The sequence below is a fragment of the Loxodonta africana genome, chromosome 11 (genome assembly GCF_030014295.1).
Source record: "Loxodonta africana isolate mLoxAfr1 chromosome 11, mLoxAfr1.hap2, whole genome shotgun sequence".
Classification (NCBI taxonomy): domain Eukaryota; kingdom Metazoa; phylum Chordata; class Mammalia; order Proboscidea; family Elephantidae; genus Loxodonta; species Loxodonta africana.
Genome location: NC_087352.1, coordinates 96,591,642 through 96,735,820, shown reverse-complemented (window position 1 = coordinate 96,735,820; position 144,179 = coordinate 96,591,642).

Here is a 144,179-nt window from a genome sequence, read left to right as displayed (position 1 = left end):
GCTGCCTTCCAGATTACCTGCTGTATTCCCCCATGCCCTGGGTTTGATATATAATTGTTGTATTCCCACAATCTCTGTCTGTTATGCTGCCCATTCTAGGTGAGGTCCTGTCTACCTTATACCAGGCAATTTCAACAACTACCTCACTGGTCTCCCTGAAACCTCAGGTCACTCAGCCCTCTGGTACACCCTGTACGTCACCATATTAGTCTTTAAATGAGACTTTGAGGAAAAGCCCATATTGGAAAATCATTAATGAAATACCTAAGTGTGAACTTCTTAACCAGGTGTTCAAGATCCTCTCCAGTCTGATCCCCATCTACCCTCTGCCTATATGAAACCTCTCCCTCTGCTAGAAAAGTCTTACTACTTTCTAAAGTTACTTTAGATGTTCCTTCCTTTTTTTCTTTGAGAAGTATGTTCTACTAAAATACAGGGACCACTATATCCTTTCTAAGCATTGGAATGCTATCCAATTATTATGTAATTCATTAATTCAATCAATAGATTCTTTTCAGTGATTACCACTTGGCAGCCACAATATCAGTTGGTGGCTATTCAGAGAGATATGTGACTGATTGCTCTCAAGCAGTTTAAAATCTGAGAAGAGTCAAACGTTAAGCAAAGAAATAATTGACACAATAGGGAGACAGCATAAAAGAGGTGACTGTAAACTCTACCTACCACCAGGAGAGAAGTAAATAGGAACAGCTTCAAGAGGGGTTAAACCTTGAGCTAAATTTTTATTTAATAATAAACAAATGGTTGACAGGTTGTAGAGATAGGGAAGGAACTGTAGGCAGAAGAAGTTATAAGAGAAAAGTGAAGATGTAAAAATGCATGGTGTATTTATATGGAACAGCAAATGGGAGCGAGGCATGTTAAAAGATTGGGATGGAGAGAAAGACAAAATTCAGATTATCGTGTCTGTAACTAGACAATGACATGGTCAGTCTTGAGGGTTAGAAATGTTGCCTAAGTCTGTTACATCTGTCTCTCACTGCCACATCCCTGCTTCTTCTGTTGTCAACTGGATAGAAATCATAAAATTCAAACTTCTCCTCAAGCTGCTTTCTCATCTCCACACTTTATTACAACCACGGTTTTTTTCCGTTGTTGTTGTTGTTTTACTATTCAACCATTTCTTGTCCTTCATCATTTTGGAAGTACCTTCTTTTAAAATGTATGATGGTCAATTCATTCAACAAATGTTTCTTTGTAGTGGATGCTGTGGTCCACCATCCAGATCTGCCTTTCGGACCTAGGTGTTCATTGGCTGCTGATGACTATTCAGAAAGGAAGTTGCTTCACTCAACATTTACTCCCTTTCCAGGATAAACTAGCATCCAATAATTGGTACACGTGTAGACACAAAGGCTGTTCCTCATTGACTCCATTCAGGACAACCCTGAAGGTCCATCCCAGCTCTAGAACAATCTGTAGAACCAGTAAGGCTGCTTTGTAACTGTGTCATGGTTCACCTCCTTCTGCCCAATCATGCTTCCTTAATTGCTCACAAGAGCAATTGATACTGATAAACAAACTCCCCAATAAACTTTGTGCATACAAATCTGAGTCTGTTTCCCAGAAAACCCAACTTCGACACTATTCAATGTTGATCATCATTCCAGGAAGGAAAGCTATGAAAGCAAATTTTATTCGTTTATTGAGAATGTCTATGAAGCACATCCAACACTGCCAAGAACAGCGTTATGTGTGGGAAGCTGCAAAGAAGAACAGGGCATGATCTGGGTAATGGAGAGCCTGGCAAGGGGAGAGCCTGATGTCTCCATCCTGTTAAATCTTCCAGGATTAAGTACAAGATGAATAATCAAGAAAGTTGTGAAAACTCTTTTTCTTAAAACCACACGTTGTAAAAGCAGAATTCATTTCCTGGTACTAAAGTGGCTAGTATGGTCTTTTCTAGAAGAACAGGCTAGATGATGCCTCAAAGTTTTTTTCAGGCAACAGCTAATGGTAATATTAAAATCAATGCACAATTTGGGATAGAAGCTATTTTAGTCTTGATCAAGAATACATTAAGATCCTCAAGAAATTTGCTTGGGGTATTTCCTGGTAGGAGGACTATTTATTGTGGGCAGGCATTGTCTCCCACATATCTTAAACTTATTTCTTGGTACTATTCTCAATATAGTTATCTGCCTAATAAGACTGTTAAGTGCTGATCATCAATTATAACCCTGTGCTGAAGCCACAGATCTGTTACTTAAGAAGAAGGGTTACTGAGTACTGGCCATCAGCACTTTTATTAAAAGAGTTCATAATGATTTTTTCCCCTGGCAAGCAAGAAGCCCTCTGTATCCTCCAAGACTCTTTTTAAAATGGATGCAGGTTTGCAGCGCCTAAGGATAAAATTAAAACATGTACATTCTCACACCAGCATGATTTATCAAAGTGACAATGTGCCCATTTTTCTTACAGCTTAAAATGGCACATCTACAATAATTACTTTAACCTATTTCTTAGTACATAATAAGATGCTTGAATTGCTGATGTAATTTTGAAGTCAATCTTTGTTTATGGTCATAAGTCTCCCACAGCGTGAAGATTGGTCATTCATAAAAAGCCAAGTAGAATGTCTATTCATAGACTGTACCAATGAGGAGTGGATCCTCAATTTGGAAGAAGTGGAATGAGAAACAGAAGTTGTTAATTCCATCTTAAATTTTTCATGCTACATCTTAGATTAGCATTTCTTGTAAATAATGTTCATTCCTCTTTTTATTAGCCTAAAAGAACAGGTCTCTTGAAGTAGTAACTCTGTCTGGGTATCATAAAAAGGTCATTCATTTTTTCATTCATTCAACACATATTTATCTTTTATGTTCTATGAGCCAGAAATATGGAAGGTGCTGGAAAAAGGACATAAAGATAAAGGAATCCTAGGGTACAGATGCGATTTGAGCATGGACCTTGTTCTATCCCAATGACAGAAAAGTAGGCACTCAATTGTGTTTTGAGTGAATAAGCAAGACATAACCTCTGGCTTGAACAAATTTATGATCTAATAGGAAAGTTATGACCTAAAAAAAAAGAATTCTTATATTTTCCAAGAGTTTTAAAGCTATACAAATAAGCCTGGCTTTTTATAGCATGAGCACCACAGCAGAACAGAGTAATTACAAATAAGAGATTTGAGTCAGATAAGCATGTGTGTGTGTTTGTGTGTGTGTGCTTGTGTGTATTGACTAGAAGAAAATGTTGTCATGTGAAAAGCACTCCATTCATTCATTCGACAAATATTTATTGAGTACCTTTTATAAGTCAGATAGTGTCCCAGATGCTGGGAATGCAGCAAGGAACAAAACAAACTCATTCCCTACCTCATGGAATCTACATTGTGGTACTATATTAGGTAAAAATGCTTTGAAGACAAATTAATCTGGGTACAGGGATAGAAAGGGTTACAGGTGAAAGGAATGTTGTTTAGAGAGCATGGTTTGGGAAGGTCTCCCTGCAAATGTGACCTCTGAGCAGGGACCTGAATAAAATGAAGGACTGGGTCATGTGGCCGTATGGGAAAAGATCATTCTTTGAGGAAGTGGAGAAAGTACAAAGCCTCTGAGGCCAGAACATGCTGGGAACATAAGAAAAGCTGCAAAGTGTCCAGTGAGGCTGGAATGGAGTAGGAGAAGCCAAGCATAGAGGGAGAAGTCAGAGAGACAGCAAGCAACCAATTATGGAGAGCTTTATTGCTGACTACCACCACTTATTGGTGATGTAAGAGCTCTGTATTTACTCTCAGAGGAACGAAATGACATTGGAGGGTACTGAAGAGAGGAATGACATGACCTGACATGTTTTTTGTTTTAAATCCTTTGTGCTCTGCGATGTAAGCACCACAGGGGCCCAGAGTAGAAGCAGAGAAATGTGCTTGGAGAAATAAACACACTTTGTCAACAGCACATGGATAATATTTAAACAACATACTTCCAGGAAGCCTGACTAAGGCCAAATAGTGACTTTAGATGGAGCTCAATGTTTGGCCCCAGGCTGCTCATCTCCCTGTTGGCCACTCCACCATGGGAAAGGCCAGATCCTCCTGCCCTCTCATTGCTCCCTCCCCAGCTCTGATCTCTTCACTGTCTGACCTGTTTCTCCTGCACACTCCTTTCAGAGACTGAATTTTCATCATTGAAGATATAAAGGTATTTATAACAGGCCCTTTCATCCTATATATTGATGGGAACTAATTTATCAGTTGAATCTGAATGAAAACTCAAGGAATTAAGACAGGTAAATGAAAATAATGGCTTTCTCTTTGGCTCAAAAACTATAAAAAAAATAAGTTACCGAGTTGTTCTAAGGTGTGAAGAAGCCTGCTTTTCCACGTGTCACAGAAACTGACACCCTATTCCTGTCTCATCTTAGATGAGTAAATTTACCTTGGGTTCCCATTCTCTCCAATTCGTTCCAAGGTGGGGGCAGAGCCAGACCTTCGCCTTCAAGGACAAAAAAAAAAAAAAAAAAAAAAACCCAGTGCCGTCGAGTGGATTTCGAGGACAGCTTCCAGCAAATCACTTGAGTATTCACCTTTCTGAGTTGCCTCTGCCTTTCTCTGGACAGGAAATGGGTGATTATTCTGGGACAAGAGTACAGAACACTGTTTCAGAAAAAATGTCTTTCAAATCTATTGTTGGTACGAGGGCCAGTACTTGAATTGACTATTTTCTCTCTTTCTTGGCATTTTTGCTATAGCAGCTGTATTTTGAGACACTGAAATCCTAATATGTAGGAAGAAGAATGATGGGGTAATAATAAAAGGGTTTGCACAGGAGAAAGAAACAAATCAATTATTTAAAATGATTTTGCAGACACTGTAGTATTCCCATTTTATAGACTAGAACACTGAGTGATAAAGAGGTTAAACAACTTGCTCATATTTGCACAGTTTATTGGTAGCAGATCTGGTGGACCCCCGGTGGTATACTGGTTAAGAGCTTGGCTGCAGATTTGGTACTCAAACTTATGTCTAAGTTCCCCAAATCCATGCTCTTAATTACCATTGTTATCCACATTTTTACAGATGAGAAGGCCAAGCTTAGAGGGATTAAGTGATTTATTCAAGAGCCCACCACTAACATACTGCAAAGCCAAGACTAGAAGCCAGATTTTCTTCATCTCACTACAATGGTATTTGCACACTGCTCATCCACTTTCTCATGCCTTAGATTTCACAAAGAAAAATAATAGTCTTAGAATTGTGTCATGGAGTCCTTGGAGTTAACATTTCCAATTAGAGAAAGATCTCATTATTTAATATTACCATGAAATGGAAATTGTATTTCCACAGTAATCATCTATATTTACTTATGATTTTATCCTGCCAGTGCCAAAACCAATTCAAGGTCTACACACATTAATCATATAATAGCAATAGTGACTATATAACCTCAAATAGTGCCACTTGTAAATCTGAAGGTTATGCGGTATTTCTATGACTCTGACAACAGAAGAACAGCATTTTTCAATGTAGAAATGCCCTAACCATTACTCTGATAGCATGAAAAAGCTAGCATACCTCCCAAAGTGCCTAAGAGTTTTCTGAGAATGTTTCTCTCTGCAGAAATCCTTCCTGGTCTTGTTTACTCTCCTTAGGTTAATTATTCTCATACAGAGACTCTACAGTACATCTTTGCCAGCAGCTCCGGGGGCCACATGGGTCTCGGTAGACACAAACGTTCACATTTGACTCATGGTAATGAGGTGGTATGAAAGTCTAACTCTACTGGAAGAGAATCTTTTATATCTGCAGTTCATAAGCACGTGCTGCTTATTTCCTCTCCCCATTCAAAATTCACTTTTTTTTTTTTTTTTTAAACAACACAGAAATCTCCACGGCAACAACTGCATTATCAAAACAGCATTACAAGTTTTGGAATTTTCAGGGTGAAATCTCAGATTTCCTCAGGCCTTAGTGTGACGGGAGAAAGAAAGATTGTCCAGGGACTTAGTATGGTTAGTATTACATAAGCATCATACAGTGGAAAACTACATGTTGAATCTTTGTTTATATGAGTCAGAAATAAATGAGCATTCAAAAAATGTTTTAACTCCAGCAAATAATTGTTCATGTGTAAAAAAACACAAACTGAGAGCAGTAAAGCATAGAGGCCCACAGACAAGACGGAGCAACTGTATTCAGGTTAGGATCTCATTTCTAATGTTTGCATCTCACTCTTGCAATCTTATAATGTCCTCATGGAGGGTATTTTTGCTCTAATCAAAAAAAAAATTCTAACACCACATAACTGATTTTCAGGAATATTAGCCAATATGTTAGTGTTTTGTCTTAACCCTATCATGGTATGTCACTGAGTGATACCCTAGGCAGTTGGTGATAGAAAAATGCTTTTCCCAAAGGGGGAGCTTTAATTCCCATGATAAAAACGTCGGCATACCCTGAAAAATAAAAAACAATTTTAAAAGCTTAATAATCTATTGAAATCAGTTTTAAATTATTTTTTTGAGAGTGTAAGTAAAGAATGCTCAGAAGCTGGAAAAAGAACACATCTGGGAAATAAAAAAGGCCTGAAGCCAGCTTTTCCCCAGAAAGCATCTGCTTAACCATGATAATTGTCAGCTTCTATTTTCAGACCATGGGAAATAGGTAATGAAACTGAGGACTACCCAAAGTGAAGGGTCTGATAGAGAGCTCTGCTTAAAATTGAGACACTAAATGGTGAATCAAAATGAAATCTACCAAATTGAGGAGTCTAAAAGTAAGTTTGCCTCTGTAAGGCTCCCTGGTAATTCATAAGCACAATTTTGCCCCCATAATGAGTGTTTTTAGCCTGAGTTAAACTCCCTGTGTGGTCAACAAATATCTCAAGCAGAGATTTTTAAGTGGTTCCAAGTTGGAAATGCCATCCGATGACTGATGGAAACCAACAGAAATGCTCTCTAGAGGAATGCATTCACACACAGGCCTCAAAAGATGATCACAACTGAAGTTCTAAGGAACAGGTACTTATAGTGAAAAATCATGAAATATGTGATTAAATATCAAGCAAAAACAAGATACCAGGAATATTACACATATTGGAATTTATCAGAAAGAGAATATAAAATAAGTACTTTTCATATGTTTTAAAAAATAAAGTATCAAAATTATGAACAAGACAAAAGAGACTATATAAATTAAATAACCAAATTGAATTAAGTGAAATACAATTTTTAGAAATTAAAAATGAAATAAATGAAATTCAAAACTCAGCTGACAGATCAAAGGGAAGAGTGGATACAGCTGAAAAAAACATTAGTGAACTAAAAGATAGATGCAAAGAAGTTATTCTAAAAGCAGTCCAAAGATGCAAAGAACTAGAAAATACGAAAGAGGTTAGGATGAAGTGAGAAGTTCTAACATATATCTAATCAGAGATCCAAAAAGATAGAGTAGAAAGAATCAGAATAAGGCAATCATCAAAGGAATTTAAAGAAACACTTTTCTTGAATTGTGGAAAGACATAAAACCTTAGATTCCAGAAACCCACTACAGAGGAAATATATATATGTATTTGTCTATATCTATATAGTTAGCCATAAGGCATTTTTAGTGAAACTGTAGAGCAAAACAGACTGTGATTTTTAAAGAAGTCACAGACAAAATAATGATCATAAACTAACATCTACAATAAAATACAGAAACAGTGGAAGATTCATTACTGTGCATAGAAAAATAGATATTGGTCTAGAAATCTGTACATCAAAGCTACCTTTCAAGAATAAAAAATTAAATTTTGTTTGTTTTCAGATGAACAAAAATGGAGAACTTACCACCAGCTCTCACTAATGGAAATCTAAAAGCTCTGCTTCACTCAAAAATAAAATTATCCTACAAGTTCTGAGATGTAAAAAGGGAATGGTGGATAGTGGTTTTAGTAAATCTATTAAAATTATTTTTAAAATAATAATAATGTCTAGGCATTAAAAATACAGAGTAGTAAAAAACACTGGACACAAATAGTATATAATTGAGTTGGGAAGTTCAATCAGAGTTAAAGCATTTTAAGGCCTCAGTATATTTCAAGTAGTGGGTAAAGATACAGATCTACTGCACACATTGTTTAGTTAAATATATACATGAAACTATCTAGGAAAATCATTTAAAAATAAATAGATGGAGTATAATTTCAAAAACAGAAAAGTACGTTAATAGTCAATGAGAAAAATAAACCAATAAAATGAAATCAATAAAATATTTGATCAAAATGAAGGAAAGATTTTAAAAAAGAAACAAAAAATATCCAAAAGTAAGAAGTAAAAATTAAGAGAAGTAAATACAAGCACATTACTCAGTGCCGTATTAGTAACTATAAAAAGATGAAGTTTCCATTAAAAGCAAAGATGTCACATCAAGCTTTTTTAAAAATCCAGTTATAAAAGTCATTTACAAGAGACTCCTTAAGTGTACACTGACACAGAAAAGTCGCATAAAAAAGGATCGAAAATAAGACATACAAGGCAAATGTGAACCAAAGGAAAACCAGCACTATAAATACTGTATAAAATAGAATTTGAGATAAAGCATTATTTTATCTAAGAAAGATAAAAAAAAATAGCCACTTAATATTAAAGGTTCAATTCATTAGGAATTCCTTATGCATTTAATAACATAACCTCAAATTATATTCTCTAAAAACTGAATGCTTTGCAAGGGAGAGACAAATTCCAATGTAATAATGGAAAATGTTTAGACATATCTCAGGAATTGATAGATCAAAGTAGCAAAAAAAAAAAAAATTGCTAAGATTTGAACATTATACTAAACAAGCTTGCTCTAAGGAACACATAGGACATTACATCCAACAATTACAGATGACACGTCAAATATTTACTAAAATGTGCCCAATGCCAAAGGAGCTCTCCTGGCACAGTGGTTAAGCACTTGGCTGCTAATCAAAAGGTTGGTGGTTCGAATGCACCAGCCACTCGTGGGAAGAAGATGTGGCAACCTGCTTCTGTAAAGATTACAGCCTTGGAAATCCTATGGGTCAGTTCTACTCTGTCCTACAGGGTTGCTATGTGTTGGAATTGATTGAAAGGCAACTTTTTTTTTTTTTTTTTAACCAAATGCCAGGGCACAAAGACCAACAAAAACCAAACCAAACCCACTGCCGTCAAGTCGATTCCGACTCATAGCGACGCTATAGGACAGAGTAGAACTGCCCGATAGAATTTCCAAGGAGCGCCTGGCAGCTTCGAACTGCTGACCTTTTGGTTAGCACCTGTAGCACTTAACCACTATGACACCAGGGTTTCCAAAGAAAGCCTCAATAAATTACATGATTGACATCATATGGATTACATTCCTTAATCACGATGCAATTAAGTTAGAAATCAATGAAATAAGAAAATCTAGAAAATTTTCTTGCATATGAATTTTCAAAACACTTTTTATAAATTTCTAAGTCAAAGAGTTTCATAACTATTAGCACACTGAATTTAGCAGTGTACAGAAATACCACATAATACATGAATAACTCAAGTTTCTGCTAGAAATGCAAAGTTGGCTTAACATTAGAAAATCAATTAATATCACCAAAATAACCAATTACGTATTAAAAAGTGATCATCTCAACAAATGTGAGAAATGCATTATCAATGCAAATTTAATACCAATTCGTGATATCAAAAAATATTAGAAAATTAGGAATACAAAGAAACTTCCTTAGCTCAAGAAAACCCTCAGCAAACACCATGTTAAACATGGCATTGAAAGCATTTCCTTTAAAATCCGGAACCAGGTGAGAATGTATACTATCACCACATATGTTCAGTGGTGAACTGGAGATCTCACACAGTGCAACAGACCTTAAAAAATAAAGGAATAATAAAAGGTATAAGGATTGAAAAGGGAAAAATCAGAGTCTTGTTTTACCAGCTGGTAAGAGTGTCTACAAAGATTACCCAATGCAATTTACAGATTATCATTACGACTATTATAGAAGTGAAGCACATTTGCTGGTTACAGAATCTATGTACAAAAACAAATTACATTCTTACCCATCAGTGAAAGCAATCGTTATTCTGATTTTTTTTCCTGGTGTATAAAAAAATCTCAGATACATATATATATATGTATATATGTTTATATTTACATATCATGTATACACACATGTGCGTATACTTATGCACACATATACAACTTACAAAAGCAACAAAAAATACACAATGTCAAGGAATAAATCCAATCAGAGATGTGCAAGCCCTTTATGGAGATAATTATAAAACTTTATTAAGAGATACTGAAGAAGACTCAAATGTATGGAGGGATACACCATGTTAATGGGGAAGTAGACTCAATATTTCAATGCTGTAAAGATGTCAATCTTTCACTAGTTAATTTCTAGGTACAATGGAGTGCCAATAAAATTCTTAACAAGTTACTTTTCATGCAATTTGATAATATAATTTTTAAATTTATATGATACGAGGTAGATTCAAGAATACCTAAGCCTCCCTAGAGAACAAGGTGAGAGTCGTTGTCTACCAGATGTATCACGAAGCTAAGTAATCAAGACAGCAGGCAAATACAAAGATAAGTAGACACATAGATTAAAAAAAAAAAAAAAAAACAGAGCCATGGATATACAGTAAATTGGTTGATACAGTGCAGGCACTGAGATTACCGGCAAAAGGATTTGTCTTTCAGTAAATGATGTTTGAAAATTGATTATCTGTATAGGAAGAAAACATCAAATGCACAAAAATTCAATACAGGTACATTAAAGATTGAACAGTTAAAAACTAAATTGTAAAACTTTTAAAGACAACATAAATTAATGTCTTTTGATCTGGGGTAGAATAAAATTTCTCAAAACACAAAAATACAAAATATAAAGGAAAAGATTAATACATTCAAGTAAATTAAAAATACAAACTTCTCTTCATCAAAAGAAAATGTAAAGAGACTAGAAAGCCTAGCTCAACTGAGAAAAGGTATTTGCAACATATATAATGAAAGGAGGATTCATAACCAGAATATAAAAAGTACAATTGGATCAGTAAGAGAAAGATAAACTACCTAAGCAAACAATTGACAAAGGACATGGCATTTAAAAGAAGAGGAAACACAAATGGCCCCATTAATGGAGAAGGATTCTCATCTTCATCAACAATCTGGGAAAAGCAATCTAAAATAACAACGAGCATCCATACACCAGACTGGCGAAAATGAAAACGCCTTTTATTAACAAATGCTGGTGAGGGTTTGCAGCAATTGGAACAGTTTTTTTTTTTTTAATTCTGGTAGGAACGTAAACTAACCAACAACTTTGGCAGTTTGGTTTTATCCAGTAAAGCTGAATATATCCTTGTGAAATGTCATACAATCTCACCCCTTGCTAAACATCTAGGGAACTCTTTCACATATGCACCAGTAGATACGTACATATGAAGATGCTCACAACTGCTTCCCCATAATAGTCAAAAAAAAAAAAAAAAAAAACAGGACAATGACAACAAAACAAACAAACAAAAACCTGGGTACAATCTGAAAATCTATAAGGTAGATTAGATAAATAATTTGTGGTATTTTTTTATACATATATACAATAGAATATTATAAATCAGTGAAAATGATTGGACTATACCTGAACACATTAATATGGATGAATTTAAAATAAGAATAAAAAAGCACTCGGCTATCTGATCTCATTTACATAAATTTCCAAAACAGGCAAAAATAAACAATGTTATCATGGAGGAATATATACCAAAAAAAAAAAAAATGAGACCCGTTACCATCGAGTCGATTCCGACTCATGGTGAGCCCATGCAGTGTAGAATACAGCAACTCCACAATGTTTTCTTGCCTGTAATCTTTTGGAAGCAGATTGCCATGTCTTTCTTCAGCAGCTTCACTGGGCAGGTTCAAACTGCCAACCCTTAGGTTAGCAGTCAAGCCCAAATTGTTCAGGTGGTCAAGGAACCTGAGTTGAGAAATAGTTGTTAGGTGCCATTAAGTTGGTTCTGACTCATAACCACATTAGGTAAAACAGAACAAAACACTTCCCAGTCCTGTGTCATCCTCACAGTCTTTGTTACGTTTGAGCCTACTGTTGGAACCACTGTGTCAACCCACCCCACTGGAGGTCTTCCTCCTTTTCACTGACCTTCTACCTTACCAAGCATGATGTCCTTCTCCAGGGACTAGTCTCCTAATAACATGTCCAAAGTATGTGAGACGAAGTCTTGCCACCCTCCCTTCTCATGAGCGTTCTGGCTGCAATTCTTCTGAGGTGGGCTTGTTCGTTCTTCCAGTAGCCCGTGGTGTGTTCAGTACTCGTCAGCAACACCGTAACTCAAAGGCCTCCTTTACTCTTTGTCCAGCTTTTGCATGCACATGAGGTGAACGGGAATATCATGGCTCGGGTCAGGCTCGCCTTAGTCCTCGATGTGACATCTTCACTTTTTAACATTTTAAAGAGGTCTTTTGCAGCTGATTTGTCCAACTGCAATCATTATTTGATTTCTTGACTGCTGCTTCCCTAGGCGTTGACTGCAGATCCAAGGAAAATGAAATCCTTGGCAACTTCAAATTCTTCTCCGTTTATCGTGATGTTGCTTTTTGGTCTAGTTGTGAGGGTTTTTGTTTTCTTTACATTGAGGTATAATTCAGACTGAGGGCTGTAGTCTTTGATCTTTATTAGTAAATGCTTCAAGTCCTCTTCACCTTCAGTAAACAAGGTTGTGTCATCTCCGTATCGAAGGTTGTTAATGAAGTCTTCTACCAATCCTGATGCCATGTTCTTCTTCACATAGTCCAGCTCCTCGGATTATCTGCTCAGCATAAAGATTGTATAAGTATGGTGAAAGGATATAACCCTGACATATACTTCTCCTGATTTTAAACCACATAGTAGCCCCTCATTCTGTACAAATGACTGCCTCTTAGTCTACGTACATGCAGTAAAACTATTTTTTAAAGGAAAGGAATATATGTATACATACACACATATATGTTGTCGTTATTGTTGTTAGGTGTCATCAAGTCAATTCAGACTCATAGAGACCCCACATGACAGAGTAAAACTGCCCCATAGGGTTTTCCTGGCTGTAATCTTTACAGAATCATGTTGTCAGGTCTTTCTTCTGTGGAGTGGCTGGGTGGGCTCAAATGGAAACGGAAAACCTTGGTGGCACAAAATGTATATATATATATATATATATAATTCAAGATAATTATTACATCTGGGGAAGGAAATAGTGAGGGGTAGGGCTCAAGGTCTTCTGAGATACTGCTAACATTCTATTTCCTACACTGGGTGGTAGGGACACAGGTAGTAATTTTATTAATAGTCATTGAATACTGTCTTGGTTATCTAGTGCTGCTATAACAGAAATACCACAAGTGGATGGCTTTAACAAAGAGAAATTAATTTTCTCATAGTCTAGTAGGCTACAAGTCCAAATTCAGGGTATCACCTCCAGGGGAAGGTTTTTCTCTCTGTTGGCTCTGGGGGAAGGTCCTTGTTATCAATCTTCCTCAGTTGACGAGCTTCTCAGCGCAGGCACCCAGGATCCAAAGGACACACTCTGCTCCTCCAACTGCTTTCTTGGTGGTATGAGGTTCCCCTGTTTCTCTGCTTGCTTCTTTTGTATCTCAAAAGAGATTGGTTCAAGACACAGTCCAATCTTGTACATTGAGTCCTGCCTCATTAACATAACTGCTGTCTGTCTACCTCATCGACATCATAGAGGTAAGATTTACAACATACAGGAAAATCACTGTCAGATGACAAAATAGTGGACAATCACACAATACTGGGAATCGTGGCCTAGCCAAATGACACACATATTTTTGGGGACACGATTCAATCCATGACAAATACTATACATACATTATATATGCCTTTATTACATATGCACACATTTTATGTTTATGACATATCTGGCATCATAAAGAGGGCTGCACAACGTAAAAACCTGGACATTTAATCAAATCAATGGAAGTGGAGGAGGCACTGGGGACAAGAAGGCTACCTCTTCAGAAGGTGAAATGGTTCCATGTAAATATACTCTTCTACAAATGCTCCAAATGACAGTTTTCATAGAAGACTGCCTTTGTTAGTATATTCCCCAACTCTCTCTTCCTAAAATCCCCCATAAATACCAGAAGTGTTGGTGATTTTCTGCTTAATCCCCCTACTATCCTTTCAGTCATTCATTCAGACCTTTCTAAGTGCTGATCATGTGACAGACAGTATGCTGGGCCCTGTGAATGTACAGTGAATAACACAAAGCCCCTGCCTTCACAAAGTCCATTGTCTAGTGGGATATACAACAACATAAATAGATCAATAAAAGAATAAAAATGTTTCTGTGTATCCCAAGTTAATTGGTCTAGATGTATTACTGATGAGAAATGGCATAAACGTATCACAAATGCTAGGAGTTCATGACCTACCGAAGCAAATTCCCAAAGCACCAGAATCACAAACATTTTATAACTCTGAAAGAGTGATGCAAATGTTGCCTACCTTACTTTATTCTAAATTGTGCACCCTAATTAAATGTAGAATTTTATAATTTTTATTGGTAATTGCTTTTATGCAATATATATATTTTCAATTCATTAAAAAAAATAGATGAGGTATATATTTTCTAGCTTATCATTCAATTAAGCCCCATGGGCTCAGACCACTAGGAGCATGACTTCCCTTGGATGAGAACGAGAGAAGAGTTGGATCATATCTGACGGTTCTCGAAGCTCTTCTGCCATTTCTGAATAGCAATTCAGCTAGATTGACCTCAAGAAGACACAAGAACATCCCTTCCTTGCAGCAGGTAGCCCAAGTACATCCTGATAGACATATTTAAAAATAAAAGAAGATGGAAATGGGCTTCTTCCAGGTAATCTACTTGGTGAATAGTCAGTGCAAAAATGAGAATATTTACCATATAGCCATCATTCTGTACCTGAAGGACTAAGGAACAGGGGAGACTGACGAGGGGGAAGGTGGAGAAAGCCACAGAGAGATAAAAAGCCGAGTGGTTGAGAGCACAGCCTCAGAAGTCACACTGCCCAATTTCAGAGTCTTGGTCTTGCAATTAATTGCTCTGTGATCTTTGACAAAATATTTATTCTTTCTGTGCCTTGGCATTCTCATCTGTAAAATGGGGAAAACATTACTTTATAGGGTTGCTGTGAGACAGCAGTACTAAAGTAAATAATAAGAGCTCAATAAATATTAGCTAGTTCTTTCTGAAGTTAAAAGGAATAATCATTGTAGTTAAAAGAAAAAAAAAGTTCTGTGTTCTACGTAATATAAATAGTTGAAAGGTGAAAAGCCTGTCAACCAACATGATATCAATTTATTTGCTTTTTCCAGGGAACAGATGGGGTTTCCAACATCAGTGGAGGTGAATAAATAGGCTCATTATTTTGGCAAGAGGCAACTAAGTCTGAGACATAAAATGGTTTTATGTTTCTTCCCTGTTTGTTTTAAGGATTATTACTGATATTATTCATGGAGAAACTCTGAAATAAAACAATAAATTGCTGTCTCAACTTGAACCCAAAGCATAGGTCAGAAACAGATTCAGAATGAGCATATTTCTAGCTTTGTGCTGCCCAATACAATGGTCACTTGGCTATTAAATACGGCTATTTAAACCTCAATTAATTAAAATTAAATAAAATTACAATTCGGTTCTCCATTCATTCACACTAGTCATATATCAAGTACCCAATAGCCACATGTGGCCAGTGAAGAGAGAATACTTCCATCATCATAGAACTTAATACTGGGTAGCATTAAAGCATTACAGACTATAAATTGAAGTATATGGTACCACTTCTCAGCTAATCTTGGATTAGTAAGTACCATTATAAAGTCACTTGTGAAATCAATCTTCAACTTAGAGTCCAGTGTAATAATTAAGAAACCTTATTTTACAATTATTTGTGTTCCTTATTCCCAGGCAAATTTTGTAGGCTCTCACATTTGTATTTTTCAGTTCTAATATCAGGGAATTGCATAGTACCGTATGTTTAAAGACAGTTGGTAATTTGAAATACACAAAAGAGATTTTGCAAGCCATCATCTTAGCATAATCATATACTAACCATGCAAATGATATTGACCAAACCTCCCTCTCCCCACCTCCCTCAAGTAAAGTCTCCACAACAGAAATGAAGTTGAACCCAAGCAATGTTCAGGAAATTTGCACTGTGAAGGCAACTAAGCTAAACTGGTAAACTGTAAGAATTATTTCTCGGTCTAGATTTTTCTGAATACATGTTTCTGATATGTAAATTTATTACTTTAACAAATAATTCTTTCCTTGACTTCAGCTCATTGTACCTGAACTACCTGCTTTTTCAGTGCCTTAATTTCATTACAGATATTATTCTGAACCACTGAGCCATGTCTCCTGACTACACTGCTGGTCACATGAATGTCCTCAGCTCTGCCTTTCTGGGCTAGCAGTTTCACTCTCACAGCCTCCAAGGAAGTCCACCTGCCCCCAGGGCCTGTCCTCACACTATTTAAATCTCCCAATCTCATTGTGACCTCCTCCAAGTTGGAAAGGTGGTCACAGGAATTACAATGAGCCCTACCAAACCAAACCCTCGCTGAGTCAATTCGAAAAAGAAAATCAAGAAAATAAAAATATCAAGAAGGAGGGCATGGGTTTTTTTCTGGGTTTTAGATATCCTAGAGGCTGTGGAAGGTGGTGATTAAGAAAACAGAAGAAATTTAAGAGTCAGAATCAGGAGTCAAAAAACAAATTTCAAGGTTGTCTAGCCCAACTTTCTAGGTGAATAAACTGAAGCTCAGAGAGAGCAAGGATGGTGTAGTGATTTTGAGCATGGGCTTTTAAGTCAGACAATCAAATGCCAGTTCTGCCACATACTGGCTAAGTGAAGTTGGGCAAGTTACTTATCTCTCTTAGTCTCAAATTCCTCATTTATATACTAAAAATTATAGTAACTTCCACATAAAGAATATATTAAGTGAGATCATGTGTTTCAAGTGTCAGTTCTTGAGAGCTATGATGATCATCATCATGCTGATAATGAAGATGGTAACATGGTCAGCTCAAGCTTAATAAGCTCAAGCTTACCTGTACTTTAATAGAAGACATAAGACTTGAACTCAGTTTGTGACTCCTATTCCGATACTGTTAACCATGCATCAATTGCCCATACTAATTCAACAATAAACACAACTTGCTACTAGTTTACTTTTTACATCAATAGACATGAATCTCATCAAAGACACCAGACTGAACTTCTCTGAGATTGTCAGAGAGTACACTGAATAATGCCACCCAACTTCATAATTTTTCCTTACTGTAAGTCTATTATGCTAATTTTTTAATAGCTCAATTTCAAGACAAAGTTGTAAATATTGCCATTTTTTGGATAAAGCTATGGACCCCAAAAGCCCCCTGGCTTGTATCAAGGGCACACACCTTGTTTTTCTGTTAGACGCTATTATTTTCCTGTTTCGCTTCTCTTGAGCTATGTTGCAACATGCTGTTTCCTCTGCCCTCTTGGGGTCATTTCATTCTTGCTCACCAGATAACAGCTGCTTATGTCTCCTGCAGGTATCCATTCTTGGTATGGGACCAAACTAGGGCCACAGCAACCCAAATTGTATGTGGGAAACTGGCTAGTTTCCAGGGCCTCACTGTTGACAATGGCCTTAAGCATCTGGCCTTTCCACTCTGTAGATTGTGGTTTAAATTAAAAAAAAAAAATTCCTAAGAATTTGATTTGAACATTCCAAAGTACCACTGTGACAAGAGCAAACCCATTGCCATCGAGTCAATTTCGACTCACTGCAACTCTACAGGACAGAGTAGAACTGTCCCATAGGGTTTCTGAAGCTATAATCTTTATGGAAGCAAGTGACTGCCAGATCTTTCTTCCACAGAGCAGCTGGTGGGTTTGGACCACCGACCATTGGTTTAGCAGCCGAATGCTTAACCACAGCATCACAGGACTCCTGAAAGATACTCTAGAAAAGGTCTCTTTTTTATTATTTGTGCATTCATTCCAGATTTAAGGTCATCAACCTAATACATCCATTAAAATGGAACTTATGCCTCCATTTAGGTAAGAGGAAATTTACAAATTTCTTGAATTATGAGATATTCTCTTCCCAAAATCTTCTTCTTATACAAATTTATCCATTTCCTTGTTTTCCATTCTCATTCAGGAATGTGGATTTACAATGTCACATGCAATATTGGAAAAGTACTCTACAAACTGTTCACATGCCATATGCTTATGAATAGTAATCAGCAGCCCCCTCCTCCACCTCAAAAACATCTGTCTCAGTTTATTGCCAGCCTATTTAGAGCCATAACATTGTTGATAAACTCGATTTTTATCATCTTTTGCTATTAATATGTTTACTGAAAACCTACTGTTTGAAATGTATAGATAAAGCTCTGAGTATTTCTGGATAAACAGCCCAGAAGGAAAGTCAAGGAGCCAATGCTAATTTTAGAGTACTTTGCTGGTCAGTCTAGTAAATGTGAAACTGCCAGATTTTTACATGGTCCCTCCATGACAACTAGATTTGCAAAAGCTCCTAGCTTGCAAAAAGGATTTCTCATCTGTATCTTATCTTAAACACACTTTCTATTCAAGAGAGGGTATGTAAAGAAAAAGGAGAGTTTTTTTTTTTTTTTTTTTTTTGCCAATTTTTCTATTGTTGGTGTTCAAGGAGGAATGTCCAGTTTACTGGAAATTCATAGCATTTGTTTTCTTATCATGATTCTTTTAATGAAAAGGTTTTATTTTAAACAATGGAGGGCAATCTTCAGTATGGTGTGCTAAAACAAAGACCTCAACAAACTTATGGTATGCTCACAGACCCTGTGTGGGAAAAGGTGAACTCTCTAAATAATTCAACAAATTTTGTTTCACAAATTGAAACAGGGATAGAAGTTGTCACTTACCAAAAACAAGTTTTGCTTCAAGAAAGACAGCAACGCATTGGCTCATGCTTATACTTAGCATGTCTGTGGGCGAGAAAGAAGCACAGTTTTTTTGTTCACACCAATAAAAATGCTTCAACAACGAGCTCTCTCCCCCAGTGTAATGTCTATACATCTGATGCCATTACTTCTACATCATTATTCAAAACACTGTGTATTCAGCCATGTATCTGTTACCTTAGCATGTGCTGTTTTAATCATTCAAGGACTTGTTAACCAATATAACCTTCTGGAGAAAAAACTGAAGCTGTCAACCACCTTATTCCAGTCAGATCAACAATCGACTCCATGGAGGCGGCAGTCAAGAAATGAAATGACATATTGCATTAGGCAAATCTGCTGCAAAAGGCCTCTTTAAAGTTTTAAAAAGCAAAGATGTTACTTTGATGAGTAAGGTGTGCCTAACCCAAGCCATGGTCTTTTTCTCACATGCAGGTGAAAGCTGGATAATGAAAAAGGAAAACAGAAGAAGCATTTGAATTGAAGAATATTGAATATACTGTGGACTGCCAGAAGAACAAACAAATCAGTCTCACAAGACATACAAACAGAATGTTCCTTAGAACCAAGGGTGTCCAGATTTCAGCTTGTTTACACTGGGCATGTTGTCTTAAAAGACCAATCACTAGAAAGGAACTTCATGCCTAGCAATGTAGAAGGTCAGCAAAAACAACGGGAACCCTCAATGAGATGGCCTGACACGGGAACAACAATAATGTACTCAAACATACCAAAGATCATGAAAATGATACAGGGCCGAGCCATGTTTTGTTCTTTTATACATAAGGTCACCAGGAGTTGGAGCCGACTCAATGGCAACTAACAACAATAACAACATAACCTCCTTTCCTGCTTAGCATTTCTGTGAAAACTCAAAGTCAACTATTATCTGAATTAGTTTCTTGAAAGAGCCATGAAAGTCTCCAAAGAAACAGCGCTATGAAATAGGGGGGGAATCATTTGTGAGGCTTCTCACTTATTACATTATTCTTCATAAAGGCTTTGGCCTAATCTTATTATTAGTGATGAAGGATGGTATGTTTTGCACCATATATCACGAATAAACTGTTTTCCTGTACAACCAAACAAACCCACTGCTGTCAAGTCAGTTCCGGCTCATCGCGACCTCACAGGGTTCCCAAGGCTGTGAATCTTTATGGGAGCAGACTGCCCCATCTTTCTCCAGCAAAGCCTCTGGCAGGCTCAAACCACTGACCTTTTCGTTAGCAGCTGAGCACTTTAACTACGGCACCACCAAGGCTATATATTTTCCTATATAGCATATTCCTTTTCACATTAATTTCACATACAAATCTATGCAAAACACACACAAATCACACAAGGTAAGATGCAAAATAGTTAGTAGTCAGTGGGCATTGTGTCGGCACCTGTCCACCCAGTTGCCAGCATCTTCAACTTCAGCATAGATCCCACCTACATCACCCTGAAGTTTTTACCCTCCCTGTTCACATCACATGATTTGCTGTGTCTGTGTGAGAATGGAAGATTTTTGTCACCTACTTTTCAGATTTTTTATTAGGAAATGAGAGAAAATATCATTGAAATAATCTTTCCTTACTTAGGGCTATTGAATCCAATGTTTATATTGGCTGCTAGGTTGAAAAGTTTATCAACTGAAAGTCCTTTTTATCAAACAGCTGGAAAAAATAAAGACTGCGCTTACAACTCAGTCAATTGTTCTTATAAAACTTTTAGTTTAATCCATGACAAAAAATTCACAGTATGTTAAATTCTGTGTTCATAGAGTCAACTACTTCGATTTCTAAATTGCTCTCCAAAATATCAGTGAACCCTTCAACTGTTATATTAAAAAACCCATATTAAAAAAAGGAACATCAAAGTAAGAAGAAAATTTAACCCAACATACTAACTGTCCATGAATCAATGGGTTCAATCTTAATAAAGACCATGTCAAGAGTTACAGCCAACTATGACTGCTAACCAAAAGGTCTGCAGTTCAAATCCACCAGCCACTCCTTGGGAACCTATGGGGCAGTAGTGTCCTATAGGGTCTCTGTGAGATGGCGACAGGTTTAACCTATGGTTTATTATGTAGAAAGGACCATATAATGTAATAGCTTTTCAATTTCTGTCCATTGAACACTAAGGATTCTACAGAAGTGTCTCGAGCTTTGTCTTTGCCATGTGGAGTGGTGAGTGGGATACTCCAAACAGATTCTATCATAATTACTCAGCTTTAATCTGTTCTACAGGTTAGGCTTCAGTTTATCATTAAAAGAAAAAGTTTTTCAGATAATCTCACTTTGGACCTATATTCCCCATCAATTTTGACTGGTCAGAGCTTAAGGGAAGAGGCAGGAAGCCAAAGATTTTGTTTTTTGTTCAGCTCATGGATATTAAAATATATACTGTAGAGTTCTTCTCAGCAAAGTACCATCTTTAAAAAAAAAAAAAAAAACCTGCTGCCATTGATGGTTGCCAACTCATAATGACACTGTAGGACAGAGTAGAACTGCCCCATAGTTTCCAAGGCTGCAAATCTTTATGGAAGCAGACTGCCACATCTTTCTCCCTTGGAACTGCTGGTGGTGAGTTTGAACTGCTACCCTTTCAGTTAGCAGTGGAGCACTTAAACACTGCACCACCAGGGCTACTTGTACCACACTTTAGAGAAGACTATATTGAATGGCAGGTCTGTTGAACATTTTCACCACTTTCTTGAAAACACCACTGTGTGTAAAACAGCCTTGATTTATTAAGTGTCATTTATGTGTCAGACAGAGTGGCAGGTACTTTTCCATTGACAATAACCTTACAAGGTAGGTAGATGTTATTATCCTGGGGTTCAGAGAAGCTGAGTAATTCCCCCAAATGCTGAGAGCCAGAGTCAAGCCTATACCTAAATCCCAAGCTCATTTTCTTGTAATTAACTACAAAACATTGTATAAAGCATGCATTTTCAACGGAGGTAATATTATCCCCCACAGGTTGCAAAATTGGTTCTTAGGGGTAAAAAAGAAACTTAAATATCACAATGGTTTGTAGTCTTGCAAAAGTCCACATTACATAAACAAAATATACTATGGTATAAAACTTCTTCGGTAGGGGTGGTACATAGAAAATAAAAGTAAGAAAAGGTTCCTTGGTGGGTGGGAGGAGAGCAATCATGAAAAAAAGATATAGAAACACTTGCGTAAGGACAATAATCTTAATATTTTCCTTTTAATACATGTGGATTTTATTTCTTACTATCATTCTTTCCTTTCATAAATATTTGTTGAACTGTTGAGGCTGTTGAGGATACAATGATGACCTAGGGAGATATAATCTGCCATCATGGCTTTCACATTCTAGTGATTGTCTGGCTCTGTAAAAACAGCATGGAGGCAGTGTTTGGCATCCTCTAACTTCACAAGGGGGAAGGAGGCTCAAGATTAACACTCCAAGGCTGATTCCTATGAGGCGGCAGTCAGACATGCCTCCTCTCTCCACCATCTTTACCAATTCTGACACCAACAGTCCTTCCCACAGCACTCTCTACTCCTCTGCTAGTGCAATAATTCATTGCAATGGCCACGCAGAACTCACAGACCATACTCATGATTATGGGTTTATTAGGGAAATAATATGTTACAATTCAGGCTCAGGAACATTCAAGGACACAGTTCTTCCATCAGGACAGCCTCTTCCCAGTCGTGCTCATAGGCCCTCAGTCTCTGCCCAAAGGCACTCGGCTTTCTCGATCCATGGGCTGGGAAGCTCTCTGTGCTGTCTCCTTTGGGTCTCTCCTTCCTTGGTAGTGGTGGAATCTTCTTTTTCCCACCTCTGAGGTGGCTCATTTCAAGTCCAGTGGGATGGCAAAACTGACCAATCCCTTTGGTAGGCCACAATTACCTTATCACACAGTCCCACCCAATCACTTGGGTGGGAGTTACAAGACCATGGCAAGAAAGGCCACGCAAAAGCGATCCATTACACTGCTGGCTCTTATTTAAATACGATTTATTTAATTATATTATCCCTCTAATATTTTCATTTTATGTTTAATTCCATTAAATGTCATAATTATTCTCTATAGTTTTTATCTTTTTTGTACTAACTGTATTGCCTTTTGTTATCTTATTCGCTTTTTTTCTTATCAGAGGAACAGATGAAGCGAATAGGTTATTTTGTTCTTAAATAAGGTAAGTCAGGACCACTGTTTAAATTTAGAAAAAAATAGTATATGTAAATCACCTTTCTAAAGTACTTGTGATTTAGGAATCCTGATGACTTTTGAGATACAAATCCACATAAACATATTTGTAACTAATATCTCTTTTTATTCCAAATAAGGCAAATGGAAGATATAAATAGATTGCCCTATTGAACCACAATTCCTGCCTTAGGGAATAACCCCTTTCTTATGCTTTTATAGTATCTCAATATTGCCCACAAGGGCTTGACTCTAGGCTGATGAAATCCTTCTACTGTTAGCCTTTTAATCCCCAGAAGAGTAATTCCAGTTTCGAGCCCATATAGGGCAGAAAGAAGGCTAGAAGCATTATAGGCAATATCTACAAATGGGGGTTGAAGAGGTATTGCATTTGATAGGAAATATAAGGCATGTGTTATTGTTGCTGTTAGTTCCTATGGTATATAACTGGTGTATAACTGAATGAAACTGTCACCTGGTCTCATGCCATTTTCATGATCGATCGTATGTTTAAATCCATTGTTGTGGCCTTTGTGTCAATCCATCTCATTGAGGGTTTCCTTTGTTTCTGCTGACCCTCTACTTTACCAAATAAGGTATGTAACACCCTTTAATGGTTCTTGAAGCTAAACGGTTCCTAAAGCTGAAAGTCTCATTGAAACTAATAGGCACTGAAATATATTCTAGCCCAGACATGAGACTGAAAGGTGTCAGCAGACAAGAATTAGCACACCCTAAAATATTATTGTGCTATCATTTTATCCTTCTATGAGAAATACATATTCTTTTTAATTTATCTTCATAACGCAGAACTTGTAGTGTTTGGTCATCTCTTATAAAGATAAACCACAGCCTCCTCAAGCAAGGCTTTTCCTTTCATTTGTTCCTACAAAGATCCTCCACTTACTCAGAAATAATTTCCTGATACTTCAAAAACCCAGTGGTACCACAGACCAAAGTTCTTTTGCAGAGTAACAGGAAGTTCACTTTTGCAATAACTTATTTGAATTTTTGGAATGGTGCTATCTTCTTACATCGCATTACCATTTGATCTAATCATAGTATCTGATTAAGTCACTGAGATAGGGAAGAGATCTGGCTGGCTGAATTAAATAAGGGCTACACATCAAGGCCCTGTATGCTCGACCAGCTATAAGTAAATCTAAACCTAAGTGCAGACCACCATACAACTTTTACTGCTGGCACCCAAGAACTACTTGTAAATAACAAACTGGGTGCGTAGACAAGATAAGGGGCTACATTTCAAGGCCCTGTGTGCTTGATCAGCTATAAATTACTGATAATCCTCCTGAGTTGTTTTCAAGGCCTCACTAGGTGCAGAGCATGTGCAGTAAAGATCAACGTGGCCTATGAATGACCTTCCACATGAGACAAACATGAACAGGGACCCCTCGCCAGGGCTCGAACCAAGATCCAGAGGAATCACACACGCACGACATCCTACAATAAACCCTGTTTGACATCCCGACAGCCTTTGTGACAGACTCCATCTTGGTTCCAGCAACCTCTGCAAGTCCATCTTGAATTCTAACTGTGTACGCATTTGATTTTCATAATCCCTTCCCTTCTTCTGGAAATCTCCACCCAACTAATGAATAAAGACAATGCCTTTTTCCCACCTGAAAACTTTTATAGGCCCTAGGGCATCCTTTGTTCAGTGAGAGACTGGAGGCTAGCGTAGGTGGAAACCCCTCGCCCTCTCTCCCTCGCAAGCCTTTTACTTTCTGTCAGTATAAACCTTTGTTTGTGTGAAGCCTCTGAGCCTCTCCTGGTCATTCTTGGTCAGAAGAAGGTAAGAACCTAGGCAGGGCTTAGTCCCAAGCTGGGAAGTCTTGCCCTGTAACATCACTTCTTTCAACAAAAAATTCCTGAATGCCTACTGAATAGCCATTTGAACAGAATCCTATACCACAGGAGACAGGAAATCTTTTCTTTCAAAGAAGATTTAACAATCAATTGTTCACGAACTTTTCAAAACCTCTCAATGATAATTCTCAGGAAATACAGAGGTGGTCGTTAATTAGGCAACTGAAATCTATTTTCTGCAGCCTATTTCCAAAATAATGTTCCTTTTAACTTGAAGATACGATTTTAGGATAATTCCATTTACAGAGGAGATCTTTCCGTCTCTCTTCTTGAATAGTGAACCGGAGAGTTTAGCTTTGCCTGAACTCGTCTCAAGTACGGGTTTTAGAATGCGAGCTACTTTTGTTGAATGGTAGAATCCGTATTAGTCAGCTCTGGTATATTTAATATTTCAAAACTCAGCCAAAAAAAAGAAAAAGTCACTAGCCTAATTCTCAGATTTTACAGAGGGAAATCACACAGAAAAATCCTCTAATGGACTGAAGACAGATGACTCTTGCTACCCTTCTCTAAAGGCTTGATTCTTTGTTAAAAAAAAAAAACAACTAAACAACCTGGAGAAGTCTAGTTCACTAGCAAGCTGAAGACAGGATTCATAAGGCTACTCAAACCCTTCTTTCAGAAAGAGTCCCAAAGAGGATGTTTATACTCTGTACAGTCTGGGTGCCTCACAATTACCTCTGATGACCTGAGCATCTGGTATGATAATAGCCCTGGTACAGCTTTAGCCATTGACAATGTGGTTCAGAAGAATTCTTCCCCCACAGACCAGTTTTCTAGGGTTTGATGTGTGAAAACAAGAGAAAAACACCTTCTTGAATTTATGTGCAGACATAAACAATGCTGAATTGAAATCCATGGGACTTGAATTGATTTATAAATATCTAGAATATTTCTGTTAAAACCAGATCTAGTTTTAGATTTATAATGAGAACCCAAACTCCACACTCTAGAGAATTCTTTTCATTCCCCAGATTTTAAGAGGCAAAACAGATTTCTGCTATTTTATTTAAATTGTCCTTAAACTGATTCAAGTATATATTTTCAGTATACTTTTTAAAAAGAGCAGATAGTTTAATTTTCAGGAAGAGAAAACATACATTTATTTCCTTTTCATACCATTGTTGTTTTTAGGTGCTGTCGAGTCGGTTCCGACTCATAGTGTCCCTAGGCACAACACAATGAAACACTGCCTGCTCCTGAGCCATCCTTACAATCGTTGTTATGCTTCAGCTCATTGTTGCAGCCACTGCGTCAATCCACCTCGTTGAGGGTCTTCCTCTTTTCCGCTGACCCTGTACTCTGCCAACCATGATGTCCTTCTCCAGGGACTGATCCCTCCTGACAACATGTCCAAAGTACGTAAGACACAGTTTCGCCATCCTTGCCTCTAAGGTACATTCTGGCTGCACTTCTTCCAAGACAGATTTGTTCGTTCTTTTGGCAGTCCATGGTATATTCAACATTCTTCGCCAATACCACAATTCAAAGGCGTCAATTCTTCTTCGGTCTTCCTTATTCGTTGTCTGTCAATTGGTCATACTGTGGGGCCTTGCGTGTTGCTGTGATGCTGGAAGCTATGCCACCAGTATTCAGATACCAGCAGGGTCACCCATGGAGGACAGGTTTCAGCTGAGCTTCCAGACTAAGACAGACAAGGAAGGACCTGGCAGTCTACTTCTGAAAAGCACTAGCCAGTGAAAACCTTATGAATAGCAGTGGAACAAAAGCTTTCATACCATAGCCTTAATAAATACACTTATCATTATAATGAAACTAAAATATTTCAATAGCCTACGTAACAATGCAGGTACGATTTTAGGAACTAATGAATTAATTTCATACTTCACATAGGAGTAGTTACATGATTCAAAACACTTGAATACAGAAATATAAAAATAGCTTTTGTGTCCCTTCTGGGTGACACTGGCTTTATTTAAGAGAAAAACAATTGAATTCTTCATCCCCATGGGTAGCTTCAATTTAGATAAATTTTAGAGAAAGCCTAAAGAAGAGAATACTTTATTATCCTGAAGATGATAAGCTTGTTCCTGAAGCTGGATGAGTGGAAAGAGCACTGCCATACATCAATGTGAAGCCCTCGTGTCTGCAGACATCCCATTAGCCTCAGGAAGATGCCAACATATGGTGAAGAATTAAGACAAAACACTCCCTGGGAAACAGAAATGATGTCAGGACTAAGGGAACCCAGACAGATACCCTATACTCAGACATCCAGTTAAGTGAGCCAATACATTTTCTTATCAGTTCATTTGAGTTGGGTTTCTGTTACTTACAACTGAAAGATAGGATAGTTTAGGGTGAGGGCCACTTTCTCATGACTGAAATATGTACTATTATAGTCACTGCTTTTTGCTAAAGTATTGACTTCTAAGAGCTCATGTTCCAGTTGCATACATAGTCATATTAAGGCACATATCTTAGTATGTTGCCATTGACACTGGCTATCAAGAACTCTTATCAGATTAGTTAGTTTTCACCTAAAGGTAGGGATTATTTTATTAATTAGAGTGACAATAATGTGCCCGTTACTACTCTAATCAATGGGGATACAGTAATGAACAAAACAGACAAAAGTCCTTGCCCTCAAAAAGCTTATATTCTGGACAGGGGAAACAGACAATGAAGTAGACACACTTGGAAAATATCTAGTGTATCATGTGGTGGTAGGTGTTAAGGAGTAAACTCACACAGGCATAGAGACAGAGAGTGCTGAGGATGGAATAGAGGATGCTATAATTTCAAGAGTAAAACAAAACCAGTAGTGGTCCACTCAGTTCCAACCCATAGTGACCCTATAGGACAAAGAAGAACTGCTCCATAGCATTTCAAAGGAGCAGCCAGAGGATTTGAACTGCCAATCTTTTGGTTAGCAGACCTAGCTCATTGTAGCTCTTAACCGCTGCGCCACCTGGGCTCTGCGACTAGGTGTAGAGAAAAATAATATATCCAAGGACTTAGTCCTGAGAGGATAAGACAAAAAGCAGACATATTTATTGTCATGGATTGAATTATGCCCCCCCCAAAAATGTGTGTATTAACTTGGTTAGGCCATGTGTGGTTGTCCTCCATTTTGTGATCTTCCTATGTGTTATAAGTCATAATCTCTGCCCGTGGTTAAAACGATTAGGGTGGGATGTAACACTTTTGCTCAGGTCACCTCCCTGATCCAATGTAAAGGGAGTTTCCCTGCGGTGTGGCCTGCACCACCTTTTATCTCTCAAGAGATAAAAGGAAAGCAAGCAAAGAGTGGGGATCTTATACCATCAAGAAAGCATCACCAGCAGCAGAGCACATCTTTTGGACCTGGGGTCCCTACATCTGAGAAGCTCCTCAACTAGGGGAAGATTGAGGAAAAAGACCTTCCTCCACAGTTGACAGAGAGAGAAAGCCTTCCCCTGGAACCAACACCCTGAATTTGGACTTTTAGCCTACTTTACTGTGAGAGGATAAATTTTTCTTTGTTAAAGCCATCCACTTGTGGTATTTCTGTTATAGCGGCACTAGATGACTAAAATGTTTATTTTAAGGGGAGAGGCTAAAAAAAGCTGTTTTGCCCAGACAGAGAGTCCCTATTTTCAATTAACCCAAAGACTCTGTGAAACGAGTAAAGGATATGAAACTCACACAAGCCTAAGTGATTGTCTTTATGACTTTATTTTTCCAATCTTACAGCAAATTAACCTGGTCTATAACGTTCAACGAGGATTTGATTTTGTGAATGTGTCCTTTAGTTGCAAGTAACAGAAATCCCAGACTCAAACTGGAATAAATGGTAAGGTGACTGTTCATCCCAAATAACAATAACACCAAAGGAAAGCAGACTGAGGTGAGGGGCTCAAGGCTCACCTCTGCCTCTCTGTGATCCTCTCACCCTGTCTTCTTCCTTCCCTGACTTCTTGTCGTTAGAAGCCATCCAGTCGGTTCTGACTCATAGTGACCCTATACGATAGAGTAAAACTGCCCCACAGGGTTTCCAAGGAGCAGCTAGCGGATGTGAATTGCTAACATATTAGTTAGCAGCTGAGCTCTTAACCACTTTGCCACCAGGACTCCTTCAGTGACTTGGACTTCAGAAAACTACCAAGATGGCCACAGCTGTTCAGGCCTCACCAAAAACCAAACCAGCTGCTGTTGGAATCGATTCTGACCCTTGGTGACCCCATGTGTGTCAGTGTAAAACTTTGCTCCATAGGGTTTTCAATGATTCATTTTTTGGAAACAGATCACCAGGTCTTTCTTCTGAGACACCTCTGGGTGGATTCAAAACCACCAACCTGTCAGTTAGTGGCTGAGTGCATTAAGCATCTGCACTACCCAGAAACTGTTTGGGTCTTACAGTCAGACTATACTCAGGGGCTGAAAAACAGAAGACCATCTCTTCTAGTATCTCATGGTATAAAAGACCAGTCACTGGTGGGAGGAGCTAGAGAGGATGATTTCAAGAAGGAATTGATTCAAAAGAGAAGCCCAGTGAAGACCTTGAGATCTTAAAATGAAGAATACATTTATCAAGTATTTTCTAAATCATTTTCTCTTCTCTAGTCTGATTTAACACAACCATTTCCCCAAGGACATTACCAAATTTTTTCAAACATTTTTTTAGTTTCTTTCCTAAGACTTCCCATCTGCTTCCTCAAATGTAAACCAATTACTTTCTGGGTCTATTACACAGGGAATATACTTCATTTCTCTCCTGGCTGTATTTCCTGGATTCCATAAGGAAATTTTTCCTAGAAAGCTTCAAAAAAGGCATTCCTTCATATCTCATAGATACTGTGTCCAAGGATATAGGATGACCATCATTAGATTAATAATGGTTAACTTTGACCTAGCAATAGGGTCCCTGCCTAAGGAGATGCTTAAAAAAAACCCCACTGCCGTTGAGTCAGTTCTGACTCAGTGACCCTATAGGACAGGGTAGAATAGCCCCATAGGGTTTCCAAGGAGTGCCTAGAGGATTCAAACTGCTGACCCTTTTGGTTAGCAGCTGTAGCTCTGAACCAGTACGACAGCAGGGTTTCCAGGAGTTGCTACCTGGGAAAATTAGGATTCTGTTGTCAAGAAAAAAGAGGGAAATAGATGCTGGATAGGCAGCCAACAATGTCTGATGCAATGACTGGGGGGGGGGGGGAAACCTTTGTTTAAAGGAAAAGAAAGGACAAATGAGTCACATATAAGAAAAAAAAGAAACGTAATTGAAAAAATTAAACAGCCATATATTTTATTCCACAACCTTATGAAATATGAAATAATTAGAAAATTGATTTGGATTTTTTAAATCACTTCTAGCACTAACATTTTGACTTGAAAACTCCTGATAAAACTCAGTGAATTGTGCTATAAAATACGTAAGATACCACTATTCTATTTTTGAGAAATCTTAGTATTCAATGGTAACAATTTTAGGATATAAACTTGTTGGTGTCATGTTTTCAACATTACGGTGCTGATGCCAGGTAAATAGAAAACCCAGATTCAATTGATGACGATCTGATAGGTTTAAGACTAAAAATTACATAGACTTACATCAGAAAAGTGACCATTTAATTCTTAAAATGTAATTTCATGAAGCTACTATTGAAATAAAAGTATGGACAAAAATCTGGACCAAACCAGATTAATAGTAGATTAGATAAATATAGGTGATGTCAATCTCAAAGATGTCAGTCTCAAAGGCAGCATGCAATTTATCATCTATTTGGCTCTCTTTCGGTGTGAAAACTCTAAATTAATGCTTAGAAAAGCCATAATTCATCCCCCCAAATCACTGCCATTATCTCATCAACCATGTGTTCAAGGTCCTGTAGATTCTGACCTTCACTTCACTTCATTTGCCTTTAATTGGGTCTCTGTTGCATTAATTGCATTTGAGAAGGTGATTTAAAGACGGTGGAAAAGTACCACTTGTTATACATGTGCTAAATTGTCCTTTGAATTGGAAAACTCTTCTCTCATAGAAAAATCAAGTTTCTAAGAAGAAATATAGAAACACATGATACAATTTATTCTTTCTGTCCTTGCCTAAATCATGGCTGAATATGACCCCCAGTTCTTTATAATTGATAGACCACTGGCCTAAAAACATCCCTGGGATTGATTTTCTGTTTGATAAGGTTAATAGCTTGTTTGTTCTTATGTGTTTTAATTTCTAAGTGATGTTTATTTCTGTTTTTTTTCCCCCTAGTGTTATTTTCTTTAATAAAAAATAATCTTGTAAATAAGATCACCATTATTTATATCAACTATTAGGTTTCTCTATCAATGAGGATATTAGGTAATATACCAGAATTCTTTCTGTCAGAGAAAATATCTCTTACTCGTTTTGACTTAGTTTTAATATTCATCTCTTCTCAATTCTTTAAAGATAAACCCAAATTAATTAATGGGCTGTACCAAGTAAAAGTAACGCAAATCATTTAAAGGGAGAAATTGATAAATCAACTGATAGCTTATGAACTAGTCACTTGAAGCTTTCTTTCATATTTAAAATAATCTTTATGAGGTCAGAGCTGGTATAATTCATAAGAACTATTACACCGTTTTTCCTTGGGACCTTAAGATTTAGAGTTGAAGTCTGTTTCTGAAAGAAGCTGCTGTCACTGGACAAAATAATTTATGGAACAATGACGAGGAAAACACTAATTAAAATTCCCAGACTGTGCACATCTTTCCTGAACCTTTCTGACTGCAAATAGATCGTATATTGCTGATTGTCTGATAAGGCATGAGTCATCGTTAGAACCTACGATATTCCAACATGAAGAGCGTCACTTTTGGCATCCCATATTGACTGTCTTCCTTGAAATAATGATTCACTTTCTATTTATAAAAAATATATATTTTATCATTATTTACAGCCCAAATATACTGACACACATGGTACAAATTTCTGAGCTTAATGAAAATTCAACCAAATTAAAATGATAAAATAACACATGCTGCTCAGAAGTTCACACTGTGAAAACGGGCAGTGTGCACTGGTAGCTTGAGCCACAGCAGCACATGGAGAACAAGCACTTGGAAAAACACAATGAAACACAGCCTCAGTTAATCGTGATGAAAGAGTGTGGCCTTTGCAGTGAAGGCCACTGCTCCACGTGGGTTAGAAAGATTACTCTTTCTTGAGCAAAAGAACTAAACAGACAGTTTAATCCTGTGTTGACAGACATTCCTACTCACCATCCCATCAGTTTTGCCCAGTCTCGTCTCAGTAGCTGTTGGCTGCTGCTGATTCTGTGACCACTGCTACATGGACTTTGGCCAGTCTCAGCTTGAGCGAGAGTCCACGCAACCATTCTAGGCTTAGTGAGAGATGAACAATTCATTCCCAACCCACTCCTAGTGTACAAAGGATGCTGAGGAGATAGGTTTATTTCTGTGAATGCACCACATAGGAGCTGACAACGTAATCAAGAAGGAAGCAATACAAAGAATAAACACCCATGTAACGTTATCCTTGGATTGAGTGAGCACTGAACCCATTTTTCAAGTCGTTCCTAATTTCCTTTCCTTTTTCCTGTATTTTTTTCTAACACCCAGTCACTCAAGAACATTACCAAATTTCTTTGAATTCTGTTTCTTAGTTTCCTTCTTTCCGGTTCTCTTGCTAGAACTTGATCCAATGGCCCCTGGGCATCACACATGTGATCATGGGAATGCATTCATGATGCTCCTGGGTGAGACCAACTGCTTCCTAGATTCCACGTGTCCTTTCTTGATTTGTTCTTCAATTTGCTCTAGTACATCTTTAAGTAACGTGCTAATGATAGGTGAGCTTTCTGAGCCTTGGAGTGTTTGAAAATATTGATATCTTATTTGTATACATTAAAAGTTTGGCTGGGTGTAGAAGTCCAGGCCAAAATCATTTTCCTTCATATTTCTGAAACTAGGGCCACATTGTCCTCTAGCACAATGTCTACCTGCTGAGAAGTCAGATGCAGTTTCAATTCTTTGTCTTTCTCTAGACTACTACATATTTTTTTGCTCTTGGTATTTTAAACTCTAAGTTTTAATCACCAAACCTTCTCCCTGATTTAAGGACCAAAGATGAAATGGAAAACTCACTTTAAGCAAACTTGTTGCTCTTGTTAGGTGCTGTCGAGTCGGTTCCAACTCATAACAACCCTACGTACAATAGAACGAAATAATCCCTGGTCCTGCACCATCCTGATGAATCTTGCTATTTTTGAGCCCATTGTTGCAGCCACTGTGTCAATCCATCTTGTTGAGGGCCTTCCTCTTTTTCACTTCTCTTACTTTACCAGGCATGATATCGTTCTCCAGGGATGGGTCCTTCCTGATAACATGTCCAAACTATGTGAGATAAAGTCTTACAATCCTTGCTTCTAGGGAGTTTTCTGGCTGTACTTCATCCAAGCGAGATTTTTCATTCTTCTGTCAGTCCACAGTATATTCAATATTCTTTTCCAACACCATAATTCAAAGGCATCAATACTTCTTTGATCTTACTTATTGATTGTCCAGCTTTCAAATGCATATGAGGCCATCTAAAATACCATGGCTTGGGTCAGCCAGACATTAGTCCTGAAAGTGACATCTTTGCTTTTTAACACTTTAAAGAGGTTTTTTTGCAGCAGATTTGTCCTATGCAATATATCATTTGATGTCCTGACTTTCGTGGGTATTGATCATGGATCCAAGTAAAATGAAATCATTGACAACCTGAATATTTTCTCTGTTTATCATGATGTTACTTATTGGTCCACTTGTGGGAATTTTTGTTTTCTTTATGTCGAAATGCAATCCATACACATGACTGTAGTCTTTGATCTTCATCAGTAAGTGCTTCAAGTCCTCTTCACTTGCAGCAAGTAAGGTTGTATCATCTGCATATCACAGGCTGTTAATTAGTCTTCCTCCAGTCCTGATGCCATGTTCTTTTTCATATATTCCAGCTTCCTGGATTATTTGCTCAGCGTACAGATTGAATAAGTACGGTGGAAGGATACAACCCTGAGACACACCTTTCCTGATTTTAAAATGTGTGGTATAGCCTTTTTCTGTTTGAATGACTCCCTCTTGGTCTATGTACAGGTTCCACATGAGCACAATTAAGTGCTCTGAAATTCGCATTCTTTGCACTGTTATCCATAATTTGTTATGATCCACACAGTTGAATGCCTTTGCATGGTCAATAAAACATAGGTAATATCTTTACGGTATTCTATGCTTTCAGCCAAGATCCATCTGAGATCAGCAATGATGTCCCTCATTCCACATCTTCTGAATCCAGTTTGAATTCCTGGCAGTTTTCTGCTAATGTTCTGTTGCAACCATTTTTAAATTATTTTCAACAAAATTTTACTTGCATGTGATATTGATGTTATTATTTAATAATTTCCACATTCTGTTGGATTGCCTTTCTTTGAAATGGGTGCAGATATGGATCTCTCCCAGTCAGTTTGCCAGGTAGCTGTCTACCAAATTTCTTGACACAGACAAGTGAGCACTTCCAGCATTGCATTCATTTGTTGAAACATCTCAGGGTATTCCTTCAATTCCTGGAGTCTTGTTTTTCACTAATGCCTTCAGTGCAGCTTGGCCTTCTTCCTTCTGTACCATCAGTTCTTGACCATATGCTACCTCCTGAAATGACTGAACTTCGACCAATTCTTTTTGGTACAGTGACTGTGTATTCCTTCTATCTTCTTTTCATGCTTCTTGGGATGTTCAATATTTTGCCCATAGAATCCCTCAATATTGTAACTAGAAGCTTGAATTTTTTCTTACAGCTCTTTCAGCTTGAAAAATGCTGTGTTCTTCCCTTTTGGTTTTCTAACTCCAGGTCTTTGCACACATCATTATTATACTTTACTTTGTCTTCTGTAGCTCCCCTTTAAAATCCTCAACTCATTTACTTCATTATTTCTTCCATTCTCTTTAGCCAGTCTACATTCAAGAGCAAGGTTAAGTCTCTTCTGACATTCATTTTGGTCTTTTATTCCCTTCATGACTTTTTAATGGCCTTTTGCTTTCTTCATATATGGTGTCTTTGATGTCATCCCACAACTCATCCGCTCTTCAATCATTTGTGTTCAATATGTCAAATCTGTTCTTGAGATGGTCTTTAAATTCAGGTGGAATATACTCAAGATCATACTTTGGCTCTAGTAGACTTGTTTCGATTTTCAACAGCTTCAACTTGAACTTGCATATCAGCAACTGATGATCTGTCCCACAGTGTGCCCTGTCCTTGTTCTGACTGATGATACTGAGCTTCTCCCTCATCTCTTTCCCCATATGTAGTCAATTTGATTCCTGCGTATTCCATCTGGTGAGGTCCAAGTGTAAAGTCACCATTTTATGTTGTTGGAAAAGGGTATTTCCAGTGAATACGTCATTGGTCTTACAAAATTCCATCCAAAATGTATGTTCCAGACTGAGACAGACTAGGAAGAAGTTCCTGTTTGCCTACTTCCTAAAGAATTGGCCAGTGAAAACGTTATGAATAGTAGTAGAACACTGTGTGATATATTGCCGAAAGATGAGCCCCTCAGGCTGGAAGGCACTTGAACTACCACTGGGGAAGACCTGTCTCCTCAAATAGAGTCCACCTCAATAATGTGGATGGAGTAAAGCTTTCAGGATCTATATTTGCTGATATGGCATGACTCAAAATGAGAAGAAAAAGCTGCAAACTTCCATTATTAATTGGCAGGTGGAATGTACAAAATGTGAATCTAGAAAAATTGGAAGTTGTCAAAAATGAAATGGAATGCATAAAAACTGATATCCTAGGTATTAGTGAGCAGGTATTGGCCATTTGGAATTGGACAGTCACATGGTCTACCATGCCAAGAATGATAAATGAAGAGGATCAGTGTTTTGTTCATTGTCAAAAAGAACATTTCAAGATCTACCCTGAAGTACAACACTGTCAGGGATAGGATAATATCAATATCCATACACCTACAAGGAAGACCAGTTTATATGACTAATATTCAAATTTATGCACCAACCACTAATGCCAAAGATGAAGAAACTTGAATTTGAAGATGTTTACCAACTTCTCCAGTCTGTAACTGATCAAGCATGCAATCAAGACACATTGGTAATTATTGACGATTGGAATTCAAAAGTTGAAAGCAAAGCAGAAGGATCAGTAGTTAGAAAATATGGCCTTGGTGAAAGAAACAAACAACTTTAAATATTTCTAATCCCTCCAAAATCGTGTTAAAACAAATTATACATAAGCTCAAAGCATGCTAGTATAGAAATGTATCATGGCTCTTCCTTTGCACTAAAAAATGGAGGAATTACTGGATTGTATTTTTATTTTCAAAATTATGTGTTATGAGTAGAGCAATTTACCCAAGTTTACTCAAGTATCTATAAGTAATTTTCTAAAATGAGAATCAAACATTCATGTAGCATTTACTAGAAAGTATTCTAAATAATTTACGAATATTAACTTATGTAATACAGCAACAACCCTATTATTATTATCCTCATTTTACAGACAAGAAAACTAAGGCACAGTGGTGTTAAAATATTCATAAAGAATAAACAGCTGGTAGGTGGATGATCCAGGATTTGACCCAGGAAATCTTGGTCAGGAGATCGTAGCACTAAGCCATGCTGCTTCTCAAGAGCTAAACATATCAGGCTCCTTAAATATTATCTTACACTATATGTACACACAATAAGCATTTGAACATTTCAAGCGAATAAAAAGCCCTACACAAAAATGTAATGCTATTTATACTTCCATTTCACTAAAGGTAAACCTACCTAAATTCTCTAACTTCTTCATTTTTTTAGCATTCAGTATATTTGGAACCTTCAGTAAGTGTTTAATTGATGATGCTGCTACCGACTCAGCTATAAACCTAAAGTATAATGAGGCCTGCAAATGAAAACTAACCACTTATTTCATTAGTGAACTCAAAACATGTTTCCTTCCATTTTACAGAGAGCTCAAATCAGAATAAATGAACAAGACTATAACATTTTCAGAAATTCAAGATATTAAAAAAAAAAAAAAAAACCTGTTGCTGTCGAGTCAATTCTGACTCATAGTTATTAGCTGTATCCCTTTCAACCATAACATTGTTGACTAACATTTGAGTCTGAAGGATTCCCTGGTGGTGCAAATGGTTAAGTACTCAGCTGCTAACCAAAAGGTTGGCAGTTCAAGTCCACCCAGAGGTGCCTCAGAAGAAAGGCCTGGCAATCTACTTCCAAAATATCAAAGCCATTGAAAATCATATAGAGCGCAGTTTTACTCTGATACACATGAGGTCACCATGAGCCAGAATTGACTCAATGGCAACCGGTGTTATGTAATATTTGATTCTGAAACATCCCCCCTTTTACTTTACCTTTGTTTTAAATAAGAAAAAAAAAAAAAGTCTTAACATGGGTAATACTTTGAAGTATTACTTTTTTATCTTCATAGTCTCCTTGTCACAGAGTAACCCAATGCAGTTGTACCTTTCATTTTTTGTCTGTTCCATCCCAGCGCCAATGCCTTCCTTGGGGAACCATCCTGATGCTTTTGGCCCCATAGGGCCTGGGTTCCAGTTGTATCTCTGGCACTTAGTAGTTACGAGACCTGAAGAAAGTTACCTATCCTCTTAAAACTCAGCCTCTTCAATCATAAACAGTAATCATAATTCTTCCTTTGCAGTTTGTTGTGAAGTTTAGAAAGAACATATATGAAGGGTTTGATCCACAACAAATATTCAAAGAAAGGTACTTGTTCAATCTGGGAAGTGTCTTAAAAAAAAGAAGGTGCATTGCGCCCTTAAATGTAATGGCCTTACTAGAAGTTTTACTATAAACTAATTCTTCCAAAGTTTAAAAAAAATCAAGAGATGATTCCTGGAGTAAATGCACTATACTCCAAATTGGGAAAATGTATTTATTTTCTTAAGAGTGAGATGTATTAAACCGATTGTTTGGTATGAAATCAAGCAAGGAGAATGCTGACCAAATTTTAAAGGTTTCTTCCCAAATGCTGATCTCTAATTATACTTTTTGAGTGGATCCTTTTCCTCCCTTGTCCATATTAACCATCACAGCTTATAAAATTCTTCCAAACCCTTTCTAGTCAATATAAACGTTTAGCACTCTCTTTTAAGAAAGATCTTACTGAAAAGGATTTCGGCCCTTCTACGAACAACTGGACTACCGTTAAACTATTCTGAGGGTTCCGGGGTGGCTGGATTTCTCACGTTGTTAATTAAGAATATATATAAGTTATAGACCATTAAAACCAACCTACCAGTACTTTCGAATACCAGGTGTTTCTAAATTTGGCCTTGCTTTGAAGTGTTTAAGAAAGAGTCTGGATCTGTTATAAAGGAACCGTTCTGGTCTTCAGCATTCCCACCATTCCGTATGAGGTTACTGGCGCTGACAGACCTAAAATCAAGACAGACAAACAGGTGCTGCTCATATGCTAAGAACGATGTCCAACAAATGAGTGTATTTCCCTAAACAGTCATGAACTTGTGTCCCACATGACCTGTGACATTACCAGGTATGCCGTCAGTCCCTGTAAGGTCAACGGGACAAAAGCCTCCTGGCTGTATTCAAGCCTCTTCTGATGAATCCTCCCCTCCTGCCTCACACGCGTATATATTGATATTATTTCCTAATATACACAAGAAACAAAGTGTCTTATTCAATGTCAACATCAAAAAGAAGCACTGGGAAGATGGCATTCATGTCTCACTCACATGTAAAGAAAAGTAGCCATGTTTTACATGTCCACTGGCCGCCATCTTTTTTTCTGTGTGTTTGTGTGTCTGTTTCTGTGTCTGTGTGTGTGTGTCTGTGCACCTGTGTTTAAGACAAACCTATAAACACCAATACTCCAAGGCAGCCTGAAAAAATTGCCTACATAAATTTCTTCAGTTTGAATCGCCCAATTTAGATTTTGCTTTAGGTTTATTAAAAATTCTCTACCGTAAAATTGTCTAAACACAAAATACGTATGACACATAATATTGAGAATTTTCAAAATATAAAATCTTTAACCTAGAAGTTCCATTTCTAACAATTTATTTAAAAGAATTAATATAAATTCTTTATATTAATGGGCCTAAATATAAAACTGTTTGTGATCACATCAGGTGTGAATGAAAAGTCAGATATAACATATTTATAGAGTATTTAGGTATCATTTCATATGACGAAATCCTATATATCAATCAAAAAAATTTCTAATCATGTCTCTAAAAAATATTAATGATATAAGGAAATGTTAATAATATGCAAAAAGATATATAAAACTATATTATGATATGGTCCAAATTAAATACATATTATATATATATGTATATTCGAACATATACAAACATATATCTATTTCAAAAAAAACCCAAACCAAACCCATTGCCCTGGAGTCGATTCTGACTCATAGCGACCCTATAGAAGAGACCAGAACTGCCCCACAGAGTTTCCAAGGGGCACCTGGTAGATTCAAACTGTCAACCTTTTGGTTAGCTGCTGTAGCACTTAACCACTATGCCACCATACTTCTGTTAGCCTACATATATAAATATATTTGTTGTTGTTAGGTGCCGTTGAGTCGGTTCCAACTCATAGCGACCCCATGCACAACAGAACAAAACACTGCCTGGTCCTGAGCCATCCTTAAAATCATTGCTATGCTTGAGCTCATTGTTGCAGCCACTGTGTCGATCCACCTCGTTGAGGGTCTTATTCTTTTTCACTGACCCTGTACTCTGCCAAACATGATGTCCTTCTCCAGGGATGGATTCTCCCTGACAACATGTCCAAAGTATGTAAGAAGCAGTTTCACCATCCTTGCCTCTAAAGAGCATTATGGCTGTACTTCTTCTAAGACAGATTTGTTCCTTCTTTTGGCAGTCCATGGTACATTCAATATTCTTTGCCAATACCACAATTCAAAGGCTTCAATTCTTCTTTGGTCTTCCTTATTCATTGTCCACCTTTCACACGCATATGATGTGAATGAAAATACCACGGCTTCTGTCAGGCACACCTTAGTCTTCAAGGTGACATCTTTGCTCTTCAACACTTTGAAGAGGTCCTTAGCAGCAGATTTGCCCAGTGCAATGCGTCTTTTGATTTCCTGATGGGCTGCTTCCATGGTTGTTGATTGTGGATCCAAGTAAAATGAAATCCTTGACAACTTCAATCTTTTCTCCGTTTATCATGACGTTGCTCATTGGTCCAGTTGTGAGGATTTTTGTTTTCTTTATTTTGAGGTGCAATCCATACTGAAGGCTGTGGTCTTTGATCTTCATTAGTAAGTCCATCAAGTCCTCTTCACTTTCAGCAAGCAAGGTTGTGTCTTCTGCATAATAAAAAAAAAAAAAAAAGCATAATGCAGGTTGTTAATGAGTCTTCCTCCAATCCTGATGCCCTGTTCTTCTTTATATAGTCCAGCTTCTCAGGTTATTTGCTCAGCATACAGATTGAATAGATATGGTGAAAGAATACAACCCTGACGCACACCTTTACTGACTTTAAACCAATCAGTATCCCCTTGTTCTGTCTGAACAACCGCCTCCTGATCTATGTAAAGTTTCCTCATGAGCACAATTAAGTGTTCTGGAATTCCCATTCTTCGCAATGTTATCCATAGTTTGTTATGATCCACACAGTCGATCCCCATGTGTCTGTCAGTTTGTCGTACTGTGGGGGCTTGAGTGTTGCTGTGATGCTGGAAGCTATACCACCGGAATTCAGATACCAGCAGGGTCACCCATGGAGGACAGGTTTCAGCTGAGCTTCCAGACTAAGACAGACTAGGAAGAAGGACCCAGCAGTCTACTCCTGAAAAGCATTAGCCAGTGAAAACCATATGAATAGCAGCAGAACATTGTCTGATATTGTGCTGGAAGATGAGCCCCTCAGGTTGGAAGGGAAAAAGCTGTTTCCTCAGAGTAGAGTTGTCCTTAATGACACAGATGGAGTAAAGCTTTTGGGACCTTCATTTGCTGATGTGGCATGACTCAAAATGAGAAGAACAGCTGCAAACATACATTAATAATCAGAACCTGGAATGTACAAAGTATGAATCTAGGAAAATTGGAAATCGTCAAAAATGAAGTAGAACGCATAAACATCGACATCCTAGGCATTAGTGAGCTGAAAAGGACTGGCATTGGCCATTTTGAATTGGACAATCATATAGTCTACTATTCTGGGAATGACAGCTCAAAGAGGAATGGTGTTGCATTCATCGTCAAAAAGAATGTTTCAAGATATACCCTGAAGTACAACGCTGGCAGTGATAGGATAATATCCATATGCCTACAAGGAAGACCGGTTAATATGACTATTATTCAAATTTATGCACCAACCACTAGGGCCAAAGATGAAGAAATCAAAGATTTTTATCAGCTGCTACGGTCTGAAATTGATTGAACATGCAATCAAGATGCATTGATAATTACTGGCGATTGGAATGTGAAAGTTGGAAACAAAGAAGAAGGATCAGTAGTTGGAAAATATGGCCTTGGTGACAGAAACAATGCCTGAGACCAAATGATAGAATTTTACAAGACCAATGATTTCTTCATTGCAAATACCTTCTTTCACCAACATAAACAGCAACTATACACATGGACCTCGCCAGATGGAACACACAGAAACCGAATTGACCACATCTGTGGAAAGAGACGATGGAAAAGTTCGATGTCATCAGTCAGAACAAGGACAGGGGCCAACTGTGGAACAGACCATCAACTGCTCATATGCAAGTTCAAGCTGACACTGAAGAAAATCAGAGCAAGTCCACGAGAGTCAAATATGACCTTGAGTATATCCCACCCAAAGTTAGAGACCATCTGAAGAACAGATTTGATGCATTGAACACTAGTGACCGAAGACCAGACAAGTTGTGGAATGGCATCAAGGACATCATCCATGAAGAAAGCAAGAGGTCATTGAAAAGACAGGAAAGAAAGAAAAGACCAAGATGGATGTCAGAGGAGACTCTGAAACTTGCTCTTGAATATCGAGCAGCTAAAGCAAAAGGAAGAATTGATAAAGTAAAAGAACTGAACAGAAGATTTCAAAGGGCAGCTCAACAAGACAAAGTAAAGTATTATAATGACATGTGCAAAGAGCTGGAGATAGAAAACCAAAAGGGAAGAATTTGCTCGGCGTTTCTCAAGCTGAAAGATCTGAAGAAAAAATTCAAGCCTTGAGTTGCAGTAGTGAAGGATTCTATGGGGAAAATATTAAACAATGCAGGAAGCATCAAAAGAAGATGGAAGGAATACACAGAGTCACTATACCAAAAAGAATTGGTCGATGTTCAACCATTTCAAGAGGTGGCATAGGATCAGGAACCAACGGTACCGAAAGAAGAAGTCCAAGCTGCTCTGAAGGCATTGGCAAAAAACAAGGCTCCAGGAACTGATGGAATATCAATCGAGATGTTTCAACAAACAGATACAGCGCTGGAGGTGCTCACTCGTCTATGCCAAGAAATATGGAAGACAGCTTCCTGGCCAACTGACTGGAAGAGATCCATATTTATGCCTATTCCCAAGAAAGGTGATCCAACCGAATGTGGAAGTTATAGAACAATATCAGTAATATCACACATAGGCAAAATTCTGCTGAAGATCATTCAGAAACGACTGCAGCGTATATCGACAGGGAACTGCCAGAAATTCAGGCCGGTTTCAGAAGAGGACGTGGAGCCAGGGATATCACTGCTGATGTCAGATGGATCCTGGCTGAAAGCAGAGAATACCAGAAGGATGTTTACCTGTGTTTTATTGACTATGCAAAGGCATTTGACTGTGTGGATATAGATACACAGATGTATAAATATATTAATATATATGAAATATTGAAAGGATATATACCCAAATGTCCATAGCAGTTACTTCTGGATGGTGAAATTATAGAAAAAAAAAATTCTTCTTTTTTTATTATTGTTGAAAGTATACACAACAAAACACACACCACTTCCACAATTCCTACGTGTAAAATTCAGTGACAGTGATTACACTCTTCAAGTTGCACAACCATTCTCATCCCCCTTTTCCGAGTTGTTCCTCCTCTATTAATGTAAAGTCACTGCGCCCCAAGCCTCCTTCCTAACCTTTTGGGCTGCTGTTGTCAATTTGATCCCATATAGGTTATTCTTTTTTTTTTTCTTTAATGGCTTAAACGACACAAATTTAATATCTTACAGGCTGAAAGTCAGAAGTCCAAAACCAGTTTCACTGGGTTAAAATCAAGGTGTCTGCAGGCCTCCATTTCTTCTGGATGCTCTAGTAGAAAATGATTTCCTCGTCTTTTCCAGCTTCTAGAGACTACCTGCCTTCCTTGGCTCATGGCCCCTTCCTTCATCTTCAAAGCCACCAATGGCTGGTCTAGTCTTTCTCACACTGTATCAGTCTGACAGTCCTCTTCTGTAGTCACATCTCCCCCTGACTCCTTCTTAAAAGATACTCCCGAGGTTACAATTAGAAAAAAAAAAAAAACATTGCCACTGAGTTAATTCTGACTCATAGCCTACATCTCAGGATCCTTAATTTAATCACATCTGCGAAGTCCCTTCTAACATGTAAGGTAACATATTCATAAATTCTCTTTTACCATGTAAGGTAACAAAGTCCCTTACATGTATGTCCAAGGATTCAGACTTCAGCATCTTTGGGGGACCATTATTCAGCCTACCATGTCAGTGTGAATTGTTGCATTGTGACAGATACACAGAATGTATTAGAGTCCATTGTCTTTATATGGTCAGATTTTAAATCATAGAGTAAGTATAACATATTACAAGAGCCAGATACCAGCTTTAAATGTTCATTAACCAAACGCAAGTCACACGGCCATGCTTAACTTTAAGGGGACAGCAGATTTTAATCCTCCAGTACATGCAGAAGAGAGGAGAACCAAATATAAGTGGACAATGTTAATGTCTATTGGAGCCCTTGTGGCACAGCAGTTCGAATCCACCAGCCACTCCTTGGAAACCCTATGGGGCAGTTCTACTCTGTCCTATAGGGTCATCTTGCTATTTATAATATTTACATCACTAATTTCCATTATCATAATGATGATCATCATAACATCATTTATCACAAACAATAACCAAAACATTAATAAATGCCAACATTTAGTGATAAATGCCAACATTATGTACCTTATGTACCAGACACTGTACTAAGCACTTCACATAAATATTTTACTTAATTCTCAAAACAACTGTATGCACAAAGAAAACGTTTACAAAAAATAGAATTGCCCAAGGTCACACAGCTGGTAAGTGGCAGATCCAGGATTTAACCCAAACCTGTATGAATCTAAAGACTCTGAAATTAATATGGCTAAAGATTTATGGATGTAAATCTGAATGAAATTGTGTATCCACATTGGAAATCCTGGTAAACATGTCTCCCGTATATAACTTCTAGGAGAGGTCTTTGGTGTAATGCCTAAAGAAAGCCAAGCTGGAGTAAATATAAAAAAAGGAAATCTAAGCTTAAGGTTCAACAATTGATTAAAAGGATAAGGTGATATGTACCATATATATAAAAAACACTTAATCAAAGATTAACCCATGAGGACATATGAGAGCCAGACAGAGCACAAGAATCAACAATAATACGGAGAAGGTGAAACCTGAGGTTCCAGATGACAAAGTTTTGATCCACTTTAGCAGAAGCATTAGTTTTATGTTCTTTAGCAACTCTCGATCCCAAAGAAGGACATGGTTCTGAGTATAACTACCAATATGTCTGGAAATCAATTTTATAATTCTGTCTTCTACTTCGTATGGGTCCTAGGCAGGGACTTCAGATAAAAGTGAAGTTAGAGAAAAAAATGGGATGCATGAATGATATACACATGGCATATTCTACAACAGTAAAGGCTTCAAGAAGAAAGGATTTTAGAGTTCTCCACCCTGAAGAGAATAAAGCGTGATCACAAATTGTTAAATACCAAGAGTAGATTTAGGAGATTTGCAAGTGAATGAATGAAGCTGTCCATCAGCAAAGAGACAAGAAATGTGGCAAGTGTGGAAGTGGGCTATGGAGGTCAGCTCCACAAAGCTTGTGTTACTCATGAAGGCCACATAAGATTAATCATTGTGGAACTCAGTCATGATGCAAAAATCATGACAAATCAAATGTTTGCTAATAATTTCAAATTGTGACTCTGAAAAAATTGTTTTTTTAAGAGTGTTTGCATGCAAGAATATTCTCTTTATAGTGGTTATCTCTAGCTGTACAAACAATAACTAAAATTGTTCACTTGCTGTCTTGGGAGAGGATGTAGGGATAATTCTTTGATTTTGGCCCCTTCTTTTTGTATATGTGCATTTATTGATATACATCAACCTCTGTGCACTGCTTTACTGTGTCCCAAAGGTTCTAATAGGAAGTATTTTCATTCTCATTGGATTCTATGAATTTCTTTATTCCATCCTTGATGGTTTCTATAACCCAGTCATTTTTGAGCAGGGTGTTGTTCAGTTTCCAAGTGTTTGATTACTTTTCCCTGCTTTTTCTGTTATTCTACTTTTATGGCCTTATGGTCAGAGAACATGCTTTGCAATATTTTGATGTTTTGGATTCTGCTAAGGCTTGCTTTATGACCTAATATATGGTCTACTCTAGAGAATGTCCCATGTGCTCTGGAAAAGAAATTATAGTTGGCTGCTGTTTGGTGGAGTGTTCTATATATGTCTATGAGGTCAAGTTGGTTGATTGTGGCATTTAGATCTTCCATGTCTTTACTGAGCTTCTTTCTTGATGTTCTGTCCTTCACCGAAAGTGGTGTGTTGAAGTCCCCTACTATAATTGTGGCACTATCTCACTTTTTAATGAAGTTTATGTATCTTGCAGCCCTGCTATTGGGTATATAAATATTTAATATGGTTATATCCTCCTGGTATACTGTCCCTTTAATCATTATATAGTGGCCTTCCTTATCCTTTATAGTGGATTTAACTTTAAAGTCTATTGTGTCAGAAATTAATATTTCCACTCCTAGTCTTTTTTGATTGTTGTTTGTTTGATATATTTTTTTCCATCCTTTGAATTTTAGTTTGTGTCTCTAATTCTAAGGTGTGTCTCTTGTAGGCAGCATATAGACGGATCGTGTTTTTTAATCCATTCTATCACTCTCTGTCTCTTTATTGGTGCATTTAGTCTATTTATATTCAGTGTAATTATGGATAGGTAAGAGTTTAGTGCTGTCATTTTGATGTCTTTTTTTGTGAGCTGCTGACAGTTTCTTTTTTTGCACTTAGTTTTTTGGGCTGAGTAGTTTATCTTTATATATTGTCTTTTCCTCTTATTCATTGTTGTTGATTTTGTTTCTGCTGAGTCTCTATTTTTTTCTTGTATTTTATTTTGATGAGCAGGATTGTTAGTCTCCTTTGTGATTTCCTTAATATTTACCCCTATTTTTCTATGTTTAAACCTAACTTTTATTACTTTATATCACCTTATCTTCCTCCTCATCTGAAAGATCTATGACTACATTTCTTAGTCCTTCCTTATTGTTTTAATGTTGTCTTCTTTTATATAATGACATCGCTGTTTCCCTTTTTTCACCATTTTTTTACCTTGATTTATTTTTGTGATTTCTCTATCTGGGTTGACATCTGATTGCTCTGTCCAGTGTTCTAGTCTTGGGTTGATATCTGATATTATTGATTTTCTAACCAGAGAACTCCCTTTAGTATTTCTTGTAGTTTTGGTTTGGTTTTTACAAATTCCCTAAACTTCTATTTATCTGGAAATGTCCTAATTTCACCTTCATATTTGAGAGACAGTTTTGCTGGATGTATGATTCTTGACTGGCAATTTTTTTCCTTCAATGCTTTATATAAGTCATCCCATTGCCTTCTTGCCTGCATGGTTTCTGCAGAACACACCCACCTATGCGATCTAGGGAGGAGGGAGGCACTTTCCTCACAGACACTCAGGGGACGGTTGTCAGCCCCCTGCCTTATTCAGAGCACAACCACCTGCTGCAACCAGATACCAGTACCTACACCAATCACCCCTGCCCCTCTAAGACTGTAGGACAGAGTGTGTACCACACACTTGATGACCAACTACCTGGACACCTGAGCTGAATCCATACAAGAAAAGTTAATGGATTCCTAGGCTGATATGGCTGATAAAGGCTCTAGCCATCTGGTGACAGGACATTAGAGCTTCAAAGGTGAAAATAATCAAGCTAGCTGCTTCTGAACTATCTCTCCCTCCACCTTCCACTCAATCCGTCCTCTAACTTTGCCTTTGATGTTCAGGGCTCGTAGCTTGTCACAAATATAAGCATTTCACTTGTTTTTTCGGGTCTTTGTTTTAAGAGGGTTCACCGGAAGCGTCTGACTACTCTGCCATCTTGGCACCTCCTAGTTGTTTAATGATAGAAAATGATCTATTTTCCAATCTTAGTCCATTCACATCATCAATATCTTAAATTACTCATTCACACTTTGGTAAAAAAACAAACCCATTGCCATCAAGTCAATTCTGACTCATAGTGACTGTATAGAACAGAGTAAACTGCCCAAGGAGCACCTGGTGGGTTCAAACTTCTGACCTTTTGGTTAGCAGCTGTGGCTCTTAACCACTACACCACCAGGTTTCCCTGCACCTTGGTAGCTGTCCTCAAGTCTTCAACACTTCCTCCTCCATTCATATTCTATGTGATAGCTTGCCTCCTATGCCACAGAGAATACAGGAGTAATCACAAAAGAACTCCCATAAGCTCCCTTTTTCTCTCTTCTCTTCTCCCCTTGCCTCTGATCATCTCTGTGGGGTTAGCTCCTTATCTAGCCAAGTGGCTCAATCCTATTGGGTGATTTTCAAGCTATCATTTGCATAATAACTGGCCAATCCACTTGCTGGACTGCAAGTGGCTGCATCTATTATAGCCATAATAACTGACATTTTCTGCCTGCAGGGACTGCCTTCTTCCCTGGGCAAAAGTAACAAGCTTCTCCAAAGAACTAGGGCAACTGTAACAGCTCCTCAAGGTTTAGGGGAAAAATCTCTCGAGCTGGTATTTTTTGTTTTTGTTTTTTAACAGAACCAAGGCAAAAGGCTACATAAAGAACTCATTTTACCATAGATTGTAAGAGCTAATATTTAAAAAAAAAAAAAAAAATTTTTTTTTTTTATATACCAGCCATTTTCCCAAAAGGTTTATATATTGTAACTTATTTAATCTCAATAACAATCTGTGAGAAAGGGATTATTATTATGTCCATTTTACAAATGAAGGGAAAGAAAGACAATGTTAAGTCAATTGCCCAGAAAAGAGTGAAGCAGAGCATAAAGCCCGGTTCGAAGACTGAGGGGAATGATAACTCAAATCCAGGTTAAAGTTGCTTTCAGTTCAGCTTATAACCAAAACAGTAAAGAAATGGTACAAGGAGTATACGGGGATAAGAGAATGACATGGCTCCCTGCTGGCTCCTAGTTCCTCACTGGGGAAAGCCCATTGTCAGTGAAGCCTGGCTCCAGTGAGGAGTCAGCCAGGTCAGAAACACACATGTTCTGTTCATCTTTATAACCAGTCCACCGCAGACTTGACCATAGCTCACCACAAGAGTAATGCTTGATTGTACCTTAACTACATAAAACAAAAAGGCCAGGCTGACCTCATAGCTTCATATGATGGTAAGTGAGAATGGTCTCAGGAGCTAGACATTTAGGATTTAAGCTTTGGTCCCAGCACTTTTAGCTGTGTGGCCTTGGGTGAATGGCTTATGAGCTCTATACCTCAGTTTCTTCACTTATAAAATTGATGTAATAATAAACAAAAACCCATTATCATCAAAATAGTATCCAATTATTATGAGGATCAAATGAGTCAACATATAAAGTAATTCCAAGAATTCTAGGCCCAAGATAACCACTTAATAAATGTGAGCTATTTTCTTTATCACTGGTATTAACATTACTATTATCTTCTTCCCAATTCAGACACAGAGGTTTCTCTGCTCTTGTCATTCATTCATTCAGAAAACATGGACTAGTGCCTACTGTGTATTAGGCACTGTACTAGACACCAAAAATAAAAAAGCAAGGCAGCCCTGTTGCTGAAAGTCTAGTGAAGATGAACATCAAATATACAGAAATCACAGTGTGATAATTGCCTCTTTAATCACAAGAACAAAAAAGGAACACCCATCCTCCCAAAGCCTAAATCCCTACCACCACTGCCACTGCCAAACTCCAAGCTTAGAAACTGTTTCAAAAGCCTGTCTCTAATTTGTTTAGAACTCACAAAACAGATTCCCAGGGGAACATTTTGCAAATAGCCAGTTCATATGTTGTTTGTTGTTGTTAGGTGCTGTCAAGTCAGTTTCTACTCAGAGCGGACCTGTGTACAACAAAATGAAACACTGCCTGGTCCTGCATTATCCTCATATTTGATGCCATGTTTGAGCCCACTGTTGTAGCCACTGTGTCAATCCATTTCCTTGAGTGCCCTTCTCTTTTTTGCTGACCCTCTGCTTTACCAAGCATGATGTTCTTCTCCAGGGACTGGTGCCTCTAGATAACGTGTTCGAAGTATGTGAGATAAAGTCTCCCCATCCTAGCTTCTAAGGAACATTCTGGCTGTACTTCTTCCAAGACAGATTTGTTTGTTCTTCTGGCAATCTCTGGTATATTTGATATTCTTTGCTAACACCATAATTCAAAGGGATCAATTCTTCTTTGTCTTCCTCATTTATTATTCAACTTTCACATGCATATGAGGCGATTGAAAATATCATGGCTTGGGTCAGGCACACCTCTGTCCTTAAAGTGGCATCTTTGCTTTTCAACATTTTAAAGAGGTCTTTTGCAGCAGATTTGCCGAATGTAATACGCTGTCTGACATCTTGACTGCTGCTTCCATGGGTGTTGATTGTGGATCCAAGTAAAATGAAATCTCTAACAACTTCAGTCTTTTCTCTGTTTATCACGATGTTGTTTATTGGTCCAGTTGTGAGGATTTTTGCTTTCTTTATGTTGAGGTATAATCCATACTGTAGGTTGTAGTCTTTGATCTTAATCGGTAAGTGCTTCAAAGTCCTCTTCACTTTCAGTGAGCAAAGTTGTTTCATCTGGATATTACAGAGTGTTAATAAGTCTTCCTCCAGCCCCGATGCCACATTTTTCTTCATATAATGCAGTTTCTCAGATTATTTGCTCAGCATACAGATTGAATAGGTTTGGTGAAAGACTACAACCCTGGCGCATACCTTTCCTGACTTTAAAACATAAGTCCCCTTGTTCTTTTCAAACGACTATATCTTGGTCTCTGTACAGGTTCCTCATGAGCACGATTAAGTGTTCTGCAATTCCCATTCTCTGCAATGTTATCCATAATTTATTGAGATCCACACAGTTCAATGTCTTTGTGTAGTCCATAAAATACAGGTAAACTTCTTTCTGGCATTCTATGCTTTCAACCAAGATCTATCTGACATCAGCAAAGACATCCCCCATTCCATGTCCTCTTCTGAATCCTGCTTGAATTTCTGGCAGTTCTCTGTTCATGTGTTACTACAATAATTTTCGAATTACCTTCAGCAAAATTTTACTTGTGTGTGATATTAATATTGTTTGAAAATTTTCACTTTCTGTTGGATAATATTTCTTTGAATGGGCATGTATATGGATTTCTTCCCGTCTTTCGGCCGAGTAGCTGTTTCCAAATTTCTTGGCATAGATGAGTGGGCACTTCCATAGTTGCATCCGTTTATTGAAATCCATTTGTTAGACAATAGCAATGGCTAATTTGAATTTTTGTCCAAACTTTATGCTCTCTCTCTTCCCTATCAACTCATCATCTCTTTGCATTTGCACCTCAAAAGAACAACTTGATCATGGCTGGAATGAGGAACAACTGGCCTCCAGAATAATGCATTACAAATGCAGGTGCCGGTGGCTTTCAACTAAGAAGTACCAAAAAAATGAAATATCAAGAGAGTGTCATTGACTTATCAAGCCTGGTAAGAATTCAGAAGACCCTCTCAAAATCTCCATTTACTATTTCTATTTATGCTAATAAAAACTTGTATTTTTAAAAAAGAATATTCACATATATTATTAAACAATGTTTTACCTCCGCTCCCTCAGAAAAGTCATGCTTCTAGCACCATGGTAGTAGATCCTAACAATCCAATTATTTTCTTTGCTGGAACATATTTTTTCCCCTAAATCAGGTAAAGAAATTAGCAAATGGACCCATACAATTTAATTTGGATACTAGGAGAAACATGAGTATCTTCTAAAACATGTCATGTGAAGATGCGGCAAAATTGTAGTTAAATGTTAGCACACCAGTTTTATTTGTTTTCTTATAACTTATACACTTCATTTGACCCCCAGAAAAGGTCTGTTGTTGAAGACCAGTTTATTCCATAAACTGTTAATAGGCTATAATCTAACATTTAATCCATCAAACCCCTATGCCCCCCTGGGAAATGTCCAAAAACATTTTCATAGTGAGATGCCTAAGTCAAGAACACTGAACTGATTTGTATAAACCGAAAACAAAATCACTCCTTATAAGCAGGTTAAAAAAGCAGGTTAGGGGAAGCTAAAAAAAAAAAAAAAAAAAATTCAACCACCCTATACAAAGTAATAGAACCTTGGTCTTCTTTACAGTCCAAATAAAGTAATGAGTATAGAATATTGTATTTCTTTGCTAGGGAAAGAAGTCAGTGAGTTATAGCAACACAGACATGCATCACTGCTCTGGGCTCTTCACACTCTCATTAGAGGAAAAAGGAACCTTGATACCATTAACTGGTTTTCACCACATTCCGCCGAAATGACCCCATTCTTCTTGCACCAGAGTGTTACCTTTCTACCTAGCTTGTTTTATCTCACCCTCATTTTGGTTCTGTCAGTTCTCTACGCAATGCTTTGCCACTCCTTTTCTTTGTTTCTTCCTTTTTTTTTAATCACTATAAAATAAATTAATTGCAATCCTCTTCTACTCACTGCCTAGCTGTTTTCATCTTTCTAATTCTGTCTCAGATGCTAAACACACACACACGGCTCTATTCACAGATGACATGATCATATATGTAAAAATCCCAGAGACTCCACAGGAAAGCTACTGGATCTAATAGCAGAATTCTGTGAAGTGGCAGGGTGCAAGATCAACACACAAAAATCAGTTGAGTTCCTTTACACTTACAAGGAGAACGCCAAAAAGGAAATCAAGAAAACAGTACCATTTACAACAGCCCCAAAAGGATAAAATAGGAAAAAAAAAAAAAAAAAAAACCTAGGAATAAACCTAACCAGGGATGTAAAAGACCTATACAATGAAAACAATAAAAAACTACTGCAAGAAACTAGAACTATATAAAGGGAAAAACGTGCCCTGCTCATGGATTAGAAGACTTAACATTGTGAAATGTCAATACTATCCAAAGCAATCTGCATATATAATGCAATCATGATCCAAATTTCCAACAACACTCTTTACTGAAATAAAAAGCTAATCACCAACTTATTATGGAAAGGAAAGAGGACCTCAATAGCAAATGCAATACTGAAGAAGAACAAAATAGGAGGACTCATGCTTTCTGATCTCGAAACATACTACACAGCCACAGTAACCAAAACAGCCTGGTACTGCTTCAGCGACAGATGCACAGACCCATGGAATAGACTGAGAACCCACACGTAAATCCATCCATCTTTGGGCAGCTGATTTTCAACAAGAGGTCAAAGTCCATTCAATGGTGAAGAAATAGTCTCTTTAACAAATGGTGCTGGCAAAACTTGATATTCATTTGCATAAAAATGAAACAGGATCCATGCCTCACACCATTTACAAAAACAAACTCAAAATGGATGAAAAGCCTAAATGTTAAAGTTAAAACTATAACATTTCTGGAGCACAGTTTAGGCACAGAACTATGGTACCTAATTTTTTTCAAAAATAGATTATCAAACTCAACTACAAGTGCACAAACAATAGAAGACAAATTAGGTAACTGGGACCTTCTGAAAATTAAATATGTATGCTCATAAAAAGATTTATCAAAAGAATAAAAAGATATCCTACAGAGTGGGAAAAAAAATTTTGAGAATGACATGATAAGGGTCTAATCTCTAAAATTTATAGAAAACTTCAACAACAGAAAGACAATCCAATTAAAACATGGGCAAAGGACATGAACAGACACTTTACCAAAGAAGATATTCAAGTGGCCGACAAGCACATGAAAACATGTTTGTGATCATTGGCCGTTAGAGAGATGCAAATCAAAACTACAATGAGATTCCATCTCACCTCTGCAAAAATGGCACTGATTAAAAAAAAAAAACAGAAAACAACAAAATCCTGATGAGGTTGTGGGGAGAATGGAACCTTTATCCACTGGTGGTAGGATTGTAAAATGGTACGACCACTATGGAAGACAGTATGGCACTTCTTCAAAAAACTAGAAATAGAAATACTTTGGGATCCAACAATCCCACTCCTAGACATATACCCTAGAGATCTAATAACAGCGACACGAACAAACATATTCACACCTATGTTCATTGCAGCATTATTCACAATAGCAAAAAGATGGAGACAACTTAAGTGCACATCAACAGATGAATGGATAAACAAATTGTGATGCATACATACAGTGGAATACTATGCAGCTATAAAGAATAATGATGAGTTCTCAAAATACAACATGGATGAATCTGGAGAATATTATGCTGAGTGAAATAAGGCAATCACAAAGGACAAATATTGTATGATCTCACTTTTATAAAAAGACAAAAATAGGTATATACAGAGAATTCAGCTCTCACTGGTGGTTACAAGGGATGGGAGGGGTGGGGGGAATCACTCTCTAGATAATAAAAAAGAAATAGACACTTGTTATTTTTGGTGATGGGAAAGGCAATACCAAATGGGCGTAAAGTGTGCACAACTTGACCAAAGAAAATGATGACACTAAGAAGTATACAAGAATAAGGGACATTTTTGATAAATGTCATATAAAATTGTGCAGTAACAACCAAAAAATATGTTTATGGTTGCACAGATAGATATGTATGCATATATGTGTATAGGAAGTTATATATATATATATATATATATATATATACACACATATATACATACATGTGCATGTATAGGTGTATCTGTCGTTGTGTGCCGTCATGTTGATTCAGACTCATAGTGACCCTATAGGACAGAGCAGAATTGCTCCATGGGATTTCCAAGGAGCAGCTGGTGGATTCAAACAGCCAATCTTTTGTTAGCAGTCTGAGCTCTTAACCACTTTGCCACCAGGGCTCCTGGTGTATCTGTAGGCCTAAAACCAAACCAAAAAAAACCAAAGCCAGTGCCGTCGATTCGATTCCGACTCATAGCGACCCTACAGGACAGAGCAGAACTGCCCCGTAGAGTTTCCAAGGAGCGCCTGGCGGATTCGAACTGCTGACCTTTTGGTCAGCAGCCGTAGCACTTAACCACTACGCCACCAGGGTTTCCTCTGTAGGCATATGCATATATATATAATATAAATCACATACATAATAAAGGACATAGGAGGCACAGTTACGTATACTTCCCAGACATAACCAAATACCTCACGGGACTGATTTACTGGACAAGTAGAGACCAGAGGAACCCCTGAGGCTATTGTCCTGAGATACACTTTAAATTTGAAACTGAAGACACTCCCAGAAGTCAGCTTTCAACTGAATAACAGATTGGCTCATAAAATAAACAATATCACCTATGAGTACTGTGCTTCTTAAAAAATCATCTATATGAGACCAAATGGTCAATGTTTACCCTAAAGCAAAGATGAGAAGGTAAGACGGCAGGGCAGGGAAACTAGATTAATGTAAATGGAACAACAAGAATGAAAATAATGAGAATGATGACACAATGTGAAAAATGTAACCAATGTCACTGAACGATACGTATAGAAATTATTAAATGGAAACCTAATTTGCTGTGCAAACTTTCACCAAAGATACAATAAAATAGTATAATAAATAGATTAATTGCAATCTTCTGCCTATTGCCTACCTGTTTTTCTTCTTTCTAATGTTGGTCTTAGATGCTAACAATGTACTGAAAACACACATACACACAGAGCCCTCAAAGTGATGTAATATAAATGCAGGTGGTAGCCTTCAATTCAAAAATTTTTGGCCATACATAACATAGTGTATAAAGAAAATATTCTACATTCATTTTGGTGAGTAGTCTCTGGGGTTTTAAAAGTCTGTAAGCAGCCATCTAAGACACTCCACTGGTCTTACCCCTTTGTGAGCAAGGGAAAATGAAGAAAACTAAAGACACAAGGGAAAGATTAGTTCAAAGGACTAATGGACCACATCTCCACCAGTCTGAGTCCAGTACAACTAAATGGTGGCCAGCTACCACTGACTGCTCTGACATAGATCACATTAGAGGGTCCCGGACAAAGCTAGAGAAAAATGTAGAACAAAATTCTAACTCACAGAAAAAGACCAGACTTACTGGCCTGACAGAGGCTGAAGAAATCCTGAGAATATGGCCCCTGGATACCCTTCTAGCTCAGGAGTGAAGTCACTCCTGAGGTTCACCCTTTAGCCAAAGATTGGAGAGGCCCATAAAACAAAATGAGACTAAAGGGGCACAGCAGCCCAGGGCAAGGACTAGAAGGGAGGAAAAAAAAAAGAGGACAGTAAAGCTGGTAATAGGGAACCAAGGTCGAGAAGGAGAGAGTGTTGACATGTCTTGGGGTTGTTAACCAATGTCATAAAACAATATGTGTACTAACTGCTCAATGAGAAGCTAGTTTGTTCTGTAAACCTTCACCTAAAGTACAATAAAAAAAATTTTCTTTTTTTGGCCATAGACAGCAGGTAAGTTTTCATTGTAAGAAATAATAAAGGATATTACATATTGTGCTAAAACAGAAATATCTGTCCTATAAACTGATACAGGTTTGTTTACCTGGTTAAGCTGTACTTACTTATATCCTCTATTCTTGGTTCCTTGAGGGCTTGAGGAACTAATCTGATTAAGCTAGAGAAGTTTCAATAGCAGTGATGTTACAATTATCATAGGCTGTTACTAAAAATAACACTAATATGAACAACAGTAATAATCCATGTCATGAAGCTTTTGACTTGGATAAGTATGCATTACTCTGTCTGCCTTTTTAATATATTCTCTGCATATTTTAATGCACATTACAACCAGCAGGATAAATGCAATTTTTAACTGCACACTGACATATAAGAGGACTTAAATTAAAACATAACTATCGACCTGAGATACCCTTTACACTTGGAACTGAAGTCACTCCCAGAGGTCACATTTCAACCAAATAACAGTCTGGCTCATAAAATAAACAATCTCACCTTTGAGCATTGTGCATCTTTAAATAATCATCTACATGAGACCAAACAGTCAAATTTACCCTCAAACAAAGACGAGAAGGAAAGGAGGAGTAGGGAAGCTAGATTAATGGATACAGAACAATCAGAATGGAAATGAGAATGCTGACACCTTGTGAAAAATGTAATCAGTATCACTGAACAATATGTACAGAAATTATTAAATGAGAACCTAATTTGCTATGCAAACTTTCACTGAAAACAAACAAAACAAAAAAACATAAGCACAGAGAAGATGTGCTTTTAAGGGTTTCCCTGTATTGAACAATAGGCATACTAAGTCCAAATATTAACACCAAATCAACCAAAGCAGTCACCGTTGAGTGACTTATAGCAACCCTATAGGACAGAGTAGAACTGCCCCATAGGGCTTCCAAGGAGCAGCTGGTGGATTGGAACTGCCAACCTTTTGGTTAGCAGCCAAACGCTTAACCACTGCACCACAAATATTAACACAGGAAGCAAATTATTCAATTGTTAAGGCACGTGTATAGATGTTCGTGTCTAAGTGAGTTTCTCCACCTTTGTACCCTTCCATAATCCATGACTACTCCTGAGGTAGAGGGAAGTTTCCTGATGCCCCTTGAGTGGCTATTCCTTTCTTATCTACTACTAAACCAAAAAACCAAACCTAGTGCTGTCGAGTCGATTTCGACTCATAGTGACCCTAGTCAGCAAAGACAGAAAACAACAGTAGAAAACAAGGAAGAAAGCACGGTTGCTCCTTGTTTCATTGCCTCTAGCCACCATGAGAAGTCCTGTAATTATAAAATATTAAACCTTGGGATCAACTAGCCTAATCCCTCCCTCTTTTAAACGATGCAGTGAAGGTAAGAGAAACTGACTTTCCCAGCCACCTGGCTAGAAACAGATCCCAACTCAGACCCAGGGAGTTTCAGCTCAATGTTCTCTCAAACAAGCCATACTGCAATAAAAGCTGAATTGATTTAGCAGAAACGTGCTTTATGGTTGCTTACTAGAATGTCTATTAAGTATCGATGTATCCTAGCTCTGTCTCTCAACTTCCTTATATTCCCACCCTGTATTAGCCTTGGCTGACCTCTTCCATACCTGATGATGCCTAAATCTAAACTCCAGTACATACAGCTCTCCTGAACAACAAGCTTCTTTGCTGTTCACCTAACCATCTCTCCATCCCACACAATTGCCTTACCCCAGGCTCTTGCCATTTCTCACCTACAGGCTGGGATACTTTTCTCCGGTATCCAAGCCCCACATTCCTTCCAGAGCACTCTTTCTAAAATACAAAGCAAATTTTACCACTCCCCTCCTTAAAACCTTTCCATGTCTCTCCATCACCTTCCAAATAAAAGTCTCAAACCTTTACTTCCTATACAATGTCCTGAATGATTTGAGCCCTCCATTCCTTTTCAGCTTTACTTTCACACCTTCTCCCCTTTTTTACCTTACGGGCTAGCAAATCAGAACATCTGTAATTCATCACAAGATGTTCTAGCATGCCCCCTTCATTGGCGCTTGCTGAAGTGTACCTACCCCTCTTACTTCTGCCCCAGACCTGCCAAACTAATCCTCCTCGTGCTTCAAGGCTCAAGTCACCAGTTGTCTGTGTATGCTACAGGGCCCTGTGGAGGAGAAGGTCCTAGTTATGTGATAGCCTGGTATCTTATCATCAGTGAGGGCTTCCTAATCTATATCTCCATAAACTCTGTGGGTAGGAATAGCAGAGCCAAAAACTGGGGGCCAATCAACAACACCTTGTGAGCTGCCATCAAGTCGGCCCGACTCATGGCAACTCCACGCACCATGAAACGAAACCCTGTTGTGTATTGTGCCGTCCCCATGATAGGACTGTTGTGATCACTGGGGTTTCATTGACTGATTTTCAGAAGTAGATTGCCAGACCTGTCTTCCTAGGCCATCTTAGTCTGAAAACTCTTCAGGATCATAGCAATATGCAAGCCCCCACTGATGTAGGTGGGTGGTGGCTGTACATGAGGTGCACTGGCCAGGAATCAAGTCTGGGTCTTCTGTGTGGAAGGCAAGAATTCTACCACTGAACCACCATTGCCAACACCTTACGTTTAGCTAATTTGCATGTAGTCAGTCAATGATGGGCCGAAATAAATGGCAATACCCCCAGAAACTGAGTTCTCCGCTAAAGAGTACAAGAACTATGAGGTCCACCAAGACATTGGCACCGTTCCTACCACATGGTTCAAGCTCTTTGTGCTCTCCAAATGCACGTGAAGATAGATGCATTGCAGAATCTCTGGACCTAGCTCTGAGACAAGCCTCATTCCAAATCTGATCATCAGTGAAGGCCTGGGCACCCAGGTGACGGTTATGAGTAATTTGGAGAGGGTATCTCTGGTCTGTTATGACTCATTTCACTGAACCCAGAGATTGAATGTAGCTCTTAGTCCAACTTTGATGGTTCGGTCTAAATGCCTCTTGTCTGTAAACCCACTACATGCTTCATCCTAAACTAAGTCCACTGCATGTCTCCTGCCCACCTAACACCCCCTTAGATCTTCTCAGAGCTCCACCTCTATGAACTCCTGAGAGCAGGAACTGCATTAGTGCCTAGTAAATAATAACAGTGAATGTTTGTTGAGTGAATGAAAATATTTTAAGCGTTCTACTTCTACTAGATTCAGTGATTCCACTCTGTTTTAAGCCAACAGCTTGGTATGCTTTTTTGTACGCCACATTGAAATTACTGTGACAAATGCCAGCTATGTTTATGTTGCATGTCTCTAGGTAATCATTTCCGCTCCTCGTTAGTTTTTTTTCAAGTCTCCCTGTGAGTCATTATCCTTCCCTAACTTAAAAATATATACATATATATCTTTCTGTTCTGATTCTAAAAGTTGGCTCAAATCTAAACGCCTACTTAATGAAATAGCTTGGTTTGAGACACTTTTCGCTCATTTCTCAGAGCCTAATGCCACCACACTACACTTGCTTCAGATTTTCCATTTTTTATTAAACATTTATATTTCATTTATTTGGATTCCATCTGGTATGTTATCTTTTGTAAAGCTTTAACAAAATTTATCAAAATAATTGTGTTTTTTCTCCTAATTGTATTAATTTAAACCTACCAGCTATGAAAAATAGTCTTAGAAAACATATTAATACCTTTTCCAATTTGCATCTTTTCATAAATACTTGGATCTCTAAATATTGATGAAGAGGTATAAGTAAACCATTACACTGCATTTGTATATCAACTATCCACTTCTGCAATTTAGCATCAAATCCACAAGGGATATGATTGCAAATAGGCGGCACGTAGTTGATCTCCATTGATCACAAATGCAGAAATATCACACACTGTCAGACTGTTGACTGTATTTCCAGTTCACAAATTCAAGCCAGGGAGAATTCATCCTAAAGATGACACTAGATATCAAAATCCAGGCAAGCAAAGGAAGAGAAATGCAGGCATTATTCAAAGGAACCAGGTAGTATATTTCACTGCATTTCCACTCATACATACATGTATATACACACACATATATACAAGCTGACTAGCATGGCGATAAAAGGCCATATTTACTCTGATATTTCATCAAAACTAAGACCAGAATAACCCATGTTCTCCTGTGAGTTTTGGGGTCTAGCATCCACATAATTATGAGTTTTAAAAGTCTTTGGGCCTGTGTTTCCCAGATCTTTTCTCTTACATCATACTAGTCTAGAAAATACTCTAATGAGCTTCATCAATTTAGTGAAAGCTCCCCCCCTTTGCTTCTTTTTATAGCTTTGCAGTGTTTATAAATACAGGCAAGCAATGAAATCATTTTTGAGTATAATGTTAAGGACATTAATTTGTTAAGTCTTATTGGTGTCTCCTCAGAAAATCACAAGTAGCATAAATAGCATGTGATGTGAAATTCTCATAGTAAAAACTGTGTAGCCTTGCTTAGTCTCATTCAGGGATAAAGTTCCTTGTATTACACCTTTATGATACTCACTAAAAGTAATATTCTGGAGTGGTTTTTATGTAGCAGAATTCCAAAACCTCTTATATTTGCCAAGGTGATTCAATTAGGCCAATTCTTATCTCACTAGCTAAGTCAGCATTAAAGGTAAATTAGGTATATGGCAAGGATTTTAAGAGAATTGAAATATAGTCCAAACGTAGGTACCTACTGAGTTGATACAAAATTTTATTTCTCTAACTTGAGGAAGAAAAATAAAATATTATATTCAAGGTTTTTCATAAGCTGGGCTCAGCCTCGTCTCCTTCCATTGTAACCTGGGCTCCAGCTCCAGCAGGTTACTACACAGAGGTCTTAATTCCATGAAGAGGGAAGCTTCTGCTCCTCAACTCAGGTCACATTCCCTTACCCCACTGCCACAGGTATCACCCTACTCATCCTTCAAGACCAAGCTCAAACATAGCCTCTGGGAAGGCTTCCCCACTGTTGCACTCCCCCTCATGGGAATCAACCAACTATTGTCTTTGCTCCAATAGCATCTGTTCATATACCTCGTGTTGTTTTATGGCTGGTTGTGTGCAACACCTCCTCTGCTAAGCTGACCACACACCTAACCATCCTTCTCTTAGTGGGACACAGTAGGAAAGTATTGCATGAGAGTTGCAATAAAGAGAAACATGTTCAGAGTGGGCGGTCTGTGACTTTATCACTTTCTAGTGAATATTATAATATATAAAACTTTACCCCTACTGAACTTGTGTGCAAAGCACCAGTACCATGACTTCCTTTTCTGTTAGAATCTTGTATCACCAGGTGATCCTGGCACTTGGTAACTGCTTCTATATCTCTTTCACAACCTGTGGGACATATAGTGCCCACCTATATATTCCGCCTCTCGAGTTTATCGGGAAGCTACTATCTCACTGACAGTATGTGCTGCCAGCAGGAAGAAGCCTGTATAACTGCTTAATTGGAAGAAACAGTGTGTGCCCCAAATTACTGTTTTTAAAGGATATTCTATGAGGTCAGCTGCTAACTAAAAAGGTCAGCAGTTTGAATCCACCAGCCGCTCCTTGAAAACCCTATGGAGCAGTTCTACTCTGTCCTATAGGGCCACTATGAGTCAGAATCCACTCAATGGCAATGGGTTTGGTTTGTTTTCTGTTTTGTTTTTTGATATAAGGTGGTGCATTCTGGAGGTGTAATTGTGCAAAACTTTTGTCTCTTTTGGCTTTTGCACAGCGAGATAAGCCTTATAAGTCTATTTCCAGGTTCCTGTGTATTATTTGGAAGTTACATTCTCATGGTGATTCCATTTTCATGTGAATACCTCATTTTCAGGTGTCATACATTGTATGTACTTGACAAGGGATCTAGAAGGCAATACAGAGAGTATACCAATAAGAAGATGGAGACTCAAATCACAATTATGTATCACCATTGCAAAGCACCTTTATGTGTTTATATTTTGAAGTTTCACCAAATAAAATAAAATTGCCAAGATAACATGAATATTTTTCTTGCTGCATCCCACTAATCCTATGCCCAGAGTCCAGAGGAACATGCTTGTCCCTCATAATATATACCAAAATCTGTAAAAAATCTGTATTACCTACCAAAAATTCAGACACACTCAATGATTCAGCATGTGTCCTACTAATGATAAAACATTATATAAACAAAAATTAAAAGCATAAAATAATTGGGTCATGAAAGGTATATAGTAGAATGGCCATCCTTACAGGTAAGGGAGGATGGAGGTATAGTTTCTTAGGTATGCATATTCTATCCAATATTTCTTTTTTTTTCTTTCAAAAAATTGCTTTAATAGATTTTTTTCCTCATATGAAAATTTATACACACATTATTATGTGACCCTAGGTGTCCCCCCCTAAAATGGGACAGCACACACTTCCTTTGCACCCCAGATTTCCTGTGTCCATTCAACGAGCTCCTGTCCCTTTTTGCCTTCTCATTCACCTCTGGACAGAAGCTGCCCATTTAGTCTCATGTATCTACTTGGGCTAAGAAGCACACTCTTCACAAGTATCATTTTATGTCTTATAGTCCAGTCTACTCTTTCTATGAAGAGTTTGCTTCAGGAACGATTTTAGTTTTGGGCTAACAGAGAGTCCGGGAGCCATTTCTTCTGGTGTCCCTCCAGTCTCAGTCAGACCATTAAGTCTGATCTTTTTACTAGAATTTGAGTTCTACGCCCCACTTCTCTCCTGCTCCATCAGGGACTCTCTATTGTGTTCCCTGTCAAGGTGGTCATTTTTGGTGGTAGCCAGTACTATCTAGGTTTTCTGGTCTCAGGCTGATGGAATCTCTGGTTTATGTGGCCCTTTCTGTCTCTGGGGCTCATATTTTCCTTGTGTCTTTGGTGTTCTTCATTCTCCTTTGCTCCAGGTGGGTTGGGACTAATTGATGCATCTTAGAAGGCCACTTGCTAGCTTTGAAGACCCCAGACGTCACTCATCAAAGTGAGATGCAGAACGTTTTCTTAATAAACTTTGTTATGCCAATTGATCTAGACATCCCCTGAAACCATGGTCCTCAGACTCCTGCTCCTGCTACTCTGTCCCTCAAAGTGTTTGGTTGTACTCTGGAAACTTCTTAGCTTTTGGTTTAGTTCACTTGTGCTGACTTCCCTTGTGTTCTGTGTTGTCCTTCTCTTCACCTAAGATAATTCTTGTCAGTGAATTCCCCTCTCCCTCCTTGACCTCCCTCGTAACCATCAAAGAATGTTTTCTTCTGTGTTTAAACCTTTTCTTGAGTTCTTATAATAGTGGTCTCATACAATATTTGTCCTTTTGACACTGACTAATTTCACTCAGCATAACCCCTTCCAGCTTCATCCATGTTATGAGATGTTTCGCAGATTCATTGTTGTTCTTTACCTTTGCGTAATATTCCATTGTGTGAATATGGCATAATTTGTTTATCCATTCATCCATTGATGGGCACGTAGGTTGTTTCCATCTTTTTGCTATTGTGAACAGTGCTGCAATGAACATGTGTGTTCGTCTATCTATTCCTGTGACGGCTCTTATTTCACTAGGGTATATTCCAAGGAGTGGAACTGCTGGATCATACGGTACTTCTTTTTCTAGCTTTTTAAAGAAGTGCCAAATCGATTTCCAAAGTGGATGAACCATTTTACATTCCCACCAGCAGCGCATAAGTGTTCCAGTCTCTCCACAAACTTTCATTTTATTATTTTGTGTTTTTTGGATTAATGCCATACTTGTTGGGGTGAGATGGTATCTCTTATAGCCTTTATTTGCATTTCTCTAATGGCTTTAATGGCTAATGATCCGGAGCATTTCCTCATGTATCTGGTAGCTGCCTGAAAGTCTTCTTTGGAGAAGTGTCTGTTCATGCCCTTTGCCCATTTTTTAATTGGGTTATTTGGTTTTTTGTTATTGAGATTTTGCTGTATCTTACAGACTTTAGAGATAAGATGCTGACTGAATTTGTCATAGCCAAATTTTTTTTTCCCAGTCTGTACATTGTCTTTTTACTTTTTTGGTGAAGTCTTTTGATGAGCATAAGCGTTGGATTTTTAGGAGCTCACAGTTATCTAGTTTCTCTTCTGGTATTTGTGCATTGTTAATAATGTTTTGTATACTGTTTATGCCATGTATGAGGGCTTGTAGTGTTGCCCTTATTTTTTCTTCCATGATCTTTATCATTTTAGATTTTATATTTAGGTCTTTGATCCATTTTGAGTCAGTTTTTGTGCATGGTGTGAGTTATGGGTCTTACTTTTTTTTTTTTTTTTTGCAGATGGATATTAAGTTATGCCAGCACTATTTGTTAAAGAGACTCTTTTCCCCAATTAAGGGATTTTGGGCCTTTGTCAAATATAAGCTGCTCACAGGTGGATGAATTTATGTATGGATTCTCAATTCTGCTCCATTGGTCTATGTATCTGTTATTGTACCAGTACCAGGCTGTTTTGGCGACTATGGCACTATAAAAAGGTAGTGTGAGGTCTCCCACTTTGTTCTTCTTCTTTAGTAATGCTTAATTATCCAGGGCCTTTTCCCTTTCCATATGAAGTTGGTAATTTGTTTCTCCATCTCATTAAAAAATGCCACTGGAATTTGGATCAGGATTGCGCTTGTATTGCTTTGGGTAGAATAGACATTTTCACGGTGTTGAGTCTTCCTATCCATGAGGAAAGTTTCTTGCAGTAGTGTCCTGTAGTATTCTTTCTACAGGTCTTTTACGTCTCTGGTTAGATTTATTCCTAAGTATTTTATCTTTTGAAGGGCTATTGTAAATGGTATTGATGTGGTGATTTCCTCTTCAAAGTTATCTTTGTTGGTGTAGAGGAATTCAACTGATTTTTGTGTGTTTATCTTGTATCCTGATACTCTGCTGAACTCTTCTATTATTTTCAGTAGTTTTCTTATTGATTCTTTGGGGTTTTCTGTGTATAAGATCCTAATCTGGATGACCTTTTTTGTTTTTCTAGCCTAACTGCTCTGGCTAGGATCTCCAGCACAATGTTGAATAAGAGTGGTGATAAAGGGCATCCTTGTCTGGTTCCTGTTCTCAAGGGGAACGCTTTCAGACTCTCTCCAATTAGGATGATGTTGGCTATTGGCTTTGTATAAATGGCCTTTATTATGTTGAGGATTTTCCCTCTATTCCTGTTTTTCTGAGAGTTTTTATCATGAATGGGTGTTGGGCTTTGTCAAATGCCTTTTCTGCATCAAATGACAAGATCATGTGGTTCTTGTCTTTTAATTACGTGATGAATTATATTGATTGTTTTTGTAATGTTAAACCATCCCTGCATATGTGGTATGAATCTCACCTTGTCTTAGTGAATTATTTTTTTGATATGTTGTTGAATTCTATTGGCTAGAATTTTGTTGAGAATTTTTGCGTCTATGTTCATGAGGGGTAAACCAAAAAACCAAACCCAGTGCCATCGAGTGGATTCCAACTCATAGCAACCCTATAGGATAGAGTAGAACTGCCCCATAGAGTTTCCAAGGAGCACTTGGCAGAGTCGAACTGGCGACCGTTTGGTTAGCAGCTGTAGCACTTAACCACTACACCACCAGGGTTTCCTCATGAGGAATAGTGGTCTGTAATTTTCTTTTTTTGTGGTGTCTTTACCTGGTTTTGGTATCAGGGTTATGCTGGCTTCATAGAATGAGTTTGGGAGTGTTCCACCCTTTTCTATACTTCGAAATACCTTTAATAGTAGTGGCGTTAACTCTTCTCTGAAAGTTTGGTAGAATTCTCCAGTGAAGCCGTCAGGGCCAGGGATTTTTTTTGTTGTCGTTGAGAGTTTTTAAATTACTTTTTCAGTATCTTCTTTTGTTATAGGTTCATTTAGTTGTCCTACCTCTGTTTGTGTTAGGTTAGGTAGGTAATGTGTTTCTAGAAGTTTGTCCATATCCTCTAGGTTTTCAAATGTGTTAGAGTACAATTTTTCATAGTATTTTGTTATGATTCTTTCAATTTCAGTTGGTTCTGTTGTGATATCACCCCTCTCATTTCTTATTTGGGTTATTTGCTTCCTCTGCTGTTTTTCTTTTGTCAGTTTGGCCAATGGTTTATCAATTTTGTTGATATTTTCAGAGAACATGGTTTTGGTCTTGTTAACTCTTGCAATTGTTTTTCTATTCTCTAATTTTTATTATTTCCTTCTGGTGCCCAAGGGCTTCTTTTGCTGTTTCCATTCTACTTGTTCAAGTTGTAGGGTTAATGTTTTGATTTTGGCCCCTCCCCCCCTTTTTTTGCACGTGTGCATTTATTGCTATAAATTGGCCTCTGAGCACTGCTTTTGCTATGTCCCAAAGGTTCTTGTAGGCTGTGCTTTCATTCTCATTTGATTCTGTGAATTTCTTTATTCCGTCCTTAATACCTTGTATAACCCAGTAGTTTTTGAGCAGTGTTGTTTAGTTTCCATGTGTTTGATTTTTTTCCTTGCTTTTTTCTGGCTTTATGGTCAGAAAAGATGCTTTGTAATATTTAGATGCTTTGGATTCTCTTAAGGCTTGCTTTATGGCCTAATATGTGGTCTATTCTGGAGAATGTTCCATGTGCTTTGGATAAGAAAGTATCCTTGGCTGCTGTTGGGTGGAGCGTTCTGTAGAAGTCTACGAGGTCAAGCTGGTTGATCGTGGCATTTAGATCTTCCCTATCTTTATTGAGCTTCTTTCTGGATGTTCTGTCTTTCGGCGAAAGTGGTGTATTGAAGTCTTCTACTATGATTTTGGAGCTCTCTCTCTTTTCAATGCTGTTTGAGTTTGCTTTATGCATTTTGGAGACCTGTTGTTGGGTGTGTGAATGTTTATCATGGTTATATCCTCTTGGTGTACTGACCCTTTAATCATTATATAGTGCCCTTCCTTATACTTTGTGTTGGATTTTCTTTAAAGTCTATTTTGTCAGAGATTAAAATTGCCACTCCTATTCTTTTTTGATTGATACTATTTTTTCCCACTCTTTGAGTTTTTGTTTGTTTGTGTCTTTTGTGTGTCTCTTGTAGGCAGCATGTAGATGGATCACGGTTTTTGTTTTTTTTTTAATCTATTCAGCCACTCTCTGTGTCTTTATTGGTGCCTTTAGTGCATTTACATTCAGTGTAGTTACTGACAGGTACGAGTTTAGTGCTGTCGTTTTGATGTCTTTTTGTTGATGTTGTTGCTGACAGTTTCTTTGTTCCACTTAATTTTCGGTGCTGAGTTTTCCTTTATGTACTTTCTTTTCATCTTTTTCACTGTTGCCCATATTGTATTTGTTGAGTCTTTATGCTTTTCTTGTTTTTTATTTTGATGTGTAGGATTGTTAGTTTCCTTTGTGGTTACCTTAATATTTACCTCTTTTTTTCTAAGTTTAAAACAAAATTTTATTTCTTTATATTGTCTTGACTTTCTCTCCGAATGAAAGGTCTATGACTACATTTTTTAGTCCTTCTTTTTTGCTTTAATGTTTTCATCTTTTTACATATTGATGTCTGTTTCCCTATTTTCAGCGTTTTAGCTCTGATTTATTTTTGTGACTTCCCTATCTGGGTTGGTATCTGGTTGCTCTGTCCTGTGTTCAAGTTTGAGTTGTTATCTGAAGTTATTGATTTTTTCACCAGATGAGTCCCTTTAGAATTTCCTATAATTTTGGTCTGGTTTTTGCAACTTTCCTAAACTTCCATTTATCTGGAAATGCCCCAATTTCACCATTATATCTGAGAGACAGGTTTGCTAGATATATCATTCTTGGTTGGCAATTTTTTTCCTTCAAGCATTTATATACATCAACCCATTGCTTTCTTGCTTGCGTGATTTCTGCTGAGTAGTCCAAGCTTAGTCTTATTGACTCGCCTTTGGAGAATACTTTTTATCTCTAGCCGCTCTTAAAATTCTCTCTTTATCTTTGGTTTTGGCAAGTTTGATTACAGTGTGTCTTGGTAACTTTCTTTTGGGATCCACCTTGTGTGGGGCTCAAAGAGAATCTTGGATAGATATCTTCTCATCTTTCATGATATCAGGGAAGTTTTCTGCCTACAAATCTTCATCAATTCTCTCTGTATTTTCTGTTATCCCCCTCCCACCCCCCACCAGCCCCCCACTCTGGTACTCCAATCACTTGTAGGTTATTCCTCTTGATAGAGTCCCATATAATTCTTAGGGTTTCTTCATTTTTTTATACTCTTTTATCTGATTTTTCCTCAAATAAGTTAGTGTCAAGTGTTTTATCTTCAGTCTCACTAATTTGGACTTCCATTGACTCGTTTCTGCTCCTATGACTTTCTACTGAGATGTATGTCTAACTTTGCAATTTTGTTAATCTTCCGGATTTCTGTTTGCTGTCTCTCTATGGATTCCTTCAGCCTGTTAAATTTGTCCTTATGGTCTTCTATAATCTTCTTAAGTTCCTGTATTGTTTTGTCTGTGTGTTCCTTGGCTTGTTCTACATATTGCCTGATCTTCTTCCTGATCTCTTGAAGAGTTCTATATATTAAATCTTTTGTATTCTACCTCTGGTAATTCCAGGAACTTATCTTCCTCTGGAAGACTTCTTGATTCTTTGCTTTGGGAACTTGCTGAAGCCATCAGGGTCTGCTTCTTTATGTGATTTGATATTGACTGTTGTCTATGAGCCATCACTAAGTTATTATATTCATTTATTTTACGTTCGTTTACTGTGTCCTAGCTTCTTGTTTTGTTTTTATATGCCCAAATAGGCTGCTCACGTGAGCTGGTTTGGTTATTGGTACCTTTGAAGCTCCAACGTCCTGTCACCAGGTGGTTAGATCTGTTACTAGGTATGTTAGCCCAGGAGCTGGTTTACTTTCCTTGTGTGGATTCAGCTCAGGTGTCTAGGTAGTCGGTCGCCAAATGTGTGGTACAGGCTCTCACCTACAGTCCTAGACAGGCAGGCGTGATTGGAATAGGCACAGGTATCTGGCTGCAGTAGGGGGTCGTGGGCTGAGCTAGGCAGGGAGCTGACAGCTGCCCCTGAGTGTCTGGGAGGAAACTGTGTCCCCATCCCTTAGAGTGCATAGGTGGGTGGGTTTTGCAGCCAGAGTATTGGCACCCAGTGCTGTTGGCTGTAAGGACTGGGAGGCATCACTTATTCCTGCACCCCTATCATGGGTGGCTAGGTGGTGTAGGTGGTGCCAACACTCCTCAGGCCCGTGATATGGGTAGGTGAGAACCCTGATTAATAGGTAGAGTGGTGTCAAATGTCACAAACCTACCACTCCTCTAGTTGAAGTTAGGCTTCAGGTATATACCCTGTTGTACTGTGCTAATGAGGGCCTATGCTGTTGAAATGGGCCCACACAGGTCTATGCAGGGGTGAAAGGTATTCAAAGTCCTGGACCCCTTATGTCTGTGCCTAGGCAAAGGAGCTGCGCCTGCCTGGGGTCCCCGGCTTAGGGTAGCTGACAGATTACTGTTTCATGTTTGTTAATTTGTTCCCTCCCCAGGGCCCGGAGAATGGCTCAGGACACGTGATTGGTCCTAAATCTGATCCAGGGGATGCAGCAATCTCTGAAGTTGGCCAGTGCAGAGCGGGATTGTTGCTGTTGTTGGGTGCCGTTGAGTCAGTTCCAACTCATAATGACCCTATGTACTAAAGAACAAAACATGGCGCGGTCCTGTGCCATCCGTACAATCATTGTTATGCTTGAGATCATTGTTGCAGCCACTGTGTCAATCCATCTCTTTGGGGGGTCTTCCTCTTTTCCACTGACCCTGTACTTTACCAAGCATGATGTCCTTCTGCAGGGACTGATCTCTCCTGACAACATGTCTAAAGTATGTAAGACGCAGTCTCACTATCCTTGCTTCTAAGGAGAATTCTGGTTATACTTCTTCCAAGAGAGATTTGTTCTTTCTTTTGGCAGTCCATGGTATATTCAATATTCTTCTTCAACAACACAATTCAAAGGCAGCAATTCCTCTTCAGTCTCGCTTATTCATTGTCCAGCTTTCATATGTGTATGATGTGATTGAAAATACCATGGCTTGGGTGAGGCGCACCTTAGTCTTCAGGGTGACATCTTTGCTGTTCAACACTTTAAAGAGGTTCTTTGCAGCAGATCTACCCAATGCAATGCGTCTTTTGATTTCTTGACTGCTGCTTCCATGGCTGCTGATCCAAGTAAAATGAAATCCTTGACAATTTTAATCTTTTCTCCATTTATCTTGTTGTGGCCTATTTGTCCAGTTGTGAGGATTTTTGTTTTCTTTATGTTGAGGTGTAATCCCTACTGAAGGCTGTGGTCTTTGATCTTCATTAGTCAGTGCTTCAAGTCCTTTTCACTTTCAGCAAGCAAGGTTGTGTCATCTGCATAACGCAGATTGTTAATGAGTCTTCCTCCAATCCTGATGCCCTGTTCTTCTTCAGATAGCCCAGCTTCTCGAATTATTTACTCGCATACAGATTGAGTGCAAAGCAGAAAAGAGGCAGGTAAGTGGGAGAGAGGTTTTTCCCAAAGCAGTGTTTTTTTGATCCACGCTGTAGGTTAAATGCATGTACTTATCTTCTGCTGATTGAGCACTGCTTTTCACTGGTTCTGGAGGCTTGAGTAGACTCTCCACTCCTCGGTGTACCCCAGTGTGGAAAACATGTCCCAAAGGCCACTGCTTGCCTCACTATACTTGCCAGCTGATCTAGCCTGCAGGGTGCCAGTTCCCACCAAGTCAGGTATGGCAACTCCTCGCAGCTTCCAAATCATCTCTTCCCCTCCCCCTGCCACTCAGTCCAATTCCTCAACTTTGCCTTTGATGTTCAGGGCTGTAAATTGTCATATATAATCTAGTCACTTATTTTTTCAGGTCTTTGTTGTAAGACAGACCACAGGAAGCATTTGGCTACTCTACCATCTTGGCCCCACCTCTCTCCCCATTTTTAAAGAGAAGAGATGAAGGGATTTTGTGTAAACAATTAACAGTCTCTGACAGCCCAATAAACAACCAACAACAAAAGAAAGGAAATCAAAAGCATAAGTGGAAAGAAGAAACACATTTGTCATTATTTGTCAAACGCATGGTTTTCTATGTAGAAAACCTAGGAGTATCCGCAGGTACACTTATAGCTAATAGAAGAGATCAGTGAAATTGATGTAAACAAGGTCAATATAGAAAAATCAACAGAGTTCCTATGGACCACACATTATCATCTAGAAAATGCATTTTCCTAACAAAATAATACACACACGTGCACACACCATTTAGGAAAAAGTCTAATAACAGACGTATAAGACCTCTATAAAAAATTATAAAGCATTGAAGATATAAAAGAAGACCTAATTAAATGACGAAATAACCATTCCCATATGGGATAATTCAATACTGCAAACATGTCAATCCGCTCCAAAATTAATCTATAAATTCCATTAAAACCAAATCAAAATTCCAAAGCAGTGTTTAAAGAACTTTACAAGATGATATCAAAATCTGTATTGAAGAATAAAATGCTTAGTATAGGCAAGACAAGTAAGATGAAAAATAACATAGGTAGACCTGCTCTAACAAGTATCAACATAAAGTGGTAATGATCAAAATACTGTTGTAGTAGTATAGACAAACAGGCAAAATAAAGGGTACAGAAACAAACTCCCACTCATATTTGAAAAGTTGACTTAAGATGCAGAAAGCATTATTTACCAGATGGAAACAATGGAATATTTTTAAAAATGGTGTTAGGATATTAATTAACCACACTAGAATAAATAAAATTAGATTTCTACATTGCATGGTAAAAAACAATTTATTTTAAAAGAAAATACTGAATATATTTATGATGTCAGGATAGGGAAATACACCTTAAACAAGACACAAAAGGCATACAGTATAAACAAAATTGTCAATACATTTGCTACTTTATAATTTAAAATTTCTCATCAAAAGAAACTCGTGAAATGTAAAGACAGTCTACAGCCTGGAAGAGGTTTGCAATGCACATAACTGACAAAGAATTAGTATTCCAACAATATGAATGCTCAATAATCAAAATGAAAAGGACAAATGACCTAGTAGAAAAATGGACAAAGAAATAGGCAATTGACATAAAAGTAACTCTGAAAAGCCAATAAATAGGGAAAAGCAAATAAAAACTCATTAAAGATGCTCTTTTAAGGCCCCAGATAAAGCACTATTGAAGAGAAAGAATAAAATACGAGGACTCGCACTCCCTGACCTCAGAGCCTACTATACAGCTACAGTAGTGAAAACAGCCTGGTACTGGTACAATTACTGACACATTGAACTTTGGAACAGAATCAAGAACCCAGATGTAAATCCATCAACCTCCAGTCACCTGATCTTCAACAAAGGCCCAAAGTCCATTAAATGGGGAAAAGACAGTCTTTTTTAACAAATAATGCTAGCAAAACTGGATGTTCACCTGCAAAAAATGAACAGGACCCATGCCTCACACCATACACAAAAACTAATTCAAAATGGATCAAAGACCTAAGTATAAAACCAAAAGCTATAAAGATCATAACAGAAAAAATAGGGTCAACAGTAGAGGCCCTAGTGCACAGCACAAATAGCATGCAAACCATAACTAACAACACACAAACAGCAGAAGATAAGCTAGATAACTGGAATCTTCTAAAAATTAAACATTTATGCTCATCAAAAGACTTCACCAAAAGAGTAAAAAGAGAACCTATAGACTGGGTAAAAAAATTTGGCTAAGACAAATCTGACAAAGGTCTAATATCTAAACTGTATAGAAAATCCAACACATATTAAAAAAAAAAAAAAGACAAATAACGTAATTACAAAAATGGACAAAGGATATGAACAGATACTTCACCAAAGAAAACATTCAGGCAGCTCATAGACACATGACAAAATGCTCAAGACCACTAGCCATTAGAGAAATGCAAAACAAAACTAAATGAGATACCATCTCACCCCAACATTACTGGCAAAAATCAAATAAATGGAAAATAACAAATGTTGGAGAGGCTGTGGGGAGACTGGAACTCTTATGCAGTGCTGGTGGGAATGTAAAATGGTACAACCAGTTTGGAAAATGATATGGGGCTTCCTTAAAAAACTAGAAATAGAAATACATGATCCCACTCCTAGGAGTATATCCTAGAAAAATTAAAGCCATCACACGAATAGACATATGCACGCCCATGTTCATTGCAGCATTGTTCACAATAGCAAAAAGATGGAAACAACCTAGATGCCCATCAACAGATGAATGATTAAACAAACTATGGTAAAAATGGTACATACACAATATGGAGTATTATGCAACAATAAAGAACAATGATGAATCTTCAAAACATCTCATAACATGGATGAATCTGGAGGGCATTATGCTGAGTGTAATAAGTCAATCACAAAAGAACAAATACTATCTGAGACCACTATTATAAAAACCCATAAAAAGGTTTACACACATAAAGAAACAATATTTGATGGCTACTATTTTTTTTTTTTAGTGAGGGGAGGGGTGGAGAGGGAAAAACACCAACTCCACAGTAGGTAAGTAGTAACTTTGGTGAAGGGTGAGACAGTACACAGTTCTGGGGAAGTCAGCACAACTTGTGAAAGGCAAGGTCATGGAAGCTTCATGGACACATCAGACTCCCTGAGGGAACAAATTACTGGGCTGAGGGCTGGGGAGCATGGTCTCAGGGGACATCTAGCTCAAAATTGGCATAACACAGTTTATAAAGAAAATGTTCTACATGCTACTTTGATGAGTAGCGCCTAAGGTCTTAAAAGCCTGTGAACGGCCATCTAAGATATTCCACTGGTCCCACCAGGTCTGGACTAATGGACCACAACTACCACAGCCTCCAGCAGACTGAGTCCAGCACAACTAGATGTTGCCCAGCTACCACCACCAACCGCTCTGACAGGAATCACATTAGAAGGTCCCAGACAGAGCTGGAGAAAATGTAGAACAAAATTCTAACTCACAAAAAAGACCAGATTTACTGGTCTGACAGAAGCCGGAAAAACCCCAAGAGTATGGCCCCTGACCATCCTTTTAGCGCAGTACTGAAGTCATTCCCGAGGTTCATCCTTTACCCAAAGATTAGACAGGCCCATAAAACAAAACAAGAGTAAATGGGCACACCAGCTCAGGGACAGGGACGAGGAGGCAGGAGGGGACAGCAAAGTTGGTAATGGGAAACCCAGTGTTGAGAGGGGTAGAGTGTTGACATGTTGTGGGGTTGGCAATCAATGTCACAAAACTATACGTATGTTAATTGTTTAGCGAGTAACTAATTTAATCTGTAAACCTTTATACAAAGTACAATAAGAAAAAAAAGAAAAAAAGATGCTCTTTTATATTTACCTATCTGGTAAATAGTTTAAAGTCTAATACCCAGTGTTGACGAGAATGTAGGGAAATAGTAACTCATTATTTTGCTGTTGGGAGTATAAACTGGAGAAGAATTTGGCAAAATCTTGTATAGTTAAGATATAGATGTTTTCAACCCAGTGATGCCACTTATAATGTGTGCAAGAAGACTTGTTAAGAATATTCACTGCAGCACTTTTCAAGAGGAAAAAAATTAAAACAACTTTGGAGGGTAGGCTGCTTGGAGAATTACTAGGAGAAAGAATGGATACAATATTGTATATTCATGCAATAGGATCCCCTACAGCTGTCAAAAATAAGCTGCCTCTATATACATCATCAGGGATAAATCTTTAAAACAGAGGCTGAGCTAGCAAAGTGAATTGCAGAAAGATATGCATAACAATTATTTTTATGTATCAGCTTAAAATATACATATTTGTTTACACAGGTAGCAAAAGTATAAGACTTAACAAACCTAAGACTAGTGATGACCTCCAGAAAAAAGACACACGGATCAAATACTTTACCTCAAGAAATAACTGAAAATATCTAAGCAAATAAGACAAAAATTTAGCATGTAAAATCTGGTTTAGATGCAGGAAAATCTGTTATTTTATATCATTCTTTATGCTTTTTGTATATCTTAATTATTTAATATTTAAAATAGAAAAATGAATGAAAAAAAGAAGTACTTGTTCATCATAGAAGCATGGTTACTGTTGTAAGCTGTCTTTGAGCGGACTCTGACTCATGGCAATCTTATGTACACAGAACAAAATGTTGTCCAGTCCTACTACATCTTCACAATGACCAGCACGTTCCAGTCCACTGGTCCATCGTTGTGGCTGTTGTGCCAATCCATCTCACCAAAGACCTCCCATGCCCTCGTTGGCCCTCTACCTCACCAAACATGATGACATCCCATAGCAACTGATCCCTTCTGATGACATATCCAAAGCAATTGAATGGGGCAATGTTCTACTGTGATCCACAGGGTTTTCGTTGGCTAATTTTCAGAAGTAGATCACCAGGTCCTTTTTCCTAGTCTGTTCTAGTCTTGAAGCTTTGATGAAACCCGTCCATCATGGGTGAACCTGCTAGTATTTTAAATATTGGTGGCATAGCTTCCAGCATCAAAGCAACATGAAAGCCACCACAATTTGATAAACTGACAGATATGTGGTGGCATACAAACATTAGAAAATAAAATCATAAAGAAGAAAACACTCTTAATGTTTTGTTGTATCTCCTTCTAGATCGTTTCTATGCATATTTTATATAGTTAAGAACACTTTATTTTCTATTCTGTTGTTTATTTACTTAACACAATAGCATAAGCATCGCCATGTTGTGATAATGGCGGCCCAGTGCCACACTGAATGGTTGTTGGGGCATTTGGCTTTTTCTTTTTTTTATTATTATGAGAATTGCTGTAAAGAATGTCTTTGTACAGAACTTTTTTGTATTTCTGATCATGCTGTTTGAAGGCTATTCTAAATTTATAAGAAGCTTTAAAATTTGCAAGAACTAAAACGCTAACCATGGTAAGAATGTCAGAGCAACAAAACAATTATTGATTTAAACATCAAGTACAGAGCTTTGGACAAAGCTTGAGGTGACTTCTTGCTAAGGGGTCAGCTTGTGTGAGGTCAGACCTGCATCTGCTTGTGCCATGCCTGAAAATAGCTTCAAGTAGTCCAGTTGTTACCAATAAGGAGCTGGAAAATCTGTATCCATGGGGGAATCTAGGCAGTGGTGCAGGTCCCATTGGGCAAGACTTAATTCTGTAGGGCTGGATTATATATTCCCAGGAGGGAGCCCCCAGAGAGGCAATGATCTCAGGCAGGTGAGCCAGGGTTGTGACTGTAAAATACTACTATGCAGGATTAGGAGAGTACAGAAAAAGCAGGAAATAAGATCTTACAAAAAGAATGCCATATAAGCCAAGAGAAAAAAGCAATACAGTCATTTAAAATTACTTAGTATTTGCTATTTTAAAAACATTCCCTGGGTGTGCAGTTAATGTGTTCAGCAGCTAATTGACAGGTTGAAAGTTCAAGTCTACCCAGAAGCACCTCAGAAGAAAGACCTGGTGATCTATTTCCAAAATATCAGCCACAGCAAACACGATGGATCACAATTCCACTCTGATACACCTGGCTTCCCACGGTGCTGTTATCAGGTGACATAGAGTCGGTTCCGACTCACAGCGACCCTGTGTACAACAGAATGAAACACTGCCGGGTCCTACACCGCCCTCACAATCCTTGTTATGATGTTTGAGCCCATTGTTGCAGCCACTGTGCCAGCCCATCTTGTCCAGGGTCTTCCTCGTTTTCACTTACCTCTACCTTACAAAACACGATGCCCTTTTCCAGGGACCGGTCCCTCCTGATAATATGTCCCAAGTACATGGGACGAGGTCTTGCCACTTTCACTTCCAAGGAGCACTCTGGCTGTATTTCTTCCAAGACAGACTTAGTCATTCTTCCGGCAGTCCACGGTATATTCTATACTCTTTGCTAACACCATAATTCAAGGGCATCAATTCATTGTTCAGCCTTTATATGCATATGAGGCAATTGAAAATACCATGGCTTCGGTCAGGCAGACCTTTCACATATTTGTTTTTTAACACTTTAAAGAGGTCTTTTTCAGCAGATTTGTCCAAAGCAATATGTCTAATTTCTTGGCTGCTGTTTCCATGGGCACTGATTTTGAACTCAAGTAAAATTAAATCCTTGCAACTTTAATATCTTCTCTGTTTATCATGGTTTTGCTTATCAGTCCAGTTGTGAGAATTTTTGTTTGCTTTATGTTATGTTGAGGTGTAATCCATACTGAAGACTACAGTCTTTGAGCTTCATCAGTAAGTGCTTCAAGTCCTCTTCACTTTCAGCAAACAAGGTTGTGTCATTTGCATATCATAGTCTTCCTCCAATCCCAACCCCACATTCTTTTTCATATAGTCCAGTTTCTTGGATTATTTGCTCAGCATACAGATTCAATAAGTATGGTGAAAGAATGCAATCCTTATGCACACCCTGCCTGCTTTTAAACCACGCAGTGTCCCCTTGTTATGTACCAATGACTGCCTCTCATTTAGGTACAGGTTCTACACGAGCACAATTAAATATTCTGGAATTTCCACTCTTCACAATGTTATCCATTATTTGTTATGATTCACACAGTTGAGTGCATTTGCATAGTCAATAAAACACAGGTAAACATCTTTCTGGTATTCTCTGATTTCAGCCAAGATCCATCTGACATCAGCATTCAGGTCCTCTTTTAAATCTGGCTTAAATTTCTGGCAGTTCCTGTCAGTGTGGTGCTGCAACTGTTTTTTGAATTATCATCGGTAAAATTTTACTTGTATGTGACGTTAATGATGTTGTTTGATAATTTCTGCATTCTGTTGGATCACCTGTCTCTGCAATGGTTATAAATATGGATCTCTTCTAGTCGGTTGGCCAGGTAGCTGTCTTCAAAATTTTTTGGCATAGAACAGTGACCACTTCTAGTTCTGCATCTGTTTGTTGAAGCATCTCAATTGATGTTTGGTCAATTCCTGAAGCGCTGATTTTCACCAATGCCTTCACTGCAGCTTGGACTTCTTCCTTCAATACCTTTGGTTCTTGATCATATGCTACCTCCAGATGGTTGAATGTCGACCAATTCTTTTTGGTACAATGACTCTATGTACTCCTTCCATCTTCTTTTGATGTTTCCTGAGTCATTCAACACGTTGCCCTTGGATCTTTCAAAATTGCAGCCAGAGGCTTGAATTTTTCCTTCAGATTTCAGCTTGAGAAATTCCTAGCATGTTCTTCTCTTTTGGTTTTCTAATTCCAGGTCTTGGCACATTTCATTATAGTACTTTACCTTGTCTTCTCATGCTACCTTTTGAAATTATCTGTTCAGCTTTTTTACTTCATCAAAGAATGAAGAGGGTCAATATGGGTTGGAGTCAACTCAAAGACAACTTTTTTTTTAGTCAAAAACAAAACAAAAATCCCAGCAGGAGAATCATGTAATGCATTGTTATTGTTCTTGTTCTTGTTCCCAGCCTTTGAGTCAGGTCTGACTCATGGTGACCCTATGTACAACAGAATGAAACACTTACCAGTCCTGCATTATCTTTATGATGGTTGGTATTATCAGGTCCATTGCTGCAGTTACTGTATATTTTGAGTGTCTTCCAACCTAGGGGCCTCATCTTCCAGCACATTGCCAAACAATATTCTGTTTTGATCCATAGAGTTTTCACTGGATAATATTTAGAAGGAGATCACCAGGCCTTTCTTCCTAGTGTATCTCAGTCAGTTTGGAAGCTCTATTGAAACCTCTCCACTGTGGGTGACTCTGCTAGTATTTGAAATACTGATGGCAGAGCTGTCAATATCAGAGCAACACACACCATCACAGTACAAAAAACTGACAGATAGGCCATGGATTTGATGCATAGAAATTCTAAATATCATTCCTACGGTGACAGAAAATTCAGAACATTTAGTAAAAAAAAAAAAAAAATTACATAACTTGTTTTAAAACCTCATTTCTCTTTGACTATATATCTGTGATAAAAATGGGTAGAAAAAAAATTCAGTACACAATTACAGTATTCTTAGCCAATCTTTGTGCAAAGACATGTCCTACATTTCAAAACATGAAAACAACAAAATAAAAATGTAACTCTATTTAAGTCGTGCTGGGAACGACAAATTGAAGAGAAATGACATCATATTCATTGTCAAAAAGAACATTTCAAGATTTATCCTGAAATACAACACCGACAGTGATAGGATAATAACCATATCCCTACAAGAAAGACCAATTAATATGACTATTATTCAAATTTACACACCAAATACTAAGGCTTAAGATGAAGAAATTGAAGATTTTTACCAACTTCTGCAGTTTGAAATTGATCAAACATACAATCAAGATGCATTGATAATTATTGGTGATTGGAATGAGCAAGTTGGAAACAAAATAAAAGGATCAGGAGTTGGAAAATATGGCCTTGGTGATACAAATGATGCTGGAGATTCCATGATAGAATTTTGCACGACCAGTAATTTATTCACTGCAAATGCCTTTTTTCAACAACTTAAACGGCACTACATACGTGGACCTCACTGGATGGAATACACAGGAATCAAATCGACTACATCTGTGGAAAGAGACACTGGAAAAGCTCTATATCATCAGTCAGAACAAGGTCAGGGCCAACTGAAGCACAGGCCATCAATCGCTCATAAGCAAGTTCAAGGTGAAGCTGAAGAAAACGAAAACAAGTTCACAAGAGCCAAAGTAGAACCTTGAGTATATTCCACCTGAATTTAGAGACTATCTCAAGAATAGATTTGATGCATTAAAAACTAATGACTGAAATCAAGACGAGTTGTGAGATGACATCATAGATGAAGAAAGCAAAAGGTCATTAAAAAGAGAGGAAAGACAGAAAAGACCACAATGGATATCAGAAGGCACTCTGAAACTTGCTCTTGAACTTACATTTGTTAAAGTGAATGGAAGAAATGATAAAGTAAAAAAGCTGAACAGAAGATTTCAAAGGGTGGCTTGAGAAGACAAAGTAAAGTATTATAATGAAATGTACAAAGACTTGGAGTTATAAAACAAAAAAGAAAGAACATGCTTGGCATTTCTCAAGCTGAAAGAACTGAAAAAATTCAAGCCTCGAGTTGCAATTTTGAAGGATTCTATTTTTTGGTGGTGGGTATGGGCAACATACTGAATGATGCAGGAAACATCAAAAGAAGATGGAAGGAATACAGAGTTACTGTACCAAAGAGAACCGGTGGGCTTTCAACCATTTCAGAAGTTGCATAAGATGGAGAACCACAGGTACTGAAGGAAGAACTCTAAGCTGCACTGAAGGCATTGGTGAAAAACAAAGCTCCAGGAACTGACCAAATACCAATTGAGATGTTTCAACAAATGGATGAAAAGCTAGAAGTGCTCACTTGTCTAGGCCAATTTGGAAGACACCTACCTGGCCAACCAACTGGAAGAGGTCCATATCTTGCCCATTCCAGAGAAAGGTGATTTAACAGAATAAGGAAATTATAGAACAATATCATTAATGTCACAAGCACGTAAGACTTTGCTGAAGATAATTCAAAACCAGTTGTAGCAGTACATCTGCAGTGAACTGCCAGAAATTCAAGCCAGATTCAGAAGAGAATGTGGAACTAGGGATATCATTGCTGATGTCAGATGGATCTTGGCTGAAAGGAGAGAACACCAGAAAGATGTTCACCTGTGTTTTATTGATTATGCAAAGGCATTCAACTATGTGGATCATAACAAATTATGGATAACATTGCAAAGAATGGGAACTCCAGAACACTTAATCAGTGCTCATAAAGATCCCGTACACAGAGCAAGAGATAGTCGTTCAAACGGAACAAGGGGATGCTGTGTGGTTTAAAGTCAGGAAAGGTGTGCATCAAGGTTGTATCCTTTCATCATACTTATTTAATCTGGTTGGTGAGCAAATAATCTGAGACTCTGGACTATATGAAGAACTCAGCAACAGGAATGGAGGAAGACTCATTAACAACCTGCAATATGCAGATGACACAACTTTGCTTGCTGAAAGTGAAGAGGATTTATATAGCACTTACTGATGAAGATCAAAGACCACAGCCTTCAGTATGGATTACACTTCAAGATAAAGAAAACAAAAATCCTCACAACTGGATCAATAAGGAATATCATGATAAACAGAGAAAAGGCTGAAGTCAAGGATTTCATTTTACTTGGATTCTCAATCAATACCCAGGGAAGCTGCAGTCAAGAAATCAAACGACATATTGCATTGGGCAAATCTGCTGCAAAAGACCTCTTTGAAGTATTTAAAAACAAAGGTGTTAATTTGAGAATTTAAGTGCAGCTGACCCAAGACATGGTATTTTCAGTCACCTGATATGTATGCAAAAGCTGGACAATGAATAAGGATGCTTTTCAATTATGTATTGGCAAAGCATATTGAATATACCATGAACTGTCCAAAGAATGAACAAGTCTGCCTTGGAAGAAGTACAGCCAGAATGTCCTTAGAAGGGAGGAAGGCAAGACTTCATCTCACATACTTTGTACAAGTTCTCAGAAGGGACCAGTCCCTGGAGAAGGACATCATGCTTGGTAAAGTCAGCAAAAAAAGTGAGACCCTTGATGAGATGAACTGACACAGTGGCTGCAACAACGGGCTCAAGCATAACAACGATCATGAGGATGGCGCAGAACCAGGCAGTGTTTTGTTCTGTCGTACATAAGATAACTATGAGTTGGAACCAACTCAACAGCACCTATCAACAAGAGTAAATTTAAGCTTATACTACAGGAAAAAAAAAGAAGATAAAATAACTAAACATATGTTCCTAACTCTGAAAAGCATCATCTTTTTTTGGACTTGTTTATGTATTTCTATTATTATTATTATGATTTCTTTTGTAATGGGATAAAGATGCTATCCAACTGCATTACAGCAAACTCTAAACAACAACAAAAAACCCACTGCCATCAAGACGATTCTGACTTATAGGGACCCCATAGGACAGAGTAGAACTGCCCCATAGGGTATCCAAGGAGCAATGGGTGGATTTGAACTGCCGACCTTTTGGTTAGGGCCGTAGCTCTTAACCACTACACAACCAGGTCTAGTGATGAGTAAAAAGTCTTTGAAGAGCTTCCCTCTCACAGCTTTAGATGAGTGATGGTCTGTTAGGTCCAAACAGTGACTTAGCAAAGCCAGGAATCGTGGAACAGAAAAGACTTTGGGAATCATGGATTTAGAACTTTTATTGGTTTTCTCCTTATTTCAGAACCACAAGAAGCCCTCACAGTCAAACCCCACTGCAGACACCCTCAGCAAGTTGTCACGAGGCCATCTACACCCTCCTATGGTACAGTGATCATTAGCTTTTCATCTCAAAAGCACTTTACAAACATTAGCTACTTAACCGGTAAGCAAGCAGAGCAGAAGTGCACTTATATAAGCCTCCAGCTAAGATATGTTTACATACTTGGAACTAACAATTTATCTCCGTAAATGTCATACTCTGGACCATAATTTAGTGGTCATAGTTACTAATGACATTAAGTTCCTTGATTATTAAAGAGTAGGTGCACAGTAAGTCCTCAATGGAACTTACGGGAACTTCATTCTCCCCTCCATCCCAAAAAAAGAAAAGGAAAAACATTATTTATATGAATCCTGTGTTTTAACCAATAAAAACCAAACCAAACCGGTTGCCACTGAGTCAGTTCCAACTCATGGTGACCCCATGTGTTACAGAGTAGAACTGAACTTCGTAGGATTTTCTTGGCTGTAATCTTAATGGAAGTACATAACCAGGCCTTTCTTCCACAGCACGGCTGCACAGGTTCAAGTCTCCAAACTTAACATTCAAGTGCAAAACATTTGTGCCATCCAGAGGCTCAAGAGCAGGCAGAAATGCTTGAAAGAAGCATTTTTCTCAAGAACTCTATGACCTCTAACTAAGGTGTATGGAAACAATATGATAGGGAATGAATAGCTCATTTTGACCCTATCACGTATGATGCCTGTTTTGAATGAGTTAATTCATTTTTGTATTATTGTTTATTTTTGGCCAGGTAATTTACACTGGTAGATACCATCACTAAAGACAATGCTAATTGTTTTATTATGCGCAAAATTTGATCACCATCCTGAGCAGAAGACAAACCCTGAAGGTAAAAAATATGAATATTAAGATATTAAATTCCTTTGCATCTAATTAGCAGGATAATTTTGGTATTTCCTACCGCCACATTAACTAGACACTCTGAGTGACACAGCAGACAGAAGACAAATACATGAGGCAAAAAAGATGAGACGCTTGATCTAATTCCTTCCTTCTACATAACAATGTTGGCCACTGTCCGAATAGGAAGAGTGCCTGAAATGGAACTTTCCACCATGAAGTATTGTAGAGTCAGTATATTATCCTTAAAATGGCTTAATATGCTAATCATACAGGATAATCAGCATTGCTAGTCCAATCTTGTTTACACTGCTTTGCTAAATTTTCCCACCTAAGAGAAATGGCATGTGACTACACAGTCCATCTGAAACAACAGTAAAATTTCTCTTTATTTTCCCCTTCAAGTTTTGTACCTTTCTTGGCCGATATTGAATAGATTTCTTTTTAGTGCACTACATTTCTCAGAACTGCTGATGGGAAAGACAAAGATTAACTTGTAAATGTTCTGTTTAGGTAATTACAGGGATAATCTGTAAAACCTTAAAACAGCAAGAGTCTTGTCTAATAGGTAGAACATTTAGCCAATCATTCCACAATCACTAATACAAACTCTATGGGGCAGTTCTACTCTGTCCTATAGGGTCACTATGAGTCGGAATCGACTCGATGGCACTGGGTTTTACTGGGAATACAAACTCAGTGCCCTCTAAGAAAAAAAAAATTCCCTTGCCCTCTAAAAAGATCTTTTTTAAGGTATATTTCTGGTCATGCCACTCCCTTGTCTAACAGCTCTGTTATTCCGCCTTGTCCTCTAGATAGGTCTAAGAAAGTCTTCATCATCTGCCACCACCTACTTATAACAGCCTGTGTTTCCCCTCCCGCTGTCAGCTTGAACTTTTGTTCTCATAATATCAAGGGACTTACCGTCCACTGGATACACCACGTATTCTTATACCTCAGGACCATTAGTCTGAAGTCTCTGGGATTCCCATCCTCCTACAATGTGGTGTGGAGATGGATGGGCAAATTTTCTGATGCCTTGAAAATAGAAGTTCACCTTTTCCATGCGATTTCTTTATTTCAGACAATAAAAGAACAGCTTGTGAGAAAATGTTCACAACAGCAAAATGCTCATCAAATTACTCCCAGGTTTATTTAGACTTGTTCTTATGCATCCCTGAGATTTATTTCCTAATCATTTCTGAAAGTTATTTCTTAAATGATGACACTCCTTTTGAATTAAATTATTTGAATGTAAATATTTGTATATATGGCAACTTATGGAATCTACATTTTATGCTGGTAAACTGACCATAATAGCTGTCTCCCACACTGAAACAAAGTGTTCTACCATTAGGGTGCAGAGGAACTGGATGAATGCACCTGAGAATTGGAACTGTGGGCTGACCTTGGCTCTGATTATGTGCTCCATTGTATCCAGTGGCATTACCTCACAGTTTAAAAAATAAATTTCCTTTTCATTAAATGTGCTTTAAGCAGAATGTTATTTTTGCGTGGATCTTCTGCTTCCTATATATTAAAAAATTAAGAGACTGAAGCTTTTCCTTTGGGTCCAAGAGCAGGGAATCGAGTTTTTTTTTTTTTTTTTTTTTTTTAGTTTTTATTGTGCTTTAAGTGAAAGTTCACAAATCCACCCAGTCTCTCACATAAAAACTTATATACATCCCGCCATACACTTCCAGTTGCTCTCCCCCAATGAGACAGCACACTCCCTCCCTCCACTCTATATTTTCATATCCATTCCACCAGCTTCTGACCCCCTCTGCCTTCTCATCTCTTCTCCAGATGGGAGCTGCCCACATAGTCTCATGTGTCTACTTGATCCAAGAAGCTCACTCTTCACCAATATCATTTTCTATCCCATTGTCCAGTCCAATCCCTGTCTAAAGAGTTGGCTTTGGGAATGGTTCCTGTCCCGGACTAACAAAAGGTCTGGGAACCATGACCACCGGGGCCCTTCTAGTTTCAGTCAGACCACTAAGTCTGGCCTTTTTAAGAGAATATGGGGTCTACATCCCACTGCTCTCCTGCTCCCTCAGGGGTTCTCTGTTGTGTTCCCTGTCAGGGCAGTCATTGCTTGCAACTGGGCACCAGCTGGTTCTTCTGGTCTCAAGACGATGTAGTCTCTGGTTTATGTGTCCCTTTCTGTCTCTTGGGCTCATAGTTACCTTGTGTCTTCGGTGTTCTTCACTCTCTTTTGCTCCAGGTTGGTTGAGACAAATTGATGCATCTTAGATGGCCACTTGCTAGCGTTTAAGACGCCAGACACCACACTCCAAAGTGGGATGCAGAATGTTTTCTTAATAGATTCTATTATGCCAATTGACTTAGATGTCCCCTGAAACCATGGTAACCAAATCCCTGTCCCTGCTATGCGGGCCTCTGAAGCATTCAGTTTATTCAGGAAACTTCTTTGCTTTTGGTTTAGTCCAGTTGTGCTGACGTCTCCTGTACTGTGAGTTGTCTTTCCCTTCACCTAAAATAGTTCTTATCTACTGTCTAATTTACTATCTAATTAGTGAATACCCCTCTTTCTCCGTCCCTCCCCCGTCTCATAAACATCAAAGAATATTTTCTTCTCAGTTTAAACTCTTTCTCCAGTTATTATAATAGTGGTCTTATACAATATTTGTCCTTTTGCAACTGACTCAGCATAATGCCTTCAGGATTCCTCCATGTTATGAAATGTTTCACGGATTCATCGCTGTTCTTTATCAATGCATAGTATTCCATTGTGTGAATATACCATAATTTATTTATCCATTCATCCATTGATGGGCACCTTGGTTGCTTCCATCTTTTTGCTATTGTAAACAGTGCTGCAATGAACATGGGTCTGCATATATCTGTTCGTGTAAAGGCTCTTATTTCTCTAGGATATATTCCAAGGAGTGGGATTGTGTGGTTTTTTAAGGAAGCACCAAATTGATTTCCAAAGTGGCTGTACCATATTACATACCCACCAAACAGTGTATAAATGTTCTAGTCTCTCCACAACCTCTCCAAAATTTGTTATTTTGTGTTTTTTGGGTTAATGCCAGCCTTGCTGCAGTGAGATGAAATCTCACTGTAGTTTTCATTTGCATTTCTCTAATAGCTAATGGTTGTGAGCATTTCCTCATGTATCTGTTAGCTACCTAAATGTCTTATTTAGTGATGTGCCTGTTCATATCTTTTGCCCAACTGGGTTACTTGTCTTTTTGTAGTTGAGTTTTTGCAGTATCACGTAGATTTTAGACATCAGATGCTGATTGGAAATGTCATAGGTAAAAACTATTTCCAAGTCTGTAGGTAATCTTTTTACTCTTTTGGTGAAGTCTTTGGATAAGCATAGGTGTTTGATTTTTAAGAGCTCCCAGTTATCTACTTTCTCTTCTGCATTGTTAATAATGTTCTGTATGCTGTTTATGCCATGTATTAGGGCTCCTAATGTTGTCCTTATTTTTTCTTCCATGATCTTTATTGTTTTAGATTTTATATTTAGGTCTCTGATATATTTTTAGCTCGTATTTGTGCATGGTGTGAGGTATGGGTCTTGTTTCATTTTTTTGCAGATGGATATCCAGTTATGCCAGCATCATTTCTTAAAAAGACTGCCTCTTCCCCATTTAACTGACTTTGGGCCTTCGTAAAATATCAACTGCTTATATGTGGATGGACTTATGTCTGGAGTCTCAATTCTGTTCCATTGGTCTATGTATCTGTTGTTGTACCAGGACCAGGCTGTTTTGACTACCTTTGTGGTATAATAGGTTCTAAAATCAGGTAGAGTAAGGCCCCCCCCTCACTGTGTTTTTCTTTTTCAGAAATGCTTTATTTATCCGGGGCCTCTTTCCCTTCCATATGAAGTTAGTGATTTGTTTCTCCATCTCATTAAAAAATGTCATTGAAATTTGGATCAGAATTGCATTGTACCTATAGATGGCCTTTGGTAGAATACATATTTTTACAACGTTAAGTCTTCCTATCCATGAGCAAAGTATGTTTTTCCACTTATGTAGGTCTCTTTTGGTTTCTTGCAGAAGTGTTTTGTAGTTTTTTTGGTATGTCTTTTACAACTCTGGTTAGATTTATTCCTAAGTATTTTTTCTTCTTGGGGACCACTGTAAATGGTATTGACACGGTGATTTCCTCCTTGATGTTCTTTTTCTCGATGTAGAGAAATCCAACTGATTTTTGTATATTTATCTTGTATCCTGAGTCTACACTGAACTCTTCTTTTAGATTCAGTAATTTTCTTGAGGATTCCTTAGGGTTTTCTGTGTATAAGATCATGTCATCTGCAAATAATTTTACTTCTTCCTTGCCAATGTGGATTGCTCTGGCTAGGAACTATAGCACAATATTGAATAAGAGTGGTGATAAAGGGCATCCTTGTCCGGTTCCTGATCTCAAGGGGAATGCTTTCAGACTCTCTCCATTTAGGATGATGTTGGCTGTTGGCTTTATACAAATGCCCTTTATTATGTTGAGGAATCTTCCTTCTACTCCCATTTTGCTGAGAGTTTTTATCATGAATGGGTGTTCCACTTTGTTAAATGCCTTTTCTGCATGAATTGATAAAATCATGTGATTCTTGTCTTTTGTTTTATTTATATGATGGATTACCTTAATTGTTTTTCTAATGTTGAACCATCCCTGTATACCTGGTATGAATCCCACTTGGTCACGGTGAATTATTTTTTCGATATGTTGTTGAAATCTGTTGGCTAGAATTTTGTTGAGGATTTTTGCATCTACGTTCATGAGGGATAGATATAAGTTTATAATTTTCTTTTTTTATGGTGCCTTTACCTGGTTTTGGTATCAGGGATATGGTGGCTTCATAGAATGAGTCTGGGAGTATTCCATCCTTTTCTACGCTCTGAAATTCCTTTAGTAGTAGTAGTGTTAACTCTTCTCTGAAAGTTTGGTAGAACTCTGCAGTGAAGCCGTCTGGGTCAGGGCTTTTTTTGTTGGGAGTTTTTTGATTGCCTTTTCAGTCTCTTTTTTTTGTTATGGGTCTGTTTACTTGTACTATCTCTGTGTTAGTTTAGGTAGGTAGTGTGTTTCTAGGAATTCATCCATTTCTTCTAGGTTTTCAAATTTGTTAGAGTACAATTTTTCATAGTAATCTGATATGATTCTTTTAATTTCAGTTGGGTCTGTTGTAATATCGCCCACCTCATTTCTTATTCAGGTTATTTGCTTCCCCTCCTTTTTTTTTTTTTTTTGGTCATTTTGGCCAATGGCTTATCAATTTTGTTGATTTTTCAAAGACCCAGCTTTTGGTCCTGTTAATTCTTTCAATTGTTTTTCTGTTTTCTATTTCATTTAATTCTGCTCTAATTTTTATTATTTGTTTTCCTCTGGTGCCTGAGGGTTTCTTTTCTTGCTCTCTTTCTATTAGTTCAAGTTGTAGGGATAATTCTTTAATTTTGGCCCCTCCTTCTTTTTGGATGTGTGCATTTATTGATATAAATTGACCTCTGAGCACTGCCTTTGCTATGTGCCAAAGTTTCTGATAGGAAGTGTTTTCATTCCCATTGGACTCTACGAATTTCTTTATTCCATCCTTAATGTCTTCTACAATCCAGTCTTTTTTAAGCAGGGTATTGTTCAGTTTCCAAGTGTTTGTTTTCCCTGCTTTTTCTATGATTGATTTCTACTTTTATGGCCTTATGGTCAGAGAAGATGCTTTCTTATATTTCAGTGTCTTGGATTCTGCTAAGGCTTGCTTTATGACCTAATATGTGGTATATTCCAGGGAATGTTCCGTGTGCACTAGAAAAGAAAGTATGCTTGACAGCTGTTGGGTGGAGGTTTCTGTATATGTCTATAAGGTCAAGTTGGTTGATGGTGGCATTTAGATCTTCTGTGTCTTTATTGAGCTTCTTATTGGATGTCCTGTCCTTTACAGAAAGTGTTGTGTTGAAGTCACCTACTATTATTGTGGCACTGTCTATCTCAGTTTTCAGTGCTGTTAGAATTTGTTTTATATATCTTGCAGCCCTGTCATTGGGTGCATATTTAATATACCATCCTGGTATACTGTCCCTTTAATCATTATATAGTGTCCTTCCTTATCCTTTGTGGTGGATTTAACTTTAAAGTCTATTTTGTCAGAAATTAATATTGCCACTCATGCTCTTTTTTGATTATTATTTCTTTATTTTTTTCCATTCTTTCAGTTTTAGTTTATGTCTCTAAGTCTAAGATGTGTCTCTTGTAGGCAGCATATAGATGGATCATGTTTTTTAATCCATTCTGCCACTCCCTGTCTCTTTATTGGTACATTTAGTCCATTTACATCCAGCATAATTGTGGATAGGCATGAATTTAGTGCTGTCATTTTGATGTCTTTTTTAGTGTGTTGTTGACAGTTTCTTTTTCCCACTTAAGTTTTTGTGCTGAGTAGTTTATATATTGTGTTTTCCTCATATTCATTGTTGTTGATATTGTTTCTGCTGAGTATTTTTTTTTTCTTGTATTTTATTTTGATGTGTAGGCTAGTTTGTCTCCTTTGTGGTTACTTTAATATTTACCCCTATTTTCTAAATTTAAACCTAACTTTTATTTCTTTGTATCACCTTGTATCTCCCTCTCCATAAGAAAGACCTATGACATTTCTTAGTTTCTCTTTATTGTTTTAATGTTGTATTTTTTTTTACATAATAACATCACTGTTTCCCTGTTTTGAGCATTTACCTTGATTTAGTTTTGTGATTTCCTGTCTGGGTTGACATCTGATTGTTCTGTCCAGTGCTCTAGTGTAGGGTTGATATCTGATATTACTGATTTTCTAATCAAAGGACTCCCCTTAGAATTTCTTGTAGTTTTGGTTTGGTTTTTCAGAATTCCCTAAACTTCTGTTTATCTGAAAATGTCCTATTTTCACCTTCATATTTGAGAGACAACTTTGCTGGATATATGATCCTTGGCTGGCAATTTTTTTCCTTCAATACTTTATACAAGTCATCCCATTGCCTTCTTGCCTGCATGGTTTCTGCTGAGTAATCTGAGCTTATTTTTATTGGCTCTCCTTTGTAGATGACTTTATGTTTATCCCTAGCTGCTCTTAAGATTCTCTCCTTATCTTTGGTTTTGCCAAGTTTGATTATGTCTTGTTGAATTTCTTTTAAAATCTACCTTATGTGGAGTTTGATGAGCATCTTGGATAGATATCTCATCTTTCACAATATCAGGGAAGTTTCCTGCCAACAAATCTTCAACAACTCTCTCTGTATTTTCTATTATTCCTCCCTGTTCTGGTACTCCAATCACACGTAGGTTATTTCTCTTGATAGATTCCCACATGATTCTTAAGGTTTCTTCATTTTTTAATTTCTTTTACCTGATTTTTCTTCAAATATATTGGTGCCAAGTGCTTTATCTTCCATTTCACCAATTCTGCCTTCCACTTGCTCAGTTCTGCTCCTCTAACTTTCTATTGTGTTGTCTAATTCTGTAATTTTATCATTAATCTGAATTTCTGATTGGCGTCTATGGATTCTTGCAGCTTTTAAAGTTTTCATTATGGTCTTGAATAACCTTTTTAATTTCTTCAACTACTTTATCTGTGTGTTCCTTGGTTTGTTCTGCATATTGCCTGAGTTCCTTCCTAATTTTGTTCCTGATGTCCTGAAGAGTTCTGTATATTAATCTTTTGAATTCTCCATCTGATAATTCCAGGAAGGCACCTTCATCCAGAGGATTCTTTGATTCTTTGTTCTGAGTGCTTGTTGAGGCGATCATGGTCTGTTTCTTTATGTGACTTGATACTGACTGTTGTCTCCGAGCCATCTATAATTTATTGTATTAGCTTATTTTATGTATTGTAGCTTCTTGCTTTGTTTTGTTTTGATATGCCCAAGTAGGTTGCTTGAGTGAGCTAGCTTGATTATTTTCACCTTTGGAGCTCTGAAGTCCTGTCACCAGATGGCTAGGGCTGTTATCAGGTATATCAGTCTAGGAGTCCTTTCACTTTTCTTGTATGAATTCAGCTCTGGTGTCCAGGTAGCTGATCATCAAGTGTGTGGTACAGGCTCTGTCCAAAGTCTTAAAGGGGCAAGGGTGATTGGTGTACATATGGGTATCTGGTTGTAGTAGGGGTCATGCTCTGAACAAGGCAGGGGGCTGAGAATCATCCCTCAAGTGTCTCTGAGGAAAGCGCATCCCTCTTCCCTAAAGTGTACAGGCTGGTGAGTTCTGCAGATGGACCATGGGCACTCAATGTTTTTGGTTGTAAGGAGTGGGAGGTACCAGTTATCCTTGGACCCCTGTCACGGTTGGCTGGGTGACCTGATTGGAGCCACCAGTCCTTAGGCCCCTGGTGTGGACAGGTGAGGACCCTCTTTAATAGGCAAAGCTGTGTCAAACATCAAACCCCCACCTCTCCACTGCACAGCTAAAACAGTTACAGTCTGCTAACAAGGGCCTATTCTCCTAAAATAGGCCCCCACAAGTCCATGCAGGGGGGGAAGGTATTCAATGTCCACGGACCATTTATGCCTGGAAAGGAGCCACTTCTGTCCTGAGCTCCCCAGGTTAGTGGAGTTGGCAGATTATCTTTTCCCCCAACTGCAAATTTACTCCTTCTCTAAGGCTGGGAGGATGGCTCCAGGCACTCAACAGGGCCTATCTCAGGCCCAGGGAAATCAACAGCCTCTGAAGCTGGCTTTGGGGCAAGGAGCACGGTAAAATATTCACAAGTACTTAGCTTTTGCCGAGAGGGCTGTTCTTCTCTGTGTCTGGAGGTGTGAGTAGGCTGTGCAGCTGGCTGCTTCTCCCTGCAGAAACTGCGACCAAACGCTACTACCAGCCCACTGCAGCTGCTCCCAGGAATGATGTCTGAGGGATCCCAGTGATTCAGGTCTGGCAAATCCTCTCTGCTTCTGAACTGACTCTCCCTCCTGCTTCCCCATCAGTCCATTTTCTAACTTTTCCTTTGATATTTGGGGCTCCTAGGTTGTCATAAATATAATCGTTTCACTTGTTTTTTTGGGTCTTTGTTGTAAGAGGGAATTGCTCTTATATAGAAGCCTTCCCTTATTCTTCATCTAAATCTCACCTCTCTTATTCTTTCATGCCCCTCCTGACTTTTCTTTTAGAGCAGCTATCACAATGTTTAATTACGTATTTTGTTGGTATGATAATTTGCTTAATATTTCTAAACTCTATGAGGGAAACACTATTTTGTTTATCACTGTATCTTCAGTACCTGAAATATAGGTGCTCAATTCTACCACAAATGAGGGAGTAGTAATGACATTCATTTACCTATTCAGTGGCACTATGAGTAGTCAAACTGCTTCCATAATTTAGGGAACATGAGGAAACTTTGCCTTATTTTCATATTGCCTTAAAATGATTATTGATATTTCTTCCTCTGTAGATAACAGGGGAAAAAAGCTCAGAATTTGTAACAGGTTACAAATAGCTATGTGTTATGGCAACTTTGGGGCCAAGCATACCCACTTTGTACTCCTGTTTCCAGAGGCACTAGCTATGTGACTCTGAGCAAATTCCAGAACCTCTCTGAGACCCAATTTCCTCATTTGAAAAATGGGAGCAATATTACAAACTTACAGAGTTATTATACTGAAAATGAGATATAATTCAGATAATAACAGCCCACTGACTAGCATTTAAAAGGTGCCCTACAGAGGTTAGTTTCCATCTGATCCCTATTGTTGCCCCATTTGTGGTAACACTGCGATTTTTTTGTATGTCATGAAGTCCTCCCATTAAGCTAATGAAATAGTCTCACACCCACTGTTACAGGACCTCTAAATCATTTCAATGTTTCTTCATCTCCCAGTTATTTTAGGGAGTTTTCAGGAGATGTCTCTTACGTGTTCAGAAAGAATAGTCAATTCTCAATCACTCCTGCACTCACCCATTTCTTCCTCTCCCTCTTGGTCCGCATTCTAACGCAACCACCAATGCCTCCACTGCTGCAGCCATTGCACTGGGACCGGCTCTTCTCTAACTGGTAACCACTGAAGATGTGCTGGGCTAAGCTCAACTGCACTGAGCCACTTTGGTCTGCCAGGACAGGACACCCTGCTGCTTCCTGGTGCTGCCCTGTACTCTCTGCCACTTCTTGGTTTTAAATCTGCTCTGACTACAAAGCAAGCAATCCTTCACACCCTCACCTTTGTGCTACTCACTGTTCTGTTGGTCCCAGACAGTGCCTTGTGTTCTTAATATCCTATCTCTTTTCTAATTTTATAACAACCCCTTTTTCTTTAGGATTTCTCCAGGGTTCAATCACAAACTCTTAAAGGCCTGGACTAGGAAAACCAGACAATGGGTCATAAATGAAATTTCCCATCCCCTAAAACGACCACTAAAATTCTTCTTGGACTCAACCTATTCTCCCTCCATTTCTTTTCCTTCGGATGACTTACCTCTTCTTAAGGTTCCTTGTTCCTAAATTGACAGATAGACCTGTGATAAATTCCTAATTTGATGAACTGACCTCTCACCCTGTCTCACCAGTTCCCATATATTCCCAGACAGATCAGAGGTAGTTTGATCTCCTGTCCCCTGCTTCCCCTATACACACATTTTCCCTTCAAGTATCACAAAGATGAACAATGCAGAGTGTTGCTCCAGGATCTCCCTGAATAACTCCCAGGTGCTGCACAAAATGGGAGCTTTACAAGAACCTATCACTGAATTTTTAGATGTTCATTTTGTCCATTTTCACAGTCACGTGGCCTAAAAAGATAAGCAATTCACTACCTAATGACCTGATTTATTATAGGAGAGCAATTTAGGCGATGGGTAAAATGCAGCATATCAACTGCCAGTCCCACTGATAACATGAAACAGTTACTTTTCTCCATTGGCTACTCGGCTCTTAAATTAGGAGTGTTCACAGAATAAAAGGGAAAGATGAAGCTTCGCACATGTATAAATTTGTGTCTGAGCCCATTAACTGAGGAGGTTAGATTGTACTGCTAATGAGGAAAAATACAGAACTTTAATCCCCAGACACCAGTTATCTTCACACAAAGAAATGCTCTGTTCCCCAGTTTATAACCTTATTTTTACATAAAGCTGTGCTGTTGGTCATAAAGAGGACTAAGCTAAAATGTCTAGACGGCACTTTATTCAGCAATCGTTGATGGAGCTTCTGTGTCCCAAGATCTGTGCTACATAGTGGGATTACAAATATAAATAAAACATAACCTCAAGAGTCTTGCAGTCTGGTGAGTATTTAGTGAAATTTATTATAATTACTGAAAAATAAACAGTCATCGTACTAATCAGGATATCCTAAGCATGATACCTTAATATTTTTTTGGAATTTGCATCTTTGCAAGAATTCTTATATAATTATCTCACTTCATCTTCCCATCAATCCCCGTAAGTAGGTGTCATTGATCCAATTTGTATATCAGAAAACTCAGCATTAAAAAGTTTAAGTGAATTATCCAAGGTCACACAGCTAGTATGTAAACTCAAGCCTTCTTCAAACCCTAATACCTGTTTTGCCAAAAAATGTACAAACTCTTAACTCTTAAACTTATGCCCAGAGTGGTCTTTTAAGACTTCTGTTTTTTTTTTAACCGTATTTTTTTCGTTATAATTTTATAAATTGCAATTGTCTGCCAATGTCAAAGGAGCTTTTTTGATGACTTAGCTTCTGGTCAAGTTCAAAGATAACAAAGAGAAAAGAGATCATGCCAATCCTCAAATAAATCCATTGTACTCAATTTTCCTACACTAACTTGGCTCCCTGAAAAATAGTCTAGATATTCACAAAAATTGATTTTTGGGTCCTGGATGATATCATAGTGTTTCAGCATAACCCAAAAAGATATTTTGAAAATAAGAATATTCTTTTCCTCTTCATTATACCAGCATCCAAAATTCAGCTCCAATAATTAATTTTTAGGTTTGTGCTAAGTGACACACGGAGAAAACCCTACTCTTTGTTAAATCCATATGCGTCAAACTATCTGCTGAGAAGTTTTATGATGAGAGCTGTACATTCGCATAGTGCTTTACTTCTCATTGCCAGCAACGAGGCTTGTTCCAGTGCACACAGCTCATCAGTAGCAATTATGTCAAGTCATTCAGATGTCCATCAGAAGATCTAAAGGCAGGGATTCTCAAACTTGGCCACCTACTGGAATCATCAGGGAAGCTTGAAGACAATTTGGCCCATGCCCAGAGATTCTGATTTAATTGGTCTGGGGTGCAGCTAGTTATTTGGGATGTCTGGAAGCTCTCCAGGTGATTAAAGATTCTGTCAAGCTTGAGATCTTAAGACAGTGGTCATCAAAGTGTGGTACCTGGGACACCAAAACCTGGGGACTTTTTAAAAATGCAAATCTGGGGCCTCATCTCCCACCTATTAGATCAGAACTCTGGGGGTGGATCCCAGCTAAAGTTTGAGGACCACTACCCTTAAGATAAAAGGATACTAACAGGTTATTTATAGACATTGTAGGGATCAAAATACTTCTTTAAACAAACTACAGGTGAATCTCAGGGATTTGAGAAGAGTAAATATTTTTGAAAATATTTGCTTGCTATCTCTTTGCAGTAGCAACACCCTGAAAAGGAGTTCCCTTGCTTCAATCTCTTTCCATTTAAAGTGTAGTAGGGAAGCTAAAAAAAAAAAAAAATTTTTTTTTTTTAGGGAAGCAGAAGATGGTTACTGGAGGACAAGCCTTAGAAACTGTGTGTAAGAGACTAAACGTTTATTGAATGTCCATAGGTAAGGGTGCTGCCTACACACTTCATATGAATAAAAGGTGTCTGCTGCTACCTTGTCTACACAACTGTACTACACTGTTTTGGCCAACAACTAGAAATGGCTTTCTCAAACTGAAAGTAAGAGGATGTGGTAACCCAAACCACACTGCTGTCGAGTCGACTCCAACTCATAGTGACCCTATAGGACAGAGTAGAACTGCCCCATAGGGTTAGAGGATATATAGAGGATATAGTAGGAATAATTATCACCTTACTATATCTACCTAAGGTTGGAAGATGAATTTTCTTGAGTTTTTCAAGACAAATATTACAAAAGATTTTGATGCTGTTTTCCATATTGGGTGGATGCTTTAGTTATGGTCTGTTGATCAAAATAATTTGGTTTTTGCAGACACTGTTTACCAAGTAGCAACCATGTAGGACAGAGTAGAACTGCCCTGTAGGCCTTCCAAGGCTGTAATCTTCATGGAAGCAGACTACCACATCTTTCTCTCACAGAGTGGCTGGTGGGTTCAAACTGCCAACCTTTCAGTTAGCAGCCTAGTGCCACCAGGAAAACCTCTGTCACCATGAAATACTTTGCAGGTTTTCTCAAGTGAAAGAACTCTAACTGCTATCTAATGAGAGAGTCTTTTTAAGCTCTTTGAACTTTTTTATTGTTGTAGTTAGAAGAGAAAAAAAGAAAAAGAAGAGCCATATATCTGCTTTATGCCAATTGTTTAGATGAAGTTTGCTAGATAGTTATTTCTTTATCAGGACATTTCTAAGGAATTCTAAGAACCCCATCTCATCACCTAGCTACCTGCTACTGTTTTGTAATTCCATTGCAGTGAGTACATCCTTAGCAACTTCTTAACAGGATCAAACAATTCGGCTCTCTGAAAGACTTTCTTTAAAGAGCTTGGACTTTCAAAAACATCTAAGCAAGTGCCATGACAAAATTTTTAAAGACACATTTAAACAGAAGATGGCATTTTAAACCTCACTCATTGACTTCCCTTCCCAGAAAATGGTTATCTTCAGTATCATGGATTTCCCCCCCAAGATCATGTGGAAATGCTAGATTTAAGAGAATAATGGTAATTAATATTACACATGCATAGCTGAATTTGAAAGGAAGGGAAAGGCATTATCTTTAACTCTTTTTTTTTTTTTTTTTTCCTCTCTCACAGCCAACATCCAAACCATCAGGAACTCATGATAGTTTTATCTTCTTTCCACTTCTACAGCTACTATACAGGTTAGGTTCATCATTTCCTTCTGGATTATTGCTGCATCCTCTCAACATATCTCCCTACTTCCACCCTTGTCCTCTACAATCTACCATCAACAGCCAGAGTGATCTTTGCCAGAAATGAAGACTAACTTAAACTCAGGGTTGTAAAGTTTGCTAGTTTGGGAGGGGTATCATATCATGATATAGTCCCTAGGAGAAGGAGTTTAAGTTTTAACACTACACTAAAAAGAAGACAATTGCCTCAGAGCTATGAAATAAGCTAAGACTGATAGGCCCTACCTAACATCAGCATCCAGTAATGACAGCCCCTCAGATCAGAATGGACTTGAAAACTCCATCACCCAAGGAAGTGAATCTCTGTCAAATTCTCTAAGTGAAAAAGAAATGCATAAGACTTCAAATCTGTATTGACACCTTGGGAGGTGTCAGAAGTGGTGTGAGAATCCTGAAACCATGAAATTAATTTTTAAAATGGCCCTAGACTGGTGAGACTATCCATATGCCCCCCTAAAGCAAGCACAGACTACTCTACAGAAACTCTCACAACCAAGGACCCTCAGGATCTGATGAAAAATATTAATAACCTCACTTGGAAAAGTTTACAATGAAAAAATCACAAACTACTCATGAAAATGATTCACCATGAGGGAGACTTGGCAGACACAATAAAAAGAGGATTAGCACAACCAAGAAGTTGATATCATATACTAATCTAGAAAATACTGTAAAATGATTATGTTTAGAATAAAATAAAGATAGTAAAGATAGGATAGGAAATATAATTAAAGAAGTATGTACTATGGAAAAAATATATAGACATCTTAAAAAGAAAATTTCTCATTAAAATTAACACTAAATATAGAAGTTAAGCAGCAGGTACTATTTAAAAAAGGATCAGATTGCTAAATCACATTAAGTTATTCATAGACTATATTTAGTAAATCTACATAAACAAAGGCCTAAATATAAGAGATAAGACCATACAACTTAGAAGAAAACCTGGTGGTAAATCTTCATGGCCTTGTATTTGATGATGGGTATTTAGATATGAAGGAGCCTTGGTGGCTCAGGGGTTAAGTGCTCAGCCGCTAACCAAAAAGTGGGTGGTGCGAGCCTACTAATCTGTTCCATGGGAGAAAGATATGGCAGTCTGATTCCATAAAGATTACAGTCTTGGGAACCCTATGGGGCGATTCTACTCTGTACTATAGGGTCATTATGAGTCGGAATCAACTAGACGTGAACCAGTATTTTTTTAGATATGACACCCAATGCATGAGCAACAAAAGAAAAAAATAGATAAATTGAACTTCATCAAAGTTAAAAACTTTTATGTATCAAAGAACACTACTAAAAATTGAAAAGACCACCCATGGAATGGGAGAAAATATTTACAAATCATATATCTGATAAGGGTCTAGTATCTAGAATCTACAAAGAACTCTGACAGCTTAACAACAAAAAGATAAACAACCTCGTTTAAAAAATGGACAAAGGACTCGAATAGAAAATTCTCCAAAGGTATACAAATAGCCAAAAAAAAAAAAGACACTTAATGTCATTAATCATTAGGGAAATGCAAATCAAAACCACAATGAGATACTACTTTATATCCACTAGGATGGGTACAAAAAAAAGAAAGGAAAAAGCATTAGGACATAGAGAAATTGGAACCCCATGCATTACTGTGGGAACATAAAATGGTAAATCTGCTATGGAGAACAATCTAGTATAGTCTCAAAAAGTTAAATACAGAATTACCATATGACCCAGAAATTCCACATGTAGGTACATACCCAAAAGAATTGAAAACGGGCACTAAAGGTGCATAAAAATGTCATAACATCATTAGTCACAATAGCCAAAAGGTGGAAACAATTCAATGCCCATCAACAGATGAATGGAAGAACAAAATTATATGTACACACACACACACACACACACATATATATATATACACACATATGTATGAGCCCTGGTGGTGCAGTGGTTAAAGCGCTTGGCTGCTAACTCAAAGGTCAGCAATTCAAATCCACCAGCCCGCTTGAAAGATGTGGCAGTCTGCTTCTGTAAAGATTTACAGCCTTGAAAACTCTATAAACCCTATGGGGCAGTTCTACTCTGTCCTATAGGGTCACTTGAGATACACACACACACAGACATATATACATATATATTTATATAAAAACAAACCAAACCCGTTGTCGTCAAGTCAACTCTGAATCTTAGTGACCCTATAGCACAGAGCAGAACTGCTCAATAGGGTTTCCAAAGAGCACCTGGTAGATTCAAACTGCTGACTTTTTTTGGTTAGCAGCTGTAGAGCTTAACGAGTACGCCACCAGGTTTTATATATATATATATATATATACACAACCATAAAAAAGAATGCAGTGCTGATACATACTACAGTGTGGATGAACCTGGAAGATAATATACAATGTCTCTATGCTTTGAGATGACAAAAGATGTCTTAAACAAGACACAAACATCCCATGAAATAAGGAAAGGCTTGCTAATTACAATAAAATTAACTACATTAAAATCTCTATATGACAGATCCACTAAAGTTAAAATACAAACTACAGACTGGGAAAAGATATTTCTAATTTATGTAACTAGTAATGGATTCAGATCAGGAATATATAAATAAATACTGAAAACCCAATAATAAAGGCAACTCAATAGAAAAATGGGCAAATGCCACAAACAGGCAATTCACACAAGAGGGAATATGACTCTGTAATTAACAAAAATTTTTTTCCATCTCACTAATTATCACTGAAATGCAAACTAAGACACAATGAAATATAATTTTATACCTGTCATGCTGACAGAAATGTAATTCCGTAACACCAACCATTAGTAAGATGGGGAAATAGAAATTGTTACACACTTCTCCTGGTGGTGTCAATTGGTATAAGCCATTGGAAAGTGGTTTGATAATATATGGATAGCTAAAGATATGACCAGCCTTAAAATCCTGAAATCCCTTTTTATATTCATATATCATAAAAAAAAGAACTGCCCCCATAGAGTTTCCAAGGAGTACCTGGCGGATTTGAACTGCTGACCCTTTGGTTAGCAGCCATAGTACTTAATCACTATGCCACCAGGGTTTCCCAAAAAGATATGGACTAGGATATTCACTGAAGGATGGTTCATATCTGGGAAATTTTGAAAACAACTTTAATATGTCTATCACTAATACAGTAGATAAATATGCCATCATAGAGCCATAGAGTGCAGCAGTTGATAAAAATGAACTAGATCTACATGTATCAATACAGATGAATATTGAAAACAAAACTAATAAAGCTAGTTGTAAAAGGACTTATAGTATATCACTCACATTAAGTATGAAAAAACTTTGAACAATACTATTTTTATTGCTACACCCATTCATACGTGAAAAGTATTCAAAACATGCTTCAATAATGGTAAAACCAACTTCAGGATAATGGTATCTCCGGGGAGTGTGTAAGGGTAGCAGGATGGAGGGGAGAGCCTTGGCTATAAAATTTTATTTCTTTAAAAATAAAATTATCTGAAGCAAATACAAAAAATTAACATTTGGCAAACATGGGTGGTGCCCGCCTGTCATGATTTTTTTGGACTTTTTTTTGAAAAATTTTCCTACTTAATGTTAAATAAATGAATAAAATACAATCTTCCATTTATTTAACATGGACTCTGTGCTAAACCAAAAAAAAACAACCCCGTTGCCATCTAGGTAATTCCAACTTATGGTAACCCTACAGGACAGAGCAGAGCTGCCCCATAAAGTTTCCAAGGAGTAGCTGGTGGGTTCATACTGGCAACTTTTTGGTTAGCAGCCAAGCTCTTAACTATGGCACCACCAGGGGTCTGGACTCTGTGCTAAGCACTAGACAAGCAAAGGCAATTAAGGCACAATCCTTGCCATTGTAGAAATCAGTCTTTAATAGGAGATGGCATCAATAAATGCCTTAATATGTGACCCACCCATTGCTGTTGAGTAGATTCTGACTCATAGTGACCATATAAGGCAGAGTAGAACTGCCCTTTAGGGTTTCCAAGGAATGCTGGTGGACTCGAACTGCCCACATTTTGGTTAGCAGTCATAGCTCTTAACCACAGCACCACAAGGGCTCCTAATATGTGACAGTGGCAGATATAAATAATAAATATTTGTACAAGGCAAGGTCACGGAAGCTCCACAGACACATCCAAACTCCCTGAGGGGCCAAACTGCTGGGCTGAGGGCTGTGGGGACCATGGTCTTGGGGAACATCTAGCTCAACTGGCATAACATCACTTATAAAGAAAATATTCTACATTATACTTTGGTGAGTAGCATCTGGGGTCTTAAAAGCCTGTGAGTGGCCATCTAAGATACTCCACTGGTATCACCCCTTCGAGAACAAGGAAGAATGAAGAAAACTAAACATACAAGGAAAAGGTTAGTCCAAAGGACTAATGGACCACATCTACCATGGCCTTCACCAGACTGAGTCCAGTACAGCTAGATGGTACCCAGCTACCACCACCACTGACTACTCTGAAGGGATCACAACAGTGGGTTCCGGACAGAGCTGGAGAAAAATGTAGAACAAAATTCTAACTCACCAAAAAAGACTAGACTTACTGGCCTAACAGAGATGGGAGAAACCCAAAGAGTATGATCCCCGGGCATCTTTTTACCTCAGTAATGAAGTCACTCCTGAGGTTCACCCCTCAGCCAAAGATTAGACAGGCCCACAAAACAAAATGAGACTAAAGGGGCACAACAGAGTAGGGGCAAGGACTAGAAGGCAGGAGGGGACAGGAAAGCTGGTAACAGGGAACCCAAGGTCGAGAAGGGAGAGTGTTGACATGTCATGGGGTCGTTAACCAATGTCGTAAAACAATTTGTGTACAAACTGTTTAGTGAGAAACTAATATGTTCTGTAAACCCTCATCTAAAGTATAATAAAAAATAAATAAATATTTGTACAACATTCAGTGAGCACACACAAAAGAGGGGTGATTAATTCTACCAAAGGTTAGAGGAGTCCTTAAGGTCTTTAGAAAAATGATTACAAGCTGATTCTCCACCACTGGTGATAGTTTAACTCAAAGCACTGCTTTGCATTTTAGCACATCCACAATTGTACTTATATTAGTGTCTGGACAAGGAAGCTGAGCCATAATACTTAGAGTCAGAATCAATCTCTGTGATTTTAAATTTCTCTACCTTGAAAGAACTTGGGAAAATAAATTCTTGTGGAAGGACCTAACTCTGACCCCTCGATCGTGCAATAAAGATTTAATGTGAAATGAGTTGCTACAGATATAAATTTGGTAAGAGGTCATGAAAAGTCAAATTCAAGTTGATTCTTAATCCGCATACTTGTTTCTGCTGGACAAATCAAGGTCAATTACTCTGAACTTTTCAAATTCCAGCCAACTCTATGGTGGTATCAGAATACTACTTCCTCATAGTACTTTTTTTTTAAGTTCAATCTACATAAAGCTCTTGGGGAAAGAGTTCTTTTCTTCCAAATCACTCAAAGAATGCTCCAAATGATGGACTCAAATTCTTCCCCATATTTTCTGGTAGTGCCCAGAATTTAATCCATTTATTGTTTTAAAGAGCTACCCCCTTGTGCCCACAAATTAAGGTCTTAATGGCTATTTCAAATTTCTCATCAATAAAGTGGAATCCTTGGTTCCTCAGTTTAGGATCCCACACAAGGAGTAGCAGTAGATCACTTTTTTATAACTGACCATCATCAAAAATAGCAAGTGACTGCAGCTTGTAGCATGTGATTTCAGCTTATATGGACTTCTTGGCACTGACATTAAAAACAGGAATCAGGTTAACAGACTATTATAAAAACTCATGAAAAAGTTTACACACAAAAAGAAATAATCTTTGATGGCTATGAGGGAGGGGAGAAGTAGGGATGGAAAAACATTAAACAGGCAATAGATAAAGGATAATTTTGGTGAAGGGTAAGACAGTACACAATACTGGGGAAGCCACCATAACTTGTCCAAGGCAAGGTCATGGAAGCTCCATAGACACATTCAAACTCCCTGAGGGGCTGATTTGCCAGGCTGAGGGCTGTGGGGACCATGGTCTTGGGGAACATCTAGCTCAATTGGCATAACATCATTTATAAAGAAAATGTTCTACATTCTACTTTGGTGAGTAGCATCTGGGGTCTTAAAAGCCTATGAGTGGCCATCTAAGATGCTTCACTGGTCTCACTCCATCAGGAGCAAAGGAGAATGAAGAAAACCAAAGACACAAGGGAAAGATTAGTCCAAAGGACTAATGGACCACATCTATGAGGGCCTCCACCAGACTGAGTCCAGCACAACTAGATGGTGCCCAGCTAGGGATCACAATAGAGGATCCTGGACAGAGGTGGAGAAAAATGTAGAACAAAATTCTAACTCACACACAAAAAAACAAACAACAACAAAGAAAGACCAGACTTACTAGTCTGACAGAGATTGGAGAAACCCTGAGAGTGTGGCCCCTGGACACCCTTTTAGCTAAGTAATGAAGTCACTCCTGAGGTTCACCCTTCAGCCAAAAATTAGACAGGTCCTTAAAACAAAATGAGGCCAAATGGGCACACCAGCCCGGGGGCAAAGACTAGAAGGCAGGGGGGGAGAGAAAAGCTGGTAATAGGGAACCCAAGGTCAAAAAGGGGAGAATGTTGACATTCATGGGGTTGGCAACCAACGGCATAAAACTATATGCGTACTGTTAAACGAAAAGCTAGTTTGTTCTGTAAACCTTCATCTAAAAGTACAATTAAAAAAACAAGAGAATCAGGGTAAGAGAAGAGTGATCATAATAATTTATCATCCAGGCCAGGAAACTTTCGTGTGTGCGCCATAAGTTACACTTTTAACATTTAGAGGACTAATATATAGTTACAAGGTCAATACAAGCCTTCCAATGGAAGTACTTTTTTTTACTTGATTCCCTTTTCGAAGGCAAAATGGGCAGTCTCACGAGTTTTACAATGGCACTGGACCTTCACAACACCAAAGCACCCCCAAAGTTTAGAATTCGTATAACATATACAAAGAAACGGGGAAAAATTAAAGTGTTCGACAACAGGTTAAAAAATTGGTTCATTCTTTAAGAAGTTTTTTTAGTGATAGTTTTTGTTTCTTAATCTTCCCAAAAACAGGAGGCAGAGCCAGTAAGAAGCATAAAAGCAAAATTTCTGGAAAAATGCTTAACATAACATTTTCATTTTCAGTAAGTTTCTTTCACAAATACAGATGTTAGCAAAAGGCATTAGAGGAACCACAACACTTGACAATGAAAGGAGGTACTATTAACAATCATGCCAGGGCAATAGGTGTTATCCGGGACTATCCAGGCAATCAGGACATATGGTCACTATAAGTACATCCCGTATCATTTTATACATGGTTATATATGGTTAGACAATAGGGGTATGTCTTCATTATCTAGTGCTGCTATAACAGAAATACCATAAATAGATGGCTTTAACAAAGAGAAATTTATTTTCTCAAATTTAGGATGCTAAAAGTCCTAATTCAGGGAGCCAGCTCTAGGACAAGGCTTTCTCTCTTTGTTGGCTCTGGAGGAAGGTCCTTGTCTCTTTAAGCTTCTATTTCTGGGTGATCTTCATGTGGTTTGGCATCTGTCTTCCTTCACCTCTACTCCATCACTTGCTTGTTTAATCTCTTTTACATTTCAAAAAGAGACTGACTCAAGGTACACCCTATACTGATCTTGCCTCATTAACATAACAAAGACAACCCACTCCCAAAAGGGATTAAAACCACAGGCGTAGAGGCTAGGACTTACAACACAAATTTTGGGGGACACAATGCAATCTATAACAAGGGTATCAATCATTTTATTTTGGAGCATTTTTTTTCTCCTCATATCTTATTTTTTTAATTGTGGTAAAATATAACAACAACAAAAAACTCCCTGCCAATGAGTGGACTCCCACGCACAGCAACCATATAGGGTTTCCAAGAAACCAGACTGCCATGTCTTTCTCCCATGGAGCTATGGTGGTTTCAAACCATGGTAAAAGATACACAACATAAAATTTGCCATTTTAATCATTTTCAAGTGTACGATCCAGTAGCATTAATCGTACTCAAAATGATGTGCAGTCATCACCACCGGTTGTTTCCAAAATGTTGTCATTACCCCAAACAGAAACTCTAAACCCAGTAAGCATTAGCTCCCTATTCCCTCCTCCCCCAGACTCTGGTAACTACTAACAGACTTTCTGCATTTGTCTATTCTAGATATTTCATAAAAGTGAGATCACACAATATTTTCACACAATATTTGTCCTTTTGTGTCTGGCTTATTTCACTTAGCATAACGTTTTCAAGGTTCAATCATACCATAGCACGCATCAGTGCTTCATTTCTCTTTTATGGTTGAATAATATTCCATTGTGCAGATATACCACATTTTTTTTATCCATTAATCTGTTGGTGGACATTTGAGTTGTTTCCACCTTATCCTGGAGCATTCGTTACGAAGTCGCATTGCTCAAAACTGAGATGTTTTATGGATGCCTTTCTGAGATTTATTTTTATGGTCATAGTGGGCATTCGTTAACACCCACTTTGAATCTGTTCCAAATGAAAATTCTTGTGGCCATGCTTTGGGGCCCCAGACACCCATCTGTTCATGTACTGGAACAAACCCAAAAATATTTCTAGGGAAATGCTTGGCTTACTCCTCAGCACTTGTTCAGCCCACCTCTGTGTGGAACTGGCGTAATCTCCAACTCTAACAACTGGTTTTGGAAACAACTGCAGATTCATAACTTCTACATGGAATCATACTTTATCAAAAGGATAAAATATAATATTTATATTGTTTTTATGATGTTATATTACTGCCATTTTTACCTTCAATGTGGCAAGGGAAATAAGAGGCTAAGACAGATTAAGAAACAAGTTTTAGAATTATATAAAATTAGAACTGGAGAGGTCAGGAGATGATCTTCCTCAGCCATCATTTCGCAGATGAGAAAACGAGACTCTTTTCATAGGTTTTCTTTCTTTCTTAAAACACTTACTTGAGAGTATGATGTCAAGTTCACCACTATTTAATACTAACTAAAGTCTTGGCCCCATAAGATTTCCAAGGGGCAGCTGGTAGATTTGAACTGACAACCTTTTGAGCTCTTAACCACTGAGCCACCAGGGGTTGCCAGAGAGAAAAAAGATGTATTTTAAGGAATTACCGGAATTATATGTTGTCTATTCACACCTCTAAAAGTTGAAAACTCATTCTTAAATTAAGAGGACCCTTGTACCTGGCCTACATTGTTTGGCCCCTCACATAATTCTCCTGCTGAACTGTGCTGCCAGCAGCTTGCACTATGTAATGGTAAACATGCATTTTGTGTTCTAGCTTCATCCATGATCATTCTCTCATTCTGACCTTTATTTTCTCTTCGCCATAATCTCTTCACTTATAGAAAATTTACTGTACTATTCTTGTGTTTGTGAGTTTGGGGGAACAAGGTGAGGTATAAAGAGATACATAGACACACAAGAAAGAAAGAAAGAAAAGAAAAGAGAGAAAAGAGAGAGAGGGAGAGAGGGAGGGAGGGAGGGAGGGAGGGAGGGAGGGAGGGAGGGAGGGAGGAAGGAAGGAAGGAAGGAAGGAAGGAAGGAAGGAAGGAAGGAAGGAAGGAAGGAAGGAAGGAAGGAAGGAAGGAAGGAAGGAAGGAAGGAAGGAAGGAGAAAGAGAGAAAAGGAAGGAAGGAAGGAAGGAGAAAGAGAGAAAAGGAAGGAAGGAAGGGAGGAAGGGAGGAAGGAAGGGAAAAAGTGGAAAGAAAGAGAGGAGAGAGAAAAAGAGAGAGAGAGAGAAAGGAAGAAAGGAAAAAAAGCTATGAAACCAGGGTCTCCTTTTCTCATCTGCAAAATGATGGTTGAGCAAGATTATCTCCTGATTGCTTCAGTCCTAATTTTACAAAACTCTAAAATTTGTTTCTCAATCTGGCTCAGCCTCTTATTTCTCTTGCCACCTTGAAGGTGAAAATGGCAATGATATTTTGTTTGATCCATACTCCATATAGTGTCATAAAATGAGCTAGACCCTAGAACAGACCTACTTGTTTTTATTCCAATAATACTCATCACAGGTAACAGGAACACATATGATTTCTATTGCTACACTTACTACGCTCTTAAATATCACTTTGAATCACTTCCTTTATGATACACTGTTGTGGTTAAGCCATCCCCCCCCCCCGCCCCTTACAGCTTTGACTTCATATTAACCTAAAGAAATCCATTTCCTACAAGTCACCTTCCAAACTAGCCATAAAACTTGAATTCTAGTGGTCCGTGCAACAAGAGTATAACAGAGGGAAAATCCCTTTAGTTTTTAATAGGTTAACTGTTACCATTTCAATACTGATGTACTAAGTCAGTCACAGGAATACGAGGGAAAATGCAAAATGGCCAGATGTCAGGCAGTGTTTGAGAAGCAGTGTAGTCTGGTGGTTAAGAACACAGACTGGGGAGTCAACCTGCATGTACTTGAATTCCACTCTGCCACTAACTAGCTCCTGACTTCAGCCAAGTTATCTAACATCCCTGTGCCTCTGTTTTCTCATTTATGAAATGGGACTCAGTTGTTGTAAGGGTTACATGAAAAAAAAAGAAAAATCTTTAGTTAATACAAATAAAACCACCAAAAAGTGCTTAGTACCTAGAACACACAGTAAGTGTTGGCTGCTATTATTATCACTCAGCCACAAAAGCTGTAGAATTTAATCTATTAATAAGTAGTATTCATAATGAATTGAGTTCTAATTGCTAACGCTAGAAATACAAATGGTATTATGCAATACATTTCTTCTCAAATAGGGTCTTTTTTTTTTTTTAATTTTGGACAGTAGCATCAACTACTACCAGCAATTAGTAAAGACTACAAGATTATGAAAAGTTCTTATTCCTAAACTAGTCATTTCAATTGCATGCCAATTTTATTCTGGTAAAATAGAAAGCACCACACATCACTATTATTTTAAAAGATTCATAGAAATATATGCATGCCAGTTATGTTAGAATTTCACCATCTTCTTTTAAGAAATATTTATATTGGCCTTTGCCAATGGGGGAGGATCAGGGTTTTCAAGATTCTCTAATGGCAGTATATAATTAAATATGGTTAAAGCGACCATCTGGTAGATTAATTCTCAATTATTTGCCCAATTCACTGACATTTGCTTTGTATCAATGCTTATCCAGGCTACAGAATCAGTAAAATGCACGGCACTTCTTGTGAACTATGCTTCATAATTTATGTTATAATATCTAATATAACACTTGAGATTAGAAAAAAATCTAATGAAATTCATTAACGGTGAGCAAAATACCTATAGCCTTTTAACTTTTACTTCTTTAAATAAACAGTACCCAACTTCTCTTTTCTCAACAATATTGTACTGGCTCTTTGTGTTTAGAGGAAGTGAGTCTTCTCTCTGTTTTAGAATAATGTGCAGTTTGGGTTTTATGTGCCAATTTGGGGAAAAATTTCTAAAACTAGCATCTGAAACGTGAGTCTTGTGTCCACAGAGAATTGTTTAAATTTCCTGAGGGAGCTGAATACTCACCCATGCCATATGGAGAGCAGTTTCCCAGTTGCCAGTGCGGCACACCTACCTGAGTATATTTAGTTGTGGTCTGACGTCAGCCTCCTCAATGGATTCAGGAGCTGATAACTTCTCAGTGACATCGCTTTGTATTCTTTTTATTATTCATCGAAACTTCTAAATCTCTTACATCATTCAGGCTTAACTCTCTTCTGAAAGACAGATAGACTAATAACACACAAACCAAACAGCAAGCATTTGACTAAGAGATGCTATGTTTGCTATATTTTCTGACTTGTCACCATCTCCCTAATGAATGGTTCATTTTCCCTAAAAAAGTCACTTATAAAATAGGCTCTAAGCTATAACAACAGGATCTCATTCTATGTGATATTTTAAACTTACTAAATATATGCTACATCTACCTATGCTGTGCTGTTAGTTGCCATCAAGCTAGCTCTGATTCATGCTGACCCTATGACAAATAAAACAAAATGTTGCCCAGTCCTATACTATCTTCATGATCGTTGGTATGCTCGAATTTATTGATGCAGCCACTGCGTATTCTGAGTGCCTTCCAATCCAGATGGCTCATATTCCAGGACTATATTGGGCAATGCTCTGTTGTGATCCATAGGGTTTTCAGTGACTAAGATTCATGAGTAGATCACCAGGCTTTTCTCCCTAGCCCTAGTCTGGAAGCTCTGCTGAAACCCGCCCACCATGGGTGACCCTGCTGGTACTGGAAATATCAATGGCATAGCTTCCAGCATCACAGTAACATGCAAACCACCACAGTATGACAAACTGACAGATGAGTGGTGGGTATCTAACTATACAAAACCCAAAAAACCAAACCTGCTGCCGTCTCATAGCACCCCTACTGTATAAATTTATTTTCCTTAGTATCTTATCAGAATCTGAAGAAGTTAATCTTTGCTCTAGGGGTCCTAAGAAAGTCTAGTTACCATATCTTTCTTCTAAACCAAGAACATAATTTTTCTTACTTGATTTATTTTGGCCTATTTAATTACTTCAGCCAGTGTAATTCTTGGAGGCCACCTGATCATAACTCAAATCCTCCCAAGATGTATTGGGTCACATTGGAGCTGCCCACAGGGGTAGCTTATTTCTCATGGGCTCACGCTCCTTTGCGCAACCTCACCGCAGATTTCACTATCAGATTTGAGGTCAGGAAAAAATATAGTCTTCAATAACATGCAGCTCATCACAATTGCTTTTTTACCATCTGCCATTCTGGCTTTCCCTAGCCTGGGTTAAATTCAGGTAATTGTCTTATGAAGTTAATCTATCTTCCATTTTATTTGCAGTACTATCTCTTTCTGACCTTTCTCTTTCTACTCCCTGAAGAGTAAACCAGAATTGCTGAACAGAATATTTCAAGTGACCAGAGCAAAAGGCATTTCCCATCTTACTCAATTAAAAATGCAAAATGTCTGTCATATACGTATTCACTCAACAGTATGTAGAGTGTCTACTTCACACCAGGCATTATTCTGGGTGCTGGGAACATAGCAGTTAGCTACTCAGGCAAACCTCTGTCCTCGCTCAACTTCCATTCAAGTGGGGAGGGTGGGAAAGAAACGGTAAAGAAGCATGAACATAGTGTACAACATGTCCGGTGGTAAGCGGTGCTTCAGAGGAGGATAAAGGAGGCTAAGGGGACATCGTGCAGTGTGTGCTGCAGAGGGCGGAGGGTGTTGTTTAACAAAGGACACCAGGCTCGGAGTAACATGTACAGCGTATGGAGTGTTTGTGAAGCACATGCACTCTGGAGCCAGGTAGCTTGGTTTCAATCATATTGTTCATGTAATAGCTGTGTGACTCTTCTGCTTATCTATTGCTGCATAACAAGTCGCCCCAACATTTTTGACTTAAAACAGCAATCATTTATTTGGCTGATGAATCTGTGAGTCAGGAATTCTGACAAAGGTACAGCAGAAAATGCTTCTCTGTGTGCCATGTTGTTTGGTCTTCAGCTGGGTGACTCAATTAGCTAGGGGCAATGACCATATGGGACTCACTGGGCATCAATGTCTCTTCACGTGGCCCCTCCACTTGGTTGTCTTGGGTTTCCTTCCAGCATCATGACCTCGAGGTAGTCACACTTTTAAATGATATCCCAGGGATCTAAGAGCAAGCAGCCCAAGAGACAGGCCTAGACTCTAAAACTGGCAAAGCATCACTTCTGCCATATTCAATGCAAGAACAGAGCCCACCAGATTCAAGTGGAAAGGACTCCTCACAATGGGAGAGTGTGAAAAAATGTGTGTCCATCTTTAATCTGCCACAGCAACCTTGGATAGGCTCTGTCATTTCTCCACCTCCATTTCCTCAGCTATTAATTTGTATAATAATAGGACCTGTCTCATAGGTTTGTTAGAAGAATGCAATCAGTTATTAAGAGTGAAGTGGCTGGAAGATAGCTAGCACTTAATAAATATTGAGTCTACTGATGCTAACGTTGGCTGCACAGTACAATCTTACCACTGTCCTTGACAAACATGGGAAGGAAAGGAGCCAGCTCCCTCCTGCCATTGTTTCAATAATTCTTCCTCCACACTTCCTCCTTGAGGGGTTCTGTAACATGCTCTTCCAGAATTATTTGAAGTGTCTGGTGGTGCAGTAGTTAATCGCTTGGCTGCTAACCGAACCCACCAGGAGCTCTGAGGGAGGAAGATGTGGCAGTCTGCTTCCATAAAGATTTACAGGCTTGGAAACCCTATGGGGCAGTTCAAATCTGTCCCATAGGGTCGCTACGAGTCAGAATTGACTGGGCAGCAATGGGTTTGGTTTGGTTTTTTCAAATTTAAAATGAGGCCTCTTTTGGGGTACTTCTCCAAGAGGAATTATGACTATGCCACGAGATCTCTTCAGTTTGTTATTTTGTTTCCTTTGAGATGACAGGGGCTCAGCTTGTGAGATGATTGTAGTTATGGGTTCCACTGATAGCAAGGGAACAGCAGATACTGGCTTGTTCATGGGGCCGAACTCAGGACATTGACCACATCAGTAGTGCCTTAACTGAACACAGGCACTACCCATATCAGTAATGTTTAATGACAGTGCGTAACAGAACTTTTAAGGAACCCCAAAACATGGGCTAGTGGAACTAGAAAAAGTACCAACCACCCAACCTTCAGCAAGCAACTGACAGCAAAAACAAATATATCTTCTCTCTACAACCCAAAAGTAAATAAGGGAACATACACTATAAGGGAAACTGCGGTGTGTTCATCTTGCCCTGATCATGGTTTTATGCACCAATATCATAAAAAATTTCCTAAAGACTAAACTAAAATCAAACTACTGCTCTGATCTGTGAATTTGCCAACATTCAAAACAATCCTAACACATCAGGAAAGACCTATGTCTGCCTCTTAAACTGCTGGCTTGTCACTCCAGTGGACAGGATGAAAGATGAATTTTATCACTGAAAATTTTCTGAAAAGGAAAAGCAGAGAATACTTATTAAGGAGAACAACTAACATTTTTGTAAGGCAAATCTACAATCCGATGAGGTTTATTCTAAAATGGACACGATTTATATTCTGTTCAGTTTTTCCTTTTCTCTCACTAACGGGCTGTAGAAACGTCATTTCATAGAAAAGAAAACATAGTGTCTTGAATTTATCAGGGTTGATTAAATTAGATTTAGCGTCTGTTGAAGATTCAGAAATGTAAAGATTTGGGAAGAGTTTTGCTATCTTCACTCTCATCTCAACTGGGAGCCAAGACAACCTCCCCATGTGCACACTCTGCTAGACACTCAGGATTAGTCAGCAGAGGAGGATGAGGAGTTCCTTCGCGGGAGGTATTTATGTGCTTGTGGGATTGCCGTGGAGTAGAGATAGCTTAAGTGTACATTTCCCTAAGGCAAGAAATGAACCATGGTCTCTCAGAGGGTGACTTGCAACCTTATAGTTTTCATGGATTCAATTTCTTCCCCATGCTGTTTATAATTAGTTGGAGAACAAAAGAGTTGGAGACGATCAAGAAGATGATGTAATTTAGTATTCCTATTTACTGCTGCATAACAAAGCACCCCAAAACTCAGTGGCTTCCAACAAAAAATGACTTATTATTTCTCACGATTCAGAGCTCTGTCGGCTAGTTTTTTTGCTCGTTGTGGTGTAACTGAAATCACATCTGTAGCTGCATTCAGCTAAGAGCTTAGCTTCTCTCCAGTAGCCTTTCATCATTTTGTAATCTAGCCCCAGCTTCTTTATAGTACGGCACCTGGCTTCTAAGAGAGATTGCTCCAAGATGACAAGTCCCAATGTACAAGCACTTACCAAGCCTCTGCCTGGGCCATGCTTGCTAATGTACCATCGGCCAGAGCAAGTCACCAGGGTAAACTCAGAGTCCATATGAGTATGAGTATTTACATGAGGGGTAAATACCAGAGATGTGGTCATTGGGAACACCAATGTAGCAGCAGTTACTGCATTCAGTTCTCTATACAAGACAAAATATCTACAGGAAAGAAGCACCCTGGTTATCCCTGAACACTTTTATTAAGATGGGATATATGACCTAGCAAGACAGCCTATTTCAACTTAAAAGCTTTGTCAGAAGTGCTTCCTCTGCCTCCCTAAAACTTCCATCCACTTCTGTTTTCTTCAGAAATGTACCAGTTACATCACTCACCATGGAGTCAATTCCAACTCATGGTGACCCCATGTGTGTCAGAGTAGAACTGTACTCCACAGGGTTTTCAATGGCTGATTTTTTAGTAGATCACTAGACCTTTCTTCTGAGGTACCTATAGATGGACTCGAACCTCCAGTCTTTTGGCTAGCAGCTGAATACATTAACCATTTGCACCACTCGGGGACTCCTTGAGAAATAGAAAGAAAAAAAAAAAAAAAAACTACTTTGTGTTCTCTTTCTAAAGTTAAAAGTTTTAAAAAATGAAATGAGTGCTATGATGTTTCTCCATACTCTTCCAAGTGCCCATGTCTTCTGTTTTCTGAACTTGGCCTTCCCAGTTCCTCCGTACTAACTGGGTCAAGCTAGGAATGGCAGTGCTTATTTCAGTTCTATTTAGAATACTCGCAGCTATTCCGACTCGGCGGCACTGGGGTTTTTTTTTATCCTCTTAAATTTCTCACAACAGAAATGCTGGCTCATTCAGAATACTTGAGCTAATATTTAAAACAACAACTATTAAGAGTCTTCCAAGATAATTGTAAAAGACACAAATTAAAACAGAGAAAAAGAGAAACCTCCAAATGGGAGCTTGGTTCTGATATGATCATTTTCACACACCATGTTGGCATTGACAACAAAACCAGCCTAGAACCACTTACTCTAAGGCATAAGGAGGTCATTCAAATGCACAAGACACAAAAACACTGCAATGGTCCAGTCGATTTTACACTATCTTGAAGCAAATCACAAAAGCCCAAGGAAGTGGATCTCTCCAGGGATAAAACCAGAGGACTCATCTTGCATCGAATGCCCCAGGTACGATTCTGATCCTGTTCAGACATTCCCCCAAGAAGACTGTGAAATGACGCTGGAGTTTCAGATATTTTGCAATAAACTGCAAAGGCTAGAGAAAACTACCACTCCTCCTGCCCCAACTCAGAGTATATCAGAAGGCCCTCAATCCCAGATTTGAACATTACCTCTGGATAATTTTTTGGATTTAGGAAATCACTCAACTGAATTGATCAGCTGGGGCAATTACAGATCAGAGGCATAGGCAACCTCATACTGGAACCAGCCTGAACAGGAACACAAAAGATAGGCGGAACCTCTAATCCACTCTTTGGCCAAAAAAATAAGTCCCTGTGAAGTCAAGCCCCTGCTGTGCTAGTGGGTGACCATGGACTTCTAGGCCTCTTCATCAATTGTATAGAAGAGCTTGGTCATCTGCAAATTTTCTTTAGTCTCAAGTCTTGGTCAAGTGTCTATCAGTTCAGGGCATCTCTCCTCTCCCATAATTTGACTTTATAATAAATTGGGTTCCAAAAGAAACAGACTCTGAGACAGAGATGAGTATGTAAGAAGATTATTGGGAAAGCTGTTGAGATCAATACCTGTGGAAGGGAAGAAAACAAAGCAGAATTGGAAAGTGGCAGAGTTGGCTTCAACAAAGGCCTCAGGTGGCCCTGTGGGGAACTCAAAGCTGAGATACCTTGTTAGGCTGGGCTGAGGTGGCCACACCCTTATAACCCTGCACTGACATTCATAGGATGCAGGCTTCTCCAGGAAGGGGCATGACCTTGGACAAGGCAGGTCTTCTCAGCCAAGGCACTTCCCAAAGCAGGCAGATAGCTGAGAGGTGTGTACTGGCACCACTTCCAACAGGCCTTCATTCTTGAAGGGGAATCTGGACATGGTGTCCCAGAGCCCACTACCGATATGTAATGCAATGCTCTTTAGGTAGCCTCATGGAATGCTGCATAGCTGCCCCAAGAAAAAGCACGAATTTTACCTTATACTATGTGATACATATTCTGTTTAGCCAGTTTGAGACAAAGGTCTAACTGGGAATTCAGAGACCTTGAGTTTCAAACTGACTAGGCAGCTTCATATCAAAAATTCACCTCATTTCAGGGGACAACTTAGTCAACTGACATAATAGGGCTCACAAAGATAATATTCTACATCCTAGTTTGGTGAGTAGCATCAGGGGTCTTAAAAGCTTGCGAGTGGCCACCTAAGATACAACCATAGGTCTTTAAGCATATGGAGCAAAATAAAATTAAAGAAATCAAAGGCTCAAAGAAGAAACTAGTCCACGGGACTAAGAGCCAACACGAACCACAACCTCTTTTAACCTGAGACTAGAACTAGATGATGTCTGGCTACCAATACTGATCATTCTGACCAGGGACACAATAGAAGGTCCCAGACAGAACGGGAGAAAAATGTAGAAGAACTCAAATTCCTAAAAAAAGGCCAGACCTATTGGATAAATAGAGACTAGCAGAGCCCCCGAGACTATCGTCCTAAGATACCCTTTGAACTTGGAATTGAAGCTATTTCTGCAGGTCACCTTTCAACCAAATAACAAATTGGTTTATAAAATAAGCAATATCACCAGTGATATGAGACCAAACGGTCAACATTTACCCAAAAGCAAAGATGAGAAGGTAAGGAGGGGAAAGCAAGCTAGATCAATGAAAACAGAATAGAACGGAAATAATAAGAATGCTGTCACATTAAAAAAACTGTAACCAATGGCACAGAACAATTTGTATGAAAATTGTTAAAGGGGAGCCTAATTTGCTATTTTTTTTTTTTAATTTGCTATGTAAACTTTCACCTAAAACACAATAAAATATTATTTAAAAAAAAAGAAAAAACCAATTAAAAAAAAATTCATCTCAGGACATCAAATCCATAGATGCGCCTTTCTCCTGAATTCCTGATGCAAATATGTCTGTGAAGCAGATACATAACAGAAATACCATTGGCATAATCCAGTTGCATCTGCTGAACAGGTCTACACAGAAAAATTAGCAAATTCAAAGATAAATTATTCTTGAAACCGCCTGGCTTTTTAAACAAGATTTCATTAAATCTCAAAATAAAAATACAATAGCATGTGAGGATACCATATGGCTTTTCCATTGCGTCTTTATCCCACAAAACAAATAAAACATTGTCCATTGTCAGTTTGTTTAGTGCCCCAAATCAGTCAGACCAACTGTTCTGGCACCAGGGAGAGTTTGTCTTACTCTCAGTTACTAAAGACTCCCCCCAAATGGGGTCTACTAGAAAAATAAAGCTTAAGTAAAAATAGCAACCACCCCAGGGGCAATACAATAGCTTCCTTGCTTATCTAAAACCTGGAATTTGATTACTTCAAATTCCCTTGACTTCCTCTACTTGAATTAACATATCAGAACACCAAGTTGAGGGTCTCTCCATTTCTTTGAAATTCAAAACCACCTATTCTAAGTCCTCTATCCTTTTATCCTTACTCAAACTGCAAAGCACACGCAGTCTGTGAGTTATTTGGGGAAGAGAGTTAATTTATAATTTCTACTTCTGCAACGTGCTACCCATTTTTATTTTGTTCAGTTCAATTCAACAAACACTTATTAGAGGGCTACTATGGTCAAGATGGAAACCTGGTGGTTTAGTGGTTAAGAGCTATGACTGCTAACCAAAAGGTCGGCAGTTCAAATCCACAAGGAGCTCCTTGGAAACCCTATGGGGCAATTCTACTCTGACCTATAGAGTCGCTATGAGTAGGAATCAACTGGATAGCAACAGGTAACGGGCATGGTCAAGATGCTATGAGGGTTCAGAAGCTAACCAGACACTGATTCCACCTTGTATATATATATGAGTATGTGTGTATTCAGAATTCCATGCATTTATTATAGTAGGTCAAAGCATATGAAAGTGAACTTTTTATCTACAAAAAATAAAAGCAGCAATTGCATTTGGTTCAAACTAATATAACATAAAAAACCAAAAGCCAAACCCACTGCTGTCAAGTTGATTCCAGCTCATAGTGACCCTACAGGACAGAGGAGAACTGCCCCATAGAGTATCTGAGGAGCGCCTGATGGATTTGAACTGCCGACCTTTTGTTTAGCAGCCATAGCTCTTGGCCACTATGACACCAGAGTTTCCAACATAACACAGAAGACGTTTAATTTTTTTTTTTTAATAATAGAATTACAAGTGAAGTAGTATGCGAACCCGGGAAAAGAAAATGCTAATTCTGATTAGGGGAATTAGAGAAAGTTTTATGAAAGACCACAGACTTTGGATAGCTGGAGGCTATCGCAGGAGGGAATAGCTTGTTCAAAAGGTTAGAGGTAGCAAAGCTCAAGCTTAGTCTTCTAGGACTGAAGCTTAAAAGGCTCCTCTTTTATCTGGAACTTCCAGATGCTTTCTCCCTGGAAGATTTTTTTTTTTTTTTTTAACAAAAGTAATTGTTTTCATTTTTGCTTTTGCTTTGGTTTTGGTTCTATGATGGGGAAAAGAATCAAGCAAGTACACTCAAGTACTCTCTGCTCCTATGGAAGGAAAATATCAAACCTTTGAACCACTCTGAAAACAATATCCTGCAACAGCTGTGTAGAGAGGATGAGATTTTTCCCTCTAGCTACCTGGAAAATACAGAGTTGCTACTTCAGGAAAACAGATGACGAATCTCATGAAAACATATCCTTCATTTAGTCAATAAAAACGTCTGCCCCCTTATTCCGCCCATACTAAACAATCAATAGGAATGAAATTTTGGCTGACACACACTGAAAATAGTAGAGTCAAATCAAGGATAATAGAGAACAATTAGAGGTAAAATCTTAATTTCATTTAGAAAGTTTTCCACATACATGTATGTTATATTAGTTTGAACCAAATGTGTAAGCCTTTTCACATTAAATTGAGATTAGCAGGTGTACTCTTTCATTCCTCAGCTAGAAAGCTGAACTTAATTCACCACTACTTTGCTGCTTAATGCATTCATTAAATCTCTTTATTAATTATGTATGATTTTATACTGAGACTCTCAACTTGAGAATGTTAGTCTAGTGCTCGTGAACCACACCTGTAAGAATAAGAAGGTGATTCAAAGAAACATGATGGCTTTCTCAAGGAAAACTAGAACAGCATGTACCTATGAAGCTGTTTAAATTTATCACAACTGTTGAGAATACAACCCCACTTTGTTACCTAGACCAGTTGTGAGTCAATACACAGTTGAAAAGACAGCAGTGAAGTTTTTAAGTCTGTGCCGCCTAGTATGGCAGTCACTAGCCACGTGTGGCTGGTGAGCACTTGAAATGTGACCAGTCTGAATGGAAATATGCTCTAAGTGTGAAGTATACACCGGATTTCAAAGACTCAGCAAGAAAAAAAAAAAAGTAAGATATCTTCTTAATAATTTTTTAAATAGATTACATGCAGAAATGCCAATATTTTAGACATACTGGGTTAAATAAAATATATTAGTAAAATTAATTTTACCTGTTTAATATGGCAGTAAGAATATTTAAAATCATTATCTGCGGTTCTCGTTATATTTCATTGGACTGCACTGTTCTAAGAGACGCAACTTAATTTCTCTAAACTTCAATTTCCACTTTTGTAAAGCAGAGAAAATAAGTGTTGCCATGTCTCACTGATTCATTGTCAAGATAAACGAATTAATGTACAGAAGAGCATTTTGTAAATTATGACACACTATATATAAGTACAAGTGACTATCAAGAAGAACAATTTGTTACAGAAAAGCCTGCATAAGGAATCAAAGTAGTAAATGTAACTTCTGGCTGCAACGGTACAGGGCTTTAATGTGCCAAACAAAACTAAGAAACATGGACTTGCTCTCCAACCTTTCAATGTTTTCAGTTAGTACAAATCTGAAAGGCTAAGCACGCTGAACCATCAACAGGCTCGCTGATAGATGAACCTTTCTAAGAGCAGAATATTCTGTGAGCATGCTCAAGGAATTAAGTAAGGTATCTCCCTACTCTCTGAGGTCAGCCCGGCTTGACGTTCAAAAGGTTACGATATTAACATCTGCCTTAACTGGCAAAATTAAAATGCGGCATTACAGTACACAGCCAGCCATCTGAACCCAGGGTTTATGACCACTGGCAGTTAGCAAAACAAGGCAATTGTCTCACTTACCATACAAATATAAAAGCAGAGTCCCAATTTTAAAAGATGAATATTCCTAAATTTAAAAAGACAAGGAACTGCTTCCTATTTTCAACCTTTTCTTGAATTGTATCTGACTGTTGTGGAAGTACAAGGTGGAAGTACAAAAAAAATTTTAAGACTATGAAGGTGAGATGAATGAAGAAAAAGAATAAAATCTACCTATAGCTCTTTTTTTTTTTTATAGCTCTACTCTGCACTCCTGGGGTTGACAAGAGTCAGAATCCACTTGATGTCAACTAACGACAACATTTAAAGTAAAGGTGCCTTTAGATTTTCTCCACAGTGCAGCACAGTGTCAGGCCAATGGGCAGAGTGTCAAGGGAATGAATTTTAAGTCCTCAAATACAGCCAGCCTCAGAAGCAGATGGCAGCGAGTCAGCCAAACTTTGTCTACCATCCAGCCTCATATTCTGACATATTTTCTCACCAGTTACAATTTACACTCTGTTCCTGGTAGCACAAAGGTTAACCACTTGGCTGCTAACCAAGATGATAGTCATTCTAACCCATCCAGCAGCCCTGCTGGAGAAAGACCTAGCGATATGCTTCCGTAAAGATTACGGCCAAGAAAACCCTATGGGGCAGTTCTACTCTGTCACATGGGGTCACTATGAGTCAGAATCGGCTCGATGTCACCCAACAACAATAAATATTGAAATAGTTGTAGTTCTCCAAACACATGAAGCCTTCAAGCTCAGACATGTGCTACCCTTCTGTCAGAATAGCTTGCATTGCCCCACTCTACCTGGCAAAGGCCTACTCCTTCAAGGGTCAGCTAGTGTCATCTCTCCTGGGAATCTATTGCTGACTCACTCTATGTGACTTGGACCTGTTTTATAAAACTAACCTCCCTACATTGGAATTGCCTGTTTCTGAACATAGTTTTCCACTGACTGAGGTCTTTTTGAAGTCATCAACCATATTTTCTAATCTGGTTTAATGCATTGGGGGACCCTTGTTCCTTGCTGTAACGTGTCCTTGCAGTAGGACTTCCACTGGAGTGACACTCCTGGCCTCCTTCCACTACCCCTCATCCCACTCCTCCTGACAGATAGATAAATTAGAATGAACTAGTTATGCTCACCTCTTCTCCTATCTCATTCTCTTCTCTTCAGGATCTGTGTATGAGATTAGAGAGTACACATGGTTTCCTTTCTTCTACAGCAGCAGGGTTCTGGCCTCGTGGTCTGTGGTTTCCTAGAGCTGGTGGTTCAATTGGGGAAGGGGGAATATTAGCATGTCCACTTGGCTGACCTCAACCACAATCTCCAAATAGCTTTATAGCTATTATGGAACATTACTTCATCTCCAGCTATCAGGCCCCCATGTCCATTCCAATTGGCTTCAAACACAGGTGGGGAAAAGGAGATTACTGTCTCCTAAAATTCCTACATAAAAAAAAAAAATGACCCATAGCCATCAAGTCAATTTCAACTTATAGTGACCCTACAGGACATAGTAGAACTGCTTCACAGGGTTTCCAAGGAGTGGCTGGTGGATTTGAACTGCCACCCTTTTTGAAAGCAGCTGAACTGTTAGCCACTATGCCACTAGGGCTCCAATTTAATGAATACATGGACCTAAACTCAATGCTAGAGACATAGATAGAAAAACAAGCCCAGCCAGGAAAGCATAAGCAGCTTGAAAAATATACACAGCCTGGATATCCCACGACCAAGACCTCTTTGAACAGAAGGTGAACACTAACAGTAACATTTGTCATTCATTTATATGCCTGCACCCTTTGTCTTCTCCATTTCATAGCAGGGGCTGGATAGCTCTCATTTTTTGTGTCCCAAAATTTAGCACCTACAAGTAGGCATGCAACTGTTTGTTTAATTAATAATGAATAGCCTGTGAACATTCACTAGTTCAGCCTGAGAGAGGGAGAGCATAGGTACAAGTTAGAGTCTACTCATGGCAGCAAGGCTTGGAGGTAAATTATCAGATTACACATGAAATATCAAACAAGCCAGAAGACTGCATTCTGTGAAAGCAGGCCCTGACTGAGCCTGGATGGTGGTGGTGAGAGAGGGTCTTTTAAACTCCTGAAACCCTAAAGGCAAATAAAAAATAGATCGTTAATATTAGAGAGGCAGTACAGAATAGCAGTTGTCAGTTAAGCAGATCAATCTGCCTGACTCAAATCCTTCTAAGCCCCAGTTTCTTCAATGATAAAAGGTTAGCGAAACTACTGACTTCCTAGGATTTTTGTGAGAATCAAAGAAGTTAATCCATTAAATACCTTGGCTCATATTTGTCTTAGTCATCTAGTGCTGCTGTAACAGAAATACCACAAGTGGATGGCTTTAACAAGGTGAAATTTATTTTCTCACAATCTTGTAGGCTAGAAGTCCAAATTCAGGGCATCAGCTCCAGGGGAATGCTTTCTCTCTCTTTCAACTCTAGAGGAAGGCCCTCATCATCAATCTCCCCTGGAGTGGGAGCTTCTGCTTACATGAACCTCGGGTCCAAAGGACGCGCTCTGCTCCCCGTACTGCTTTCTTGGTGGTATGAGGTCCCCAACTCTCTGCTTGGTTCCCTTTCATCTCTTGTAAGATAAAAGGTGGTGCAGGGAAACTCCCTTTACATTAGATCAGGGATGTGACCTGAGCAAGGGTGTTACATCCCACCCTAATTCTTTTTAACCACTGGCAGAGATTATGTTTTACGTCTCATAGGAAAATCACAAAATGGAGGACAACCACACAATATTGGGAGTCACGGCCTAACCAAGCTGAAACATATTTTTGTGGGACACAATTCAATCCATGACAACACTCATCATATAGGAAGTGCTAGAGAACTTATGGAGCCCTGCTGGCCCAGTGGTTAAGAACTACGGCTGCTAACTAAAAGTTTGGCAGTTTGAATCTACCAGCCACTCCTTGGAAACCCTATGGGGCAGTTCTACTCTGTCCTACATGGTCACTATGACTCAGAATTGAGTTGATGGCAATGGGTTTTGGTTTAGAGAACTTGTGGAGTGCTCACACGACTACTAACCCAAAGGCTGGCAGTTCAAAACCACTTGCAAGCACTTTGGAAGAAAGGCCTCATTCTCGAGATCTACTTCTGAAAGAACAGCCATTGAAAACCCTATGGAGCACAGTCCTACTCTGACATACATGGGGTCACCATGAGTCAGAACTGACTCAATAGCAACTGCTTTGGGTTTTTTTTTTTTTTTTTTTTTTTTGAGAACTGCTAGAGCAGCAGCAGCAGTAGCAACAGCCGTAGTTTAATTTGAACATAACACTTAGGAGAGGAGAACACAGATGTAGCATTAAAAAAAATAACTGCAAGGGAAGAAGAAAGTATAGATAATTCTGCGTGATAAAGGTAGATCTCTCTATTAGCTAAATAGAAATGTGATTTTTTTTACTCTACCACAGAATAAATTGAACTGACTTATGTTTCACAATTTACATAGCTTAGTTTTGTATATTTTTGACATTTCTATCACACTTCTGACAATCTCAATATTTGGACATTAAACTGGGAGGCCTCCAGGCCCACCATCTTCCAGAATGCAACTTTCTTCCTGTGTTAATCTTAGGTCAGAAATGTGCAAGTCCACTTCCAGCCAGCTTCATGGAGCTTCCAGCAAGGGACAGGACACCCAGTAACAGATGATATACACTTTCCCACCCCCTGTCCTTCTCCACCCTGCTGCTCAGCCTTCTCTGCTTCCTTCCAGCACAGTCTTGTGGCTGAGCAGCACCAGCTTTGGCCCCTTGCCACTTGGATTTGCCCCACCCACACTGGCTGGCTCCTGGAGTGCCATTTGTGTGTTGCTGGTGTTGCTTTTTTCCACTTCTTTTCTTTTCTTCCATGCCTCTCACCACCTCCCCCTCCTTTCTTTTGAACACTTGGCTGTGTGCCATATTTGCTTCTTCTTGAAAGGCTGTGAAACACCACTTGACTGGGGAACAGCTTCCTGGGTCTGCATCACCACATTGGTGGGATCCCCAGGGCTTTTTTTTTTTTTTTTTTGCTTTGTTTGTTTGTTTTTCTTTTTGAGGTTTGGGAGCCCTTCTAGCCAGGCTGTACTGTGTGGCTTGGGAGCCACTTCCCCAATCTGGGCAGCTGCACTGGTGAGGTTCCTAGGGGCATTCCTTTTTTCCTTTTTGTCTCTCTTCATTTCTGTTTCTCCTCTCTCTTTATACTTACCTTCTTTTCCTGTCTCCTGAATACCTGGTGCTGTGTGACATCTCCACCCCTTCTAGCCAGGCTGTACTGTGTAGCCTGGGGGCCACTTCCCTGGTCTCGCAGCCATACCGTGGAATCCCTGATGGATTTTCTTTTATTTTTTCCTAATTTTAATTAATTACTTTTTTTTCTTTTGCCCTTTTTGGTTTTTTTCCCCCTTTTTTCTCCCTTTCTCAGTTTCCCGACTCTCTACACCAAAGGCAAGCTCCCTTATCACTTTTTGTTTGTTTGTTTTTTGCTCCTGTTTCTCTCTCCTCTTTCCCCTTTTTCCCATACCCATCTTAACTCCACACATCACAACCTCCCCCTCCTACCTGCCTATCTGCACCTTGGGCTGAACATCACACCCACGAGCAGCATGGACACAGCCTACCAGAACCCACCCTGCACTGATTCTCAGCCCACCCAGTTGGCCCTAGTACGCACCACAAACAACCTATCCCAGCCCCTGCCCTACAGCTGGACCTACTCTGCTGCACCATAGCTGAGCAACTGGTCTTATGCATTGAATAAGGAGATGAAAAGTATTGTGCCCATAGGCAAGCAAACAAAAAAGAATGTACAGCCTGTCATAAATAAATAAAACAAAAAAGCAGGATGAAACAAACAAATCCACAATTGATAAACAAAGAAAATAACTACTGAATGTCCCAGAGACAGTGGACAATGTCAAAACATTAAAAAAAAAAAAGGACCGGATGGTTCCAGCACGTACCCAAAATAAAACACCAGATGACTTCCTAGTAAAAGAAAAGGCACTAGAACTACCTCATAAAAAAAAAAAAACCTCATAGGGAATTTAAATCTCTAATATTCAGAGCTATCCAAGAGTTGATGAAAAAAGCAGAAAAAATGAGGAAAGAATAGACAAATTCATGGAAAATACGGACAAAAAAATGGAAGAATTCAGGAAAATAATATAGGAACAAATGCCAAACTAAATTAACAACTAGAAATCATATAAAAACAATTAGAAATTCAAAAGGTAAATAACAAGATTTCAGAAATTAACAGTGCCACGGAAGGACTGAGGAGCAGATTTAAAGTGATGGAAGAGTCGATCAATGAAGTCAAAGACAAGCACTTGGATACAACTCTGTTTGAGGAAAAACCAGAAATAAGAACAAAGAAAAATGAAGAAACCCTGGGGATTATGTTGGATACAATCAAAAACAAAAATTTGTGAGTGATCAGACTTCCAGAAGAGAGAGAGAAAACTGAAAACAGAGAGAGGATCACTGAAGAATTGTTGACAGAAAGCTCCCCTAATATCATGAAAGATGGAAAGCTGAGCATCCAAGAAGCTCAACGAACCCCATATAGGATACCATAGAATAGACCCCAAAAGAAAATCACCACAGCAAATCATAATCACACTCACTAAAACCAAAGACAAAGAAGGAATCCTCATAGCAGGTCAAGAAAAAACAAAAAGTCACATACAGAGGAGAAACAATAGGACTCAGTTCAGGTTATTCACCAGAAACCTTGCAGTCAGGAAGGCAATAGAACGACATATATAAAACCTAAAAGAAAGAAAGAAAAAAAAAAAACTCCAACCAAGAATGACACATCCTGCAAAACTCTCGTTCAAACATGATGGTGAAATTAGGACATTTCCAGATAAACAGAAATTAAAGGAATATGTAAAAACCAAACCAAACTTACAAGAATTATTAAAGGGAGTCCTTCAGTCTGAGAACAAATAACATCAGACCACAGCCTGAATCTAGAATGCAAGATTATACCAGCCAGATACCAACCTAGGAAATGAACTCTCAGACAGTGCACAATACTGGGGAAGCCAGCACAACTTGTACAATGGAAGCTCCACAGACACATCCAGACTCCCTGAGGGACTGGATTTCTGGGCTGAGGGCTGTGGGGACCAAGATCTTGGGGAACATCTAGCTCAATTGGCATAACATAGTTTATAAAGAAAATGTTCTACATTCTATTTTGGTGCGGAGTGTTAGGGGTCTTAAAAGCCTGTGAGCAGCCATCTAAAGTATTCTACTGGTCATACACACTGCTGGGAGCAAGTGAGAATGAAGAAAACCAAAGACACAAGGGAATGATTAGTCCAAAGGACTAATGGACCACATCTACCATGTCCTCCACCAAACTGAGTCCAGTACAACTAGATGGTGCCCAGCTACCACCACTGACTGCTCTGACAGGGATCACAATAGAGGGTCCTGGACAGAGCTGGAGAAAAATGTAGAACAAAATAACTCACAAAAATTCCATCTCACCCCAACAAGGCTGGCATTAATCCAAAAAACACAAAATAATGAATGTGGGAGAGGTTATGGAGAGACTGGAACAATTCTACACTGCTGACAGGAACGTAAAATGGTACAACCACTTTGGAAATCAAATTGGCGCTTCCTTAAAAAGCTAGAAATAGAACTACCATAGGATCCAGTAATCCCACTCCTTGGAATATACCCTAGAGAAATAAAAGCCTTTACAGAACAGATATATGCACACCCATTATAACTGCAGCACTGTTTACAACAGCAAAAAGATGGAAGCGACTAAATTATGGTATATTCCCATGATGGAATACTACATATTGATAAAGAACAGTGATGAATCTGTGAAACATTTCATAACATAGAAGAATCTGGAAGGCATTATGCTGAGTGAAATTAGTCAGTTGCAAAAGGACAAATATTGTATAAGACCACAATTATAAGAACTCAATAGTTTAAACAGAGAAGAAAATATTCTTTGATGGTTACAAGGAGGGGAGGGAGGGAAGGAGGGAGAGGGGTTTTCACTAATTAGACACTAGATAAGAACTACTTCAGGTGAAGGGGAAGACAACATACAATACAGGCGAGGTCAGCACAACTGGACTAAACCAAAAGCAAAGAAGTTTCCTGAATAAACTGAATGCTTTGAACGCCAGCGTAGCAGGGGCGAGGGGGTGGAGACCATGGTTTCAGGGGACATCTAGGTCAACTGGCATAATAAAATCTATTAAGAAAACATTCTCCATCCCATTTTGCAGAGTGGCATCTGGGGTCTTAAATGCTAGCAAGCACCCATCGAAGATGCATCAATTGGTCTCAACCAACCTGGAGCAAAGGAAAATGAAGAACTTCAAGGACACAAAGCAATTACGAGCACGAGACAGAAAGGGCCACATGAACCAGAGACTACATCAGCCTGAGACCAGAAGAACTAGATGGTGCCTGGCTACAACCAATGACTGCCCTGACAGGGAACACAACAGAGAACCCCTGAGGCAGCAGGAGAGCAGTGGGATGCAGAACCCAAATTCTCATAAAAAGACCAGACTTAATGGTCTGACTGAGACTAAAAGGACCCCGGTGGTCATGGCCCCCAGACATTCTGTTAGCCCGGGACAGGAACCATTCCCAAATCTAACTCTTCAGACAGGGATTGGACTGGACAATTGGATTGAAAAAGATGCTGGTGAAGAATGAGCTTCTTGGATCAAGTAGACACTTGAGACTATGTTGGCATCTCCTATCTGGAGGGAGATGAGAAGGCAGACGGGGTCAGAAGCTGGCGGGATGAACACGAAAAGAGAGAGTAGAGGGAAGGAGAGCACTGTCTCATTGGGGGAGAGCAATTAGGAGTATACAGCAAGGTGTATATAAACTTTTGCATGAGAGACTGACTTGATTTGTAAACTTTCACTCAAAGCACAATAAAAACTAAAAAAAAAAAAACTCACAAAAAAAGACCAGACTTACTGGCCTGACAGAGACTGGAGAAACCCCAGGAGTATGGCACCCAGACACCCTTTGAGTTCAGTAATGAAATCAATTCTGAGGTTCACCCTTCAGCCAAAGATTAGACAGGCCCATAAGACAAAATGAGACTAAAGGGGCACAGCAGCCCAGGGCAAGGGCTAGAGGGCAGCAGGGGACAGGAAAGCTGATGATTGGGAACCCAAGGTGGAGAAGGGGGAGTGTTGACATGTCACGGGGTTGGTATCCAATGTCACAATACGTGTACTGATTGTTTAATGAGAAGCTAGTTTGTTCTGCAAACTTCCTTCTAATGTACAATTAAAAAAAAAAAATGTTCCTTAGAAGCAAAGTTAAAAAAAAAAAAAAAAAGATTACAGCCTTGGAAACCCTGTGGGGCATTTTTACTCTGTGATATTGGGTCTCTATGAGTTGGAATCAACTCGACAGCAGTGTTTTTATTTTTTTTAATACTAAATTTATGTAAACATTTTTATTTAATTTTGCAAGAAATAAAATTTCAGTTCCCTTTCCCAAAGCCAACATTTGAGTTGGTAGCCTGCCACTTGCAAAGTAGTCAACCACACTTAAAGGTTCTGCAAGTTGCTATCTATAGACATTTCCTTAAACTGTAAACACCTGTTTTCTTAACCCGCCCTCCTCACATCCCCTAGGCACTCATAAAAAAAATTAATTCAGTAAAATAAAAACTTGCTCCCAAATTTATTGTTTATCTTCCCACACACCTAAAAAGAAATAAAGTTTTCATATATGAGCTAAAGCTGGCATCTTAACCAAATCTTTCCTATTTATATTCTAAAAATAAGAAAATGCCAAAACATCAAGTGCATATATTAAACATTTTTAAATCTTTTGAAAGATTGACTAAAATATGCAATGTTGTTGTTATTAGCTGCCATCAGGTACAACAGGATAGGACCACTGTGGTCCATTGGGTTTTCACTGGCTGATTTTTGGAAACAGATTGCCAAGCCTTTCTTCCTATTCTCTCTTAGTCTGCACACTATGTTGAAACCTGTTCAGCATCACAGCAACAGGAAAGCCTACACTGACAGATGAGTGGCAACTGCACATCAGGTGTATTGGCTGAGAATGAAGCACAAGTCTCCTGCATGGAAGGTGAGAATTCTACCAGTGAACCACCAATGCCAATGCCCTTGGAGTATACAATCACTCTACATTAGCCCAAGTTTAGTAAACGTTCTAAAAAAGAGATAGGAGAAACTAGTTTACATAAGAACCCTGGTAGAGCAAACAGTTAAGTATTCGGTTTCTGGCTGAAAGGTTGGCAGTTCAAGCCCGCCCAGCAACTCTTTGGGAGAAAGACCTGGCAATCTGCTTCTGTAACGATTACAGCCCAAAAAAGCCCTATGGGGCAGTTATTCTCTGTCACATGTGGTCACTATGAGTTGAAATGACTGACAGCACCCAACGACAAATTTACATAAGGATTATTCTCCACTGCTTATTTGCAAATAGGCTAGTTAGGTTAGTTTAGGAGGATTTCTGCTACCCTGATCAGTTTCCTCTTGCTATTCACCAATGTGCCCACACAACTACAGATCATAAGGACACTTCTTCATAAAAAACACAAAAGCCAAACCCATTGTCTTCAAGTCATTCTGACTTCTTCATAAATGGAGCACAATATCTGTGTTCACTGTAGCAGATCATTGTTACGCTATCAGCTGTGTAGCTTATTACCTGTCTATTGTTTGCCATGAAGACTTCATTAGAGCAAACAGAGCTGTCACTGATTGCAATTCCTTACCACACACTGAAAACATTATAAAGTTATAACCAACTTTACTAATAATTCTCCTTCAAACCTAAAAACCTAAAGGTCAGGTATATTTTATTTTCTCCAGCCCGGTCTACTAAAAATAAATCACAGATATATTCCCTGCCTGCAATTTAATTACCCTCTGGAGACCAGAGGGGTTAGTTGGAGGGTGTCATTTAGTAGCCTCTCGGGAACGGGAACCTCTTTCCATTTGCACTGCTTCTTCATAACAAGAAATTCAGACAGACACTTCCTTTTTCTTTATCCCCCAGCAAAAGGTCACAGTCTATCATCAGACGCTTGAATGAGAAATGGTAACATGGACATTTTTTACAATAAAAGTTAGTGGAATTGAAAACAAATAACGTATTGACATTTAAAGCATTCCCTTTTAAAACAGAGGGCAGATGGAGTGTCATTAGCACGCTCCTCATTATTGGGTTTTTGTCCATGTACAGAATCTCTGGGTTGGACGGGGCAGTAAAGGTCAGCCTGTCCAACTACATCTGATGCCTCTAAAATTTCCTTCCTTGTGGTACGGTCTGGTCTATAATTTTAATAAATTAGTTTTACAGTTAGTGAAGGACCCAAGTTGCTCCAATTTATATTGAATCTTTAATTATGCATTGGTTAGGATCATCTTTATTTTATCTGAAGCTTAGACAACAGTAGTTTTAAAACTTCGATTCCTTAATTTCCGCCTTTAATTCAATCAAATCCTTTATTCACTAGGTATTAACTTACAGTTGTCTCTAAATGTCTTTAATATAATATTGTGAAATGCAATTAAGGCAAAGAAGCATGTGTTTTATTTACTTGCTTATTAGCAAATTAAGGTAATGCACTATTCAGATGTTTCATTAACATGTTGTCAAGAATAACCGTGTCTCACTGTGCCCACAAAAAAGTGCAACATCCTAGTGACAAATATTTACTAGTAAATTCTTTGTAATATTGCTGATTACAGATTCACATAAACAGTATCATCCTGGGTTCTCCCTCCTTCTCCCTTCTAGTATGTTTGATCATTTATCCCCACGCTAAGATTTCCCATTTCCTTCCAAGCATAAACAATTGAATAATCATATAATGCAGCAAGTGATTTCAAACAAAAGCTTTTTTCACCAGGCGGTGAAATGGCAATAATTCTAGGATTAGACAGCTTGTCCTATACTTAACACTCAATAATTTAGAACCACATACACATCATCAACAGCATCCTCAGAAGCTAAAAGCATATTAGGTCTTTCACTGACTTGGCTAATATTTATTTGATTCTACTCAGATGCTATGCCAGTCATTTGGGTTACGATGGTAAATTTAACACAGTGCCCAACATCAAAGAATTCATTCATCATTCAAGTGGAGGAAGACTGACATACATGGTAAGGAAAACACTAGAGGTACCCACAGGTGATTATAGGAATATAAAGCACAACTGGAAGAGATGAGAGAAAGCCCACCCCACTACGTTAACTCTGAAAACTTGAGTTCAAGTCAGCAAGGAGAAATGAGGAAAAAGTAGCATTCTCATCTTGCATGGGACTTTTTTAGATTTGAAAATAACTTTAGACATTATCTGGTTCAACCAACCTCCTCATTTTACAGATGTGCAAGTCATTATCTTTTTGAAGCATTTCTTCATCAATCTTTATAATGTTTTTCATTTTAGAGACTGTTAGAAGGCAAATATTATGTTGTTGTTGTTGTTTTTTTTTATAGACAAGGACATTGTGGCATAGATATAGAAAGTAATTTGCCAAAAGCCCCTACGAAAAGATATGATGGATACGAGTCAACATCACAGGCCAAGTGACTCTCATCCAAGTGTTAACACTAAAGACAAATGATACTGTTTCTATAACTTAAAAAAAAAAAAAAGGTAGTACAGAGCGAGAATTCAGAGCCATAGCAATAACGCTCTGTGACTTTCCTCATTTGTAAAATGAGACAGTGGCACAATACATCCTAGAATTCTAGGGCCATAACATCTGTGCTCATTGTAACAAATTATTGTTTGCTACAATTATTTTTATCAACATCATGCCAGCTCACAATGGTATTTAAATATCCGTTGCTTGAATATGGTAAAGATTCTAGAATCTGTCAAAAATAATCTGAGACTAAATGCCCCATTTCCTAAAGATTTTTGTCCCTAAAATTTTGAGTTCCATGCACCCCCTTTCTCTCAATTTAGATGTAGCCTTCTTCTTTTCTTTCAAACTTCAAGCTAAGTTGCCTGAGCTATGATTAAGCATTTAGAAGAATATTACCAAAAACATATCCTGTAATGAAAAAGCACTCTGAACACACTTGTACTTATAGAACTTAAAAGCACTGAAACCACAACATTGACAATATTTCAAACTTGAAGTCGTAACAATCCACACTCAGAAGGAAGTAAAAGCAATCCAAATGTGGAGAAAAGTGTTTAAATATACATAAGATGAAGTCTTAAATGTGTGGAGATTCACCAAAGAAAAATTTTCCTCTTACTTTGTAGGAAAGTCATATTTAAAGCCATTTTTTTAAGGCAGATTATCTCCACCAGACAATAATTTATGCACTATTTCTTCACTAAAAATTTTAAAATCGCCCCTTCCTTTTCCTGTGTCTACACTACCAGTACCAGTTGCCCTTGAGTCATTCCAACTCATGATGACCCCATGTGTGTCAAAGTAGAACTGTGCTCCATATAGTTTTCAATGGGTGGCTTTTCAGAAGTAGATCACCAGGCCTTTCTTCAGAGGTGCCTCTAAGGTGAGCCTGAACCCCCAATCTTTCAGTTAGCAGTGGAGCTCATTAACCATTTGCATCACTGAGGGACTCCATTTATTCACTAAATATTCTTTACATTCCCATGTTCAAAGCCCTGAAGTAAATATATAAAGGCATATAAGAACATGTTCTTCTGGGGTTCCAGAATATACCAAGTACTTGGAGAGGCAGAATGCACTTAAATGAGAGAGTTACTTAAGTAAAAAGTGGTGAATGATAAAACCTGAAAGAACTGTGACAGAACCTAAGTGAAACAGTGAAGATTGTGAGGAAGGCTCAGTAACAACCTGCGTTATGCAGATGACACAACCTTATTTGGCTAAAGTGAAGAGGACTTGAAGCATTTACTGATGAATATCGAAGTCTACAGCCTTCAGTATGGATTACGCCTCAATGAGAAGAAAACAAAAATTCTCACAATTGGACCATAAGCAGTATCATGATAAATACAGAAAAGATTGAAGTTGTCAAGGATTTCATTTTAGTTGGATCCACAAGCAACACCCACGGAAGCAGCAGTCAAGAAATCAAATGACGTATTGAATAAGGCAATTGTGCTGCAAAAGACCTCTTTCAAGTATTAAAAAAGCAAAGATGTCACCTTGAGGACTAAGGTACACCTGACCCAAGCCACTGTATTTTTCAATCACCTCATTTGCATGCGAAAGCTGGACAATCAATAAGAAAGACCAAAGAAGAATTGATGCATTTGAATTATGGTGCTGGCAAAGAATATTGAATATACCATGGCCTGCCAGAAGAATGAACAAATCTGTCTTGAAAGAAATACAGCAAGAATGCTCATTAGAAGCAAGGATGTCAAGACTTCACCTCTCATACTTTGGACATGTTATCAGGAGGGAGTAGTCCCTGTAGAAGGACATCAAGCTTGGTAAAGCAGAGGGTCAGCAAAAAAGAGGAAAGCCCTCAAAGAGATGGATTGACACAGTGGCTGCAACAATGGGCTCAAACGTAGCAATGAGTGTGAGATGGCACAGGACTGGGCAGTTTTATTCTACTGTACATAGGGTCACTATGAATCAGAAACGACTTGACACCACCTAACAACACAAGTAACATAGTGGTTCCAAGAAAATGATGATTATTGTGATCTGAAACAGTGAGGAAACATTTCATAGAGAAGATAATATTCAACTAACCCTGTGGTATCAGTAAGATACAATAATAAAGCCACAAGAAGAAAAACAGTACAATATGAGAAAAACAGTACAGTATAAGCAAGCAGTATGAGCAAAATTTGGACATGAGGAAAATTGTTTCTCTTTCTGTTCAAGAGAACTACTCATTCTTTAAGGCCTAACAAAAACCCTACCTGCTTTTATAACCCCCCACTGATCAGCCCCAGCTAAAATCATTCTAACTTCTGAGCTACTTAATTAGTTTATCCAGGAAACTGTTAAAAGAAAGCTCCTAGAACTAAAGATAAGACTGCAGGCAGTGTCTCATTAGTATATGAAAGACTGTTGTTGCCATTGAGTGGATTCTGACTGATGGTGACGCCACCTGTGCACAGTAGATCTGCTATGACCTGCTGGAAGCAGAGCAGCAGGCCTATCTTCCAAGACACCTCCGGGTGAGCTTGAACCACCAACCTTAAGGCTAGTAGTTGTGTGCTTAACCTTTTGCACCACTCTTCTATTGCTACAGTCTAAGAATCTAAGTTCTTGGATGATAACAACAGTTGACATGCTTGGCCGCTAACCAAAAAATACGAGGTTCGGTTCCATCACAGAGGTGCTTTGGAAGCAAGGCTTAGAAATCTACTTCTGAAAAATCAGCCATTGAAACCTCTACATAGTACAGTTCTATTCTGACACATATGGATTCGCCATGAGTTGGAATCAACTCAACTGGCAACTGATTTTTTTCTACTGGTAAGAATCTTTAGTGTCACGATAGCTGTTATGGATTGAACTGTGTCCCCCCAAAATGTGTGTCAACTTCGCTAGGCCATAATTCCCAGTACTATGTGACTGTCCACCATTTTGTCATCTGATGTGATTTTCCTACGTGTTGTAAACCCTGCCTCTATGGTGTTAATGATGCAGGACTAGAGGCAGTTATGTTAAGGAGGCAGAACTCAATCTATAGGATTAGGTTTTATCTTGAGTCAATGTCTTTTGAGATATAAAAGAGAGAATCCAGCAGAGAGACAGAGGGCCCTCAATGCCACCAAGAATGAAGAACCAGGAGGGGAGTGTGTCCTTTGGACCTGGGGTCCCTGCACTGAGAAGCTTCTAGGCCAGGGGGAGACTGATAACAAAGACCTTCTCCCAGAGCTGACAGAAAGAGAAAGACTTCCCCTGGAGCTGCACCCTGAATTTGGACTTCTAGCCTCCTAGATTGTGAGAGAATAAATTTCTTTGTTAAAGCCATCTACTTGTGGCATTTGTTATAGCAGCACTAGATAACTAATAGCTAACTCATACTTTTACACTACCTGACCAAACCCCACTCTCCCCTTCTGAATCTCCTATTGGTTAATTCCACTAACCCCTGGATTTGCCAAAGTATTAGAAAAATTACTAGTGGAACACTGTGTCTTCTCCAAGCCTTAACTGAAACATCATCCAACAGTACTACTTCGCTTTCCAATGGAAATTATTCCTTCTTCCACGCTTTCCCAAATCAGATTCAGAATACTGTAGACTCCTTACTCACTGTTGCTACTTCAGACTTTGGTCTCTTGCCATCACTTATACTTTTCTTGTTTGGAAGCCCATATCATCATCTTAAGTGTCTCTGAACCTTTACTACTTGTCAGTGGGTCCTAGAAGCCTTTACTAACTTCTAAGATCTGAATTATGTGCCTTTCCTGGGCTTCTGAAGTCCCTTATACCATTATCTTTGTACTTCAAAGGCTCTTTAATAATTATCTATTCACTTGTAGGACCCCCCCATCTGTCTCTAGGTGACTTAGGGTTAGGACTATATCTTCTTCTCCTTAATATCCCTGACACATAACATAGGTCCCAACTTGAAATACTGAAGATGCTCATAAATATTTGCTAAATGGATGAATCACTGAGGAGGAGATCGTGCACCACTGGTTTCTTCTGACAGGCACTCTCTAACTTGCCTCCTTCCTCAGGAACTGTTGCACTTGAGTATCAATCATCTTTCCTCCATCCATCCCTTCATGTTCCCTTTATAAAACATTATTTCTTCTCTTACCTGGGTCTACCCATTTCTTTCCTAGTTTTCCCCACTACATCCCTTATTCACCAAAGCAGCTGGCTCAGTGCCCTGAGCTTATAACACACTCAAGAAGTGTGTATGCTAACAAGCAGAGTAGCATCAGGCTCACTGGCAGCCACCAAAGTTCTAGGGCTGACCTGGTTCTGGCACCATGCATCTCAATAAAGCATCACTGCTCCCAGGAGGGCAAGTTCCTTTAGCAGTTGGAACTTTCTCACTGAACCACCCTTTTCCTTCTTCCCTTTGCCTTGGGATTTCCAGGGAACTAAGCCAACAGCCCAGTCCCAGTATGGCCAGAATCAGCAGTGAATCAAGCACAGCTCAGAACACAGTTACAAACTTTATAGCCCCATTTTCTTTGTGTCCTCGGAAATCTTAACTCTTAATCACTACATGTGCTAGACTGTACTATCTGCTCAGCCTTTCATCCCTTCTTTGTCACGGTTCACTGTGGGTAAACCATAGCAAAGAGCTCAATACTTTAGAGATGCTGGCTTGGCCAGGTGACTTGCTGTTGCTAACGGAATGTGGGTGGAAAAAAATCGTGTCAGTTCCCAGCCATGAACATAAACATCGTGTTTCCACTGGCCTCTTTGAACTTACGCCATTCCCCATGCAAAGAACAAGCCCAGGTTAGCCACTGGCCTCAGAACAAAAGACCTTTGGAACAGACCTGAACACAACCCACAGCCTGAGATATAGTCACACAAGCTGACCTGTAGAACAATGACCAAGAGATAAATCATTGTTATTTTAAGCCAGAGATTTGAGGGTTGTTTGTTACACTGCGTTACTGCCATGGAAGCCTGACTGATATGCCATATTTGGCATCTGTTCTGTAAATCTCTGATTTATAAACCACTGGTTTAAGGAAAGGCAGGGCCATGTTTCTAAATCACATGTGCTATCTACTGAAGTGTTAAGAAATGTCTCAGAAAAGAGTGGTCCATATTTCACGCATGACTGAGATTTTATTATGTTTCGAATTGGTTATTATGGCTGCTACTTACAGGGCTGGTGTCGATCATTCTCTTCTATTAGTGGAAGTGGCTAAGTTCCTATTTCCCTTTTTCTTTTCCTGCATATATTTCATTGCAATCATGATTACAGCCTTTTTTATGTGAATGCTCAGCTCAAATGACACCCATAAACTCCAGCCACATTTTATCTTTACTGTTCAAGTCAAGCTTTTTTAAGATTTGTGAAGAGCTATAAAGAACATGACTAGCATTAAAAATGCGTGGTATATAGTGGTGAAATGAACACTGAAAAACACCCACATTTGTAGGCTAAGAAGGTATAAAATTGACAAAAAGCATTTTGAGGTTAAAAAAAAAAAGTTCTAATTCCTGACATCATTAAAACTGGGTTTCCCCCTCCCCTTTCTGATTTCTTTTCTAAGGCCAAATATAGGTTTAGATTCCATATAAATTTAGGACATAGGTAGCTTGGGGATTGAGGAGCAGATGGTAAACTCAGAGTCCAAAACTGGAATCCTCATTCAGCCTCTGATATATTGTATGATACTTAACATATAACTAATTTACCTCTAAAATGAAGTGATTTGGCAAATAATTCAGTCAGCAAAATGTCTAAGCTATTTTGGAGACAACCTATTCAAGGTGTCTTTAGCCCAAAGATTGGAGGTTTGAGTCCACCCAGAGGCACCTCAGAAGAAAGTCCTCGTAATCTACTTCCAAAAAATTAGCCATCAAAAACCCTACGGGGCACGGTTTTACTCTGGCACACATGGGGCTGCCATGAGTCAAAATCGACCTGATGACAACTGACTGGTTTTACTTATCACAAAGGTAGTTGAAAATTCTCAAAATATTGAAAAAAAAATTGTCTTTAGTTTAATTATGACTTAAGTAAAAAAACATAAGAAAAATTTTGAGTGGCTGATTTTATGTGATGTTACTACATCACTAATCTTACATCAGTAAGATTTACTAATATTAGTAGGAACAGTCCAGATTGAGAATTAAACAGTCATGAAGTTTCCTGCCACTTCTAGGCTGCATAACATTTGGTAGGCTTCTCAACTTGCCAGAACCTTAGTCTCCTCACCTGGAAAAAGGAATAAGAAAGTTACCTAGGGCTTGTGTGAGCATGTAGGTAAGCTGAGTATATGTAAATCGTAGAAAAGCACTAGGTCTGATGTAGTCGAAGTCCAACAAATCAAAACTACTGTTTGTTAACAGCGAAGTAAAATCAAAAAACAATAAAATTTGAAGCTTGGGTGTTGTGAGAAATGGAACTAGTTGGATATGTAAATAAATATAATTATTGAGTTTATCTTTGTGACAGCTGGGGACAGCAGAGCAGACAGATAGAAGAGTATTGTTTTAAACACCTTAAGGAATCAAGAACAAAGTTAGTAGAACACACAGGGTCTCCAAACCCAAATTCTCTGCAGACATTGCCCCCCATCACAAACCAAATGTACCAGAGTCGTTTGGCCTGTTCAACAATCACCTCCTTATTCAACCACTGCCCTGAGGTCAGTTCCACCTGAATTCTCCTTGCCAACTACACAATAATCTTTATCATAATAACAACAACTGTTGTGTTAGTTGTCATCAAGTCAACTCTGATTCACTGCGACCTTATGTAAAACAGAACGAAACATAACCCTCTCCTGTATCATCCGCATGATCGTTGGTATGCTTGAGTCCAGTGTTGTGGCTATTATGTAGCACTTCCCAACACCTTCCGATCTAGGGGGCTCAACATCCGGCACTGTATCAGACAATATTCTGTTATGATCCATGAAGTTTTAATTGGATAATTTTCAGAAGTAGATCACCAGGCCTTTCTTCCTAGTCTGTCTTAGTCTGGAAGCTCTGCTGAAACCTGTCCACCATGGGAGACCCTGCTGGTATTTGATATGCCAGTGGTATAGCTTCCAGCATCATGGTAACACACGTCAACACAGTACAACAAACTGACAGGCGGGTGCTGGATAATTACTATTACCAACTATTAAACACATACTCTGTGACAGGTGGGTATTACCTACCTAACCTATATTATTTTTAGAACCCTTCCACTTTCAAGAAGGAGTTTCTGGATAGTGCCAATGTTTAACATGCTCGGGTGCTAAAAAAAAAAAAAAAGTTGGAGGCTCGAGTCCACTCAGAGGCCCCTCAGAAGAAAACCCTGGAGATCTACTTCCAAAAAATCAGCAGTGAAAGACCCATGGAGCACAGTTCTACTCCGACACACATGGGGTCGCCATAAGTCGGAATCAACTCCATGATAACTGCTGCTATTTTTTTTTTTTTTTAACCATCCTGAAAGACAGCTAGAATTCCAATTTTAAAGACAAAGAAATGGGAAAGTGAAGGTTTCCCAGTGTCACAGCAAAGAAGAGGCAGAACCGGATTTAAAACCCAAGTTAATCAGAACTCTCAAGCACCCGCTCCTTCCAGCCAGCTCTGCCCCACCACTTTACCACAGAGTCATGGCATAATAGAGTTTGCGGTTGGAAGGAAGCTGAGACCTTTTCTAAGCCAAGCCAATTTTTTTATAGACGAGGAAACTGAATTCCAGATGAGAACACCCAAGTGAGTTATCCAAATTCACAAAATAGTAAGGGACAGAACCAAGATTAGGCTTCTTTCCAGTGCCGGGCTGCCACCTTCAGTAATGGTTTAATAGAAAGGAACGCACTAGCATGCCAAATAGTGCTGGTTTTCACAACTTCCAGGGGCCTGGACCCACTTCGCTGTTTCTGACTCTTTCTCCTTCTCCTTTTTTTTTAATAAACAGGGAATATGGGAAGACTTGAACTCTACAACTTTCCGGTTACACCACTGAAACATGAATAAAGGCAAAACTAGGCTCTAAAGCTTATCATCCAGGGCTGTTATAAAGATTTTTTTTCCAAACTGCATTTACTTATTCAGTGGACTGTGACATAATTTCAGACAGTTACCGCCGTTTTTCTAAAATCCTGCTTGGAAGACAGGAGGACTAGCTTAATGAGCTGCAAAGAGTCAATATATACTTCTCTTGGTGAATGCCTGTTATTGTAAGAAAGCAGATCTTCGCCCTGTTGAAGAGAAAAGAACCAGCTTGCACCAGCTTTTCTTAATCATGCAGGAAGTCAGCTGCTCTGGGCTTCACCTCATGTACCCATGCTGGTGACTGTTCCCATCAGCATCACCCCATGCAGACGGAAGCCTGGTTTCTGACGTCATGGTGACTGCTTCATTCACCAGCGGAACTCTGAGGTCATGCCCTCAGTCAAGAGACCAACTCAGAGACTTTTCTTTCTTGGTTACTCTATTGCTATGGGTGCATCACTTTGCAGACTAACAGCCAAGGTAGAAAGCATTCCTCTGAGCAAAACGCATTTTGTAGGTTGCTTGAGGCTGACTTCACAGCTTTTAACGTGGGTATCTATGAAACACATTCTTCATTCTTCTATTATGTTCAACTCAGAAACTGTTGCAAATCCTTCCTCCATCTGATTTCACTTCATACTAGTTAGCCGTCAAATTCACAAAAACAAAAAAAACCAAACCGACTGCCATCGAGTCGATTCTGACTCATAGCGACCCTATAGGACAGAGCAGAACTGCACCATAGTTTCCAAGGAGTGCCTGGTGGATTCAAACTGCCGGCCTCTTGGTTAGCACAATTCACAAAATCGAAAATTAAAAAAATTCACAAAAGGGGATTCCAAATTGTAGATTGTTACTGTGTATAATTTTCCCAGATTAGGAAATTTCCTGGCATAAAGAGTTTCTTTTAGTTATGACTGCCACTACTCAGTGAATAATGGCACAAAAGGTTAAATGCTTGGCTGCTAACTGAAAGGTTGGAAGTTGGAGTACACCTAGAGGCATGTTGGAAGGAAGGCCTGGTGATCTACTTCTGAAAAATAAAACCCTATGGAGCACAGTTCTACTCCGACAGACATAGGGTCAGCTGGTACTCAGTAAACAGGAGTAGAAATCGTGAGGATGCATGACTTCCAGGCCTGTGGCAACGAGTAAATAATCCACAGTGTACTGAGGAATCGTGAACAAGTTTAGGCACAATTTTCAAGTCACATGACAGAGTTCTCAAATAGGCTGAATTAACTAAATTTTTCAAATGAAGGCTACAAAGGAAATAGAGCAAGCCTTTTTCTTTTTCGAATGATGTTTCAAAAGGCATTTTTCCCTAACAGGGTGAGCACATCACCATGAATTCCTAGGCTCCAAGAGGCCAGACGTTGAGCAAACTAAAACAAAGGGAACATGAAAAAATAGCTCAGATAGGAAGGTCTTGATGCACCTTCAAACAAATCTGCTCTGAATAATACATCAAGTATCTGAGGACTCACATCTGAAGTTACTTTAAAATAAAAATACATTGTAAAGTGCAAAGCATCAAGGAAAAGCAGTGATATTGCCTGACATTTGAGGAGGCTGGCTATTTAAAAAAAAAAACAGTTTCAAGTTTTTTGGACCAGTGCAGTAGAGACTTCCTGAGCTGTTGGTCTAGCGCCACAAGAACTTTCTTGCTTTCAGATCTCTGCAGTTCAAAGACATCAGCCTTTGCCAGGAGCCCATGGCTGATATGGCTGCCACAGAAGTTACTCTGAGAGGACCAAGTATGTAAGGGAAGCCACACAAACACAGTCAGCTTGACTGCCTGCAAGCCTGACGACCTCTTGGATGGCCCAGCACACCAGCTGAGCATTCTTTGGCCTATATTGTAACTGCGGGTATTTGCAAAGAGCTTGTTGCTTAAAGGAAGACACTCAACTGTTTTTTAAAACAGCTCTGAGAAAGAATCAAAAGCATATATACAGATTCTAAATGGGAAACTGGGAGCTCAGAATACAGTAAAGCTGAAGGGACTTTAGCCCATGATTTGACGGAGATTTATAAATCTCCATTCAGCGGTCTGGGTATGAATGAAAATAACATTACATATGCAATACTAAATTATTTTTAACATTATAAGATGACTTAGCATCCAGCAAAGACGCAGTCGTGCACAAGAGGCCTTTCTAGGGTTCCTTTAAATTGAGGCACATCTCACAGAAGTTTTTCCAAATAGGTCCCTTGCCTGTCAGCATATCCACACTTCACAAAGTGCTCCTTGTGTGCTCCTGTTTCTAGTTTTTATTATAGTTCCCCAAGGGTAAAACTAGACCGTGAGCTCATTGAGAAAAGGGACTGTGTCTTAGACATCTCTCTATTCCTAGTACTAGGCAATGCCCCTGGGACAGTAATTATGGTCAATCAATATCTGCTAAATTATATATATATATAAACAAATATATATAAAAAAATATATATATATATATACACACACATATACATACAGCTCTCCCACATGGCAAAGTCTATGAAGATCATCAATAGATTCTTTGGTGTATTTGTACTACCATAAGTAATCTCAAATTGAGTCCAAGAGCTTCTGCGTGTGTGTGTGTGTGTGTGTGTGTGTGTGTAGTAAATATATAAGTAACAAAACATTTGCCATTTCAGCATTATTTATATGTAAAATTCAGTGATATTACTTATGTTCATCAAGTTTTCCAACCATCACTGTAACCGAACACCTCTCGGGTTCTTGTCCTGTCTTATTAGCCAATCGAAATATGACGGACACCAGTTGCAAGAAAACAGAAAGTGGCAATTTTATTGTCTGTGCAGGCAAGGAGCAACAGGGGGCCTAGTGATGAAAAACCTCGCACTCCCATCTGAGGAGGTTGGGGAGCTTTTATTTCCATGAGCCCTAGGAGACAGGGATTGGCACCTGAAACCTCTGCCCTGAGTCCTCCCATGCCCAAGTTTGGAGATCCAAATCTTGATTCATTCTCTATAGAACATCCATGTTGTAGGACTCCTTGTTTCTTAAAGAAGCTTGGGTGAAGCTGTCGGCTGGAGAATATCTTCCCTTCAGGTGATGACTAGGTCCAGGGTCAGTACGCACAGGTGTCAGGATCTGTCTTGACCTGGTTCAGTGGGCACAGTTACTAATGGCTAAGGCTTCCTGGACAATAGGGCTCGAAACAAGCTGTGGTTACTAAAGAGAGCTAAGTGGGAAAGCAAAAGGGAAAGGGAGGGGTGTGTAAGTAGGGCTTCATCACCACTAACTGTTTCCAAATTTTTCATCACCCTTAACAGAAGTTCAAATTTTTTAAAATATGATCCCCTATCCCCAAATACAAAGCTCATAGAATGTGAAGTACTATCAAAGGGCCAAGATTGCTCCCCACAAATTGTTGAGTGCCCCCAAAATGTCTCTGGGTTATTATTAACTTTGAGTGGATAATTACAGGCAATTGCACATGAGGTCATTAGTGTAGAGTAATTCCCAGAAATACAATTCTTTTTACACTATGCCCATGATACCAGGTGCCTGGATGGAGCTAGCACAGATGATGATGATTCAGAGGTACCATCAAAACAAATCCCTATGATAAACGTAAGTTTCCAGGGCTATCAAATCACGGCTCATAGATAACCCAATCAGGCTACCAACAGCTTCAGGAAAGGGTCCTTTTAAGCACTGCTATTTGGTAGCACAGTAGAAAATGAAACAAGATCAAAACAGTGGAAACACATCCAAAAACTACACTTTTGATCTATGAATTGGCACAGCTTTCTCATATTTCTACTTACCCTCATGGTTGCTTATAATAATAACTTCCCATATTCCTATAGCACTGGACAACTTAGCAAATGCTATAAAGTATACCCATCACCTATCTCTCAGTTCAGTGTACCGTGGTGGTTGTTATGTTGCTGGAAACTGCCACTAGTTTTTGAAATACCAGTAAAGTCACCCATGGTAGACAGGTTTCAGCAGAACTCCCAGACTTAGACTAAAAAGAAAGACCTGCTGATCTACTTCTGAAAATCAGCCAATGAAATCCTTATGAATCACAACAAAACACTGTATGACTCACCTGCTTTGAACACACCATCAGGAAGGACCAATCACCAGTGAGGGCAAGGGGAGACTCTCGATGAGATGAATTGCCACAATAGTCATAACAGTGGATTTGAACATGATGGAGATGGTGAGGGTGATACAGAATCAGGCAACATTTCATTCTGCTATACATAAGGTTACCATGAGCCACAGTCAATGGCAGCTATACCTACCTACCTACCTACGTACCTACCTACCTACCTATCAATCCAATATATGTTATTTAATTTGGCCTTCACAATAATCCCGGAAAGTATGTAAGGCAGCATTATTCCCATTTTCGAATAAATGAACGTTAGGAAAGGTAGAGGCATTAACCCAATGGCTGAGAAACGGCAGATTCTCTGATTGAAGATCCAGTACCCCTTCCGTCGCCTGCTGTTGTGCTTGTGATTGGCCTCTCCATCAGGGCTACTGGGCACCCTAACCTGTAGGCCCAGATGACTATGCCATTTATTCTTAAAAGGATGAAACAAGACACCTATACCTGGCCTCTGAAACAAGAGAATACAAACAATGAGAGATGTATGAAAGATTTAAGAAAATCATAGTTAACACAGGAATAAAAATAATTTCAAGCTCAGCAGATTCTCTAAGAATAATAATTACCAAATCCACATCAAAAAAAAAAAAAGATACACATAATTCAACTCCTTAGCCACCACCATGACCAAGCCTCAAAGGCTCTAACTTCATCTTTTCCTCCTTTAAAGTTGTCTATGGAACTCTTCAATTCATCATTCCCAAGGAAAGCAAGACCCCAGTTTCTCTTAGACTTGCTCTCTTTTCCCCATGCCACTTATCCTTCGGATTGACAGACAAGCCTACGAATTTTCTAACTACACAGCCCACTTAAAAAATTAAAGCTTCTGGAAATAGACTTGCCAGCGCCTCTAAGAGGATGGGGCCCTAAGAGATCATGGACCAAAGGGGCTGTCATTTCAACTCCCTAATGACTATCGGAAAAAATTCAAAGAATGCTATTTGATCACAATAAGGTGGCTACAATTTGTTCAATATGCTGTTCACCTACATGTTTATCAAACCAAGTATTAAAGAGCATTTGGACTTCAGATAACTGAAAGATAATATGGATAGGAATGAGCCCACCCACAGGTCTTTCTCACAGATATAACTGCTAATAATTGAAAATTTGATATCCCTGGATTCTGTCAAAGAAGAGAATCTCAAATTCTGTTAGGAGTGAAAGAAAAGGAGTTTTATTGAGGAACAGTACAGCTTGAGCTGGGCAGCACTAAGTAAAAACACAAAGCACTCCACAGTTCAAGTGGAGAATGGAGTC